This window comes from Thermobia domestica, chromosome 14, assembly GCF_964235325.1.
Source record: "Thermobia domestica chromosome 14, izTheDome1.hap1.1, whole genome shotgun sequence".
Taxonomy (NCBI): Eukaryota; Metazoa; Arthropoda; class Insecta; order Zygentoma; family Lepismatidae; genus Thermobia; species Thermobia domestica.
The window spans coordinates 42,924,310-43,028,776 of NC_137467.1; the positions used below are offsets into that span (position 1 = coordinate 42,924,310).

The following is a 104,467-nucleotide window of genomic DNA, read 5'->3' on the forward strand; positions in this document are numbered from 1 at the left end:
AAAAAACGTTTGGTTAGCTCTTATAGTGATTGCAATGGAAACAACAGAAACAAAAAATGTCCCCGTGTTTTGGAGGCGTCCATACACTTGTCTTCCACCGAGTTAGGTGACATATATCCTACCTACGGCGAGGCGGCGTTTGGGGTTTTATGTCTACGAAATCAGCGAATACGCAATATACACTGCATCGTCAATTACCCGGGTTTTCTTCCAGTCTATTTATTTTTCTAGTCAAGGATACAATTAGGGGTTTAAATCTTTAATTCCAAAGCCACATCGGCACTTTCGGTGAGACTAGGACAGATGAAGCAAGCAGGTTTGGTCCGTGCTACCATATATCATCCCGACATTCGCCTTGTGCAACGACGGCTTATAAGGCACAATATGCAGGATGGCCGGCCGAATTTTTTTCTCTATTAATATCCACACTGGACCGATAGTGTCCCGATTGATGAGTGGTTAAGCTCTTCGCTTTGTATTCAAGGGGTCCCGGGTTCGATTCCCAGTGAAGACACAAAAGGTTCGGATCCCTCGTTAAACTGTAGCTCCCGTCCTTTATACGTCATTATCATCCCATGGAAGGGAATAGCAAACCACCATGGGTTCATCCAGCCCAGAGACCTTCAGGTCAAAACCTGCCTTCGGGCAGAACACCGATCATCATCATCATCATGGAATGATGCTCCCAAATACTTTCGTTTCTGTGTTATCGTGTGTATCCCCTTCACTTTCATGTCTATATTTGTCCTCCCTCATGTACATTATTCACTTACGACTATCGTTAAACCTTTTTACGCACGTGTACAGTCTTTTCAATTGTCTTTTGTGTTACTAATATTTTTCCTTGTGCATGAATTGCTATACTGTGCTATACCTTCCATATCAATGTTATGCAGCGCTGGCAAAACTGCGATCCGGATGGCAGCCCTGATTATGATCTTTCTTCGTCCTTGATGCTCTTGTTGTGTTTGGTTTCGTTCTTTTGGTTGACTTTCTTTCCCTGTTTGCAAGAAATTAACTTTTCCCGTCATTCCTGACTTTCTCCAATTTTGCCGACATTCAATGTTTCCTCTTTCCTCGCTCCGCTCCCTACCTATGGCCCTTACCACCTTAAATTTCTGTGTTCTCCATATCTATTCATGCTCAATCAGATGGCGTATGTCTGCGTCTGATTTGCGCGACAACCATATGATCCCTTACTTGTAAGATGAATCTTTATTTTTGGAGTGTTTTGCCCAATGAACATATTTAACTGCCATTATAATTAATTGTGTATGTAATTTATTTGCTTATTACATACTGCATGTAAGAAGAAAGAAAACATTGGTCATACATGAATTAGAAACTCCAACCGGAAGCAGGCTCAAATCTTGCAAACGGTGCGAGATATTGAGAAAAATAATCGAAAAAAGTCTCCCCTTTATGATACCCCTTCGCTTTTTTTTTTTTTTTTTTTAAATCAATACGTCTTTCACTTGTGTCTGTAAAGGGACATGTACTGATGTTGTAAGGAATGATAAGGAGATTTATGCTCATATGCGAATGATGCACTGTGTAGAGAGCGCAGGTTCAGCTAGTGTATATATTAAAATGCTAGGTTTGCCTTTAAAAAATGTTTATATGTTTGTTTCCAATCCTTTAGACAATGAGATTTCGAAAACCGCAAGTGATAAAAGCGTGCCGTTTCCATTGGTAGATTCCAAATTTTGTGTAGATTGTCCAGTTATAACTGAATATTTTTTTTTTTAAAATGGGCGTTATTTCTTTACTACATTTTTGAGGGATAGACTGGAATATTGAAATCTTTAAAAAGTAAATCACCATATCCTATGAGATATACATTCCAACATGGCATAGTTGTATACAGGGATTGTATATATCAGGCGTACGTTTCTAGATCAAATAATAGTGAGAAACGAAGGATACGAATTCCTCCAGGATAAGATGAATCTTTATTGTTTGGAGTGTTTTGCCCAATTAACACCTATATCACTGACATTATAATTAATTGTGTATGTAATGTATTTGCTTATTACACACTGAATGCAAGAAGAAAGAAAACACTGATCATATTTGAATTAGAAACTTTAATCGGACGCAGGCTCAATCTTGCAAACGGTGCGAGATATTGAAAAAAAAAAAAAAAAACAATTCAAAAAATCTCCTCCTTATGGTATTCCTTGCCAATTTTTCTCTTTCTTTCTTTTCTTCCTTTTATCTTATATATATATATATATATATATATATATATATATATATATATATATATATATATATATATATATCAAGGCATCCTTCACTTGTGTCTGTAAAGGGACATGTACAGATATGAGGAATGGCAATGAGATTCATGCTTAGGCTCAGCTAGTTATTTGAGTTTTTAAAAGTGTCTGTATTTTATGTTATATCTATATAAAATTAAGTTAATTTTAAGCTTTATCTGTGATTTAATTTGTTTTTGCAGATAATGCAGCGATTTAGAGTTGAATATCATTATGGAGAGATGACGTACATAAGCAAAGCTATAAATCATCCAGGAAAACCTTTCAAATTCCGTCTTTTGGATAAATAGAAGAGTACATTTTCCCACCATGTCTTGTGTTTTAAATGCTTTTGTACAAAACGCTAAATAAACATTATGTTTTAATATGTTAAATGTTTGTAGAAGTTATCTACTGTATAATAAAATTAAATAACTTAATATTTATTTAAATATTCATAATTTAAAGCTCACAAACTATTAAATTAATAAAAATGCATTCGATAAAATGAAAGAAATTCACTTTCAATTTTTTTTTTGTTTCGACGGTCATCTTTATCAGGCGATGACCTTGATTCTTGTCACCTACATCCTAATCTTATTATTTGTCAAATTTTATTTATTGTTTTATTTAAATTTCTTTAAGTTAAGCACATTTCTTAAAGAAATGACGAAAGAAGCCTTTAGGAGAAAGAAAATACTGTTTTGTGGGACCTTGAATAAGGAATTGAGAAAAAAAAGATAAAATGGTTCGCGTGTAGAATTATACTGTATAGGTCAGGAATATCGTCATTACGCAAAAATGATGAAAAACGACTGAGGTTTCGAAATGTGGGAGAGGAGAACAAATGAGAGAGTTAGCTGAGTCAAGCGGAAAACGAATGAGAATGTGTTAGAAATGGTGTGGGAAGAGAACAATTTGAAAAAGAAACTGGTTGGGACATTGGCCAAGAAGACACTGTATCACGAATGACGTTTTAGAGGTTATGGTGGCAGGAAAAAAAGAGAGGGGCGAAGTAGACTACAATTAATTAATGATATCAAAAGAGAGAAATCGTACGTAAAGATGAACAAGTTAGCAGAAGACCGTGGAGAATGGAAGCTTCTCAGCTGCAGGAAGTGACCTGCCAATAACGGCAGAATACCTATGATGATGATGATTAAGTAATGATCCAATTAACAACTTTTGTGACTTTTCGTTTGGATAAGAAACTCTCTTTATTATTATTCCACTGAAATCATTGCTTCGCCTAACAAAAATACATATTGCAAAATTTTGTCCCATATAGGTATAGGTAGAGCGTTAATAAAAAGAGCGTCCGGAATCGACTCCCACTACCAGCTTTTATTATAAAAGCTTCACTATAAAAGTATTTTCTTTACAAAATACTGTACAAATAATCTCTCTAGTATACAAGGTTAGTTATAGGTAGTCTTTGACCGTAAGGTCGCAGACAGGATCTCTACAGAGCCCCCTAGCAAGCAAAGGCGGGTTAAGTTGCCAACAGAGCCCCGTAGCATGCTAAGCCAGGAGATAGGATAAGCGTAGTCCCGTAGCAGACTAGAGGCCTGGGGTTAGGTTACTCCTAATGTTACGTAGCAAACAGTAGGGGGGTTACCAGAAAACTGGTACAGAATTGCCGTCGTCCAGCCAATTTAAAGGGCTCCGTAGGAGGGGGCTAGAAGCCGTCGTCTGCAAGTGATTGTAGATCCATCTGGTGTGAAATTCTCTTGCCAAACCACGTGGTGGTGTTTGTAAACGCTGGTGTGTGGAATTGTTCATACACTACATCACGTGGGATATTACAATATACTTATCAATTTAATGAAAAATACCTGAAAAGTGTAACTTCTAAGATTAACATCGAGTTGAACTACTTTTCACCCTCAGAACAGCTCTGATGCGATAAGGAATGAAGTCATGCAGGTTGTGAATCGTAGCAAATGAAATATTACATACTTCCGCTTAAAGTGTATCACTCATTTCCATGTGATATGATGGATGTGCCAATCCGGCCCAGATTCGTGTGTCTGAAATGGACCACAGATGCTCAGTTATGTTCAGGTCCAGGAATTGAACTAGCAAGGAGAGGGTTTCAATTTCAGCCCGATGTCACTCTCTCTTACTTGACTTTTAAGAGGCCTCATCACGATGAAATTAAAATACCACTAATTTTACAGTAATTATATGATATCTTCAAATAGATAAAAGATAATCGAAAAGTGAAACAAAAGCTAGCTAGACAATATTATTTTTCATGAGAAACCATTATAACGACTTACTTACCTGCTTTCGATTTCCAGCTATTAAGAAAATCGGCATTTATTTTTGCGTTTCTAAATATATGCAAACGGAAAGGTACTAGGCGACTCGCGATAACGGTACCTCATGCAAAATAATATTGCCTAGAGCGCTCTTGTTCCACATTTCGATTATCTTTTGTTTTATTTGAAGATATCACATAATTACTGTAAAAATTAGCGGTATTTTAATTTCGCAATAATTAGGCCTCTGAAAGAATTGTAGGGAGTGGAGCAGGAACTGGATGAACAGTTTATTCTCCTCTTTCCAGAGCTATTGCTCATGCTGGAGCCTCTGTTGATCTTTCCATTTTCTCTCTGGATGGTATTTCTGGAATTTTAGGGGAAATAAACTTCATTACAACTGTTATTAATATAAGAACTACAAAAATAACTCAAGAACAAATGCCATTTCTTGTTTGACCAGTAGCTAGTAGTTATTAATTCTATCTTCCAGATGTGTCAAATGAGCACATTACCATCCAGGAATATGACATCATTCCCAGGAAACATATGACAATAGGATGTATATTGTTCTATAAAATGATGAAACAATGACGGGCAGTGACGCTGATGGTAAGCGTCAGCACAGGACCTACTGAAAATCCAGGTACTGTGGTTCACAGCATCACAGAGCTGCCACCATATTTTACAGATGGACGTCCGCTTTACATAAAAACTCCTGCAATATGAAATATGATTAGCGAAGACTTATCCGACCATATCATACATTTCCAGTTATGTGCTTTAAATGGATATATTCGAAAAAATACAATTATCCCAGTTAGGCTTTGTTTCAAACTTCAACTTCCGTATGTCTTGATCATAACCGGATAATTTCAGATGTACATTTCTGAATCCATGTTAAGTATATTCTGTATTTGTCTTTCATACGCACGAGATGAGAATATGTTATGTCGTACATATGTGTAGTGGCAAATGGAACCAGATGGTCTTACAGATTTCGGATTGAGGATCTCGAGATAGAAAGTCACCTGATCAATTTTTGTTTTCAGGACAAATTGAAAAATAAAGGTATAGTTTAGAGGATTCTCAATTCAGTCTTTGTGCTCTCATATTTTCCAGGATATTTTGCGGTCGGTGACGTCACGTGGGGATATCACCAAGGATGTTACAAAATAGAAGATCTGCTTATATCACAAAATCGTGAAGCCATACGTATCCTATGATTGGTAATTTTCTTACTTGTGAAAGGTTATTTCAGGAAATTTCTTTGCCTCCTATTTGTACACTCATACGTGCAGCATGTAACCAGTGTATAATATACGTGAATCTGAAGCAACGACTTAAATAAAAATAAACGACAGACACACTACATGTCTACATATCAAGATCAAAATGTTTTGAGTCAACATATATGGCGGTCATTCAGTTACCTAATAGGGTGGCGATACATATGGGCAGATTCTCTATTTTATAACATCCTTGGGTATCGCGAGGTATCGTTCAAGAGAATAAGTGAAATACTTCATACGTAATTACGCTAACTGGTATCTATATTGTTTCAAGATGGACAAAAGTTCCTCCACAAGGTTTCACGTACAGAGAACCAATCAGAATGCTAAACATGAACTGGGGCTACTTGTTATTTTATATACCTTGGTTATAGTCTAGACGCCAACGCCCTTAACTTTCAGCAACATCACCAGAAGGGATCGGATGAAATCCTTTAAAAGTATTCATGTTTTTCTGTCTCCAAACCGTTGCACCATAAATTTGCTAAGAGTATGCAAGATGATAAAAATGCCCACTAAGTAAGCAAGATAAGAGAGTCATGTGAAATCGTTTAAATTCCGTGTTAAATTAGAACTAATGAGGAATAACCTTACTTCGTCACGAAGCTCAAACAATCGATTCGGAGGGCATGGTGGCTTAGTGGTATTGTAGAATGCTTACCTCTGGTGCGTCAGGTTCCTGGTTAGCTCCCCGGCCAAGTATTTTTGTGGTGGACAACATCGTGTCCGTGGATATTTTCGGGGTACTCCCGTTCCGTCTCATATTATTATTTCACTAATTCCTCCATCATCACTAATTACTTTAATCGTTCCTCTCCTTTGGCCTAAAGGACATAGTCATCAGACGTTAAATTAAGAGAGATTTCAAACAAACGTCTCAGAACCTTACCTCGAGACAGCCAGCGAGTTTTGAGTGTAGTATTAACTGCTACTGTTCACTTCTTTCATTACAAAGAACAGAAAAGTAATAGGCTGTTAAGACAACGGACCATGATAAATTTGACAATCTTTACTGCCTCGTCAAGAACGGTCTTCATTTTAGAGAGCATATGGCGTGCAACTAGTCTAGTTTATCAATCCGAATTAATATGCTGGATTAAGTACTACTTTCAAAATAGTTTAACTTTTTGATGTTGTTGACATGTATCTACGAGTCTTTGTTGGTAATTTTGTTATAATCTTTTATCATTTTGCATTCTACTCCTCTCAATTGGTTGAAACCTAGGCAATGGATGTTATAAATATCTCATGTATGAGTAACGTGATAAAATAATGTTTTATGTTAATGGCGACCACAGATTGGGAAACGATGAGTTAAGGAACATGTGCTACCGCAATGCACGCTAATTGGAATAACGAAACATAAGTATCAAGTTCACTAACCTCAATGATCCACAAAAATAAGTAAATAGAACTATCCCAAGCAGCAATGAAGTTTTATCTGCACGTAAGGCTGACGGTACTAATTAACTTTTAAACGTTAACAACTCTTTAAATACCTTAATATAATTACTTTTTGTGCTAATATACATTTTGCTTCCATTTGATTGTTACTGGGTGCCAAACCCAGTAAAATTATTTACCTTAATGTGTGCCATCTCTAAAACGCTTTTGTCTTCCACTATGTGAAATACAGGGAGAATTTATCCTGTTAATTTTGGTGAAAAAGAAATGTTGCTCATCTATTGCTTTTAAAGATGGTTAGTAGTCTTTCTAAAAGGAAGTGGCGAGCAAGGGCCCGTCATGGTACCGTACGTGCGTGAGAATGGCTTGTTCACTTTCTTCGTCAGGAATTATTGTTGAATTAGTGCTAATTAGACCTCGATTCACAGAATTAGTGATGTTCTTGTGGAACAAAAATTTTTGAACTCGGAGAGAGTGGTTGTTCCATCATGGATGTGGTGAATTTACAGTGCAATGTTTGGTGAATACCCAAATTTCAATTTCTTGTGCCTCGGGCGCCGGATTGGTGGGGAGCAAAAGTGGGCAAATATGTGTTTTCACTATAAGGCAAGGAAATGAGTTTTATCAAACTAAAGATTATATTAAAAAAAAAAAACCCTCAGAAATTTAACTGGACAAGAAAGACTCACCAACCTTACGATCATATCCATAGAGCATAAGTTAGCTTCAAAGCTATCTTTTAAGGACATTGTACAAGCCTTTGCAGCCAAAAGAGCCCGCAAAGTTAAATTTTAGTTCCAGCTTTTTGTGTTTTCGTTTAACTTACATCGATTTAAGAGATTTGAAAAATGTCGGAGTATAATACTTGAGCAGCTTGACCATATCCGCACATCCCGATATAATTAACAAACAAACAAACAAAAAAAAAAATTTATAGTTATTATGAAAAGACTATGAGACTATGTCAAGCATGCTATTCTCAGATTACTTGGAAATCAAATACTAATTGAATGGCTCCGCCGAACAACGTTGCAAGTGACAACAATTCAAATTTATAGAAATCGAAAAAAAAAATATATGTTGCTTATGTATAGGCTTTAAATTGACTTTTTTTCAATTTCAAACTATATCTTTATATCAAATGATGTTACATAGAATTGGAACTTCTATTACAATACCGTTGTCCTGTTAAAATCTCAATGTGACAGAAATTGTCGCTTGCAACGTCGTTCGACGAAGATATTGAGTTAGTTTGGAGTCTTATCTTGTACTAAAAATTAAATTACATACTGCAATTTTGAAATCAAACTTTAGATCCACTAATTGAAGAAAAAAATGGAGTATTTGAATTCCTGTGTAATGCGTTTTGGTTTGGGGCACCAAGACGGGGGCAGGGGCACTAAGGCGAATTTTTGTCCCGGGTGACAACTAGCCTAATTGCGTCATTGCTCAAACTTCAACTTCAATGTTTGTATGTCAAAAAGTTAAGGAATGAAGAAATTTAAGGTTGGTTTAAAGGGACAAGTTCTGCCGATAGATGGCACTACAGTCTTTGTATCTTTCCCATGTATTTATTTGCTTTTCACAAAAATTCACGATTTTTTTTTTTACAAATTTCAACCTAGAGACTTCAAATTTTTAGAAAAGGAACTTAATAACCTATTAAAAGGAACAATCCGTGTCGATTTTTATTTAGAATTTTCTTCATTGTGGAAATGGCTTGATTGTTGAAATGGATATCCAAACCTTTAACAATGGAACTGTTGCAATAATCAAGAAAATTCTAAATGAAAAATCAGCACGGATTGTTCCCTTTAATAGGTTATGAAGTCCCTTCTCTAAAAATTTGAAGTCTCTAGGTTGAAATTTGTAAGAGAAATTGTAAATTTTCGTGAAAGGTTAAAAATACATGAGAGAGACACGAAGACTGTAGTGACATCTATTGGCAAAACTTGTCCCTTTACACTAACCTTAAAATATTATTTTCAACATTTTTTGCTATTCTTTTATTAGTAAAATGTATGAAAAAACTTTAATTTTAATTGAATTGACTAAGATGTTATGGGACTTGAAAGTTTTGAGAAGTTAAGCATTCGTATCACACTATGCCTCGGGATTTAAGTATCTTTTTTTTTTTATTTTTTTGCTACTATCGTTATCTATTTTATTTTTAATTGGTCGTTAATAAAGTAATGGTTCAGTAATATTGCTATTTAAGTTCATTAAATGTCTTACTTCAATTGAGGAGTTTGATGCAATAAGGGCGTAAGTCTGAAGCGTGCAGTTGGAGAAAAACGATGTTGAAAATTTAAGTAGTGCTTTTTTCCCTTACATAAAACAATGTAATATGCAGCATTTTATTCCGATATTGAATTAAAATGTTACCAGGAAGCTAAACAAGTATGGCAAAAGCCACAAATGCGTTTGATGCAAAAAACGGCGTAAACTCGCTTACGCCCTTATCGGGCCCGTAGCCAGCCCAAAAATTAGGGGGGGGGGGCGGTAGAAATTAGGGGGCCCGACCCAATCATATTATACTTCATCACCATATTATAGTTCATTTGCAAGCCTACCGTGAAATTTTATGGGGACCAGCCTAAGTTTAGTGGGGGGCGGCCCTCTTGCCCCCCCGGTGGATACGGGCCTGGCCCTTATTACATCAAACTCCTCAATTGCATAATCATATTTGGATTAAGTAAGCCAGTATGCCCAAAGCTTATTATTGTTAGAACATATTTTTTTAGAACAAAGAGATCAAATTAGTTAGTGTTGCTCCAGCCGCAGCTACTGGTAAATGTTACAAAATCGACAATACCAAGAGTTAAAACAAATTATACATATTTATTTATACATTGTTTTACCAAAAAAAAAAAAAAAAAAGAATGTATAGTTACCCAAGAAATTTTGTTTCTTAAACATACAGAAGACTCTAAGGGGACATGAGATGGTTAATAAACTTTACGTTCTGTCCAACAAACGGAATTTCAGAGGCTTCTTTGGGTGATTAATAGCCTTACAGTCAAATGTCATTTCGCCATAATGGTACTCAACTCTGAAGCGCCGTAGCAACTGAAAAAAGATAAATAACTTTATTTATTATATTATTTAATAATATGTATATTATTTTAATGATTGATGCTAATGGTGATGCTTGATGTGTCATATTAAACGTTCAGTGCTTGTTAATCAATGGCAGAATATAAAAGTATAAAACAAAAGCTAAAAATAGGAAAATGTCGAAGGGAGGATCAAATGGAATACTCTGCTTTCGCCAGAAGTATGGAGCCCCGATTAGACTACCACACACTTTTTAAATTGTAACGTACTTTTTCTCACTTATTCGAGAGATCATGGAAAAAAAACAAACCGATTTTTTTTCTTTCGTACAAGCCTTGCTTTTAGCAGACTTAGATCTAATGTAGACTACTCACTGATCTAAACAATACGTTTAGGGCTATTGTAAAAAAATATTAACGTGTGACAGTTTCGCAATGCATTCACTTTGGCTTCATCAGACAGCATGAATCAGACTAGGCTACCTGTGTATTTATAGTGTCTGATGAATCCAAAGTGGATAGTTTGCAAAACTACTACACGTTAATAATTTTTTTTTTTTTTTTTTTTTTTTTTTTTTTTTTACAATATAGCCTACATATTATTTTTCAGCGAGTAGTTTAAATCAGATTTTGTGCGAAAAGACTTTTCGTCTGGAACACTGTTCACAGAACATTCATCGTTTAATTGTGAGTTCGCGCACATTCAGATAAAACTAAACAAAATAAATGCTGGTCATTTTGTAAACAGTGCCCCCCACGAATATCTTTTTCCCGTATAAAAGTTGTTTGCTATCTATCATCTATCCATAATGTAAAAACTTACATATCTTGTTATACTATAAAGTGTTCGGACTCATCCCAGTCCTCTCCGATAGAGTTCTCTGTAGGGCAAGTTGAGTGCTCCATATATAAATATATATATATATAGGGGAAACCATATAGTCGTTGGCACTCTGACAATTATTGGCACTTTCCTTAGTTTTTTCTCTTCACTAAGGAAAAATGAATAGGTGTTGGTAAAAATTCCCTGCAGCTGGCAGCTCTGATCCTTTGTACCCGCGTTCCCTTTGTTTGTTTTGCCGGGAACCTTTCAGTTGGAGGCAAGCTCTAGTCGACAGTGGAAGCTATTTGGATTTTTCAATTTTGCAGGTAATTCTTATACTTTTTGTTAAGGATATCTATCAGCTTAAGAGAAATGTAATTAGTTTGCTAGTGTTTAAAATGTTTTAGTATTATTTGCACGAGAGCAATTGGGTCTACTAATCATTCCAATGGTACATTTCCAACCGATTTGTTTATCCTTTGAGTGAATGCATGGGGTGCCAATAACTGTACGAATGAAAATATAAAATGTCAGTTATTGGCACTAGAGTGCCAATCACTGTCTCTGATGCTGAAGAATAAAATAGCTTGAAAACTGTCCGATAATGCTTTCCATCTCTACATCTATTCTTGGTCAAAATTTTGGTTTCCTACTCTCATAGGTAACAGTTATTGGCACAGTGCCAAGAACTGTATAAATGGCCATGCCAATGACTGTAGGGATTTGCAGCAGAATAGGTTCTGGTAATGAAATATGTCTTATATGCCTATTGAAATTATTTGTTCATGTAGTCTAGTTCAGGGTCGGATTGGCAAAGTTTGCCCCACCCGGCTGAGTTACAGAGTTAGCCCACCATCAAAATTTATTATAATAGTTTGAACTTTGAATTACAGTAAGAAAGTATTTTTCACTAGTCGGCCATGAAGTGCGCGTGGTCTACGAAGGGGGGCTTTAAAAACTTTAACCTCAGTGGCCCACTTGGAGGGTTGGCCCACCTGGGAATCGCCGGGTAGCCAAGTGGGCCAGTCCACCCCTGGTCTAGTTTTAGTATTGGCAGGGCTATGCACCACCAATCTCCTTAAGCCAATCTGTAACACATCAAAGGTGAGCAGAAGGTTAAGCGTGTTTTTGTTTATTTAACACGTAAAATATATATTCTACAAATTTTCGGTATTTAGCAAAGGGTTTGACTAAGCAACTTAATAATATGTAAGCATTAGCCTATGATAAGAGGAACTACTAAATTCATTGTATTGACATGCCACTTTTTTGACATTCTTATCAAAAGATACAATAAGCCTAATTACCGTTTTACGTGTTACAGAACAGTAAGAAATATTAAACGTGCTGGTCGCTGTTCTGGTGTTTATGATTTTCTAAACGACTAGGCCTAGAAAATCTACAGCAGCTATGTATGAAGAGATATAGAAAATTCAATAATTCGCACCGATAAAAATAGGGCCTCTCTCCAATGTACCACATTTCACCTAAGCTAAATTATCTAGTCGTAAACACTGAACATGTACACGCTTGTTATATTATTGCTGTCTCAACGAGTTGCGAGTCCAAACACAGTCAGACACAAGCATAGTTATTAACAATGGCGAGCTAGCCTAAGTCAATATGAATAACGGAGTAAAGAAACTCCGGTAAAAAAAAGTCTGCTGTGAGATTCAAAACGTTAGTCCCAAACGTCTGGACGGTTAGGCATATTCTTGGTGTTAGCAACATGGGCATTTAGTTTCTACTTTTTTTTTAATGGTAGGGCCTAGATCTATGTCAAACTTAAATTATTTCATATGAAATGAATTACAAAACGTTTTCTTATTGTTGAAGGAATCGGCATACAATGCCAAAGTTTGGAAGAAAAAGATACGCACTAGAACAGAGAAGTGCTGCCCTTGAAGCAATATCAAAAGGTGTAGGAATAAAGACAGCATCGAAGCAGTATGGCGTTCCTCGGTCTACCTTACAGTTCCATCTGAGAAATCAAGATGTGAAATCATCTTCTGGACCACGACCCATTTTAGAAGAGGAAGAACCATTGTTGGTGGAATGGTTAATAAAATGTGCTGAAAAGGGTTTTCCCAGAAAGAAACAGGATATTCTTAAAAGTGTTCAGGACTTTCTCGTGAAACATCCTTGTCCTAATCCGTTTCCAAATAACATGCCGGGAGATAGATGGTATAAATCGTCCCTTCGAAGAAATCGTACGGTTGCGGAAAGAACGTGCGAATCTGTTACGAGTGCGAGTGCTTGTGTAACAGAAAACGATATAAGATCATGGTTTCATAATATACAGAAATATTTTGAAGCCAATAACCTTACAGATGTTCTGCAGGATGCAACACGTGTTTACAACGGTGATGAAAATAACTTTTTGCTTTGCCCGAAAACTGGAAAAGTGTTAGCGGAAAAAGGAGTAAGTAACGTGTACGATGTAGACAAGGGAAATGCAAAGGAGTCTTTAACAGTTATGTTTACTTTCAGTGCTGCAGGTGACGTAACACCCCCAATGATAGTTTTCCCTTATGTTCGTATGCCTAATGATGTGGCTTTATCTGTGCCTACAGGATGGGGTATCGGTCGCAGTGAGAACGGGTGGATGAAAGCCGAAGTATTTTATGAATATATAAGTAATGTGTTGTACCCGTATCTAAAATCGAAAAATGTCAAGTTCCCGATTATATATTTTGTGGACGGTCATTAAACTCATCTTACTTACCAAATTAGCGAACTTTGCTGCAAGCTTCAAATTGAGCTCATTGCTCTGTACCCCAATTCTACAAGAATATTGCAACCTGCTGACGTTGCCGTATTTAAACCATTGAAGGATGGGTGGAAGCAAGTGGTACGAGAGTGGCAACTTCAGAATCAATTGCAGTCTCTGACGAAAGCTAAATTCGCTCCTCTGTTGAAACAAGCAGTTGACACTTACATTTCGCCATCTAGTGTACAAAATGGATTTAGGGCATGCGGCTTATATTCATTTGATCCCAACAACATAGATTACACTAAATGCGTTGCAAAACCAAGACAAACAGTTCAAGAAATACGCGGTGGTAATGAGCAAACTAAGGATGTAGTATTAACCAGAACCGAGTTTGAAAGTATAGTAGGAACTGATGTAATGAGAAGACTTCAGGAAGTTGACAATGAACAAGACCCTGTAAACAAGAACGAAGAATTCCATGTACTGTATCGCTTATTTCAACATTTTATAGATAATAGAAGACCTAAGTCGTCTGTACAGAGATGTGTTAACCTTCAGTCGGTGCAGGCGAACAATCAGCAAGGTTCACCTGTATCCTCTGCATGTATCGAACTCAATGATTTCAGTCACTCAGATACTGCTAGTGATACTCATACTCTTTGTGAAGTAAACCCTAGTACACCCACCAATGGCAGTACTACAGATGCAAATGCTTTACAAAAAGGTTCCGGCTCAACTCCAAAGAAGTTAACCACCGAACACCCGTTGCTGCAAGATGTTTTAGTATGGCCAGAAACTCCTAAGAGAAAGGGGAAACGAAATGTAGAAAGACTACCATTTGTAATGTCTCATAAATATCAAGCTATTTTGCACGAAAAAATGAACAAAAAAGCAATTAGCTGAACAAAAAAAGATCAAAAAGCAAACAAGAAAGATATCTGAGAGAAAGGAACAAGAGTTAAAACGCAGAGGAGAAGCACCTGCAAAGAAATCAAAGCATGAGGTATATCCCGATTGTTCAACGGAGATAAGCGGTCCTTCAACTTCTAACCTTAATAAACAAGGCAAAGGACTGACTGAATCATTACAAAATGGAACGCTCACAAGGAAGCTGAACTTTGATTCATCATCAGCTGCACGAAGCAACGTAATATCCTGGAAACACAGTCTTCAGCCATTCTTTTCGGGAAGGACGGAGCTTGAATGCGAGTTGTGCCACAACAAATATCACAGTCGTTGCATTCCAAAGTACCATTAGGAACACATACCGGAAGATATAGAAGACGGATTTGTGTGTCACGTGTGCTACGTTCTACAGGATAACAGTGAATGCATCACAGATGAGGACGAGATTAATGAAACGGATTGAAATAAATCATTGAAACATACAATTTTGTTAGTGCATTCCCTTTTTTAATTTTAAAAATATGTTGTGCATTCCCCGGTTTCAATTTGTTTTTACTTCATAATGTCCAAGGTCTAAAATGTCTATTTTTTGTGTATTGATAAATATAAAAATTGTTATTAGTTTCAAGCCTTATTTCTGTCAATCGTATCTTCTACTGTATGCTTTATAATGGTGCCAATAACTGTCCTCATCGGGTGCCATAACTGTTTTTTCAGTGCCAATAACTGTAAGATCATTGTCACATTACAAAATATATTTTTAATGAAAAACTTTACATTTGTATTGTAATTTCTCAACATATTATTCAATTAGAGATTCCCAGAAAGTATATATAAAAAAATCGCCAGTATATGTTATAAAATAAGTCTGTTATAAAGATATGAACGAAAACAAATCCTTAAAGTGCCAATAACTGTATGGTTTCCCCTATATACCTTGGTTTTGTGTGCGCGCGCGTGTATGTGCTCTTGGGATGTAAAACTGAAAGATTTCATTTCCAAAGTTCGATCGTCAAAATTTCTTCAGATTCATGTTCCTCATGATCTGATTTAAGACATATATCAAAATCAGATTTGGTTCAGTATGTTTCTCTGCAACGTAAACACGTAATGTGGATCGAATTGAAAACTCTTTATCAGGTTAAAGTGAATACTATAACTTAGTTATTTTGTATGTGATATCTCTAATGTTAACTGTCAATATGTTCTTACATTTGAACTCCTTATTTCCCAGTTTTCATACACAATTAATACCATAAGAACATATGTTACTGTACATTCTAATGTTGTATTCTTGGGCTTCTTCGTGGTTAAGCGGTTAGCGCATACGCCTTTGGCGGGGAAGACTAGGGATTGATTCCCGGCGAGAGCTCATGTGTTTCGGATTCCACATTAATCAGTACGTCCACGTTTCATATAGCCTTGCTGCTGAAAAGGACGTTAAAATCAACAACTCAACTTGTTGTATTAACTATTGTCGCTACGAATCAATGCTATGAAAATGTACCAAAATTTGCTCTCTACCAGTACTCGACACTCTTGCTATAAACTTATTTACCGTTTACACAAGTTGAAAGCTTGAATAGAAAACCGCAAGAGAAAACTGATTGTTCTAGTTTTTAGGCACATTTCTTTTACATAGTTCCATTCAACTTGCCCTGCCATGCAGATAAAAACTCACGGCCGAAACCTCGCTCCCCAAAATTTCGCGAAGTCAAAACCTCGCTGGACAATATCTTGCATGCTGAATATCTCTTTATAACTATTTCTTCATTATTCGAAACTTAAAATTTAACTATCCTAATTGGGTGAAGAAAATAGGAAGATTTTATCCTACGCGAAACTTAATCTCGTGAGGTTACACTTAAGACAGGCTTCGACATGCTAGGTTTTGGACTGGCGGTATCTTTGGGTGTGAGGTTTCTCTGTGTGAAGTCAATTTTACAAACAAATATTTTTATCAAATTCTACCCAGAGTATGTTTAAATTTTGAACAAAACTTATTTTTCATGATAATACAATACGAGGAAGGGCTAGAAAATTCATGATATCACAAAGAGGAAATGAAATTGGAACATATTATTATAGTCATTAGAAAGGTCATATATTGTGAACCTCTCATCCCGTATATGGTCATTTTATAATTGTCCTTTCCTTGATTACAGGTTCTGTAAGAAGATATGGTGGAGGTTCTAAGGGAATTCGAGAAGAATGGGCTTCGCAGTGTCATCATGTTTTTTGTGGTTCAAGACAAATCCTCTATGGAAATGCATACAACATTGCGGGATACTTTGGGGGAACACGCTCCTAGATATAAAACATTAGCGAAGTGGGTGAGGCGTTTTAAGATGGTCTGGTCATCGTGAGACTGAAGATAAACCTCGCTCAGGCAGGCCTTCAAGTGCAGTGACCACGGAAAATATCGACAAAGTGAATGACATGATCATGGAGGATACGCACATATCGATCAAAAGCATTGCTGCGTGTGGGGGAATATCGCGTGAGCGTGTGGGTATCATAAGAGCAGAATATTTGGACATGCGAGAGGTCAGTGTCAAATGGATCCCAAAATGTTTGAATGCTAACCAGAAGAGAACACTGGTGCAGATGTTACAGGAAATTTTGCCAACGTTTCAAAACTCTGATGAGTTCTTGTGCAGTCTGGTGACAGAAGATGAAACATGGCTGCACAACTATGATCCAGAGACTAAACAGCAATCCATGGAGTGGTGTCACAGTGGATCTCCTCGACCGAAGAAGTTCCGAAGCCGAAAACCAGCTGGGAAGGTGCTCGCATCGGTGTTTTGAGATAAGGACGGTGTCATCTTTATCCAATATCTTAAAAAGGGAGAAACCGTCAATATTGGGGTTTATTCTAACTATTTGATTGAGCTAAAGGAGGGCTCAAGAAAAAACGTCGAGGAAAAGTGAGTAGTGGTGTTCAGTTTCTCCAGAACAATGTACCGTCCCACAAGGCTCATCAAACCATGCAATTGCTGGTGGATCTGAGTCTCACCTGTGCACCTCACCCACACTATTCATCTGATCTGGCCCCCTCCGACTACCACCTCTTCCTACTCCTCAAAGAACATCTCAAAGGCACACATTTTCCGTCCGAAAAGGCACTCATTGCGGAAGTGGAGGGCTGGTTTGCACAGCAGGACAAAACCTTCTATTGGCAAGGGTTAGAAATGTTGCAAGATCGTTGCGAAAAGTGTATTGAGCTTCGGGGGTAATACTTTGAACAGTGTATTAAAATGGTTCTTCCAGGTAAATTTTTTCTTGGTGATTTCATGAACTTTCTAGTCTCCCTTCCTATTCTACCAATTCCAACACGTACTCTACGTATTAAGACAAAATAAAAATAATGATGAAAACCAAACTCTATCGTAAGTTCAAACCATGCTGCAGAATGGTCCATACCAAATGTCATCACTAGGTCAACTTCATAGGCCATCTTGAGATTTACTTACGATTTTTTTTTTTTTTTTTTTTTGGTTTAAACCAAAATGTATAAAAACATTTCTAATTGAAATACTGTTTCCAACTCAGAAGGGAAGTTTCACAACAGAAAAAAGAATGGAAACAGAGTGTTCATAAAACTAATACGACTGCCTAAGAAATCGAATCGAGTAAGATGTAAGTTCGACAGAAATATTGCCTATTACCAATATTCTTTAATGTCAGTATAGAAGAGATAATGTAAAAAAAAAAGTTTACGTAGGGAAAACAGATAGGAAGTATAATATCTATGTGCACATGGCTTACGTATGGTATGGGACTTGTTCCAGAATTTGAACAAAAGCTAATATGGTATTAGAAAGTTAAAGTTAAAAGTCTTGAAAAATTAAGTATGAAAATAAACACGAAAATGACAAAAGCAATGATTTTCTTTAGAACGAGGCAATCTGTGTCAAATATAGAAGTAGAAACAGAGTTGACACAGTGCAAGCTCTGGAGTGGGCTGAAAAATAGTATCAAATTGAAACAAAATGGGCTGAATTCATTATTTTGTACTAGTGTAATACAGGCTCTATAACACGAAACTAAAAAAGGTAAAGTTCTAGAACACTTCCCCCTTTTCCAAAAGTGAAAATAAAAAAAAGTGCTTTTTTTAAAAATATTCAAATAGGATGTCCCCGAACAAACGCGAAAGTAGATTAAACTGTTCTCGCATGTAGGAAATATAACAGAGGCTGCAAATTAAAAGGGAAAACAGTTATCTTCGGTATGTATTGTAAGGAAACCAAACGCGCCTCTATTTTTAAGTAACCAATAAACCGAAACGGTATTATGGCAATATATGAAACAATATTTAAAACGAGGAACAAATCATTCATCTCTGAGTTCGTGTGTAAACGGTCCGTTATAATAAAATATTAAAATATGAAGTATTGCACCTTATACTGCTTATTTGTTAAATGGTACTGAATTAAGTGGAATTGTACCAACTTATTCAGAAAAGGGGCTGAAAATATCAACGGGCCAATTAATGACAAAAAGGGCTGAATTTGGTACAATTGTACCAAGTGTGGCAACACTGAGTAGAAATGAAGAAACTAGAACAGATGGTCAATTCTCCATGTATAATTAGTGAAAGAGACATCTAGTGCAAGCGAAATACAGTCAAGAATAGTTTAGGAAAGAATTGAGGAAGAAAGAAAATATATTGTGTGTGTGTATGTGTGAATAAAAGGTGAAGGAAAATAATCTTTTAAAGTTCTGTGTTAACGTATGTACTCAACAGTGCTGTCTAAGTAAAACTGGAGAAAAAAAATTAAAAAGTTGCAAATAGAATAGAATTGATATAATTAGTTGGATCGAATAGAAGACTAATGAGAAATGTTTGAAGCAATAGAGGAAGAAAGAAACAATATTGGTATTTACATTGGGATTTTGTTTGGAAAGAAGCTATAACTTAAATTGAGTGATAGAAGGTACATTGCAAGTAAAAACCAAAAGAATTGAAAGGAAAGGAAAGAAAGGAACGGAATGGAAAGAAAAAGAATGGAATGGGATAGAAAGGAAAGACAAGAAAGGAAAGGAAATGAAATAAAAGGAAAGGAAAAGAATGAAATGGAAAGGAAACAAAATGAAAGGAAAGGAAATAAAAGGAATGGAATGGAAAGGAAATAAAAGGAATGGGAAAAAATGGAATGGAAAGGAAAGAAAAGGAATGGAATGGAAAGAAAAGAGAAGGGAAAATAAGGAAAGGTAATGAATAAAAAGGAAAGAAAACATAGAAAGAAAAGGAATGGATTGGAAAGGAAAGAAATGGCACGGAACGGAAAGAAAAGAAATGGAAAGGTAAGGAAAGGAAATGAATAAAAAGGAAATAAAAGGAATAGAAAGGAAAGGAAATAAAAGGAACGGGAAGAAAGGGAAAGGACATGAAAGAAAAGGAATAGGAAGGAAAGGAAATAAAAGGAAAGGAAAAGAAAGGAAAGGAAAGGAATGGAAAGGATTTGTGGACGATATTAAGAGGAATACTTAGTCCATTGAACTACATTATAATTAATACAAAATTACGTAATGTTTTAATAAAAATATACCTTCGAACTAGCTTCTTATATTTTTTCTATGCAGCATTTAAAACCGCACTTACCTTCATTAGAAGCGTTTCAGCTTCAATTTCAGCAAACCGACGTCCCACACATGACCGAGGTCCAAATCCAAACGGTAAGGATACGAATGGATGTATCTTTTGGTCCTTGAATGGACAAGCACCTCCTCCTTCCTCTGCTATGTCCTTTTGCCTAATCTTTAGCCATCGTTCAGGGATAAATTTCATTGGTTCTGGGAAATATTCCTCCATGTGGCATAATAACATATGGGGAATGCTTATCATAGTCTAAAATAAACATACCCATCTATTACTTATAATAAGGGATAACATTATGGATTATATATAACAAAGAGAATGAGTACGAAACATATGTATTATTCAAATTTTTAATTGAATATTGAATTTACCAATTTTCGTATTGAGAGAACTGTCATTAAAATTGCTATTTTGTTGTAAACGAACGATATCATAGAACAACTTATTACCTTAAGATAAGTCTTTATTTTCTGAAAAGAAAGACATTTTTTAATTCCTTTTAGGTATTTTAAGTTACAAAGTTATGTAAGGTATTAAGGTATGGAATGAAGAAGTGATAGCAAAAATGTCTTCCTGAGAAAAATATATATATATATAACTCCATATATAGCAGGACTCATGTGAACCAACAAGTAATTGTTAGAATAGGGGAGGAAATGACAGAAGAAAGTAGAATTGTAAGGTGAGTTCGAGAAGGAATGCTGTCTCTCGCCAACAATATGTAATATCTATCCAGGAGAATTAGTGAAAAAAGAGCCTACATAATGAAGACAGCATGTCATTAGGAGGTACAATGATTAGGTGTATATGGTTTTGAGATGATATGGCGCTTGTTGTGAATCTGAAGAGAAAATCAATCGGATGTTAGAAAACTTGAGAAAGGGCTGTGAAGAATATGGGATGAAAGAAAATGTTAGAAATATGAAAGTCGTAGTGATTGGAACGAAGTGGTCGGTGTCAAATATAGAAGCAGGAGGGGATAAAATAGCCCAAATGTCTAATTTCAATTACCTGCTAGTATTATTAGTGATGACATGAAGTGTGAACGTGAAATAAAAGCAAGGATGGGAATGGCGAAAGAAGCCTTTAGGAGGAAAAAAAAGTGTTTTGTGGTACGTTGAATAAAGAAATAAGAAAAAGACTTATAAAATGCTTCGTGTGGAGTATTGTGCTGTACGGTCAGAAACATGGACATTATGCAAAATAGATGAAAAACGATTGGCAGCTTTTGAATGTTGGTGTGGAGAAGAACGGAAAAAAATAGCTGGGTCGAGCGGAAAACGAATAAGTGTTAGAAATGGAGGGAGAGGAAAGAACAATTTTAGATATTATTAAGAAGAGGAGGAGAAACTGGTTGGGACACTGGCTAAGAAGGAATTATATCATGAAGGGCGTGCTAGAGGGTAGGGTGGCAGGAAAAAGAGGGAGGGGCGAAGGAAACTACAATTGATGAACGATACCAAAATAGAAAAATTGTACTTGAAAACAAAGAAGTTCGCAGGAGACTATGGAGCACTGAAGATTCTCAACTGCGAAAAATGACTTGCTAATAATGGCAAAAATTAAATGAAATCTTTGAGTTTTACGTCCCACGTTATGCCGGTTACGCTAAAGAAGACGGTCATAATGAGTAATGAATGAAATGGTGGAATGAAAAAGTGGGGATAAACGGGAGAACCCCGAGAAAACCCACGCACACGGTGTTTGTCCACCACAAAATTCACTTGGCGGGGGCTGGGGGTCGAACCCGGGACCCCAAGCACCAGAAGTGCTAATAATGGCAGAGTACCTATGATGATGATGATGACACATAGCAGAAAGAGTAGAGGTGACCATCATATTAAACATGAATCGAAACTTGACTTTGAACTGAAAAGATACTTCCCGTTATCTTTTGGTTAGCAAGTCAATTTTGCAAAGTAACGTTGTTCGTACAGAGGTGAATTTTAGAAAAAAAAATCAGATTTCATAGTTTTAAATGTTCATAGATGGACCTTAATTTAAAACAAGAACCAGGGTAAGCACAACAGAACAGAGATATACAAAAATGAATATAATATGCTTAAATAATCATCGTTGTACGTTTACTATGATTTATCTATTTATCTGTGACCTGTCTGGACTACAAATATGGTTCATATTTCGCCCTGGATTGCCTTCCATTACAAATTGTCATCATTAGTATTCTTATATTAGGTAACAAAAATAGTTCATATCACTTACTATTATAATGTCAACATGCGTTATAAACGTTTAAAGCATTGGGCGGTGTTATACAACAGCCAATCAATCCACAATTTTTCTTAGAAAATATGGAGGATTCGAACAAACATACATTAAACTCTTTGTAACGCGTTTGCGATCGGTCTGCCACCTATGAAGAGAAAAGTGAGCCCGCATACGGTAATATCTTATCTGGTGGAGAAAGCTGTAACTGCCATTTCCCCAAAACTGACTAGTTGTGGGTTGAATGGTTGTTGCATAACACCGCCCAATTGATATTTTATGACACTCAGTGCCGGTGTCACAGGGATTTTTTACCCCTGGAAACTTTTACCCCTTGGAAATCTTTACCCCCTTGTCGGTTTCTGGTAACTTCAAAGGAAAAGTCAGAAGTTACATTAAAAATTCATATCATTAAATTTGATCTCTCAGTGTATACAATCACTTTGGGCAAGATGGCATTAAATCCGAAGATTTGGTAGGGGGGTAAAAATTTCCTAGGAAATTATTACCCCCCTGTTGGTTACTGATTACTTCAAAGACAAGCTCAAATGTTGCATTATAAATTGATACCACTCTCTAGTATCTCTTAACAGACACAGTTCCTTTGGGCAAGATGGCTTTAAATCGGAATATTTGGTAGGGGGATAAAAATTTATTAGGAAATTATTACCCCCTTGTCGGTTCTTGGTTACTTCAAAGACAAACTCAAATGTTACATTATAAATTGATACCATTCCGTAACATCTGTTAACAGATAGTCACTTTGGGCAAGATGGCTTTAAATCCGAAGATTTGGTAGGGGGTAAGAATATTCTAGGAAATTATTACCCCATTGTCGGTTACTGGTTGTTTCAAAGAAAAACTCAAATGTTACATTATAAATTGATACCATTCCGTAACATCTCTTAACAGACGCAGTCACTTTGGGCAATATGGCTTTAAATCCGAAGATTTGTTAGGGGGGTAATATTTGCCTAGGAAATTTATATCCCCTGTCGGTTTTTGGTTACTTCAAGACCAATTGAAATTTAACATTATAAATTTATATTATTTCGTGTTATGCCTTAACAGATGGAGTAACTTTCGCCAAGATTTCATTGTATCCGAAAATTTTGAGAGGGTGTAATATTTTCTTAGGGAATTTATACCCCCTTGTCCTTCTAGGTTATTTCAAAGACAGAACCTGTTGTTACTTTATAAATTGATATTGTACCCTGTTATCTCTTAACAGACGCACTGGCTGTCGCTAAGATGTCCTTATATAATAAATGTTATAGGGGGTAGTTTTTGGCTAGGGAATTTATACTCTTGTATTGGTTCTGGGTTACTTTAAGGATAAGGTCAAATTATTACATTATAAATTGATGTTATACCGTTTTATGTCTTAACTGACGCACTCACCTTGGGGAGGATGAAGGATGATTTTACATTCGGAAAGATTGTAATGAGATAATATATATAAAGCTAAAACTTTTTTATTTTATTTTAAATGACATGTTGAAATACCAAATTTGATGACGAGAGTTTAATAAGCCTTCGCTTTCAATGTCCCAACCAGTTCCTCTTCCTAATAATAACTAAAAGTGTTCTTTTCTCACCCACCATTTCTAACACCCACTCATTCGTTTTCCGCTCGACCCAACTAATTCTTTCCATTCTTCTCCACACCCACATTTCGAAGGCTTCCAGTCGATTTTCGCCACCTTTACGTAATGTCTACGTTTCCGCCCCATACAGTACAACACTCCACACGAAGCTTTTTGTGAGTCTTTTCCTCAACTCCTTATTCAAGGTTCCACAAAACAGACTTTTCTCCCTCCTAAAGGCTTCTTTTGCCAGTCCTATCCTTGCTTTTATTTCACGTTCATATTTCATGTCATTACTAAGAATACTACCCAGGTATCGAAAACTATTCACTTGTTCTATTTTCTCCCCTCCTACTTTTATATTTGACACAGACCCCTTCGTTCCAATCACCATTGCTTTTGTCTTTCTAACATTTATTTTCATCCCATATTCTTCAAAGCCCTTTCTCATTTTTTCTAATACTTTATTTATTTTTTTTCAGATTCTGCAACAAACGCCATATCGTCTGCAAATCTTATGCATCTAATCATTCAACCTCCTACCGAAATGCCATCATCATGATGTAAACTCTTTTTCACTATCTCTTCTAGATAGACATTAAATAGTGTTGGCGAGAGGCAGCATCCTAGTCGAACTCCCCTTTCAATTGCACTCTCTTCCGTCAGTTGCTCCCCTATCCTAACACTTACTTGTTGGTTCATGTATAAGTTTCTTATGAGTCTTCTATCTTTCCATTCCAACCCTATCTTCGTTAGAACTCCCAAAAACAATTCCCAATTCACGCGGTCAAAAGCCTTTTCTAGATCAATAAATCTCGACAACTGGTAGAACAAGTCAAGAGCTGCTTTTACGAACGAAACTATGAAATATTTTTTAACAGTGCAGTGTTTCGGAGGAAAATTACTTCCTCCTTTTTATACCAGTTTGCTAACATGTAAGATTTAAATTGTTCCTCTTGAAGAGCAGCTTTTACAACTTTCATTGATATAATAAAAAAATAATTAATAGAAAATAACACTTTCACATGCAACAATCTTAAGACACTTGGGAGGCGCGTTGGTTCAGTGGTGGAGCGTTCACCTCCGCTACCTGGGGTCACTGGTGGACTTTGTGGTGAACAAACACCGTGATCGTGGGTTTTCTCGGGAATCTCACGTTTCCTCCCACTTATTCATTCTACCATTTCATTCATCTCATAATCAGAGTGTCCTTTAGCCTAACCAGCATAACCGTGGGACGTAAAACTGAAAGATTTCATTTCATTTTTTTGGCCCCATCCTCAGACAGCAAATCACGTGTAAAACTGGAAGAGCAATTATTTCCTAGGAAAACATTACCAACTATCAAGTTATGGATTATGAAGTCAAATTCTCGGACATAAAGCAATCTTGGGCAAAGTGATAGGGTCTGTTAAGCAATAACACAGAGTAGCATCAATTTATAATATAACATTTGATTTTGTCTTTGAAGTAACCAAGAACTGACAGGGGGTATACATTAGGGTGCATCGAATTTCCACTTTTTTTGAAATCAGCTTACCCTTAGTGATATTTTTTTTGCGAAATGGCCTCCATATAACGTGTAAAAAATTGCAAGTCGATTGGTCAATATCTTTAGGTGCCACCAACGGCCAAAAGTTTTAAAATTTTGTTAAAAAATAAATGTTATTTTAAAAAATGTAAAATATCTAGTTTTATGAAATATGGTTATCCTATGTGGTTTTGTTTCTGTAAAAGGTCAATATTTTACGTGAAAAAAATTTCAGCTTGATGAGTCAAGTCATTCAGGTGCCACCTGTGGCTTAAAATATGGACAAATGTGTCCCCACTTTTTCATTTTTTTAAAATTAAGTTGCATTGTTTGTGATTCATCTGGATCGTTAATTAGATAAGAAAGATTTTGTTTTACATCTGCAGCTATTTGCTTATTTCCAAACGTTAATGATGGAAATAACCCAGAACTCACCATGAGGAGGTGGCTGTAGTTCGAGTTCCGCCCACCCGTATATACTAATGTTGCATATGGTAGTGCAAGTCATATTGTTACTCTTTTACCTCAAACTGTTTTTCTTTTCTTTTTTGTATTACATTCTGGTATGTTTTTTTCTTGATTGTAGTGTTGATAGGACAAATCTATGTCGTGCTTCTTGCCCACATACCGTTGATGCCGCTTCTGTCCCCAACTTCACCATTCTTTCTACCGCGCGAGTGTGACAGGGTAAGGATGTAATATATTCATTAGCCATTGGAGCCGTCTTTACATTTTCTCTTAGCTTCTGCAGGCTCAAGTGTTTTGTCAGTGGTGACTCCGTCAGCGTCATGTTGACCAATTAATCATATCAACATAGTTTGTCGCTTCTAAGTAGATTTCAGGGATGACGAATTCTCGTACCGGTACGAGATCACCAGATTGGGTCGTTTGTCTTGGTTTTAGGACTCGCCTCCAGCCGAGCTCTCGTACATTAGCATCTTGGTCAGTCAACATTGATAGAAGTAAGTTCTCAGGATGACCGTACCACGCATTTCTACGGACACTGGATCAATTATTTTCCTGTATTTCGCTTCCATGTGGCGAGAAGTCGTGATGAGTTGCCACAAATTACGAGCTTCTTCTGCACACGATGTATTACGGATCACAGCAAACCAGAGTGGCGCGTAGACCATCATGATGTACTGGTCGATGGTTTTAAGTTCATTCGTGGGTTCTTTTGTTACTACGCACAAATATAAGACTCTATTTGCTGTAATTACCCATCTCGTTTGATGAATTTTACCAGGCTTCATGTGAGCTAACTCAATGGGCCATTCTCCTGAAGAAACCGCTTGGCAGATATTCAGCACATATTTTTGATCCGTGTTTAATGAATCCTCAGTGAAGTTGAGATCCCAGTCTACTGGAACGGGCTGAAAAATCTGGAGTGACAACTCTTCGCAGATTGTAAGTGCTGATCCTATTGGCCCTTTAAATGTATTTGGTCCAGTAGACTTGCCGTCTATAAATTCAATCAAATGTCGAAGTGGGAGCTCATTCGTGTGTATGATGATTAATTGGGGATATGATTAATTGGTCAACATGACGCTGACAGAGCCACCACTGACAAAACACTTGAGCCTGCAGAAGCTAAGAGAAAATGTAAAGACGGCTGCAATGGCTAATGAATATATTACATCCTTACCCTGTCACACTCGCGCGGTAGAAAGAATGTTGAAGTTGGGGACAGAAGCGGCATAAACGGTATGTGGGCAAGAAGCACGACATAGATTTGTCCTATCAACACTACAATCAAGAAAAAACATACCAGAATGTAATACAAAAAAGAAAAGAAAAACAGTTTGAAGTAAAAGAGTAACAATATGACTTGCACTACCATATGCAACATTAGTATATACGGGTGGGCGGAACTCGAACTACAGCCACCTCCTCATGGTGAGTTCTGGGTTATTTCCATCATTAACGTTTGGAAATAAGCAAATAGCTGCAAATGTAAAACAAAATCTTTCTTATCTAATTAACGATCCAGATGAATCACAAACAATGCAACTTAATTTTAAAAAATGAAAAAGCAGGGACACATTTGTCCATATTTTAAGCCACAGGTAGCACCTGAATGACTTGACTCATCAAGCTGAAATTTTTTTCACGTAAAATATTGACCTTTTACAGAAACAAAACCACATAGGATAACAATATTTCATAAAACTAGATATTTTACATTTTTTAAAATAACATTTATTTTTTAGCAAAATTTTAAAACTTTTGGCCGTTGGTGGCACCTAAAGATATTGACCAATCGACTTGCAATTTTTTACACGTTATATGGAGGCCATTTCGCAAAAAAAATATCACTAAGGGTAAGCTGATTTAAAAAAAAGTGGAAATTCGATGCACCCTAGTATACATTTCTTAGGAAAATATTACCCACAGACAAATTTTCAGACATAAAGTCATATTTACCAAAGTGAGTGCCTCATATTAACAGATAACACAGAAAGGTACAAGTTTATAATGTAATATTTAAGTTTTTCTTTGAAGTAACCAGTAACCGACAGGGGGGTAATAATTTCCTAGGAAATTTTTACCCCCCTACCAAATCTTTGGATTAAAAGCCATCTTGCCCAAAGTGATTGTTTGTTAAGAGATACTACGGAGTGGTATCAACTTATAATGTAACATTTGAGTTTGTCTTTGAAGTAACCAATAACCGACAGGGGGGTAATAATTTTCTAGGAAATTTTTCCTCCCTACCAAATCTTTGGATTAAAAGCCATCTTGCTCAAAGTGATTGTTTGTTAAGAGATACTACGGAGTGGTATCAACTTATAATGTAACATTTGAGTTTGTCTTTGAAGTAACCAATAACCGACAGGGGGATAATAATTTCCTAGGAAATTTTTCCTCCCTACCAAATCTTCGGATTTAAAACCATCTTGCCCAAAGTGAGTGTATACACTGAGAGATCATATTCAATAATATGAGTTTTTAATGTAACATCTGACTTTTCCTTTGAAATTACCAAAAACCGACAAGGGGGTAAATATTTTCAGGGGGTAAAACTCTCCAAGGGGTAAAAGTTTCGAGGGGTAAAAAATCCCTGTGACACCGGGTTTACGTATAAACTAAAGAAGCTATAGATTACAGCCCTACTTTCTTGCGGGCAAGGACACCGATTTCTATGTAACTTCGGAGGGGGCATTCAGATGTGTGTTTGGTTGTAGACAAGGGATATATGAGAATTTTAAGACAAGTTGAATTCAAATTATGACAAATATTGTATATTCATAAAAATACATATAACAATATATATATATATATATATATATATATATATATATATATATATATATATATATATATATATATATATATATATATATATATATATATATATATATAACGATAAAAATACATATTCAGAAAAATATGAGGATCATCAAGAAAGTGGTACCCGTTTGCGTCGCATGAAGCGCTGACGACTTGGGGAGCCGCTGGGCAAGGTCAGGCAACGTCAGTGGCTTGTCTGCCTGCTCTGTGCGAGGTTGCGTGACGCTAGCAGTGCCTGTGTTGTGTCTGTGCTCGTTTATAATGATTAAACGAATTGAGAACCCCACCAGTTGTGAAGTGAGGGCCGTGATTAAATTTCTTAATGCACGAAACTTTCGACCTTGTGAAATTCATCGCCAATTAAAGGAGGTGTTTGGAGACAATGTGATGGACAAGTCGTCTTTTCGGCGCTGGTGTCGCAACTTCGACCTGGGGAGGGGGAGTACACACGACGAGGAGCCTTCAGGGAGACTATCTGTCATTACAGGCGAACTGCTGAGGTCAGTAGACGAATGCGTGAGGAACGATCGGCGCGTCACAATTTATGAACTCTGTGAACATTTTCCTAATGTGTCTCGAACAATGTTCATGAAATTGTCAAAGACCATCTGTATTGTTCAAAAATCTGTGCAAGATGGGTCCCTCGCATGCTCACAGATGAGCACAAAACCAAGCGTATGGCTGCAGCACTGACGTTTCTGGGACGTTATTCCGATGAAGGAGACTCTTTCCTGAATCGCATCATTACAGGGGACGAAACATGTGTTTGTTATGCATCACCTGAGAGTAAACGACAGTCCATGGAGTGGCATCACGCTCATTCACCATCCAAACAAAAAAAAAAATTCAAGACAGTTCTGTCCACTAGGAAACTCATGGCAACCATATTTTGGGATCGACGAGGTGTAATGTTCATTGATTTTATGGCCCGTGGAGACACAATTAATGCTAATGCGTATTGTGAAAGATTAAAGAAATTACGGCGGGCAATACAAAATCGACGGCGAGGTCTGTTGTCTACAGGCGTCATTCTCCTTCATGACAATGCCAGGCCCCAGGCCCCATGCAGCTGCGAGAACACAACAACTTCTGCAGCAATTCAAGTGGGAAACCTTCGATCATCCACCGTATATCCCGGACTTGGTCCCTTCGGATTTTCATCTCTTTACGAAGCTTAAAGACTTTCTGGCGGGAAAAAGATTTGACAGCGATGAAGAACTTAAACTGGGCGTGATACGTATCTCAATACGCTGGCGGCGGAGGACTATGACGCTGGAATACAAAAACTCGTCACACGATATGACAAATGCCTCAATTTGCTTGGTGATTATGTGGAGAAGTAGTGTAAAGTATACTCTTTCCAATAAAAATGTGTATATTGGTTAATATGTACTACTGTGTCTTCATTGCACAAACGGGTACCACTTTCCGGATGGCCCTCGTACATAGGGCTCACATGAGCATTGGGGGAACGGTCCCCTCAAGATTCCGCGCCTTTAGTTGGGGTGCGTGGGGGTAAAACATTTACAGAGAAAGAGAATATATGTTTCCAAACTATAGGATAAAAACATGTTATGAAACTTACATACATCAACAGTATTTTATGTTGTGTACGTTACTATGATGTAAGTATTAGGACAACCTCCTGCTCTCCTACTCCCTAAAACATCTTTACTTTGCTCATTTATGGTAAATAATGAGCCTACGTTCTTCATTGACGGGTTACATGCGAACATGTAGCATGCAGTTGCACACTGCAGTACAGATAATTTGGCATTCACAAAGGATAGCTGGACATTTAAAGGGCCGCCCCCCTAAAGTTCAAGGTAGGCTTGCAAATGAACTATAATATGGTTGGATCGACCCCCTTTACTTCTACTGGACCCCCCTACATTTTTGGGCTGGCTATGGGCCTGCAAAGTCCCCATTACCATCAATAGCTCAGAGCCTTATCAAATTTAAATCCGACTTTGTTGACACTACACATAAGAAGAGGAACTTCTTGGTTAAACTAAACGTTTTGACGCACATTACAACGAAATCATTGTAATTTATCTATTACTGTATTGCTAGGATTTATTAAGTTTATCATATCAGTAGCTCATATTCGTTTGTGTATTCAATTACGTAATAGAAATAGAAATGAAATCTTTCAGTTTAACGTCCCGCGATTATGTTCGTTAGGCTAAGGGAGACGATGATCACAGTAAATGAATGATAGTAGAATTGGTGGAATGTGAATGTAGGAGGAAACGGGGGTACCTCAAGAAGCCCTACGGGGACAATGTTACCTACCACAAACTTAATTAAGTGGGGATCGAACTAGGGACCCCATGCACCAGAGGTAAACGCTGTACCGTGTCCCTCAATACAAGTTGAAGTTAATGAGAAATTTTCACAATTAAAATGTTTAATTAATATGTAGATAATGGATATTATTCATTACTGTACTTCATGTTTGAAAGCAGATAGGTAATATATGAAAAGGAAAATAAATTATCATAGAAAATAAGAGATTTGTACTTACTCCTTTTGGAATCCTATAATTAGCGATTACTATGTCTTTCACCATTGTCCTTCCATTTCCACTTGTTATTGGAGTTATTCTAAAGGAAAGAAAGAAAATAGTAAAGTGAATTAGTACACACATAATAATCCCTTCTAACACACCGAGTTATTCTAGAAAAATGGTAGAGAAGTTTTCTCCAAATTCAAAGAATATTTGTCGTAATCTTCTATTCAAAAATCTCGTGTTATTCTTGTGTTGAGGTCTAACTAAACCAATGAGAGAAGGAACTCAAGTCAAGGAATAAAAGAGGAGCGAGGCACCTAAAAATAAATTAGACAGCACTTTGAATGGTGGCATTGGATTATTTTCATCAAACAAATTACCATGAGCTTCTCGATGATTTAGTAAAAAGATAACTTGTCTGGCACCAAACCCGTATCTACGGGGGGTCCTGGCCCAACTAAATTTTTACTGGCTCGCCTAAAATTTTTATGGTACTCTTGAAATGAACTACAATATGGTGATGAACTATAATATGGTTGGAACGGCCCCTCTAACTTCTACTTTTGGACAGGCTACGGGCCTGTCTGGCACAACTCAACTTAGGTCTACAGAAGAATTTTATTTTAGCGGGTAGGAAATTTTTCAGAGTGATCTTTCCCGAAAGTAATAGATTGATTGGTTCCATAAAGCACCTGAGTCCATTTAAAAAAAAAAATAGTTTAAAAACGTTTTCCGATTCCTTAGAGGAAAACGGAACTTTCTGTGTAGAAAGACCGAAATCGAAAGTTTTACAATATTGTAGAATTGTTGAATTAGGCCTATTGGTTGAGTGCAAAAGGATAGCTATTCAAGAGATTTAAATAGTTTTTTCTTTAATAACTTAAAACTATACATAATGGATTTGGGTCTTTTCAGGAATTATCGATTCAACAACAACAGACTTGATGATGAATATAATTTAATTTAAATGCCCTATTGTTACCTTCGTCAATATATGATGATGTTCCGTACGTACTAGCTTAGTCCAGTGATTAAGTTTAGGAGATTTAACCGTTATCCCGCGGAGGAATCACAATAAAATAGAGGTGAAAGTTGTACTAGATGAACACTGGTAACCAAGTTGACCACGATCGAAGAAATAGTCTTGCGGGATTTTCTTAGATCTATGGGGGAAGGAATTTCCCCTTCCTTATGGCAATTGGTTAGTTTATGCGATAAGTATGGTTGCTAGCAGTAAAATTGACACATTAGTGTTAGCGATTTGGTAATTAATCCAAGATATGATCATGGTTCGAAGTTTAGCATTAACCGTTATGACACTCTTTCAGTGCCATAAAATACTAATGCAAAAATTTAACATTTTTAATAACCCTCGTATTAAGAGATATTGAAAATTTTTAAAAGTACTTCGCAGTATTTTCACCTGTTTTAAACCGATTTCAAGGAAAGCACGAGATTCTCAATTCGTCTCGTTTATATATAGATATATAAAAGGGTATGTACACGTATATCGTTGTCATAAGTACCCTGATTCTTCTTTGTTTTAAAGAGTGTACATTTTCTATACCAAATATGTAAAGTTCATTACGATTATGATAGTATTAAGAGTTAGACTACAGAATTCTTCAATGAGTGACAGTGTTAATATCGTAACTAACCGACTTTATTGCACACATGTTCTCGCATAACTCACATAGATGTTTCAACTTTGATTTACTACACTTTCTCACAGTTTCTATATAAATTGTATCAATATATGTAGACCCCTTATATATATATATATATATATATATATATATATATATATATATATATATATATATATATATATATTGTATCAATATATATATGCATATCTTTTAGGCTGTCCAATTTTAAAGGAAGTTTTTGTCTCATCTTTGGTCTAGTTATGTAAGTAAACTGCTGGAGTAACGAATAAATGGAAAAAATTATCGAATAAGATCAAGAATTTTAGGAATAATGCAAGTAAATGGATCAAAAGATTGCGATCTTGGCCAGGAATTTTGGGAATGATTCAAAAGAATGCATCTAAAGATTCCGATTTTGGCCAAGTATTTTAGGAATGATCAAAAAATGCATCTAAAGATTGCGATCTTGGCCAGGAATTTTGGGAATGATTCAAAAGAATGCATCAAAAGATTGCGATCTTGGCCAAGAATTTTAGGAATGATCAAAAAATGCATCAAAAGATTGCGATCTTGGCCAAAAATTTTAGGAATGATCGAAAACTGCATCAAAAGATTGCGATCTTGGCCAAGAATTTTAGGAATGATCAAAAAATGCATCAAAAGATTGCGATCTTGTCCAAGAATTTTAGGAATGATCAAAAATGCATCAAAAGATTGCGATCTTGGCCAAGAATTTTAGGAATGATCAAAAATGCATCAAAAGATTGCGATCTTGTCCAAGAATTTTAGGAATGATCAAAAAATGCATCAAAAGATTGCGATCTTGGCCAAAAATTTTAGGAATGATCAAAAACTGCATCAAAAGATTGCAATCTTGGCCAAAAATTTTAGGAATGATCCAAAGGAATGCATCAAAAGATTGCGATCTTGGTCAATAATTAGTTTTTGGATCAGGGGCCACAAAATTTTTGAACGGCTCTAGATTTAAGGCCTACAAGAAAATTTTTAATTGCAATATATTAGATCTTTTGATCCAAAAATAAACTTCAAAAATGCACTACAAGACAGAAATTATCTATCTATCTATCTATCTATCTATCTATCTATATATATCTATATATCTATATATCTATATATCTATATCTATATATATATATATATATATATATATATATATATATATATCTATATATATCTATATCTATATATATATATATATATATATATATATATCTATATATATATATATATATATATATATATATATATATATATATATATATATATATATATATATATATATATATATTAACCGACTTTAGAAAAAGCGCTAACAAGCAGAAAATAATGATTAGTATTACCGTGAAAAATTTGAAGTGTGCCCCAAGACAAACATTTTTATATATAATACCCTAGTAATGAATTTTTTAGTTTTCATCGTTTTATTATTATTGTTTTTTGCTTTATAACAATTTTATTACTTTTTGCTTTTTAACGTTTCCTTTTGAAGTCATTTAATTGCCGTTTTGAAAGGTTTTTAAGGGTCTATACACAGAGCAAATGTATATACAGTTTTGAATCAATATAACAGTTACTTTTAATGGGAATAGTTTAAACTGATTACTTTTATTGTTAACAAATACAGATAATTTTGTGACAGTAAAGTAATTTTGTGATAACTTCTACCAAGAAGGAGACTGATAAATCACCTGTGATATTCATTAGAGTATTACCTGGTAACACGATAACTATACCTACATCTTTGCCTTCCGGTCGAGTCAAGACAATCGGAAAATTGCACAAAATAATAAAAAAAGAAATAGCATCCAGGTGTAAAAGTGAGGGGGAACGAGGGAGGATGCAGTTCCCCCACTTCCAAAAAATACCTATAGCATCCCTTTAGTTCCTAGAAAAATACAATGGGCAAATATAGGCATGTGGGACGCCGTGAGATCATGCATCCCTCTACTTTTTCCGATCCACTTTTACCCTTGAAAGTATCGGTTACTAAATTTTTGTGTTGAAAATTATAGTAATGCATCATTGTTGAAAATTATAGTAATGCACAAGGGCGCCGATCCTGGGGGAGCGGATGGGGCCCGGACTGCCCCAAAGCTCATGTGGGCCATCCCATATATTTTTGTGAATATGTATTTTTATTGTTATATGTATTGTTGTATGCATTTTTATGAATATCCAATATTTGGTATAATTTGAAAAAATGAAATGAAATCTTTGAGTTCTACGTCCCACGGTTATGCCGGTTAGGCTAAAGGAGACGGTGGTGGAAATGAATGAAATGGTGGAATGAAGAAAATGGGAGGAAACGTGAAAACCCCGAGAAAACCCACGCACGCGGTGTTTGTCCACCACAAAGTTCACTTGGTGGGAGCAGGGTTTGAACCCGAGACCCCATGTACCAGAGGTGAACGCTCTACCACTGAGCCACCGCGGCCCTTGGTATAATTTGAATTTGTCTTAAAATCCTGATATATGCCTTCTTAGACCTCTGTCTACAACCATACATATCTAAATGCCCCCCCTCTCCAAAATTACAGAGAAATCGGCGCCATTGCTAATGCATCATTTGTTATGAAACAAATCATCAATACTTACCTGTTTGTATGCTGCTGTTCTTAGGTGCTTTGATGTAAGACGCGGAACAATGTTCTGTACAACACAAACAATACCACAACCTCTGTGTTCTTGGTTTCGTTTCAAAACTATCACATTGCATAAAACAACTGCTTTCAATTAGGAATGGAACTGGATGCAAGGTCTATCTTATAGTTCAAAGTGAAAAGAAGGTGTCTTTATAACGGGTATGTTGCGAATTATTCATATCACAAAATTACTTATACCACGCTAAATACCTTACTTTATCTTTCATATTGTTAACACAATAATTATCTTTATAAATTAACATTTAATTACCTTAAGGACTCTTTCAAGCACAGTTTCAAATATTTGGCCTCTTCAAGTTGGTCTGCTGTAATTGAGTCATCTTTGGAAGGTACAATTCTAATAATTTCGTTTGCTAATTTTTCTTGTTTGTCGGGATTCTTTGCCAAGTGATATAACGTATATGCAACATACAAGGATGTCTGGAAAAGTACAAGAAAATATAATTAAATTTTCTCATAAGTGGACATTATATTAAAGCAGTGGTGCCCACCCACCCCTCATGTCCATGACGCACCCCCCTCAATTGTCTATCCGTAGGTGTTCTTCCATGAAAAAAAATCTTTTCGATCAACTTTTACACCCCCTCAAACATATTTATATAGATTTTTAACCGCCCTAAATATTTCAATGACGCAGTTTGCGTCATAGCCCCCCTTGTGGGCACCCCTGTATTAAAGTATTCATTCATAGAATTAATTTATATACTTACACTATATGATCAAAAGTATCCGGACACCCCCAAAAATATACGTTTTTCACATTAGGTGTATTGTGCTGCCGCCTACTGTCAGGTACTCATTATCAGCGACCTCAATCGTGAGAAAGCAGAATGGGTCTCTCAGTGTCACTTGTGTCAGAACTCTGTACGCGAGATTTCCACACTCTTAAACTTCCCTACGTCCACCGTGCCTGATGTGATAGTGAAGTGGAAACGTGAAGGGACACGTGCAGCACAAAAGCGTACAGGCCGACCTCGTCTGACTGACAGAGACCGCCGACACTTGAAGAGGGTCGTAAAGTGTAGTAGGCAGACATCTATCCAGATCATCACACAGGAATTCCAAACTGCATCAGGAACCACTCCGAGTACTATGACAGTTAGGTGTGAGGTCAGGAAACTTGGATTTCATGGTCGAGCGGCTGCTCATAAGCCACACATCACGCAGGTAAATGCCAAACGATGCCTCACTTGGTGTAAGGAGCGTAAACATTGGACGATTGAACAGTGGAAAAACATTGTGTGGAGTGACAAATCACGGTACACAATGTGGCGATCCGATGGCTGGGTGTGGATATGGCGAATGCCCGGTGAACGTCATCTGTCAGCGTGTGTAGTGCCAACAGTAAAATTCGGAGGTGGTGGTGTTATGGTTTGGTCGTGTTTTTCTTGGAGGGGGCTTGCACCCCTTGTTTTGCGTGGCACTCTCACAGCGCAGGCCTACATTGATGTTTTAAGCACCTTCTTGCTTCCCACTATTGAAGAGCAATCCGGGGATGGCGATTGCATCTTTCAACACGATCGATCGCCTGTTCATACTGCTCGGCCTGTAGCGGAGTGGTTACACGACCATAACATCCCTGTAATGAACTGGCCTGCACAAAGTCTTCAATTGAATCCTATAGAACACCTTTGGGATGTTTTGGAACACCGACTTCGTGCCAGGCCTCACCGACCTACATCGATACCTCTCGTGAGTTCAGCACTCCCTGAAGAATGGGCTGCCATTCGCCAAGAAACCTTCCAGCACCCGATTGAAAGTATGCCTGCGAGAGTGGAAGCTGTCATCAAGGCTAAGGGCGGGCCAACACCATATTGAATTCCAGCAGTACCGATGGTGGGCGCCACGAACTTGTAAGTCATTTTCAGCCAGGTGTCCGGATACTTTTGATCACATAGTGTATATTTATATATATTTATATTTATATACATAGTGTATATTTATATATTTATCTTGATAGACAATTGTAACTATTAAATCAATACACAAAAAATGCTGAAATTTTGTACCATACAAAAATCAACAGGGTGCCATAGTTTAGCATACTCTGTAGTACCATAAGGCTAACAGTATTGTCAACTCAATATAGTAATATTTTTTTTCAAATAGCACTACGTCAGATTATATTTCAAATTTATATGTGAAACAAAACCTACAATATCACACTTTATATGCAGTATTGCAAATCCTGTTATAGTGGTTCGGATTCCACATTAAACTTTATGTTTGACCCCATTATGAGAAAAAAAAGCCGTTAAATAGCCTACAGAATCAGTTAATCTCATGTTTATTTTATTTAGAGTGTATTACAATTCAGACTACTTCTAAATCAATTTTCTGTTAAAAGACATAAATAAATACGAATATTTCTGCATTTTGGTTTGATGTTATCTCCGTGTTTAAATTAGAAAGCCCTTGGTGTTTTGAAGCTGTAATTCAGGCCCGTGATAGAATACATCGAATCAAGACAATTTGTAGAGATAAACGGCGACTGATTTGCATCGGAACAGGGGCGGATCCAGAACCGACTTTTAGGGGGGGGATGGGTTAGAGCTACTTTTAAGAGCTTCAAACTCTGGGATGGGTTTTATTTATATATATATAAAATAAGAAAGTTTCCTCTTCTGGGGGGACGATCGTTGCAATTGTCCATCCCCTGGATCCGCCACTTTATCGGAAGCCGAAATATTATCAAGATGCCATTTGCATCAAATTATTTCCCTTGTTATCCTTCTTGGGCAACAAGCTTTTCATTTCAGAGGAAACTTTGAGGACAGTTATAATATAGAGAAAATTCCCTTGAAATACTCCCTTTTTGAAATAATTTGATCCCTTCCTAAAAGCACATCGAGTCGTAGCAAATGCAATCTACCTCTCACCTGAAACGCAAAATCAACTTGTGTTGAGGTGAAGTAGTGAAGAAAGTTATTATTGTAGAACCAGAAATGAAGCTTCTAGGGAACATATCTAACATTTTGGCTCCATCGTTGAATTACTAAATGACTACATTTCTTATCATTTCATGGGAAGATCCAGCAGTCGATACCCTTTGTCATACCCTGGTACATTTAACAGTAACATTTTCAATATTTTCTATATAATATATTCGTGCACGTGCATTGAAAGAAAAATATTACGACTTAAAATAACACGCGAGATTTCACTTTCGTACAGCGACGCAACCAGTCTAGTTGTCATCCGGGGCAAGAACTTCCCTTAGCACTCCCCCCCGGGTCACCCAAACCAAAATGCTACCCAACTATACCTGATATTGGCATCTCACAGTAATTCTCCTATTCCATGTTTTCTTCAACTGGTAAAGCTTGATTTGAAAATTGCAGTACAACATTTAATTCTTAGTAAAAGATAAAACACCAAACTAATTAGTATTTGATTGCCAAATAATCTGAGAGTAACATGCTTGACATATTTAATGTTTCTGGAATTATATCGGGATGTGGATATGTGTAGAATGAATCAACTGTCTGTTGTTTTTGAATAGAATATTTAATTATGGTAAACAGTCAAGCAGTTGTCTCCAGTTTTATATACGAAAATTTTACAAATCTCTTAAATCGATGTAAGTTAAATGAAAATACAAAAAGCTGGAACTAAAATTTAACTTTGTGGGCTCTTTTGGCTGCAACGGTTTTTACAATGTCTTCAGAAGATAGCTTTGAAGCTAACTTAGGCTCTACGAATATGATCCTAACGTTGGCGAGTTGTTGTCCTCTTGAGTTTCTAATGATCTTGAGTTTCCTAAAACTCGTTTCTCTGTCTTATAGTGAAAATAAATGTTTGGTCAGTTTGTCCCCCCCTCCAATATGGCGCCCCGGGTACAAGTCATATTTGTCTCCCCTTAGTTACGTCACTGCTTACTGCTTACATATCAAGTTAAGTGTTTATCTTTTTCATTTTTAATGCACTTTATACATCTGGGCAGCAAATCTTTTTTCCTAAAATTAATTCCTCTACCTCTAGATGATATATGAGAGCAGAACTTGGATGTGCCCATGTTGTACGAGTAATGGAAATACTGTATCTTCTCCAATTGAGACTGGAATCACAAATGAACGCTAGAACTTATTATTATCGAATCAACGTGTCCGAAATAAGTTCCAGATACCTCCAATATACCTGCTATATTATTACTCATCTATAAATTCCAGTATTTACTCCGGAAATACTGAGCCTAACTGCAGAAGCTAATTTTAAATTTTTATTTTGTGATTCGCTTGTTGAGAAGCAATGAGAAGCATAATTTCTCTTATAAAACGAATCAGGTTCTATCTCCAATGGACGATATTGAGGCAGAAAAGGGGCTTGTGTTTTTCCAACAAGATGGCGCCTCACCTCATTACAGTAACCATGTGCGTGCGGCTCTTGACACTCGCTTTTCAGGAAGGTGGATAGGCAGGGCTGGCCCAATACCTTTGCCACCACGAAGCCCCGACTTAACCCCACTGGACTTTTTGTTTTGGGGCCACACAGAAAATGTTTTGTACAGTGAAAAGATCAGAGACATCAATCATTTACGGAAAAGAATCGTCGCGGCGGTTGGAACAGTTACACCTGAAATGTTGGTGAATACGTGACGAGAAATGGAATATCGTCTCGTCGTGTGCAGGGCCACAAATGGATCCCACGTTGAAGTCTACCAACATTAAACAAAACGTGAAGAAATTCTCTTTCATGATATCTACTTATTGATGTAAGTTTTTATTCATTTCTCAATTAAATTTATACTTAAAACGAGGGAGTTCTTTTTCAAACACCCTAGGAAATTATAAGAATTAAACTTACTGTATCTATACCTGCCAGCATCATATCTAAGGCCATTATAATGGGTATTTTACCACTTGGATCCTTTTCCAGAAGTCGTTCCAGCAACGTCAAATCTGCATCGCTATCCTTTGGTTTGTTTTTTAATTTTTCCAGGGCTTCGTTGATATGCTTTTTAGACACTCTGTAAAATTTAAATACATAGGAAATAGAATAATAACAAGCTTAAATTAACACCCTCCATAAACAATTAGTACTCGTACTGAGAATACAATGTAAGTGAAATGGTTCTAGTTCTAGTTATCTCCCTTTCGGGGGGAGTCCCAGCCTTATAGCCCAGTGGACTGCTTCACTAAATTTGTTTGAATTGTTTTTGAAAACGTAGATTTGTAATGGCGCGTTCCTATATGGACAAATTCGCCTGTTCTAAGTAGATTTGTTTTCACACAATTTGTAAAATTACTTGGGGGTTAGAGGCTCAGGACATATAAAAAGATGTAATAATATATAAAAATTGTAAACAAACTAAATTTTGTCAAAATTTAAAATTATGTGCAAAATTCGCAATTGCATAATTGAAGGAGCATGATATTCCAAGTGTAAAGATATCCATCGCCATCTTGTTCTCCCCAAGTCCAATCTTACCCTCAAGTGAAATGGTTTCACTGTCGATATATTCCCTCGTTGCACTGATAACGATAGCAACAATACATTTAAAGGCCGAAACAAAGCCAAAGTTAGCAACAATAAAAAAATGTCTGAAAAATCCTATGTATAATAAAATAAGGCACACGATACTAGGATACCATACAGATAAAAATAGGATATTCAGCGGTGACTCTACATTTCCGCCACTCTGAATTTCGTTACACAGACAGACATGAATGCCATTCACTAGGAGAAACTCATTTTATAATTGGCAGTGGTGGATCTAGAAGGTAAAACGTGGGGGGTCAGCCAGAGTACGTTCTATGAAAGGTGTATCTTGATTTTGCAATTTTGCATGGGTCCTGCAGTTTCGAACTTCCGATGAATACCTATTATGGCTAGGTTGGACGTTGGTATTGTGGACATCAGTTATTTGTTTTACACATAACAGAAAAACTACAACTGAAATTATACGAACTGATGCTTCAAATAAAATATAAAAGGCAACGCTTACTATAAATTTTCAAAAATATATAAATAATAATAATCATCATCATAGGTATTCCGCCATTATTGGCAGGTCATTTGCTGCAACTGAGAAGCTTCCACGGTCAACCGCTTACCTCTTCATCTTTACGTATGGTCTTCCTATGTTTGTATCGTCCATTAATTATAGCCTTCTTCGTCCTCTCCCTCTCATTCCTGCCACCATACCCTCTAGCACGTCCCTCATAATACAGTTCCTTTTTAGCCCATGTCTCAACCAGTTCATCTTCCTCTTCTTAATAATATCTAAAATTGTTCTTTTCTCCCCCACCATTTTTAACACCCTGTTATTCGTTTTCCGATCGATCCAACTAATTCTTTCCATTCATTTCCACATCCACATTTCGAAGGCTTCCAGTTGTTTTTCATCACTTACGTAATGTCCATGTTTCTGCCCCATACAGTACAACACTCCACAGGAAGTATTTTATAAGTATTTTTCTCAACCCTATTCAAGATCCCACAAAACAGACTTCTCTTCCTCCTAAAGGCTTCTTTTGGCCATTCCTGTCCTTGCTTTTATTTGACGTTCACATTTCATGTCATTACTAAGAATATTACCCAGATATGGAAAACTATTTTGTTCTATTTTCTCCCCTCCAATTTTTATATTTCACACAGACCGTTTCGTTCCAATCACCATATATAAATAATACTTTCAATTATTTTTGTCGCTCAAAAAACTGAGGGGCCTAGCTTCCCGGTCCCAGGCTAAATTCGCCACCGATAATTGGTTCTTTGAAAAGGGAAGGAGTGGAAAGTTGTTGAAAATATGTGGTTTCAATATAAAATGCTGGATTTTTTTTCACACTGCTCCAGTAATTTAGGCTCCACACTGGTAAAGTTCCATGTGCTCAATGATAAAGAACGTTTCTACTTTAGCAAGCTGTTTAAAGACACCGTAACAGTGCATAAAAATGACATAAGGAATGTGGACCTTGTTATGTATTGGAAATTAGAACATCGCGAATCTGTTTCCCGGCAAGGTTGTACTGATGGTACGGTTAGTGCCCAAGGCAACTGCAGAACTGACTTTATTTTTTACATTTAAGAGACCACATCACGGCGAAATTAAAATATCGAAATTAAAGCGGATATGCTGTAAGAGCAAGTAAACAAGAATATCGCTACGGCAGTACACGACAATGGGTCTCGTGAGTCACCGACGAGTTGGAGCAAGTTCGGCTCAAGCACGGTCGGATCAATTGAAATAGCGGACCAGCCGAGATCGGACGAAAGGGGTTCTACTGTAGTTCTGTCGATCTTTTCGTTATGGCAAAATTTGTAAAATGTACTAATTTTAGTTAATGTAATAATATCATACTGAAAATCAAACTCGACTTGTATCGAGAGACCTTCTCCCTCCCCCTGCCCAGAAAAAAATAATGAAATGACGCTGCTCTAATCATCAGTAACAGCAATGTAAAATGAGATTCTGCCTTGGGAAAAAGTACTACTTGCATTTTATTAACGGTAAACGTTTACATCACTACTTAACTTACTCTGTGAAAAAATCCAAAGCTTTGACGTATTTCCTCCATGTTGGAGTTGAAAAATACTTCCAGTAAGGAAACCGGAAATCTAACTTTTCCACAGAGTGAAAGAATGTCTGTACAGAGTCAATCATCCTTTGTGGCTCAGAATCTGGTGTTAGGTTCGAATCTAGACATCCAAGGCGTGTATCCAATGCTACCATGGATATTGCTGCAATAATGAGAGAAACAATATAATATAGTGTACATAAAAATAACGATGTTTTACGGTTAGTTCCTAAAAGGGAGTGAAGGGTTAAAGGCAGTGGCGTATTTACGATTTTGTTTCGGGAGAGGCTTTGCTAACTTTCGGGGGGGGGGGGCTTTGCCTGGAAATGTGAAAATTCTGCAAGATATTTCATTTACTTTACTATACTAAGTAAGATTTCGTGGGGGGCTTAAGCCCGGAAGCCACCCCCTAAATACGCCATTGGTTAAAGGTGTCAAAAGAAAAACTAGTTTGACGGCTAACCTCCTACACGGCAGCAGTGATTTTAATGAATTTTGGTACATGAACTTTCCCTGGCCTAACTTAGGATTTTAACATATTTTCGGCAAGAGAGTAAAAGGTTAAGGGTGTAACACGAAAAACTAGTTTGAGCCCAACTCTTACACCACCGCTACACTGATTTTAATGATTTTTGGTACATGAATGAAACCTGGTCTAACATAGATTTTTAACGTATTTTCGGCAAGGGAATGAAGGGTGTGACACGAAAAACTAATTTGACGGTTAACTTCCTACATCACAGCACCGATATTAATCATTTTTAGTACATAAGTTGACCCTGATCTAACTTAGGTTTTTAACATATTTTCGGCAAGGGAGTGAAGGGTTAAGTGTGTGACATGAAAAAGTAATTTGACTGCTAACCTCTTCTACACCACTACAACGGTTTTAATGATTTTTAGTACACGAGTGAACCCTGGCAGAACTTAGGTTTTTAACGTATTTTCGGTAAGGGAATGAAGAGTTGTCACGAAAAATTATTTTGACAGCTAACTTCTCATACATCAGTGAACCGATTTTAATGATTTTTAGTACATGAGTGGAACGTGGTCAAACTTAGGTTTTTAACGTATTTTCAGTAAGGGAGTAAAGGGTTAAAGATGTGACACGAAAAACTAATTTGACTGCTAACTTCTCGTACACCACTGCACCGATTTTAATGTTTTTTGGTACATGAGCTTTCTCTGACCTAACTTAGGATTTTAATGTATTTTCAGCAATGGAATGAAGGGCTAAGGCGGTGACATGGAAAACTAGTTTGACAGCTAACTTCTCCTACACCGCCGCACAGGTTTAAATGATGTTTAGTACATGTGTGGACGCTGATCTAAATTAAGTTTTCATCACATTTTCGGCAACGGAAGTGGAACGGGGAGGTGAATAATGAAAAGAACAGAAAACAACTGATATCAGTGTACAGTCAATAGTTTTCGGGGTCGCTGAGATGAATAGTGACACTTTTGATACCGTTTTTTAAGTAAAAATTCATTACCCATTGGCATGGGGTGAGGGATATGAGTTGAGAGGGATACACGTAAAATTAATCGAAATGATCTATATTAGTGTTCAATCCTTAGTCTTCGATGTCTCTGAGATAAATAGTGACATAATGAGTGTTGTTTAAAACCAAATTCAGCCCTAATTGGTATAGCCGAGTAAGGGGGTGAGATAGGAAAGGGAGATGTGTATAAATAATAGAAAACAACTTATAGCAAAATTCAATTCATAGTTTTCGGGATCGCAAAGATGAATAGTGACTCGCGATCCGTTGAAGTCCAAATTCATCCTCCATATACATTGTAAGAAGCTACGAGTTCAAATACTTTCCAAAAAATATATTTTTCCAGTGGAAAGAATGACTATTTCAGCTAGTTTAAGAACAAAGTTATTTTTTTATGTTTGTATCTAACCCATAGTTTTAGGGATTTCTGAGATGAATAGTGAATTTCTCAGAATAGTGAAGTCCAAAATTCATCCCCCATAATTATTCTAACGGGCTAGAAGTTCAAATACTTTTACATAGATCTATTTTCCTGTTAAAAGGATAAGTATTTCAGCTAGTTGAAGAACAAAGTTAATTTCTTATGTTTTTCTTCTCACATATTATTTTTACTTGTATCCTATCTATAGTTTTCGGTATTACAGAAATGAATAGTGACAATCACGATCCATTAAAGTACAAATTCATCTCCTATACGTATTCTAAGGAGCTACTGGTTCAAGAGGTTTCCATAATATATTTTTCCCGTTGAAAGGGTGGGTATTTCAGCTAATTGAAGAACACACTTAATTCCTTATGTTTTTTCTCTTACACATTATTTGATTAATTTAAAATAACTTCAAACACAGCTTTTATACGCAGTGGAGTTTAAGCGTGTATCTCGTGAATCGTTTTTTCGAAGAATATTCGACGATCCCTAAAGTAGTGCTGCACTTAGTACGTCAACAATGAAGAAGGAAATTTGTACCGGATTCACCGATCTAAATCTGCCTATAGGTGTTCAATAATGTTCAAGACAGGAGATCGAGTAGCCCAGGGGAGGAGTTGCAGTTTGTTGTGATTTTCTTGTACGACGTTGAACTAAACTTTTTTTTTTCGTTACTCTATCTAATTACCAAATAATTCATGTACGTAAACCATATTTGTACATTAATATATTTATTGAATATTTCACGGCACCTCTTTATGACAACTAGGAATGCACAGCTGTGCCTCGGCTGACAGTTTGAGAAAGTCCGAAATACAGTACATTTCTAGCTTTGGAAAGTTTTTAAAATATTGCATGAGTTTAGAATCTTAGTATCATAGCTACTATATGAGCTGTTCGGGGCATCATAATAACATGTCACAATTTATAACTTTTCGAGTAAACTGGAAAAGAGGGTTCAACATTCTCATGCAACTTACTGCAATGACACATATCAAAGAAGCTTGCCCTGGCATCTGCAGGTAGAGTTCCAAATTAGACTACCTACAAACTGTTCTATGGTTCAATCTCAACCGATTCCACCTAGAAACTCAACTTCACAGGATGCTTTTTCCCGAGCCGCTCACATTCGCAAGTTTTGTACCACAGAATACAGTGATATTTAAGAGCTTCCTACTTTTCAAGTGAGTATCTCTCATTTGGATCTCTGATTAATCAAACTTTGTGCACGATGCAACTTTAAAGATGCAAAAGATCTTAAAAAAACAACCTTTTTAGTTGCCATTCTTAGTAGTAATTAGCTGAAGATAGCATAAGTAACTCATAGGAAAGTAAAACACTCTAACAATAAGAAAGATTAAAGCAAGCAGTCTAACCTAAAATGAAGTTATATTATTAACATTATCGCGATAACGGAAGCAAGAATGTATAAATAGATTTTTTGTCGTAAATTTCCTATGATTTATATACAGAAAGCCTGGTAGCGATTTTTTGGCGCTCAGTGTATGCTATTCTCTAGGTTTGACTAATTTTCGTCCTACCTTGGCAATATAAATGTTAACTACTCCATATAATACTATTCATTTCCTCAAGCCTTTGGCTATCTGTAAATTTTATACACATTAGCGACATCTCTCCGATTGAGGTAAAATGAAGCGCATTTAACGACATCTATTAGTCTGATGATGAACTATTGGAAATTAATGTACCAAAAACTGAAGCGTCTTGCGTTTATAATAAGGATTAACAATTTCTAAATATTTCTGCCTGATGATTATACATATCGTAACTAGTGGTGGATCTAGCCCGTGACGGGGGGCCTAGGCTCCTAAGTTTTTTGAGTGACAAAATTAATTAAAACTATTATTTATATAATTATTAAAAATATATTTTAATTATTTTAATTATATAAATTAATTAAAACTATTAATTAAAACTATTATTTATACCTATCATAGAATAATCTGGGTTCTGGCTGGCCTACCCACTTTTTACCTTCTAGATCCACCTCTGACCCTAAAATCTCTTAAATGTTTTGAAATTTGCGTATCAGAGTTTCTCACATACTCATATGCTTAATTTGCATTGTAAATGGGATTGACTAGCCGTTTGGGAATCTTGTACAATTTGTACCATACGGGTGTTTCATGGTACATTGCGTTATAACTCTCCTATTTGAGAGTTTTCATGCGCTTTTTTTTGTTTTTCAAGTCCAGAGGCATTGTAGAAGACCTTACATATGGTTTCACACCTTCCTGCGTCTAGATATTGGAGGTGATGACGTCATAATTTAAAAAAATATATATTTTCTTTTATTAAGCCTATGTTCATTATTTTTTGGCGGGCTTATTTTTGAACGTAGAAGATTGAAATTTTGCACAAACATTCAGCCCACCTAGTGGTATTTATCAGATTTTTTCAGATCTATGTGTTAAAACAGGAAGGTCCAGAGGAACAAAAAGTTGAAAAAGGGATATTTTGACCAAAAAATCCCTTTCTTCGGGATTTTCCCGCCTTAGATACATGATGGAGACATGTGAGTCATACCGTCTGAAAGGCAGTTCTATTCTGAAGAGAATGATGGGCGAAAAATGACGCTAGGGTAATTAGGGATGTCTCAGGAATTTTTTTTACCTGAGATCATGGTGTTTTGCGGTAAGTTGGAGCATTGTGGGGATTCTTGATAAAATTTCTCCCGCTCTTAGTATTCAAGATAGAAACTTGAAATTTGGCACACACATTCAGTCTATCAAGTACTATTTATCATTTTTTTTAGATCTCTACGTTCACACAGGGCCGTTCCGAAGGAGCCCAAAGTGTAAACCCCCTCCCCCCCGAAATTTTCCCTTTGACATCACTTTTTCCTCTCCTGGTCTATGATATGGGCATGCAAGTGGTACCATTTGAAAACCAGCTCCATTCTGAAGAGAATGAGGTATGAACCATGATCCTAGGATAAATAGTGACGATGCAACAGCTGCTTGACTGAAAGTCTAAAAAATACCCCAAAAACCCAAGAACCAGAAGGGGCTAGTCTAGAGAATTATGGGATACTTTAAATAAAAGCAATAATAAATACACTCATCTTTTGTGGCTATTAACTTTTATAATAAAATTTAATTTACTCTCTTATCTTAAAAGTATTCTTGTTAAATAAAGACTATTTGTCATTTTTTTTTTTTTTACTAAGGTATTTCGATAATAAATTAAAAATTATGATCAACTTACACTCTAATGCCCATCTATACAACTCGTTTTCAAAGTTATTTGGCATTTCCATACTGGAGTCTCGTAAAGTGTAGATCCTGAAAATAATAATAATAATAACAATAACACATAATATGGAACTAATTCCAATACCAGGCCATATTACTAATACCAGCCAAGCATGGGCGCCCGAATAAAATTTTATAAGGGGGATCATCTTCCTGGTTGCTATATTGTTTGGTATTTTTTTATTTGTATTAAGAGCCAGGGGGCCCCGGGCCCCCTTCGGGCGCCCATGCAGCCAAGTCCAGTACTTGGAAACGTTAAATACAAACTTTACTGGGATCGAGAAATCAGAACACATATGACGTTATCTGCGAACATACCCGACTATTATCAATAAAATAAACCAAGTAATAACCCTCATAGATGTAGTAGTACCATTGATTCAAAACAGTACAACAGTCAGTATAGAAATAAGCAAATATAAAGAACTGGCAGACGACATCAAAAAATTATGAAAATGACAAAGTTATAGCAAGGCAGATCATTGTCTCATCTATAGCCATTGTCACAAAAAGTACAGTGACACTATTTGAATATATAATCGCAAAACATCTAACAAATCTATAAAAATGGGTAATACTAGACACCTGTCACAGTGGCGGATCCAGGAGGGCGATCGGGGCGATCTCCCCCCCACCCTAGAAAAGGAAACTTTCTTATTTTATATATATAAATAAATCCCATCTCAGAGTTTGGAGCTCTTAAAAGTAGCTCTAAGTAGCAGTAATACAACCCGCCGCCTCCCCCCAAGAAGTCCATCCTGGATCCGCCCCTGACCTGTCATATGGTCAAGAAGTTCTTTGGAGAAGAACTCTTCAAATACTCTGCACTTGGCAAAGACAGTCGTCAGATTACTAAGCTAAAACTGATTTAAACAGAGATACATCAATAATAATAATAATAATAATAATAATAATAATAATAATAATAATAATAATGCCATACCTCGATATTTCTCACAATTATTGACCTATGAATAACAATATTGAAGCTGGAAACGATAGTAGAATGGTAGAGGTGAACATGAAACGTTTTCAATAGTAAATCCATTCCAGAAAATCGCTTCTTGGTTTGATTTGATTTGATTTTGAATTTATTGTCCCTTTCAGCAGCTAGGCTATATGAAACGTTCACGTACAGCTTAACATAAAATTCGAACCACATTGGATCCTACTCCATAGAACCCGGGTCTCCCACGCCAAAGGCGCGTACACTAGCCACGAGGGAGCTCTAATCGTTTTTTGGCATCTGAAACATTTTTTGTTCTATGGTGATCACCACTGGACGTGAAACTGGTTTATTTACATTACTTCCGGATTGAGTAGATGCTATAAAAACAAAGGAGAAAGAAATCCTTTCTTGGGAAACTGCTGTAAAAACAAAGGAGAAAGAAATCCATTCTTGGGAAGCTGCTGTAAAAGCAAAGGAGAAAGAAATCCATTCTTGGGAAACTGCTGTAAAAACAAAGGAGTAAGAAATCCATTCTTGGGAAACTGCTGTAAAACAAAGGAGAAAGAAATCCATTCTTGGGAAACTGCTGTAAAAACAAAGGAGAAAGAAATCCATTCTTGGGAAACTGCTGTAGAAACAAAGGAGAAAGAAATCCATTCTTGGGAAACTGCTGTAAAAACAAATGAGAAAGAAATCCATTCTTGGGAAGCTGCTGTAAAAGCAAAGGAGAAAGAAATCCTTTCTTGGGAAACTGCTGTAAAAACAAAGGAGTAAGAAATCCATTCTTGGGAAACTGCTGTAAAACAAAGGAGAAAGAAATCCATTCTTGGGAAGCTGCTGTAAAAACAAAGGAGTAAGAAATCCATTCTTGGGAAACTGCTGTAAAACAAAGGAGAAAGAAATCCATTCTTGGGAAACTGCTGTAAAAACAAAGGAGAAAGAAATCCATTCTTGGGAAACTGCTGTAGAAACAAAGGAGAAAGAAATCCATTCTTGGGAAGCTGCTATAAAAACAAATGAGAAATAAATCCATTCTTGAGAAACTACTGTAAAACAAAGGAGAAAAAAATCCATTCTTGGGAAACTACTGTAAAAACAAATGAGAAAGAAATCCATTCTTGGAAAACTGCTGTAAAAACAAAGGAGAAGGAAATCCATTCTTAGGAAACTATCTCTGAATCCTCCATCTCTTACCTTTTTCACTGTAATACCTGTTGACAGACAGAATGGCGGACATGACCATTCTATCAGACTTCCTATACTTATACCTAGCATAATTTCGAAGACTAAAATGATAAACTTCTTGATTCTGCATGGCCGAATAAATTTACATATCGTTATGCTCTCCCGTTCTGTCCTCTAAACGAGAGGACATAACATGTAGAGTAGAACATGGGACTAAAGTGTTGGACCTATGTTGGTTGAGAGAGAGAGAGAGACAGAGAGACAGAGAGAGAGATCGAAGGAACAAGAGACACAAAGTAGCTTTTCAATGACATGGCCTTTGGATTCAAGACAAACAGCTTCGCTTGTGCATCAATAATCGCAATTATTTAGGCAAATACGGTTATACAAGTGAATCACATTTTGTATGAATTTTGCAACATTGCAGGCAAAATGCTTATAAGTAAGATTCGTTACCAAAGAGCTGGAGTAGGTTCGTTGCTGATTCGAGAACCCTTGTACAAATTCCACAGTCGATACTATATGGATCATTCCATGTCAATTCACCTAGAGCAATGTGCTTCAACGTCTCAGATTCCCTTCAAAATTTTTTTTCATACAATGAAATTGTGCTAAATTATTTTTTCCAATATTTTTGGATGAGAAATGGGGCGGGGAGAAATTTAAAAAAAAAATTGAATTTGGCGCCACTTCAACTTTCCGTCACTCATCATCATGGAACTAAAATTACTATAACTTCGTTATTTTTCAAGTTATTGGGCTCATTCTGATATCAAATGAAAGCTTAATTCCTGCTCTTTCAGACGATTCTATGAAACCTTACAAAAGGTTACACTGTCAAACATTAATGGGAATACAAAACAAACTTTAGGGTTTCCACAAATTGTGCCATTCCTCAAAAGTTACAACTCTGAAACTTTTGAAACTTTTTTCGTGCATTCATCTTAACACGTATAAGAGGAACAAGAGCCAAAAGAGCCAAAAGAGCCAAAAGGGCCAAATGCAAAATGAACGCAGAGAGAAGAGGGCCAAGCGCCAAAGAGCCAAGAACCAGAATAGAGCCAATACGGTTTAGTGCCAAAAGAGCTAAGAGTCAGAAAATAGCCAAGAGGATCAAGCATCGAAAGAGCCAAGAGTATCAAGGGCCATAAGAGTCAAGAGCCAGACGAGAGCTAAGAGGATCAAGAGCCAAAAGACAAGTGCCAGAATAGCGTTGTCAACGGCTCGAGCGGCTCGGCTCACGGCTCAGTCACCACTGGGCCGAGCCGAGAAGTGAGCTGAGCCAGTAGCTCACCCAAACTGAGAAGGCTCGAGCCCTCGGCTCATTTGGGCCGAACCGAGCCTTGCCGATGGCTCATCCCAAACGAACCGGCTTAAGCCGATGACTTACCTGAGCTGAGCCGAACGAGCCGATGGCTCACCCGAGCCGAGCCGAACCGAGCCGATGGTTCATCGCATCCGAGCCGGTTCATCGAATCAGTTGAACCGAGAGGGGCCAAGCCGGTTGACATCACTATGCCAGAAAAGAGCCAATAGCGCCAAGCGCCTAAAGAGCTAAGAGAACCAAACGGCAGAACTTCCTTGTAGGCAACCGAGGTGAGAGCCGAAGCTTCATTTTCTTTTGTCGCTTCAGTTTTCCTGCCCCATTCTCATAGAAAAACTTTGACAACACTATTTTAATATTCAGAAATAGAAGCCTGCTGTTTCGATCACATCTTTCCTACATTTCTTGTCTTTTGAAACAAATGGAATGCCAATTGTCTCCTGTGACAAAGGAAACTCTTCTGTTAGCGTCGAAACGATAGTTTTTTTCTTTTTTGGGGTCTTTACTCCATGTGTTCTTGTCTTCTATTTTAATATCAAGAATAAAAGACATACTCATCTTACAAAATAAATTTCGAAACCTTGATGTTAAAAACGTTTGCCTTAAAATTATGAGTCGCTTTAGAATATATTAAAATAACTTTTCCTTACCTGTTAATGAAGTCATCTGCAACATCATTAATAGGTTTAATATACAATTTAGCAGTCTTTGGTTGCATCATTGGTTGGTTTACAACTGTTCGAAAAGATTGCCAGCGCTCCCCATGTCTAGATTTAAGAGGAATAAAGCAAAATATAATAATATGAAATGAAGTATGGATAGATGAAAAGAAATAGATTTAACGAAACTAATAACTGTGTATGCGTGTCAAAGCCACACGGAGACGATAGAAGAGACAAATTTCGCAATTTTTAAGTACGAGAGGGGACCCAAAAGAAACCGGATTGAAAGAGCGCTACCGTTCTTAGGCGTAGTAGGGAGTTCTCCTGCTAGGTGGGTCTAGTAGAGACCTCCCCAGATCAGTTGGCCAAGCGGCGTCTGCTTAGGAGGTTAACGTTTGGTCGTATTATTGTTTTTCTCGACTGTTCTTCTTTGCTGCCTGCGAAATCGTTATGGCAGATTCAAAGGAACTGCTTCCTACTTGGAAAATCGGAAACGAAAACTTACCAAATGCTTCAACAAGCTTTCAAGGATAGTATGAACCCCACACAATTTTTTGAGTGATTTGGGCGCTTTAAGTGTGATGAGATGAGTGTTGAAGATCATGCTCGTTCTGGGACCTCTTCATCATTTCGAAACGATGAAAACATGGAACAAATCTGCCCCAAAATCAGCGAGGATCGTCGTTTCATGATCGATGATATTTCAAAACAGGCAGGAGTGAGTTGGAGCTCGTGCCAGCTTGAGGTTTTGCAAATGAGACATGTTGCCGCTAAGTTTGTTTGTCGCCTGCTCACACAGGATCAAATCATTCGTCTGAATTTGAGCCAGGACTTGAAAAATCAGATTGAAAGTGATCCGAACTTTTTGACCAACACAATGACATTTTCCGAGAATTAAACAAAATCTAAAAATAAAACGTTTTGATGGTGTAGAGGCTGTAAAACAGACTTCGCAGAGCGCATTGGACGATATAAAAAGTATCAGAGATCCAGAGGTGCTTCAAACAGTGGGAAAGAAGATGGAAGAAATGAATCGCATTTAATGGAGAGTTCTTTGAAGGAGACTGAAAGAATTTTGTAAAAAGTGTAATACATTATTTTTTTTAACGAAAGTCCGGTTTCTTTTCGGTCTTCCCTCGTATTCATAGAGAAAAATATCAATTTAACACGTTTTAGACAAGCGACGAGTTATGCCCCTAGTGGACCAGTAGGACGAACGATGAAAGTGCCAAGCCCTTTGCTTTATATTTTTCATTGCGAATGAACGACAGGTTATATTGGTAGAGTGTCTCGTGTACACATTTGTTGGTGCCCTTTTTTCAAATTTGAACCGCTAGATAACACGGGTACATTCTATCACAGAGGTAGCTTACTTGAACACGTGTCATGTTCATGTTTACGCTGTTGAGTGTACCAGACCAGATTTTGAAACTTGTTCACGAGGATTCCGGTTCTCAAATTTTCTAATAAATAGTAAAATATATATTTTAAACCTTCAAGATGTTTCTCATTAATATTTTTCTGCAACTTATTAGTCTTTTATCTACACAAAATTCCCATAGACCACCTCCAATATCCTTCCTTCCCCAATCTCTGCACTTCTCACCCCGGATAGAGGGCGTAACCCTCGCAAGGGAGCTAGCCTTCGGCTAGCAAAAAAAAATGCTAGGAAAAAAAATCTGATACGATGTTATTTTAAACTTCATGCGCTTTCAAATTGCTACCTAGTCCTAATAAGTTAAATTTTAGTCCCAGCTTTTTGTGTTTTCATCACCGCCCGCTGTAGTCACTCCTTTCGCTCGCTCTCTATACTGCCTGTCGAATCACCAAAAATAACATGGAGATCGGCGTACGAATATTTTTCCAAATCCGCCGCATGGGTGCAGCACTAAGCGAGGCTTGTTAGTATACCTCTCATAGAGGAAAATACATTGTAGGGTTCAGTGTTGTCGCAAATTAAAATGTATTACTGTTATATGGTCTTTTCTAAGTTACGAAGAGGTATTTTAGAATACGTTGGGACATCGTTTCACGAAATACCATCGAGTATTCAACTACAGAAAAATGGTTAATAAATAAAATATCAAGACATGATGATACGAAGGGAAGTAACTTAATTCCTCCAGACAGATCTATTGTTTGTTGTCAACATTCTGTAAAGTTCGGAAGCTGAAACAAGACTCTGTGCCCAATGTGTTCTTAATAGACGACTAAAAGAACCACCTAGAAAGGCGAACTTCCATAACGTTCGTTGAGGCTACTATACCGGATTTCAAGAAATCGGTAGATTCATTGAGTAATATGAGTGATTATGTTTGCCAGTTCTGTGGAATGCACTTTGTAGAACTGTTATAGTGATGAAAAGTACAAATTGCTGTTATCAGAAAAAAACAGTTTAAAAAAATTGAGAAACCACTATTCACATATGGAGAAAGCATAAACGAAGTGTTTTGATTTCCTTGCAAATTCAAACTCATTTCCAGAAAGACAGTCGAAATTCTAAAAATGAGTATTGGAGAACTTCTACCGTTTCGTATTATTATTATTATTATTATTATTATTATTATTATTATTATTATTATTATTATTATTATTATTATTATTATTATTATTATTATTGATAATAACATTGAAATTTGGAGTGAGTGGAACGCGTCGTTCGCCAGAAAATAGCTGCAGGCTCGGTGTCAGATTTAATGTTTTTCCACACACAGGCAAAAAAATATTTTCCGCCTCTCATGCCGATGTACAAAATTTTAACACAATATAATATAATATTTATATATATTTTTCAGAGTAACATCCCACGATTATACCCATTAGGCTAAGGAAGACGGATGATTAAGGCAAGTGAATGTTGATGGAAGAATTGGTGGAATGAAATGTGGAAGGAAACCAAAGTACCCTGAGGAAACCCACGGACACCATGTTGGCCGAGGATTGAATCAGGGATCCCACGCATCAGAGGTAAGCGCTCCACCACTGAGCCACCCTGCCCCTATATATATTATTTTTGTTCAAATTTTAACGAATTTTCGTTTCCAATCTGCTGTAAAGAAAGTCAAATTTATACAAATTTACTTCTTTTAAAATAGAGTTACAGAGAATAATCAGTTTGTGTAAGAATAAAAGAAATTGTTTAGAATTATCGGCCTAAATTGTTAATATTCTAATACTAAAACGTCACAGTATGATTGTGAAAGAGTATAATATGGAAATTGTTGTCATTGACCAAAATCAGATGCGTAGGGTCTATAAGCGTTTGCCATTAAAATAAATTAACTGCCTTCCTCCTTGTTTCGTATCTAGCGAACGCATTTATTAACATAATTATACTGAACGTCATGAAAGGTGTTTACTGTCTTTAATCATTTTTTTGTTTTCCTTATTAAATTGTGGTCCAACGGGCGATCGTAAAATCATTGTGCCCTTAGGCCCGAGTCTAGTTGTTCTAGTGTTAAATCCACTCTTGCGCAGGATATATACATATCAGGTACAAATTTTTGGGGGTCGGCCTAGAAAAAGATGTATGAGAATGCATCTTGGGGAGATGGATAGTAAATCCTGACTTCATTTTATAGTGTGTAAATTCAACGGCATTCTTGTGTTTTTGATATGATGAGTCGTTGCTCTTTTTGTCAATACTACTACTACTACTACTACTACTACTACTACTACTACTACTACTACTAATAATAATAATAATAATAATAATAATAGCATGATGATGGTGGTGCTCAGTGATCTGCTTATGTTGGGCCTATCAACTGAGTAGATCGTAATTTAATTGGTTGGAGTGTGTTTCGTCTATTTTGGATTTATTACTTTGAGAAAATAAGGATGATACTTTATGTGTTTTCATTTAAATATTATTTATTTTTATATGTGAAGTGTGTATGCAAATCACAAATTACATACCATTACTGGCTAATACAGCTAACGACGACATCATGTCTATCGCGCTCTTTTTTGTGTGTTAACCTTGCTATTACTTCGTGATAATAGATATGTAGAATTTCTTCTTTTGTTAATTAAAAGTAAAATTCTTATTTAAAAAATATATACAACTTTGTCGTAAGTAGGTAAATTATTGAAAAAGTGTACTATTTCCTACAAAAATTGGGGGAAAATATACTGAATTACTGTATAGCTATATTGAAGTAGACGAGAACAAGCCTCGGCTGGTCCTGCCACCTAGCGGTCATTTTTTGTTTTTGTCGTACGCTATGAATCGTTGTTTCGACAGGCAGTATACAGAGCGAGCGACAGGAGTGACTCCAGCGGGCGGTGGTTTTCATTTAACTTACATCGATTTAAGAGATTTGTAAAATGTCCGAGTATAATACGCTTGACCATATCTGCACAACCCGACATAAGTAAATATATATATATATATATATATATATATATAGTTATTATGAAAAGACTACAATACTATGTGAAGCATGCTATTCTCAGATTACTTGGAAATCAAATACTAATTGAATGGCTCCGCCGAACAACGTTGCAAGTGACAACAATTCAAATTTATAGAAATCGAAAAAAATATGTTGATTATGTGTAGGCTTTAAATTTACTTTTTTCAGTTTCAAACTATGCCTTTATATCAAATGATATTACATGGAATTGAAACTTCTATTACAGCTCCATTGTTCTGTTAAAATCTCAATCTGACAGAAATTGTCGCTTGCAACGTTGTTCGACGGAGCTATTGACTTAGTTTGGAGTCTTATCTTGTACTAAAAATTAAATTATGTATCTACTGCAATTTTGAAATTAAACTTTACTACTTGAAGAAAAAAATGGAGTATTTGAATTCCTGCGTCATGCGTTTTGGTTTGGGGCACCAAGGCGGGGGCGAGGGCACTAAGGCGAGTTTTTGTCCCGGGTGGCAACTAGACTAATTGCGTCATTGCTCAAACTTCAACTTCAATGTTTGTATGCCAAAAAGTTAAGGCATGAAGAAATTTAAGGTTGGTTTAAAGGGACAAGTTTTGCCGATAGATGGCACTACAGTCTTTGTATCTCCCCCATGTATTTATTTGCCTTTCACGAAAATTCACGATTTTTTTTTTACAAATTTTAACCTAGAGACTTCAAATTTTTAGAAAAGGAACTTAATAACCTATTAAAGGGAACAATCCGTGTCGATTTTTATTTAGAATTTTCTTCATTGTTAAAATGGCTTGATTGTTGAAATGGATATCCAAACCTTTAACAAAGGAACTGTTTCAATAATGAAGAAAATTCTAAATTCCCTCTCCACGGATTGTTCCCTTTAATAGGTTATGAAGTCCCTTCTCTAAAAATTTGAAGTCTCTAGGTTGAAATTTGTAAGAGAAATTGTAAATTTTCGTGAAAGGTAAAAAATACATGAGAGAGATACGGAGACTGTAGTGACACCTATCGGCAAAACTTGTCCCTTTACACTAACCTTAAAATATTATTTTCAACATTTTTTGCTATTCTTTTATTAGTAAAATGTATGAAAAAACTTTAATTTTGATTGAATTGATCAACATCTTATGGGACTTGAAAGTTTTGAGAAGTTAAGCATTCGTATCACACTATGCCTCGATATTCAAGTATCTTTTTTTTTTTTAACTACTACTATCGTTATCTATTTTTATTTTTAATTGGTCGTTAATATAGTAATGGTTCAGTAATATTGCTATTTGAATTTATTAAATGTCTTACTTCAATTGAGGAGTTTGATGCAATAAGGGCGTCAGTCTGAAACATGCAGTTGGAGAAAAACGATGTTGAAAATTTAAGTAGTGTTTTTTATTCTTACATAAAACAATGTAATATGCAGCACTTTATTCCGATATTGAATTCAAATGTTACCAGGAGGATAAACAAGTATGGCAAAAGCCACAAATGCGTTTGATGCAAAAAACGGCGTAAACTCGCTTACGCCTTTATCAGGCCCGTAGCCAGCCCAAAAATTTAGCGGGGGGGGGGGGCGGTAGAAGTTAGGAGGGACCCGACCCAATCATATTATACTTCATCCCATATTATAGTTCATTTGCAAGCCTACCGTGAAATTTTGTGGGGACCAGCCAAAGTTTAGAGGGGCGGCCCTCTTGCCCCCCGTGGATACGGGCGTGGCCCTTATTACATCAAACTCCTCAATTGCATAATCATATTTGGATTAAGTCAGTATCTATGCCCAAAGCTTATTATTGTTAGAACATATTTTTTAGAACAAAGAGATCAAATTAGTTAGTGTTGCTCCAGCCGCAGCTAATGGTAAATGTTACAAAATCGACAATACCAAGAGTTAAAACAAATTATATTTATTTATACATTGTTTTACAAAAATGCACAGTTGCACAATAATTTTTGTTTCTTAAATATACAGAAGACTCTGAGGACATTAGGTGGTTAATAAAGTTTACGTTCTGTCCAACAAACGGAATTTCAGAGGCTTCTTTGGGTGATTAATAGCTTTACAGTCAAATGTCATTTCGCCATAATGGTACTCAACTCTGAAGCGCCGCAGCAACTGAAAAAGACAAAAATTTTAATTATTATATTATTTAATACTATGTATATTATTTTAATGATTGATGCTAATGATGATGCTTGATGTGTCATATTTAACGTTCAGTGCTTATTAATCAATGGCAGAATATAAGAGAATAAAACAAAAGCTGAGATAGGAAAATGTCAGAGGGCGGATCAAATGGAATACTCTGCTTTCTCCAGAAGTATGGAGCCCCGATTACACCACCAAACACTTTAAATTGTAACGTACTTTTTCTCACTCATTCGAGAGATCATGGAAAAAAACAAACAGATTTTTTTTTCTATCGTACAAGCCTTGCTTTTAGCAGACTTAAATCTAATGTAGACTACTCACTGATCTAAACAATACGTTTAGGGCTATTGTAAAAAAATATTGACGTGTGACAGTTTCGCAATCTATTCACTTTGGCTTCATCAGACAGCATGAATGAGACTAGGCTACCTGTGTATTTATAGTGTCTGATGAATCCAAAGTGGATAGTTGACAAAACTATTACACGTTAATAATTTTTCTTTCTTTGTTTATTTTTCTTTTTTCTTTCTTTCTTTCTTTTTCTTTTTTCTTTTCTTTTTTTTTTTTTTACAATATACGTATTGTTTTCTCAGGGAGTAGTGTAAATCACATTTTGTGCGAAAAGATTTTTCGTCTGGAGCACTGTTTACAGAACATTCACCGTTTAATCGTGAGTTCGTGCACATTCAGATAAAACTTAAAAAAATAAATGCTGGTCATTTTGTAAACAGTGCCCCACACGAATATCTTTTCTCCCTATAAAAGTTGCCTGCTTTCTATCATCCATCCATAATGTAAAAAACTTACATATCTTGATATACTATAAAGTGTTCGGACTCATCCCAGTGCTCTCCAATAGAGTTCTCTGTAGGGCAAGTTGAGCGCTCCATATGTATATGTATGTTTTGTGTGTGCGCGCGTGTATGTGCTCTTCAACAAGCATCGGGTCCATATATTCCGAAGAGTGGCTTCAGCCAGCCAAGAGTGCATTCTTTTTACTTTAAAACACATTCTATACCTCGTCATGTGTTTTCCATAGAGAATACTATGCTCCCATAGGCACTCATATTAAAAAGTTCGAATATCTCAAGTTTCGAAAGTCGGAGTCAAAATTCCCTCAGATTTATGTTTCTCCTGGCCTAATTTACAAAATATATCAAACTCAGTTGTAGTTCAGTTTGGTTCCTTGGTCACCCATATTTTCGGATATTTCGAGTTTCAAAAGTCCGATTATCAGAGACGTGGACATTGAGAAAAGCTGAAATATTTAAGCTGGAAGCATTTGAAATGTGGTGTTGGTGCAGAATGCTGCGCATATCATGCACAGAACAGAAAAGGAACGAATTGTACTAAAGGAAGCTAATGAAGGACAAAAGAACATGAAGATAATAAGAAAAAGAAGAAACAGCATGCTTGGCCATCTTATTCGGCACTCCGATCGGATCACTGTGTTGATAGATGAAAAAGCAGAAGGAAAACCAGCAAGAGGAAGACAAAGAATAGAATATCTAGATACAGTTACGAAGAAAAGACCTTATCATAGTATAAAACAGCTCTTCTAAGGAAGAGAAAAATTTTAAAATTTCCACGTTCCCCACCAACCTATGGTTGAGATGAGAAAGAAGAAGAAAATACGATTACCGTCCCCTTTAGCCTAGCTGGTGTAAGCATGGGATGTAAAACTGAAAGATTTCATTTCCAAAGTCCGATCGTCAAAATTTCTTCAGATTCATGTTCCTCATGATCTGATTTAAGACATATCAAAATCAGACTTGGTTCAGTATGTTTCTCTGCAACGTAAAAACGTAATGTGGATCGTATTGAAAACTCTTTATCAGGTTAAAGTGATCACTATAACTTAGTTATTTTGTATCTGATATCTCTAATGTTAACTGTCAATATGTTCCTACATTTCAACTCCGTATTTCCCAGTTTTAATACACAATTAATAACATAAGAACATATGTTATTGTACATTCTAATCTTGTTGTATTCTTGAGCTTCTTCGGGGTTAAGCGGTTAGCGCACACGCCTTTGGCGTGGGAGACTAGGGATCGATTCCCGGTGGGAGTCATGTGGTTCAGATTCCACATTAACCCGTAATAGGGCGCACGGCGTACAAAGTTCCGCAGCAAATACTTTTAGTATTGTATGTGACACAATGCGGCACCCCCGCCGCTCACCCCCCACCTTATCTACCCCCCACTACCCCTCTACCTGACCCTTAGAGAGAGAACCAGTTTGAACGCTCAGCTCTGGCTAGGTTAGGCGTTTTAGGAAGAAGTGTTGTCTTTTGTACGCCGCGCGCCCTATTGTGTGAGTTTTTGTGCGGACACTTGTACGCCGCGCGCCCTACACCGGCATTGTTTTTAGAAACATTTTACGTACTTGTTTTAGTGAAATCGTCTTGTTTTGCGTTTCATGTCGCCGTGTGTTGTGTGTTTGTAATGTATTATAATTTGAATCTGTAATTAGACCTATTACTTTGTAGAATTTTGTGGTAAAGATATTTTGGCTACAATGGAAAATGAAGAAAGAAATCGTTTGCTTTCTTTACTTGATAGCGTTTAGAAAGAAATCCAAGAAGAAGAAAGAAATGCTAAACCTGGTATAGAGACTTTGCGTAAACATTTGTTTGCAAATAACAAAGATGATAGTAGAAGTAATGAACCTGCTCAAGAAGATGTCATCGAAGGGGAAGGATCTGATCAGTCCGAAGATGAATTGGAACACAGTGGTCACGATACGGAGTCAGAAATGTCTGCTAATGAAGAAACTGCAATAGAAGATGATAGTGATGGAACAGTAAACCGGAATGTGTTAATTGGAAAAGACAAGGAAACTGAATGGAATGCTCACATGAACGATGCTAATTTACGTGGAAGAGTGCGAAGACAAAATATTATTCGAGCGAAAAGAATAGGAGAGCGTCTTCCTACACCAAAAAGTGAAGCTTTGGCAACGAAAACCTCATACGAAACTTGGAAGCTACTTTTTCCTGACTCGCTCATTGACGAAATTGTTGAGTATACCAATGTTTGGATACGGACAAATAGAGCAAACTATGTACGTGAACGGGACGCTAAAGAGACTGACCGATTAGAAATGAATGGTGTTATGGGTTTGTTATTTCTTGCCGGTGTGCTGCAGTCCTCACATACACGTATGGAAGATCTATGGGCAAACGATGGACTAGGAATTTAGTACTTTCGTCCCACAATGTCGGTCAAACGTTCCATTTTATATTCATTTCTTGTAATAAAGTCAAGTTTTCCTAACTTTTAGTTTTTTTTACCTGTAACTGCTTAAAATGATAAGTTTAAATAAATTTTGTTTAAAAAAATGTCAAATTTGAAATTTTTTAACATATAAATAGTTTAAAAACAACTTAGGACTGAAAAATTACAGTAAATATGTCTTCAGGGACCAAATGTGTGTATGTGGTACTTTGTACGCCACGCGCCCTATTACGTAACTTTTCCTTATGCGCCCTATTAAGGGTTAAGCAGTACGTCCACGTCTCATATAGCCTTGCTGCTGAAAGGGACGTTAAACTCAAAATCAACAACTCAACTTGTTGTATTGACTATTGTCGCTACGAATCAATGCTATGAGAATGTACCAAAATTTGCTCTCTATCAGTACACTACACTCTTGTTATAAACTTATTTATCAGAGTTCACAAATTGAAAGTTTGAATAGAAAACCGTCAAGGGAAAACTGATTGTTCTAATTTTCAGGCACATTGCTTTTACATGGTTCCATTGAACTTGCCCTGGAATACAGATAAAAACTCACGGCCGAAACCTCGCTCCCCAAAATTTCGCGCAGTAAAAACCTCGCTGGATAATATCTCGTATGGTGAATATCCCTTCATAACTATTTCTTCATTATTCGAAAATTAATATTTAACTATCCTAATTGGGTAAAGAAAATAGGAAGGTTTTATCCTACGCGAAACTTAATCTCGTGAGGTTTCACTTAAGCCAGGCTTCGACATGCTAGGTTTTGGACTGGTGGTATCTTTGGGTGTGAGGTTTCTTTGTGTGAAGTCAATTTTACAAACAAATATTTTTATCAAATTCTACCCAGAGTATGTTTAAATTTTGAACAAAGCTTATTTTTCATGATAATACAATACGAGGAAGGACTGGAAAATTCGTGATATCACAAAGAGGAAATAAAATTGGAACATATTATTGTAGTTATTAGAAAGGTCACATATTGTGAACCTCTCATCCCGTATATGATCATTTTATCATTGTCTTTTCCTTTGTTACAGGTTCTGTAAGAAGATATGGCGAAGGATCTAAGGAAATTCGAGAAGAATGAGCTTTGCAGTGTCATGAAGTTTTTTGTGCTGCAAGACAAATCCTCCGTGGAAATTCATAAAACTTTGCAGAATACTTGGGAGGAACACGCTCCTGGATATACAATAGTATCGAAGTGAGTGAGGCGTTTTAAGGCTGGTCATCGTGAGACTGAAGATGAACCTTGCTGAGGCAGGCCTTCAAGTGCAATGACCACGGAAAATATCGACAAAGTGCATGACATGATCATGGAGGATAAGCACATATCGATCAAAAACATTGCTGCGTGTTGGGAATATCGCGTGAGCGTGTGGGTATCATAATAGCAGAATATTTTGAGATGCGAAAGGTTAGTGTTAAGTGGATCCCAAAATGTTTGAATGCTCACCAGAAGAGAACACTCGTGCAGATGTTACTGGAGATTTTGCAAAAGTTTCAAAACTCTGATGAGTTCTTGCGCAGTCTGGTGACAGAAGATGAAACATGGCTGCACTACTATGATCCAGAGACTAAACAGCAATCCATGGAGTGGTGTCACAGTGGATCTTCTCGACCGAAGAAGTTTCGAAGCCGAAAATCAGCTGGGAAGGTGCTCGCATCGGTGTTTTGAGATAAGGACGGTGTCATCTTTATCAAATATCTTAAAAATGGTGAAACCATCAATGCTGGGGTTTATTCTAACTATTTGATTGAGCTGAAGGAGGGCTGAAGAAAAAACGTAGAGGAAAAGTGAGCAGTGGTGTTCAGTTTGTCCAGGACAATGCACCCTCCCACAAGGCTAATCAAACCATGCAATGGCTGGTGGATCTGGGTCTCACCTGTGCACCTCACCCACACTACTCACCTGATCTGGCCCCATCCGACTACCACCTCTTCCCACACCTCAAAAAAACATCTCAAAGGCAAACAATTTCCGTCCGAAAAGGCACTCATTGCGGAAGTGGAGGGCTGGTTTGCACAGCAAGACAAGACCTTCTATTTGCAAGGGTTAGAAATGTTGCAAGATCGTCGTGAAAAGTATATTGAGCTTCGGTGGTAATACGTTGAATAGTGTATTAAAATGGTTCTTCCAGGTAAATTTCTTTTTGGTGATTTCATGAACTTTCCAGCCTCCCCTCCTATTCTACCAATTCCAACACGTACTCTACGTGTTAAGACAAAATAAAAATAATTATGAAAACCAAACTCTATCGTAAGTTCAAACCATGCTGCAGAATGGATCATACAAAATGTAATCACTAGTTCAACTTCATAGGCCATCTTGAGATTTAGTTACGAATCTTTTTCTTTTTTTTTCTTTTTTTTTTTTTTTTTTTGGTTTAAACCAAAATGTATAAAAACATTTCTAATTGAAATACTGTTTCCAACTCAGAAGGGACGTTTCACAACAGAAAAAAGAATGGAAACAGAGTGTTCATAAAACTAATACAACTGCCTAAGAAATCGAATCGAGTAAGATGTAAGTTAAACAGGAATGTTGTCTGTTACCAATATTCTTTAATATCAGTCTAGAAGAGATAATGTTAAAAGAAAGTTTACGTAGGGAAAACAGGTAGGAAGTATAATATCTATGTGCACATGGCTTACGTATGGTATGGGACTTGTTCCGGAATTTGGACAGAAACTAATATGGTATTAGAAAGTTAAAGGAAAAGTCTTGAAAAATTAAGTATGAAAATAAACACGAAAATGACAAAAGCAATGATTTTCTTTAGAACGAGGCAATCTGTTTCAAATAAGTAGAAAGGAAGAAATTAGAACAGATGGTCAATTCTCCATTAATAACCTGTATAATTAGTGAAAGAGACATCTAGTGCAAGAGAAATACAATCAAGAATAATTTAGGAAGAAGGAAAGTATATTGTGTGTGATTGTGTGTGAATAAAAGGTGAAGGAAAAGAATCTTTTACAGTTCTGTGTTGGAACGTATGTACTCAACAGCGCTGTCTAAGTAAAACTGGAGAAAAAAAGATGGAGAGGTTTCAAATAGAATAGAATTAATATAATTAGTTGGACCGAATAGAAGACTAATGAGAAATGTTTGAAGCAATAGAGGAAGAAATTACAATATTGGTATTTACACTGGGCTGTTGTTTGGAAAGAAGCTGTAACTTAAATTGAGTGATAGAAGGTACATTGGAAGTAAAAACCAAAAGAATTGAAAGGAAAGGAATGGAATGGAAAGAAAAAGAATGGAATGGGATAGAAAGGAAAGACAAGAAAAGGAAAGGAAACGAAATAAAAGGAAAGGAAAAGAAAAGAATGAAATGAAAAGGAAAGAAAATGAAAGGAAAGGAAATTAATAAAAAGGAAAGAAAAGGAATAGAAAGGAAAGGAATAGAAAGGAAAGGAAATAAAAGGAAAGGAATGCAAAAGAATGGGATGGAAAGGAAATGAATAAAAAGGAAAGAAAAGGAATAGAAAGGAAAGGAAATAAAAGGAAAGGAATGCAAAAGAATGGGATGGAAAGGAAATAAAAGGAAAGAAAATGAAAGGAAAGGAAATTAATAAAAAGGAAAGAAAAGGAATAGAAAGGAAAGGAATAGAAAGGAAAGGAAATAAAAGGAAAGGAATGCAAAAGAATGGGATGGAAAGGAAATGAATAAAAAGGAAAGAAAAGGAATAGAAAGGAAAGGAAATAAAAGGAAAGGAATGCAAAAGAATGGGATGGAAAGGAAATAAAAGGAAAGGAATGGAAAAGAATGGAATGGAAAGGAAAGAAAAGGAATGGAATGGAAAGAAAAGAGAAGGGAAAATAAGGAAAGGTAATGAATAAAACGGAAAGAAAAAATAGAAAGGAAAGGAATTGATTGGATAGGAAAGAAATCGCACGGAATGGAAAGAAAAGAAATGGAAAGGTAAGGAAAGGAGATGAATAAAAAGGAAATAAAAGGAAAGGGAAGAAAAGGAAAGGAAATGAAAGAAAATGAATAGAAAGAAAATAAAAGGAAAGGAAAAGAAAGGAAAGGAATGGAAAGGATTTTTGGACGATATTAAGAGGAATACTTAGTCCATTGAACTACATTATAATTAATACAAAATCACGTAATGTTTTAATAAAAATGTACCTTCGAACTAGCTTCTTATATTTTTTCTATGCAGCATTTAAAACCCCACTTACCTTCATTAGAAGCGTTTCAGCTTCAATTTCAGCAAACCGACGTCCAACGCATGACCGAGGTCCAAATCCAAACGGTAAGGATACGAATGGATGTATCTTTTGGTCCTTGAATGGACAAGCATCTGATCCTTCCTCTGCTATGTCCTTTTGCCTAGTCTTGAGCCATCGTTCAGGGATAAATTTCATTGGTTCCGGGAAATATTCCTCCATGTGGCATAATAACATATGGGGAATGCTTATCATAGTCTAAAATAAACATACGCAGCCATTACATTATAAGCGATAACATTATGGTTTATATATAACAAAGACAATTAGCACGAAAAATATGTACTATTATTCAAATTTTTAATTGAATATTGAATTTACCAATTTTCGTATTGAAAGAACTGTCATTAAAATTTCTATTTATTTGTAAACGAACCATAGAACAACTTATTACCTTAAGTTAACGTCCTTTATTTTCTCAAAAGAAAGACTTTTTAAAATTCCTTTTAGGTATTAAAATTTTAAGTTATAAAGTTATGTAAGATGTTAAGGTATTGAATGAGGAAGTGATGGCCAAAGTAGCTTCCTGAGAAAAATGTGTATAAAACTCCATATATAGCAGGAATCATAATAAATTTATATGTGAACCAACAAATAATTCTTAGAATGGGGGAGGAAATGACAGAAGAGAGTGGAATTGTAAGATGAGTTCGACAAGGAATGCTGTCTCTCGCTAACGCTCTTTAATATCTATCTAGGAGAGACAGTGAAAAAGACTCTATATATTGAAGACAGCATTTCAGTAGAAGGTAAAATGATTAGGTATATACGGTTTGCAGATGATATTGCACTTATTGCGGAATCTGAATCTGAAGAGAAAATCAATCAGATGTTGGAAAACTCGAGAAAGGGTTGTGAAGAATATGGGATGAAAGAAAATGTTAGAAATATGAAAGTCGTGGTGATTGGAGCGAAGCGGTCGATGTCAAATATAGAAGCAGGAGGGGACAAAATATCTCAAATGTCTAGTTTTCCATACCTGGTAGCAAGGCCGCCCATCAGGGGGGGCAGTGTGGGGCGCTCGCCCTCCCCCAAAGGAAATTGTACTTCGGAATATCGGAAACCTAATAAAATTTTTAGAATAGTTACATCAAAATTTGAAACTATATTTGAAATGTCGCTTATACTTGCCCCCCTTGGAAACCACAACATGGACGCCCTTGCCTGGTAGTATTATTAGTGATGGTATGAAGTGTGAACGTGAAATAAAAGCAAGTGTAGGAATGACAAAAGAAGCCTTTAGGAGGAAGAAAATACTATTTTGTGGCACCTTGAATAAAAAGATGGGAGAAAGACTTATAAAATGCTTCGTGTGGAGTATTGTGCTGTATAGATCAGAAACATGGACATTATGCAAAATGGATGAAAACCGATTGGAAGCTTTCGAATGTTGGTGTGGAGAAGAACGGAAAAAATTAGCTGGGTCGAGCGGAAAACGAATGAGTGTTAGAAATGATAGGGGAGGAAAGAACAATTTTAAATATTATTAAGAAAAGAAGGAGAAACTGGTTGGGGCATTGGCTAAGAAGGAACTATATCACGAGGGGCGTGCTAGAGGGTAGGATGGCAAGAAAGAGAGTGAGGGGTGAAGGAAAGTACAACTGATGAACGATATCAAAATAGAAAAATCGTACATGAAGACAAAGTTAGCAGGAGACTATGGAGCACTGAAGATTCTCAACTGCGACAAATGACCTGCTAATAACGGCAGAGTACCTATGATCAGGGCCGGATTTTAGGGGGAGGTGCAAAGGTGCACGTGCACTACAATGTAAATATACACTACCTAAAGTGAGAAGCTAGCAGTGAGTTTTGCAAAAATCAATAGCTTCAGTCAATTTTCATAAGGTTGAAGTAAAAGGATTCACCGAGAGTAGACACAGCATTTCCAGGGCAATTCCTCATTCACACCACAGATGCCTAAAGGTATTTAAAAACTTCAAATTTATTCACACACCCTTAGAAAAACCTGGATCCGGCCCTGCCTATGATGGTGAGATATAGCAGGAAGAGCAGAGCTGACAATCATACTAAAAATGAATCGAAATTTGACTTTGAACTATAAACATACTTCCCGTTATCTTTTGGTTACCAACTCCATTCTGCAAAGTAAGGCTGTTCGTACAGAGACGAATTTTAGGGGAAAAAATCAGATTTTACAGTTTCAAATGTTCATAGATGGACCATAATTTGAAACAAGAACCAGTGTAAATACAACAGAACAGAGATATACAAAAATGAATATATATACTTGAATAATCATCGTTGTATGTTTACTATGACTTATTTATATATCTCTAACCTGGCTGGGCTCCAAATATGCTTCACATTTCGCCCTGGCTTTCCTTCCATTACAAATTAGTCATCATTGGTATACTTAAGTTAGGTAACGAAAGTAATTCATAACACTTATTATTATCATATATCCGTTAGAAGCGTTTAAAGCATTGGGCAATGTTATACAGGAGCCAATCACCCCCCCCCCCAAAAAAAAGTTAACACTGCTGGAGGATTCGAATATATGTAACAAACATACATTAAACTCTTGGTAACGCGTTTGCGATCGGTCTGCAATGTATGAAGAGAAAAGTCAACTCACATACGGTAATATCTTATGTGGTCGAGAAAAATATGACTGCGATTTCCCCAAAACTGACTCGTTGTGGGTTGAATGGTTCTTGCATAACACCGCCCAATTGATATTTTATGACACTCAGAGCCGGGTTTACGTATAAGCTAAAAAAGGTATAGATTATAACCCTACTTTCTTGGAGGCAAGGGCGCCAATTTCTCTGTTATTTTATAGGGGGCAGTCAGATGTGTGTTTGGTTGCAGACAAGGCTCTACGAATGCATATATGAGGATTTTAAGTTGAATTCAAATTGTGCCAAATATTCTATATTCATAAAAAATACATATAACAATATAACTAACTAACTAACTAACTCTATGGCCTATGGAACCCGGAGGTTCAGTGCCGCGTTCACAAAAGCTCTCCACTGACTCCTATCCTTAGCTAATTGCATCCAGTTCCTACTTTGTATTCCTATCTCTGCGAGATCCATCTTAATATTATCCTCCCATCTGCGCCTAGGTCTTCCTAATGGTCGTTTTCCTATGGGTCTTCCAGTCAAGACTTTGAAAGCATTTCTACTTTCTTCCATTCTAGCTACATGACCTGCCCACCTAAGCCTCCTAGACTTGACGACCCTAACAATGTTGGGTAAACCGTATAAACTATGTAGTTCCTCGTTATGGAGTTTCCGCCATTCCCCATTCTCGTTCCTCTTGGGTCCGAATATTCGTCTCAGGATCCTATTCTCAAATACTTTCAGTCTATGTTCTTCCCTCAGAGTAAGAGACATGTTTCGCAACCATACAGAACAACAGGCATGATTATCGTTTTATATATTTTAAGCTTCAAATTCTTCGACAGGATTCGCGACGACAAGAGATTTTGAACCGAATAGTAACACGAATTCTCTGCTTTTAGTCGACATTTAATTTCTTCGTGAATATGATTTTTGTCTGTTAATATTGATCCTAAATATTTGAAAGTATCCACTTTATCAAAAGTATTATTTAATATTTTAACGCCTCCACGATTTGCCGTATTACGGTCCCGACGCACTTCCGACAATATATATAACAATAAATATAATATAAAAATACATATATTCATAAAATGCATAAGGTTCACATGAGCATTGGGGTGATGGCCCCTCAGGATTGACGCCTTTGCTTGGGGGTGCGTGGGTGTAAAACTTTACAGAAAAAGTGAATATATATGTTTCCAAACTATAGAATGAAAACATGTTAGAAAACTTACATACCTAAACAGTATTTTGTGTTGTGTACGTTACTATGATGTAAGTATTAGTACCCCCTCCTGCTCTCCTACTCCCTAAAATATCTTTACTTTGCTCAATAATGGTAAATAGTGAGCCTAAGTCCGTCATTGACGGGTTGCATGCCAACATGCAGCATTCAGCTGCACACTGCAGTGCAGACAATTTGACATTGGAAAGGATAGCTGGACATAGGCTCAGGCCCGTATCCACGGAGGGCCACCCTCTCCTAAAGTTCAAGGTAGGCTTGCAAATGAACTATAATATGGTTGAATCGGCCTACCTTATTTCTATTGGACTTCCTACATTTTTGGGCTGGCTACGGGCCTGCAAAGTCCCCATTACCATCAATAGCTCAGAGTCTTATTAAATTTAAATCCGACTTTGCTGACACTACACATAAGAAGAGGAACTTCTTGATCAAACTAAAAGTTTTGACGCACATTACAACGAAATCATTGTAATTTATCTAATACTGTACTGCTAGGATTGATTATCGTATCAGTAGCTCATCTTCGTTTGTGTATTTAATTACGTAATAGAAATAGAAATGAAATCTTTCAGTTTAACGTCCCGCGATTATGTTCGTTAGGCAAAGGGAGACGATGATCACAGTAAATGAATGATAGTAGAAGAATTGGTGGAATGTGAATGTAGGAGGGAACGGGGGTACCTCAAGAAGCCCTACGGGGACAATGTTACCTACCACAAACTTAATTGGGCGGGAATTGAACTAGGGACCTCATGCACCAGAGGTAAACACTGTACCGTGTCCCTCAATAGAAACTGAAGTTAATGAAAAATTTTCACAATTAAAATGTTTAATAAGTATATAGATCATGGATATTATTCATTACTATGTTTCATGTTTGAAAACAGATAGATAACTAATATATGAAAAGGAAAATAAATTATCACAGAAAATAAGAGATTTGCACTTACGCCTTTTGGAATCCTATAATTAGCTATTACTATGTCTTTCACCATTGTCCTTCCATTCCCACTTGTTATTGGAGTTATTCTAAAGGAAAGAAAGAAAATAGTAAAGTGACTTAGTACACAATTAATAATACATTCTAACACATCGAGTTATTATAGAAAAATGATAGAAAAGTTTTCTCCAAATTCAAAGAATATTTGTCGTAATCTTCTATTTAAAAATCTCGTGATGTTCTCGTCTGAGATCAACTAAGCCAATGAGACAAAGAACTAAAGTCAAGGAATCAAAGAGAAGCAAGGCACATAAAAATAAATTAGACAGCACTTTGAATGGTGGTATTGGATTCTTCTCATCAAACAAATTACCATGATCTACTCGATGATTTAGCAAAAAGATAACTTGTCTGGCATCAAACTCGTATCCACGGGGGTCCTGCCCCAACTAAATTTTTACTGGCTCCCCTAAAATTTTCATGGTACTCTTGAAATGAACTATAATATGGTCATGAACTATAATATGGTTGGAACGGCCCCTCTAACTTCTACCGTTCCCCCCCCCCTACTTTTCAACTGGCTACGGGCCTGTCTGGCAGAACTCAACTTAGGTCTACAGAAGAATTTTATTCTAGCGGGCAGGATTTTTTTCAGAGTGATCTTTCCCGAAAGTAATAGATTGATTGGTTCCATAAAGCAGAGTCCATTAAAAAAAAGTTTAAAAACGTTTTCCGATTCCTTAGAGGAAAACGCGACTTTCTGTGTAGAAAGACCGACATCGAAGGTTTTACAATATTGTAGACGCAATGTTGAATTAAGCCTATTGGTTGAGTGCAGAAGGATAGCTATTAAAGAGATTTAAATAGTTTTTTCTTTAATATTTTAAAACTATACATAATGAACTCGGGTCTTTTCAGTAAGTATCGATTCAACAACAACAGACTTGATGATGAATTTAATTTAATTTAAATGTCCTATTGTTACCTTCGTCAATATACGATGATGTTCCGTACGTACTGGCTTAGTCCAGTGATAACCTAAGTTTAGGAGATTTAACCGTTATCCCGGGGAGGAATCACAATAAAATAGAGGTGAAAGTTGTACTAGATAAACACTGGTAACCAAGTTGACCACGATCGAAGAAATAATCTTGTGGGGTTTTCTTAGATCTATGAGATCTATGGGAGAAGGAATTTCCCCTTGCTTATGGCAATTGGTTAGTTTATGCGATAAGTATGGTTGCTAGCAGTAAAATTGACACATTAGTGTTAGCGATTCGGTAATTAATCCAAGAGATGAGCATGGTTCCAAGTTTAGCATTAACCGTTATGACACTCTTTCAGTGCCATAAGATACCGGTACTAATGCAAAAATTTAACATTTTTAATAACCCTCGTATTAAAAAATATTGGAAAATTTTAAAAATACTTCACAGTATTTTCACCTGTTTTTAACCGATTTCAAGGAAAGCACGAGATTCTCAATTCGTCTCGTTTATATATAGATATATAAAAGATATGTACACGTATATCGTTGTCATAAGTACCTTGATTCTTCTTTGTTTTAAAGAGTGTACATTTTCTATGCCAAATATGTAAAATTCATTACGATTATGATAGTATTCGGAGTTAGACTACAAAACTCTTCAGTGAGTGACAGTGTTAATAACTAACCGACTTTATTGCACACATGTTTTCGCATAAGTCACATAAATGTTTCGACTTTGATTTACTGCACTTTCTCACAGTTTCTATATAAATTGTATCAATATATGTAAACCCCATATATATATGCATATCTTTTAGGCTGTCCAATTTTAAAGGAAGTTCTTGTCTCATCTTTGCTGTGATATTCATTAGAGTGTTACGATAACTATACCTACATTTTTGCCTTCCGGTCGAGTCAAGATAATCGGAAACTTGCGCAAAATAATTAAAAAGAAAAAGTATCCAGGGGTAAAAGTGAGGGGGAACGCGGGAGGATGCACTTCCCCCACTTCCAAAAAATACCTATGGCATCCCTTCAGTTCCTAAAAAATTGCAATGGGCAAATATAGGCATGTGGGACGCCGTGAGATCATGCATCCCCCTACCTTTTCCGATCCACTTTTACCCTTTAAAGTATCGATTAGTAAATTTTTGTGTTGAAAATTACACTAATGTAGCATTGTTGAAAATTATACTAATACACAAGGGCCCCGATCCTGGGGGGTCGAGGGGCCCGGGCAGCCCCAAAGCTCATGTGGGCCATCCCATATATTTTTATGAATATGGATTTTTATATGTATTTGTTATTGTTATATGTATTGTTATGTGTATTTCCATATGTATGTTTATTGTTATATGTATTTTTATGAATATCCAATATTTGGCATAATTTGAATTTGTCTTAAAATCCTGATATATGCCTTCTTAAACCCTTGTCTGCAACCATACATATTGAATGGGCCCCCCAAAGTTACAGAGAAATCGGCGCCCTTGGTAATGCATCATTTGTTATGAAACAAATCATCAATACTTACCTGTTTGTATGCTGCTGTTCTTAGGTGGTTTGATGTAAGACGCGGAACAATATTCTGTACAACACAAACAATACCACGACTTCTGTGTTCTTGGTTTCGTTTCAAAATTATCAGAGCACATAAGACAACTGCTTTCAATTAGGAATGGAACTGGATGCAAGGTCCATCTCATAGTCCAAAGTGAAAAGAAGTGTAGGTGTCTTTATAACGGGTACGTTGCGAATTATTAATATCACAAAATTACTTATACCACGCTAAATACCTTACTTTACTCTTCATAACGTTAACACAATAATTATCTTTATAAATTAACATTTGATTACCTTAAGGACTCTTTCAAGCACAGTTTCAAATATTTGGCGTCTTCAAGTTGGTCAGCTGTAATTGAGTCATCTTTGGAAGGTACAATTCTAGTAATTTCGTTTGCTAATTTTTCTTGTTTGTCAGGATTCTTTGCCAAGTGATATAACGTATATGCAACATACAAGGATGTCTGGAAAAGTACAAGAAAATATAATTAAATTTTCTCATAAGTGGACATTATATTAAAGCAGTGGTGCCCACCCACCCCTCATGTCCATGACGCACCCCCCCTCAATTGTCTATCCGTAGGTGTTCTTCCATGAAAAAAAAATCTTTTCGATCAACTTTTACACCCCCTCAAACATATTTATATAGATTTTTAACCCCCTAAATATTTCAATGACGCAGTTTGCGTCATAGCCCCCCTTGTGGGCACCCCTGTATTAAAGTATTCATTCATAGAATTAATTTATATGCTTACACTATATGATCAAAAGTATCCGGACACCCCCAAAAACATACGTTTTTCACATTAGGTGTATTGTGCTGCCACCTACTGTCAGGTACTCATTATCAGCGACCTCAATCGTGAGAAAGCAGAATGGGTCTCTCTGTGTCACTTGTGTCAGAACTCTGTACGCGAGATTTCCACACTCTTAAACTTCCCTACGTCCACCGTGCCTGATGTGATAGTGAAGCAGAAACGTGAAGGGACACGTACAGCACAAAAGCGTACAGGCCGACCTCGTCTGTTGACTGACAGAGACCGCCGACACTTGAAGAGGGTCGTAAAGTGTAATAGGCAGACATCTATCCAGATCATCACACAGGAATTCCAAACTGCATCAGGAACCACTCCGAGTACTATGACAGTTAGGTGTGAGGTCAGGAAACGGATTTCATGGTCGAGCGGCTGCTCATAAGCCACACATCACGCAGGTAAATGCCAAACGATGCCTCACTTGGTGTAAGGAGCGTAAACATTGGACGATTGAACAGTGGAAAAACGTTGTGTGGAGTGACAAATCACGGTACACAATGTGGCGATCCGATGGCTGGGTGTGGATATGGCGAATGCCCGGTGAACGTCATCTGTCAGCGTGTGTAGTGCCAACAGTAAAATTCGGAGGTGCTGGTGTTATGGTTTGGTCGTGTTTTTCTTGGAGGGGGCTTGCACCCCTTGTTTTGCGTGGCACTCTCACAGCGCAGGCCTACATTGATGTTTTAAGCACCTTCTTGCTTCCCACTGTTGAAGAGCAATCCGGGGATGGCGATTGCATCTTTCAACACGATCGATCGCCTGTTCATACTGCTCGGCCTGTGGCGGAGTGGTTACACGACCATAACATCCCTGTAATGAACTGGCCTGCACAAAGTCTTCACTTGAATCCTATAGAACACCTTTGGGATGTTTTGGAACACCGACTTCGTGCCAGGCCTCACCGACCTACATCGATACCTCTCGTGAGTTCAGCACTCCCTGAAGAATGGGCTGCCATTCCCCAAGAAACCTTCCAACACCCGATTGAAAGTATGCCTGCGAAAGTGGAAGCTGTCATCAAGGCTAAGGGCGGGCCAAAACCATATTGAATTCCAGCAGTACCGATGGTGGGCGCCACGAACTTGTAAGTCATTTTCAGCCAGGTGTCCGGATACTTTTGATCACATAGTGTATATTTATATACAGGGTGGACTATTTATCTTGATAGACAATTGTAACTATTAAATCAATACACAAAATATGCTGAAATTTTGTACCATACAAAAATCAACAGGATACCGTAGTTTATCATACTCTGTAATACCATAAGGCTAACAGTATTGTCAACTCAATATAGTAATATTTTTTTTTTCAAATAGCACTACGTCAGATCATATTTCAAATTGATATGTGAAACAAAACCTACAATATCACACTTTATATGCACAAATCCTGCTATAGTGGTCCGGATTCCACTTTGAACTTTATGTTTGACCCCATTATGAGAAAAAAGGGCCGTTAAATAGCCTACAGAATCAGTTAATCTCATGTTTATTTTATTTAGAGTGTATTACAATACTGACTACTTCTAAATAAATTTTCTGTTAAAAGACACAAATAAACACGAATATTTATGCATTTTGGTTTGATGCTATCTCCGTGTTTAAATTAGAAATCCCTTGGTGTTTTGAAGCTGTAATGCAGGCCCGTGATAGAATACATCGAATCAAGACAATTTGTAGAGATAAACGGCGACTGAGTTGCATCGGAACAGGGGAGGATCCAGAACCGACTTTTAGGGGTGGTGGTAGCTTGTCATACCTCTACTTAGAGCTACTTTTAAGAGCTTCAAACTCTGGGATGGGTTTTATTTATATATACAAAATAAGAAAGTTTCCTCTTCTGGGGGGGGGGGGTGATCGCCCCGATTGCCCCCTCCCTGGATCCGCCACGGCATCGGAAGCCGAAATATTATCAAGATGCCATTTGCATCAAATTATTTCCCTTGTTATCCTTCTTGGGCAACAAGCTTTTCATTTCAGGGGAAACTTTGAGGACAGTTATAATATAGAGAAAATTCCCTTGAAATACTTGCTTTTTGAAATAATTTGATCCCTTCATAAAAGCACGTAGAGTCGTAGCAAATGCAATCTACCTGTCACCTGAAACACAAAATCAACTTGTGTTGAGGTGAAGTAGTGAAGAAAGTTATTATTGTAGAACTAGAAATGAAGCTTCTAGGGCACATATCTAACATTTTGGCTGCATCGTTGAATTACTAAATCACTACATTTCTTATCATTACATGGGAAGATCCAGCAGTCGGCTTCAAAGGGGCAGCAGACTGCAAAGGGGTATAACAGCCCTTTGTTATACCCTGGTACATTTAACAGTAACATTTTCAATACATTCTATATATTATATTCGTGTACGTGCATTGAAAAAAATATATATTACGACTTAAAATAAAGCGCGAGATTTCACTTTAGTACAGCGACGCAATCATACTAGTTGTCGTCCGGGGCAAGAACTTCCCTTAGCACCCCCCCGGTCACCCAAACCAAAACGCTCCCCAACTACACCTGATATTGGCATCTCATAGTAATTCTCCTATTCCATTTTTTTCAAGTGGTAAAGCTTGATTTCAAAATTGCAGTACAACATTTAATTTTTAGTAGACCTAAAACACCAAACTAGTATCTGAATGCCAAATGATCTGAGTAGCATGCTTGATATATTCTTTAATGTTTCTGGAATTATATCGGGATATGCATATATGTATAATGAATCTACAGTCTGTTGCTTTAGAATATAATATTTAATTATGACAAACAGTCAAGCTGTTGTCTCGAGTATTATACTCGGACATTTAACAAATCTCTTAAATCGATGTAAGTTAAATAAAAACACAAAGCTGGAACTAAAATTTAACTTTACGGGCTCTTTTGGCTGCAACGGTTTTTACAATGTCCTCAAAAGATAGCTTTGAAGCTAACTTAGGCTCTACGAATATGATCCTAACGTTGGCGAGTTATTGCCCTGTTGAGTTTCTAATGATCTTGAGTTTTCTAAAAATCCTTTCTTTGCCTTATAATGAAAATAAATATTTGCCAAGTTTGCCCCCCCCCCCCAATCTGGCGCCCGGGGCACATTTGTCTGCCCTTAGTTACGCACTGCTTATTGCTTACATATAAAGTTAAGTGTTTATCTTTTTCATTTTTTTATTGCACTTTATACATCTGGGCAGCAGATTCTTTTTCCTAAAATTAATTTCTCTACCACTAGATGGTACATGAGAGCAGAACTTGGGTATTCCCATGTTCTACGAGTAATGGAAATATATTCTCCAATTGAGACTGGAATGGCAAATGAAGAACACTAGAATAGATTATTATCGAATCAGGATGTCCGACATAAGTTCCAGATACCCCCAATATACTTGCTATATTATTACTCATCTATAAGTTCCAATATTTACTCCGGAAATACTGAGCCCAACTGCAGGAGCTAATTTTAGAGTTTTATTTGCGATTCACTTATTGACAAGCAATGAGAAGCTCAATTTCTCTTATAAAACGAATCTGGTTCAGTCTTGGGTAAGTTACTTGTAAAAATGTAACGCGTTACAAGTTACTTTACTTTTTCTTAAAATGTAACGCGTTACTTGCCTCAAAAAAGTAACTGTTACTTTACTTCGAAAGTAACGCGTTACTTTTAGGTCCGAAACTGAATATGTGAAAAATATCATTACTTCAATTTTTCATACTACTATTACTACCGCTATTATTATTATTATTATTATTATTATTATTATTATTATTATTATTATTATTATTATTATTATTATTATTATTATTATGATTGCAGGTTCTGAATCGATTTATGTAAATGCAAGGACAAATTTTTACTTGACAACAATATGAACATTTTAATGTAATGTAACATTGACTAAAATGTCATACTGCGTTATTCGTAGGGATGGGCACAAGTGAATTCGAGCAAGTTTTCTTTGAAACTCGATTCGACTAGAAACAGACATCTTTGAGCTCGACCCGAAAACTCGGCTTGAAAAATTTCCTCCAACTCGACTCGAATTCGCGTCGAGTCGAGCCAAATCTGATGTATAGTTTCAAGTACTCTCTTCAAGTATCTTACATAGACAATATAATTATTATCAATGCTACTACTACTAGTACAACTTATTATTATTATTATTATTATTATTATTATTATTATTATTATTATTATTATTATTATTATTATTATTATTATTATTATTATTATTATTATTATAACAACAATACTGTGTATAAACATGAAAGATAGGCGGTTTATATATGAATACTAAAAAAGTAGTTGATTTCCAACCTCGGTAGTCGTGAAGTCTAGGAGTCAAGGACATTGTTCACGAGCTTCTGAATTTGGGTTGAGGGTGCACTGGCCAAATATCTTTAAAACTGCTAGGCCCAGGTTTAGAATTATCAACAACTCGAGCAGATCGGCTCACAGCTCATTCACTATCGACCCAAACCGAGAAGTGAGCTGAGCCAACAGCTCACCCAACCGAGTCGGCTAGAGCTCTTCGCCCAGTTGAGTCGAACCGAGCAGATCATCCCAACCAAGCCAGCTCGAGCAGATGGCTCACCTAAACGAGCCGGCTCGAGCCATTGGCTCAGTTAAGCAGAGCCGAGCTAAGCTTGTTATAAAAAATCTCTTGTAGTCTCGCTATCGAGACGAGACGAGATGCTAGCCGTGTCCCTTCTCGTGAGCAACACTAAATGTATTCCACATTACTGCTTAGCTTACATTTCTCATGGCTTTCGCTTTCCAGTGTAATCAGGCTATGATTTCAAAACGAGTTAAAACGAGCGAGCCATTTATCAAACTTGACTCGACTCGAAAATCGACGCCAAAAACAGTAAATCGGCTCGGAACTCGACTTGAGAATATTACTTTTGACTCGACTTGAAACTCGACTTGGATTCGAGTCGAGTTTTAGCTTGACTCGTGCCCATCCCTATGCGTTAGAAAAAATGGTTGCTTATTCTTATTCTGCTAAACTAATTATATAATAGGGTCTAATAACAATGTTGCTATGTAAAATTAAAAATACAGAATATAGAGAAACATTACACTACAACTGACAAAATGAGAACACATGAACTGGGGGTGAATCAAAATTTGCCAATAACTCTAAAATCGATACATGCTTTTTAAAGCTAGTTGTTCCAAACTCATAATCAACGGGACTTTAGAATATGCAAACTGATTTAAAAGAACTCTAATATTACATACCATCAACATTGCAAAATAAAGTAGGCCTGCTCATCAGAACAGTTTATTCATATTAATCCCTTACTAAATGTCGTTAATTATGGCACCCTAGTTGTTGATAAATATTTCCCGCCAGGGCACCACTTTACTTTTAAATTCTGTTCACCATCATCTTCAGCTTTTAAGAAAAAGTATTCTTTCAAATGTTCGAACGATAAAATATTTTCGTTCTCCATCTTTATAAAAACAACACCAATGAAAGTAAAATAGACTACCAGTACTATTGCATTCCTAGTTCACTCACTGAATGTATTGATTTGGAGCTGTCAAAATCTAATACAAAATCTTCCAGGTGCTTGCAATCAGTACACGTGATTTCCCTGAGGCTGTCCTCATCTTCCAAAAAGAGCAAGTGGCACTATATTTTTTTATGTAAATAAACAAATCAAACTGTATCTATGAATGTATTTGCAAGCCTACCAGCATAAAGTTCGTAAGGCGAAACGGGAAAATGCACATGGAGATTTCCCGTTCCGCCTTACATTAAGATGAAAAGTGATAACAGGTTTTACATGAAAATTTCATTGCTAGAGGTCATAAGGCGAAACGGGAAAAGGCGAACAGTGCAGGAATTGTCAGTCACTGACATCGTTCATGCTCCATTGTTCCATTCTGAGAAATTCACTTACAGGATACAAACATTTGTTTCCGAAAAAAAATATATGCTACATATATTGTAGTTACTCATCCGAAATGTAACGCGAAAAAAGTAACGCAAACTAGATACGTTACTTAAAAATTTGTAACGCGTTACAGTTACTTTGGAAAAGATGTAACGCGTTAGTAGGAAACGTTACTTAAAAAGTAACGCGTTACAAGTAACGCGTTACTTGCGTTACGTTAGTTCCCAAGATTTATCTGGTGAAAATATATTTTTCAATTAATTATCGTCTTTGTGGGTGCTGAATAATACGCGTTCAAAATAACATAAACGTAGTGACTTGTAATATTGTACTCCACCCACATTGGATCCCTCCCAATAAAAATATGTGTGTGAGCGCCTGTACCTGACCGATGGAGGATGGATGACTTAGCATATTTACCGCCTGGGCTGCTAACTGATGAGTTGTTATACAGTGTGTTTGAAAAAGAACTCCGTAGTTTTAATGTGTTCTAGAATCTGTACAAAGTGACATACACTATTCTAGTTTGTGGTGTTTGATTCATCAACTCTCCAAGTTTGGCTTCCCTACAGTTGGCAGGTCTGCTTGACCTTGAGACCAGTGCTGTTTTTTCCCTCTGTTTCCTCAGTTCAGTCCAGGTAGGCGTGCAGTGCAGAGCAACTCAGCAACAATGTGTACTCCGCAACAGAAAACTCAGTGTGTTATTTGGCTTATGAAAACGGAGTCAGTTATAACAGTGCAACGTAATTTTAGACGTCAGTATGGTGTTGAACCACCTACAGCAAAAACTACCCGTCATTGGCTAAAGTCTTTCAAGGAAATCGGTAGTGTTTTAAAAGCAAAATCACCATGTAGACCGAGAACTTGTGATGTTGTTGAACAGATCCGTGTTTCTTGTGTTCGGAGCCCAAAGAAGTCATTGGCCAGACGTAGTCTACAATTAGGAGTGCCTAAAGATACTGTGTATGATGTTGTGCGTAAAAGACTTAAGTCGCGCGCCTACAAATTGCAACTATTACATGAAATTAAACCTACTGATAAAATCGAAAGATATGAGTTTGCTGCTGACTTTCTACACAGAATTCATGATTATGTCAATTTTTTTTAAAAAAGATTCTCTTTTCTGATGAGGCTACATTTAATGTGAGTGGAACAGTTAATCATCATAACTGCAGAATTTGGGGGGCAGAGCATCCACATGAAGTTATTCAGCATCAACGTGACTCTCCCAAACTTAATGTCTGGTGCGGTTTAATGGAAGATCGTGTGATTGGTCCTTTCATTTTTGTAGAAAAAACAATAACCGGGGAGGTTTACTATGACATGCTGACAGAGTACATCTTTCCTCCAATGGACGATATTGAGGCGGAAAAGGGGCTTGTGTTTTTCCAACAAGATGGCGCCCCACCTTATTACAGTAACCATGTGCGTGCGGCTCTTGACACTCGCTTTCCAGGAAGGTGGATAGGCATGGCTGGCCCAATACCTTGGCCACCACGAAGCCCAGACTTAACCCCACTGGACTTTTTGTTTTGGGGCCACATAGAAAATGTGTACAGTGAAAAGATCAGAGACATCAATTATTTACGGGAAAGAATCGTCGAGGCGGTTGGAACAGTTACACCTGAAATGTTGGTGAATTCGTGGCGAGAAGTGGAATATCGTCTCGACGTGTGCAGGGCCACAAATGGACCCCACGTTGAAGTCTACCAACATTAAACGTTGAAGGAATTTTCTTTCATGATATGTACTCATTGATGTAAGTTTTCATTCATTTCCCAATTAAATTTGTACTTAAAACTAGGGAGTTCTTTTTCAAACACCCTAGGAAATTATAAGAACTAAACTTACCGTATCTATACCTGCCAGCATCATATCTAAGGCCATGATAATGGGTATTTTACCACTTGGATCCTTTTCCAGAAGTCGTTCCAGCAACGTCAAATCTGCATCACTATCCTCTGGTTTGGTTTTTAATTTTTCCAGGGCTTCGTTGATATGCTTTGAAGACACTCTGTAAAATTTAAATGCATAGGAAATAGAATAATAACAAGCTTAAATTAACACCCTCCATAAACAATTAGTACTCGTACTGAGAATACAATGTAAGTGAAATGGTTCTATCTATCTATCTTCACTGTCAATATATTCCCTCGTTGCCATGATAACGATAGCAACAATGAATTTAAAGACCGAGACAAAGCCGAAGTTAGCAACAATAAAAAGGAAAATATGTCTGAAATTCCCATATATAATAAAATAATGCACACGATACTAGGATACCATGCAGATAAAAGTAGGATATTCAGCGGTGAGCCTACATTTCCGCCACTCTGAATTTCGTTACACAGACAGATATGAATGCCATTTACTAGGAGAAGGTCATTGGCAGTAGTGGATCAAGAAGGTAAAGCCTGGGGGGTCACGTTCTATGAAAAGTGTATCTTGATTTTGCAATTTTTCATGAGTCCTGCAGTTTCGAACTCCCGATGGATACCTATTATGACTAGGTTGGATGTAGGCCTCAGTTATTGTTTTACACATTGAATAACAGAAAAACTACAACTGAAACTATACGAGCTGATGCTTCAAACATTTTCAAATAAAGAATGAAAGGCAATACTAATATAAACTTTCAAAAATATATAAATAATAATAATCATCATCATAGGTATTCTGCCATTATTGGCAGGTCACTTGCTGCAACTGAGTAGCTCCCACGCTCCGCGGTCTACCGCTTAACTCTTTATCTTTACGTTTGTATCATCCATTAATTATAGCCTCCTTCGCTCTTTCCCTCTCTTTCCTGCCACCATACCCTCTAGCATGTCCCTCATAATACAGTTCCTTTTTAGCCCGTCTCAACCAGTTTCTCTTCCTCTTCTTAATAATATCTAAAATTGTTCTTTTCTCCCCCACCATTTTTTAACACCCTCTCATTCGTTTTCCGCTCGATCCAACTAATTCTTTCCATTCTTTTCCACGTCCACATTTCGAAGGCTTCCAGTCGTTTTTCATCACTTACGAAATGTCCCTGTTTCCGCGCCATAGAGTACAACACTCCACAGGAAGTATTTTATAAGTATTTTTCTCAAGTTTCATTCAAGGTCCCACAAAACAGACTTCTCTTCCTCTTATAGGCTTCTTTTGGCCATTCCTGTCCTTGCTTTTGTTTGACGTTCGTGCTTCATGTCATTACTAAGAATACTACCCAGATATCGCAAACTATTTTGTTCTATTTTCTCCCCCCTCACTTTTATATTTCACACAGACCGCTTCGTTCCAATCACCATATATAAATTATACTTTCAATTATTTTTGTCGCTCAAAAAACTGAGGGGTCTAGCTTCCCGGTCCCAGGCTAAATTCGCCACCGATAATTGGCTGTTTGAAAAGGGAAAGAGTGGAAAGCTGTTGAAAATATGTGGTTTCAATATAAAATGCTGGATTTTTTTCAAACTGCTCGAGCAATTTAGGCTCCATACTGTAAGGTTCTATGTGTTCAATGATAAAGAACGTTTCTACTTTAGCAAGCCGTTTAAAGACACCGTAATAGTGCATAAAAATGACATAAGGAATGTGGACCTTGTTATGTATTGGAAATTAGAACATCGTAAATCTGTTTCCCGGCAATGTTGTACTGATGGTACGGTTAGTGCCCAAAGGTAAAAACTGCAGAACTGACATTTTTTTTTTTTTTTTTTTTTACATTTAAGAGACCCCATCACGGCGAAATTGAAATACTGCTAAATTCACAATAACTGTGTGATATCTTCAAGTAAAAGATAATCGAAATGTGGAACAAGATCGCCCTAGACAATATTATTTCACATGAGATACCGTTATCACGACTCACTTATCTGCTTCGGATTTCCAGCCATTAAAAAAAAAAATCGGCATTTATTATCGCATTTCTAAATGGCTGCATATGGAAAGTTACTAGGTGACTCGAGATAACGGTACCTCATGCAAAATAATATTGTCTAGGGTGTTCTTGTTCCACATTTCGATTATCTTTTATCTATTTGAACAGTCGTTGAGCTTTAAACTGATAAAGCGACTTATGTTAAAGAGGCCTAATCCTGTGAAATTAAAAAACCGCTAATTTTACAGTAATTAAAATTAGCGGTTTTTTAATTTCGCAGCATTAGACCTCTTAACATAAGGCGCCTTATCAGTTTAAAGCTCAACGACTGTTGCAATTTAAAAAAAAAACCAGCACAGCATTTTATATTCAAAACCAATTACCTACTACAAGGTTCCTTTCTTTCCATTCTTTCATATATTTAGCCACAACAGAATTTGCCTATTACCCCGGACTTGTCGCAAATTTTTACATAAAAACTCAGGTTATCAATTATGTGCAAATTCTCATTGCTTATCATTAATTAACCTAAAACACACCTGTTGCAGTAATTTTTATTACAACAGTGTTGGCAAGGGCCGCGTTTCTGTAAAAAAAAAAAATCGCGGATTTGTATTAAATAGCCTTTTTATATGGCAACACTGCATCAACTTTGTCACGTTTTCGCACCAATTGATAAATGTTGATGCATACTGCACATACACAGAGACATTCACCCGCAGGCAATTAGTTTTTGCAACTGAATATTGATTTTCTTGATTTTGTGTATTTTTTTTTTAAATCTACACTTTCGGCACTTTCTTTCGTTACTACACAAAACGTTATGTTCCAATATTGGTCATGATCTCGAAAATATCTACATAGAACACATTTATATTTGTTTCAAGTCTCAGTTTTTTTTTTAATCGTTCTTGGTTCAAAAGATTCGTACGCAATCAAACTTCGGGTTGCGCAACTTTACGGACACACTGTATTTCCTAGAAAATTATGCAGATATACAGTAGAACCACACCAATTCGTAACATTTGGGACGCAAAAATGATAGGATTTTCAGAAAATATAGAAAAATACGGATTTACTGTGAAATAAACAATCTCTGGACTCAAAAATGACTGTACTGTTCTCTAAAGTAAAAACATACGAACAGTAAGCACTAAAACTGCACAGTACAGTACAAAAAACACGTACAACGAAAGAAACTATTCAAATGATGACGGAGCATTAAAGCGGATATGCTGTAAGAGCAAGTAAACAACAATATCGCTACGGCAGTAAACGACAATGGGTCTCGTGAGTCACCGACGAGTTGGAGCAAGTTCGGCTCAAGCACGGCCGGATCAATTAGAATGGCGGACCAGCCGAGATCGGACGAAAGGGGTTCTACTGTAGTTCTATCGTTCTTTTCGTTATGGCAAAATTTGTAAAATGTACTAATTTTAGTTAATGTAATAATATCATACTGAAAATCAAACTGGACTTGTATCGTGAGACCTCCTCCCCCCTGCCCAGAAAAAAAAAAATTAAATGACGCTGCTCTAATCATCAGTAACATATATAGCAATGTAAAATGAGATTATTATTACTTGCATTTTACTAACGGTAAACGTTTACATCACTATTTAACTTACTCTGTGAAAAAATCCAAAGCTTTGACATATTTCCTCCATGTTGGAGTTGAAAAGTACTTCCAGTAAGGAAACCGGAAATCTAACTTTTCAACACAGTGAAAGAACGTTTGTACAGAGTCAATCATTCTTTGTGGTTCAGAATCTGGTGTTAAGTTCGAGTCTAGACATCCAAGGCGTGTATCCAATGCTACCATGGATATTGCTGCAATTAATGAGAAAAACAATGTAATATAGTCTACATAAAAATAACGATGTTTTACGGTTAGTTCCTAGAAGGGAGTGAAAGGTTAAAGGCAGGGATGCAAATAACCACTCGCCCCGAGCGAGTGGTTCATGGTGAGGGCGAGTATTTAATATCATACCGAAAGTAAGTAAATGATTTCTATTGAGAGATGTGGGCCAGTAGCTTTGTTCTTGGGCTAAATGAATAGTAACACTTTTCATACCGATTTTTAAGTCCAAATTCATTCCTCATTAGCTTAGTTGAGAGGGATGTACGTAAAAAAATAATCGAAATGATCTATTTTAGTGTTCAATCCTTAGTTTTTGAAGTCTCTGAGATAAATAGTGACATAGTGAGTGCTGTTTAAAACCAAATTCAGCCCCAATTGGTATAGGGGAATAAGGGGGTGAGATAGGAAAGGGAGATGTGTATAAATAATTGAAAACAACTGATAGCAATATTCAATCCATAGTTTTCATTATCGCTAAGATGAATAGTGACTCGCGATCCGTTGAAGTTCAAATTCATCCTCCATATGCACTGTAAGAAGCTACGAGTTCAAATACTTTCCATAAATCTATTTTTCCAGTGGAAAGAATGACTATTTCAGCTAGTTGAAGAACAAAGTTAATTTTTTATACTTGTATCTATCCCATAGTTTGAGGGATTTCTGAGATGAATAGTGAATTTCTGATACCGTTGAAGTCCAAATTCATTCCCCATAGTTGTTCTAACAGGCTAGAAGTTCAAATACATGATACAAGCCTCAAATACAAGCTTTAGATACATGATGGAGACATGTGAGTCGTACCCTCTGAAAGGCAGTTCTATTCTGAAGAGAATGATGGGCGAAAAATGACCCTAGGGTAATTAGGGATGTATCAGGGAATTTTTATCAAAATATACTTCTGTGTAGGGGAATATTGGACATTTTCGGTATTTTTATTTTTTGCGGGCTTATTTTTGCACCTAGAAGATTGAAATTGTGCACAAACATTCAGTCTACCGAGTAGTATTTAACAGATTTTTCAGATTTCTGCGTTAAAAAAGGGGGTTCACAGGGGCAAAAAGTTTAAAAAAAGGGGTATTTTGACCGAAAAATTCCTTTCTTCGGGATTTTCCCGCCTTAGGTACATGATGGAGACATGTGAATGGTACCGCCTGAAAGGCAGTTCTATTCTGAAGAGAATGATTGGCGATTGAGATGTCTCAGGAAATTTTTTACCTGAGATCAGGTATTTTGCGATAAGTTGGGGCATTGCGGGGATTCTTGACAAAATTTCTCCCGCCCTTAGTATTCAAGATAGAAACTTGAAATTTGGCACACACATTCAGTCTATCAAGTACTATTTATCAAATTTTTCAGATACCTACGTTCACACAGGGCCGTTCCAGAGGGGCCCAAAGTGTAAACAAATTCCCCCCTCGAAATTTTCCCTTTTACATCACTTTTCCCTCTCCTGGTATATGGTATGGGCATGCAAGTGGTACCATTTGAAAACCAGCTCTATTCTGAAGAGAATGAGGTATGGTCCATGATCCTAGGATAAATAGTGACGATGCAGTAGCTGCTTGACTGAAAATCTAAAAAATACCCCAAAAACCCAAGATCCGGAAAGGGCTAGTCTAGAGAGATATGGGATACTTTAAATAAAAGCAATAATAAATTCACTCATCTTTTGTGGCTATTAACTTTTATAATAAAATTTAGTTTACTCTCTTATCTTAAAAGTATTCTTGTTAAATAAAGACGATTTGTCATGTATTTTTTTTTTTTTTACTAACGTATTTCGATAATAAATTAAAAATTATGATCAACTTACACTCTAATGCCCATCTATACAACTCGTTTTCAAAGTTATTTGGCATTTCCATACTGGAGTCTCGTAAAGTGCAGATCCTGAAAATAATAATAATAACACATAATATGGAACTAATTTCAATATCACGCGGGGGGCGCGGTGGCTCAGTGGTAGAGCGTTCACCTCTGGTGCTTGGGGTCCCGGGTTCGATCCCAGCCCCCGCCAAGTGAACTTTGTGGTGGACAAACACCGTGCTCGTGGGTTTTCTCGGGGTTCTCCCGTTTCCTCCCACTTTCTTCATTCCACCATTTCACTCATCTCTCATTATCACCGTCTCCTTTAGCCTAACCGGCATAATCGTGGGACGTTAAACTTAAAGATTTCATTTCATTTTTTCAATATCACGCCATATTACTAATATCAGCCAAGCATGGGCGCCCAAAGAAAATTTTCTAAGGGGGACATCTTCCTGGTTGCTATGTTGTTTGGTATTTTTTATTTGAATTAAGAGCCAGGGGCCCCGGGCTCCCTTTGGGAGCCCATGCAGCCAAGTCCAGTACTTGGAAACGTTAAATACAAACTTTACTGGGATCGAGAAATCAGAACAGATGTGTCGTTACCTGCGACATACCCGACTATTATCAATAAAATGAACCAATGAATAACACTCATACATGTAATACTACATTGATTCAAAACATAGTACAACATTCAGTATGAAAATAAGCAAAATATAAAGACCTGGCAGACGACATCAAAAAATTATGAAAATGACAGAAAGTTACAGGAAGACCAATCATTATCTTACCTACAGCCATTGCCCCAAAAAGTACAGTGACACAATTTGAACATATAATCGCAAAACATCTAACAAATCTATAAAAATCGGTAATACTAGACACCTGTTACAGTGGCGGATCCAGAGGGCGATCGGGGCGATCTCCCTCCCCCTAGAAGAGGAAACTTTCTTATTTTATATATATAAATAAAACCCATCTCAGAGTTTGGAGGTCTTAAAAGTAGCTCTAAGTAGCAGTATTACAACCCACTGCTTCCCCCCCCCCAGAAGTCCATCCTGGATCCGCCCCTGACCTGTCATATGGTCAAGAAGCTCTTTTGAGAAGAACTTTTCAAATAATCTGCACTCGGCAGAGACAGTCGTCAGATTACTAAGCTAAAACTGATTTAAACAGAGATACATCAATAATAATAATAATAATAATAATAATAATAATAATAATAATAATAATAATAATAATAATAATAATAATAATAATAATAATAATAATAATGCCATGTCAAAAAGTCATACCTCGATATTTCTCATAATTATTGACCTATGAATAGCAATATTGAAGCTGGAAACGATAGTAGATTTCTAACACTTATGAATTTAGTAGCATGATAAAGGTGAACATGAAACGTTTTCGATAGTAAATCCATTCCAGAAAATCACTTCTTTTTTTGATTTGATTTGTTTTTGAATTTAGTGTCCGTTTCAGCAGGTAGGTTATATGAGACGTTCACCTACAGCTTAACATGGAATACGAACCACATTGGATCCCACGCCATAGAATCCAGGTCTCCCAGCCATAGAATCTAGGTCACCCAACCATAGAATCCAGATCTCCAGATCGCTTAGCCACGGAGGAGCTCTAATCGGCTTTTGGCATCTGCCACATTTTTTTGTTCTATGGTGGTCACCGCTGGACGTGAAACTGGTTTATTTACATTACTTCCGGATTGAGTAGATGCTGTAAAAACAAAGGAGAAAGAAATCCATTCTTGGGAAACTGCTGTAAAAACAAAGGAGAAAGAAATCCATTCTTGGAAAACTGCTGTAAAAACAAAGGAGAAAGAAATCCATTCTTGGGAAACTATCTCTGAATCCTCTATCTCTTACCTTTTTCACTCTAATACCTGTTGACAGACAGAATGGCGGACATGGCCATTCTATCAGACTTCCTATACTTATACCTAGCATAATTTCGAAGACTAAAATGATAAACTTCTTGATTCTGCACGGCTCGAATAAATTTACATATCGTTATGCTCTCCCGTTCTGTCCTCTAAATGAGAGGACATAACGTGTAGAGTAGAACATGTGACTAAAGTGTTGGACCTATGTTGGTTGATAGAGAGAGAGAGAGCGAAGCAACAAGAGACACAAAGTTGCTTTTCAATGACATGGCCTTTGGACTCAAGACAAACAGCTTTGCTTGTGCGTCAATAATCGTAATTATTTAGGCAAACGCGGTATCACAAATAAAACACATTTCGTATGAATTTTGCAAGATTGCAGGCAAAATGCTTATAAGTAAGATTCATTACCAAAGAGCTGGAATAGGCTCGTTGTGGCTTCGAGAGCCCCTCTACAAATTCCACAGTCGGATTGATATGGATCGTTCCATGTCAACTCACGTAGTGCAATGTGCTTCAATGTCTCAGATTCTCTTCAATTTTTTTTCAATCATAAATACCAATGAAATTGTGCTAAATTATTTTTTCCGATTTTTTGGATGAGAAATGGGCCGAGGAGAAATTTTTGAAAAATGTGAATTTGGCTCCAATTCAACTTTTCGGCACTCAGTATCATGGAACTAAAATTACGATAATTTCTTTATTTTTCAACTTATTTGGCTCATCCCATATTAAATGAAAGCTTAATTCTTGCTCTTTCAGAAAATTCTAAGAAACCTTGCAAAAGGTTAGACTGTCAAACATTAATGGGAAAACAAAACAAATTTTAAGGTTTTCACAAATTGTACCATTCCTCAAAAGTTACAACTCTGAAACTTTTGAAACTTTTTTTTGTACATTCATCTTAACACGTACATGATATGGTTAAAAAATAAAAAAGGATGTTTTTTTGTATTTTTGTAATTATTATTTTTTTGTATTTTACTTGTACGGAAATATAGTTTTGTGTTTTGTAACAAATTGTGTCATTGCTCGTACGTTACAACTATGAAACACTTGAAACGTTTTTTATAGAATCATTTTAGCACATACATGATATGGTTAAAAAGTAGAGGGTGTTTTTGGTCTTTTTGTAATTTTTATTTTATTTAACATGTACGGAAATATACAGTTTTAGGTTCTGTTACAAATTGCGTGATTGCTCATAAGTTACAACTATGAAACTTTTGAAACTTTTTTATAGAATCATATTAGCACATAAATGATATGGTTAAAAAATAAAAAGGGGCGCTTTGGGTAGTTTTGTAATTATTATTTTTGTACCTCAGACCGCAATTTATGAATCTCACTGGGCCTTCTACATTCTACTGTCCAGAAAAATAAGACTTTCATTGGGTACCTTTTGAAAATATCACCTGGGAAGTTCCCGTTCCATCTCTTACAAGCCAATCAAGCTGGACTTATGCAATTGAAAGCAAAATTTAAAAAATACATCATATCATCAGTGAAAACAATGAGCTGTGACATATAGGACACAACATTTTGTATGTAAATCTACATAATTCTGAAAAGTATTTTACCGGTATGTATGTTTATTGTTTTCATTTATGTACATTAGTCTATTATTTCTTATTTTTGTTGATAGATTTTGTAATAATCGCTTTAAAGTGTGACTGTTGTCCCTTCAGAGTAGGGATGGTCAACATTTTCCGGAATAGGAATTTTCACTTTCCGCACTTCGCAAAAATTCAGGATTTTTTTCCGAATTCCGAAACTTTTCCGATTTTACTTTCCGGAATTCGGAAAGTAAAAATTCTGGAATTGACCATCATTACTCCAGAGGAAAGGCATAATCTGTTAACAACACTAAAACTGTACATTTCTATATATTTAAAATACAAATACAAATAATAATAATAATAATAATAATAATAATAATAATAATAATAATAATAATAATAATAATAATAATAATAATAATAATAATAATAATAAAATAATTCAAAAATATCAAAAACATCCTTTTGGGTTATTAACCATATCATGTATGAGATAAGATGATTCTATAAAAAAAAAATTCAAAAGTTTCATATTTGTAACATGCGAGCAATGACACAATTTGTAACAAAACTTGAAACTGTATATTTCTGTACATGTAAAATACAAATACTACTACTACTACTACTAGTACTACTACTACTACTACTACTACTACTAATAATAATAATAATAATAATAATAATAATAATAATAATAATAATTACAAAAATACAAACAACACCCCCTTCTATTTTTTAACCATACCATGTACATGTTTAGATGAAAGTACAAAAAAAGTTTCAAAAGTTTCAGAGCTGTAACGTTCGAGCAATGGCACAATTTGTAGAAAAACCCTAAAATTTGCTTTGTATGCCCATCAATGATTGACAGTGTAACCTCTTGCAAGGTTTCTTAGGATCTGCTGAAGGAGGGAGAAATAAGCTTTTATTTGAAACTTGGATGAACCCAATAACTTGAAAAATAACAAAGTTATGGTAATTTTAGTTCCATGATACTGAGTGCCGGAAAGTGAAATTGGTGCCAAATTCACATTTTTCAAAAAATTCTCTCCGGCCCATTTCTCATACAAAAAAATCGGAAAAAAATTAATTTAGCATAATTTCATTGGTATTTATGTATAAAAAAAATTCAAGAGAACCTGAGACATTGGAGCACGGTCATGTTTTAAAATTAGGTGATTTGACATGGAATGACCCATATAGCACTTGGCCCACTTGTTATTCAGTTGCATCGATATCACACCACCGAGCCGAGCCGAGAAGTGAGCCGAGCTAACAGCTCACCCAAGCGAGCCGGCTCGAGCCCTTTGCTCATTTGGGCCGAACCGAGGCGAAGCGATGGCTCACCTCAACCGAGCCGGTGGCTCATCGCAAATTAGCCGGCTCGAGCCGATGACTCAGGTGAACCGATCCGAGCCGATTGGGCGCAACATCGTTCTGATTAACAACAAAGAAAAATTCAAGTTCGCTTAGAAATATTTTTTCAGTTATTGATAAACAGATGGAAGTAATAAAACAAGTCTAGATAAATACAAAGACCTTTAAAAAACTACATAGATGGTGTTACACGACCTTAACAATAGTAGATGTAGGCGTACTCGAACTTTTACTTTACTTATTAGTTTTTTGAATGATATTTACAATAGAGATCAAACTAATTCCCACTGATTTAAGAGATTGGTTAACAAATCAGTTTCTACAAACTCAAATATAAAACATTTTGTTTGTCTTCACGTAATCCAAGATCAAAAATAGGGCTTTTGTTTTAACATTTCATAGCACGTAGTTAGCAATTTTAATCTAGTGTTGTCAATGGTTCGAGCGGCTCGGCTCACGGCTCATTCACCACCGAGCCCAGCCGAGAAGTGAGCTGAGCCAATAGCTCACCCAACCGAGTCGGCATGAGCTGATGGCTCACCTGAGCTGAGCCGAGCCGAACCGAGCCAATGGTTCATCGCGACTGAGCCGGCTCGAGCCGATGACTCAGTTGAACCGAGCCGAGCCGAGCCGGTTGACATCACTATGCAAGAAGAGAGCTAATACCCCAAGCGCCTAAAGAGCTAAGAGAGCCAAACGCCAGAGCTCCCTTGTAGCCAACCGAGATGAGAGCCGAAGCTTCATTCTCTGTTGTTGCTTCAGTTTTCCTGTCCCATTCTCAGAAAAACTTTGACAACACTCTTAATATTCAGAAATAGAAGCCTGCTGTTTCGATCACATCTTTCCTGCATCACTTGTCTTTTGAAACAAATGGATTGTCAATTGTATCCGGTGAAAAACAAAACACTTGCTGTTGGCGTCGAAACGATACTTTTTTGTCTTTACTCCGTGTGTTCTTGTTTTCTATTTTAATATCAAGAATAAAAGACATACTCATCTTAGAAAATAAATTTCAAAACTTGATGTTAAAAACGTCTGCATTAAAATTATGGGTCGCTTTAGAATATATTAAAATAACTTTTCCTTACCTGTTAATGAAGTCATCTGCAACATCATTAATTGGTTTAATATATAATTTAGCAGTCTTTGGTTGCATCATCGGTTGGTTCACAACTGTTCGAAAAGATTGCCAGCGCTCCCCATGTCTAGATTTAAGAGGAATAAAGCAAAATATAATAATATAAAATGAAGTATGGATAGATGAAAAGAAATAGATTTAACGAAACTAATAACTGTGTATGCGTGTCAAAGCCACATGGAGACGATAGAAGAGACAAATTTCGCCATTTTTAAGTACGAGAGGGGAACCAAAAGAAACCGGATTGAAAGAGCGCTACCGTTCCTAGGCGTAGTAGGGAGTTCTCCTGCTAGGTGGGTCTAGCAGAGACCTCCCCAGATCAGTTGACCAAGCGGCGTCTGCGTAGGAGGTTAACGTTTGGTCGTATTATTGTTTTTCTCGACTGTTCTCGTTTGCCACCTGCGAAATCCTTATGGCAAATTCAAAGGAACAAGGAGTATGTTTGCTTCCTACTTGGAAAATGCGAAACGAAAACTTACCAAATGCTTCAACAGGCTTTCAAGAAGGATAGTGTGAACCACACACAAGTGTTTTGGGCCCTTTTAAGTGTGGTGAGATGAGTTTTTAAGATCATGCTCGTTTTGGGTGCTCTTCATCATTTCGAAGCGATGAATACATCGAACAAATCTGCCCCAAAATCAGCGAGGATCGTCGTTTCATGATCGATGATATTTCAAAACAGGCAGGAGTGAGTTGGAGCTCGTGCCACGGTGAGGTTTTGCAAATGAGACATGTTGTCGCTAAGTTTGTTTCTCGCCTGCTCACACAGGATCAAATCATTCGTCTGAATTTGAGCCAGGACTTGAAAAATCAGATTGAAAGTGATCCAAACTTTTTGACCAACATGATGACATTTCCCGAGAACTAAACAAAATCTAAAAGGAAAATGTTTTGATGGTGTAGAGGCTGTAAAAAGAAATTCACAGAGCGCATTGGACGATATAAAAGTTCCGGAGTTCCAGAGGTGCTTCAAACAGTGGGAAAGAAGATGGGAGAAATGAATCGCATTTAATGGAGAGTACTTTGAAGGAGACTGAAAGAATTTTGTTAAAAATGTAATAAATTTTATTTTATTTTGAACGAAAGTCCGGTTTCTTTTGGGTCCTCCCTCGTATTCATAGAGAAAAATATCAATTTAATCTTTTTTAGACAATCGACGAGTTATGCCCCTACTGGACCAGTAGGACGAACGATGAGGGTGCCAAGCTCTTTGCTTTACATTTTTCATTGCGAATGAATGACAGGCTATATTGGCAGAGTGTCTTGTGTACACATTTGTTGGTATCATTTTTTCAAATTTGAATCGCTAGATAGCATGGATAAATTCTTTTATTACAGAGGAAACTTACTTGAACACGTGTCATGTTCACGTTTACGCTGTTGAGTGTACCAGATCAGATTTTGAAACTTGTTCACGAGGATTCCGGTTCTCAAATTTTCTAATAAATAGTAAAATATATTTTTTAAACCTTAAAGACGTTTCTCATTTATCTTTTTCTGCAACTTATTACTTTTTTTTTTCAACACAAGAATTCTACGGATGGGAATGAAAGACGTTGTTGTTTGAAACGGTGTTTTATTATTTTTAGTAATTAGAGTTTTAACGTAAAATATTTTTAAATGGTGAAACAATTAAAAATTAACAGATTTATACATTTATAAAAAAAAACTGGTCTGCTCGTAAAAAAGGTTATTTTAAAATTCGTGCGCATTCAAACTTAAACAGAAACATCATTAACACTTTAGTGGTCGCGCTTTTCAGATTACGTGTTTGGTCGCGCGGATCACTATTGTGATCTACAGCTTAATTTTATTCAAACGGTTATATTTATAGTACTATTATTATATGGTGGGTAGAGAGCACAATATATGGTGGGTAGAGAGCAAAAGGTAGTATCCCTACCCTATCTTTTTCAGTTAAAATACCGTATATCATGTTTCATATTTAATGAAGTAAATTTACAAGAGCAACGCACATAGGTACTAACCCTTGATTCCTTGCTCATGAACATCTTAAAATTCTGTCTGGAAAATTGTGTGATCAGGTTATTTAACAACATATTTGTAAAACAAATAAATAGAAAGGATATTATTAATCAAACTAATGAATAATGAGGCTTGTTTTGTAGAAGTTATATTGAAACTGGAGATTAATGAACAACTTATATTTTTAATTTCACACTTGCCATTAAATGTATGTTATTACTCTTGAAAATGAAAGACAGTAAATACTACAAGCATATGCTACGACGCAATTGTAATATTAATTTCTTTGAATTGATGGATTTTTTCTGATTTTTTTTCCCAAACTTTGATCCCCTCTGGACCCCCTTTGTTAACGCACAGATCTCAAAATCAACTGAAAAATACGAAGGGATGTACTAAATGTGTATAAAAAAAATTCAAGCTTTTATCTTGAAAACTAATTGCGGGAAAATGTTTACCAATGAGCTAAGAACATTCCCACAATGCCCCAGATGATCCGGATCTAATATAAAATTTTCCTGAGACATCCTTATTTACCCTATGATCATTGTCCGTACATCATTCCCTTCAGAATAGAACATACTTTCAAACGGTACTTCTCACATTCTCCATCATGTACATTCATCTCCAAAATTATTGTCGTATTTCTGTAAATATGTTGTTGTAGGATTATAATTTGATAACGAATTCGCCCTGTATTTCTTATAATGTTAGCATCTGTGTAACCAGCAAATACATGTATGTATCAAATTTCATGTCAAAAGAGCAGTAAATAAGAACAATAAAACGAAAATAAAACTTTCTTGTCCATTTAGCAATATTTTGTTTTACTCATTCTAATTTTCGTATTTATAATTCTTTTCTTATGACATTTACCACAAATATACATTTCCCAATTATACACATAGTATCTATCTATTAAAATGCTACAGTACTAACTAAAAGCGACCGAGCTCTAACCTATAACCTTACCTTTCAAACATTTGATTTACGGTTATTTGTGATTTCACGTTTATAACAAAGACAAATATTTTAAAAGAGTGTACTTTAAATAAATTACCTAAAGAAATATTTTTCAGAAAATTTTTATCCTTTTAAATTATTGTTCGAAGGCCTTTGCCTTTAATAAGCCTTCTCCGAAATAAATGCAAATGAAATGTGCTGCCATCTTTGGAGCTCTTTTAAAATACGCGTATATGTATGTGTCCTATCCTTTCGACAATGAGATCTCGGAAACTATAGGCTCTAGAAAGATGACGTTTTCACTGATCAATTGCAAATTTCATGTAGATTGTCCAGTTCTAATTGAATATTTAAAAAACATTGGCACTATTGCTTTATTTTTATTTTTTTCGCACTTGCTCATAATTGCAGACTTTTACTTTGCTTTTTTTCGCACTTGCTCATAATTGCCGACTTTTACTTTGCTTTTTTCGCACTTGCTCATAATTGCCGACTTTTAATTTGCTTTTTTCGCACTTGCTCATAATTGCCGACTTTTTGCTCATAATTGCCGACTTTACTTTTTTCGCACTCACTCACACTTGTCCATCTTTACTTGACTTTTTCCCCATGTATAAATGGGTTAGTAAGGGGGGACCATGTCCCCCTCTCCGGCCTTGAAATGCATAGAAGAAACTATGCATTTCAAGGGAGAGAAGTCGGTAAGAAATTCGGTGCGGAGTGATCATGCGACAACTCATTCTTACACCATCCAACCCATTACGTCGGCAAGTGGATACGTGTTTTCAAAGATGCTGATAATTTATCAGGAACCTCTAGGTCAGTTTGGAGTGCGAGTAGTGCAACACATACTGAAATCGCAGAATCTGGTTTAAGTTGCCTCGAAGTCCGACCTAATTACGAAACAAATCCTGACACAATTCTTTAAAGATCTCTACTTCCTATATGCGACGGAGGAGTCTCTTCTCCTGGTTGATTCGCTCAGGACATATCATGACAGGACTCATATCGACCACAAAACATGGTGTATACATTCAGCCACTTGATGTGCTATTCTTCCGACTGTTTAAGGCTGTGCTGAAGCGGATTGAAGATCACATTATCCTTCATGACTATCAGTTCACACCATCGTTGAGGGATTCAATTTCGTCGATCATGTGTATTCTACATAATCAGTTCTGTTGTTCAATCTCCGCAGACTTTGTTCTGTACTACTGGACAGTAGCTGGATATGATGACTTCCGAACAGAGGTGTTTCAAACACCACCCGAACGGGTACATTTTATGTTCAAACTCAGTGTGACTCGGAAGACAGCTTAATACAGGCATTCATGACATGCTTCTACTGTGATAAGCAACTTTGTTTCCGGCACTTCATATTCTGTCGTCATATTCATCCTCCTAATATTTTGCCCAGAGCTACCAACAACACATTTTTTGAACTCGGTGACTGAACATGCGCATGATTGTAAAGTGTGGTATAATTATCGATGGCAAATATTGTGCATATATTTGTAATGTACATGTAACCCTCTTACAGGCAAACCAAAAACATTGTTGCAATTGCAATCACAACTTCCGCTAACTCCCTTGTAAGTTTCACCTATTATATATACCAAATTTCACCTCTTTACGACGATTGTAACTCCAAAACCGGAAGTAGAATCATATCTCACAAACGGTGTGAGATATCGAAAAAATAATCGAAAAAATCTCCCCTTTACCATACCCCTTGCCGACTTTTATGAAGATAAAAACATATGCCAAATTTTACCTCCCTACAACAATTCTAACTCCAAAACCGGAAGTAAGCTGATATCTCGCAAATGGAGCGAGATATTGAAAAAAATTGAAAAAAAACTTCTTGGCAATTGACATTACGATACATACATACAATACCAAATCTCACCTCCCTCAACAATTCTAACTCTTTAACCGGAAGTAGGCTCATATTTTGAAAACGTTGAGAAATATTAGAAAAATAATCTAAGAAATCTCCGCTGTGTGATACCCTTGCCAATCAAGGTACATGTATATACGAAATTTCACCTTCTACGACAATTGTAATTCCAAAACCGGAAGTAGGATAATATCTCACAAACGGTTTGAGATAACGTAAAAATAATCGAAAAAATCTCCCCTTTACCATACCTCTTGCCGACTTTTACGAAGATAAAAATATATACCAAATTTTAACTCCCTACGACAATTCTAACTCTAAAACCGGAAGTAGGCTCACAACTCTCAAACGAGAAGTAGGTCACATGTACAAACTCACAAGCTTTACACGTACTATTTTTGCTGGTGGATTAAAATTTTGCTTAGATTTGCCTGACAATCTTTTGTTTTTCTGCGTGCTTTCCTTTCCGAGATACGAATAACAGATATTACAACTCAGTCTACACAGTACATCATTCTAATGTGAGCATAAATTTCCTTGGCACACTTCCTCATAATATAGTAGAGGCAATATACGGTTTGACCCGGAAATAATTGCAACACAAATGGTTTTTTCGTTTATCACTTCCAAATAGCGTTGCTAATAATATATTCAAAATCCGCTTTCGTAATGCTTGGGGAAAGTCCACCATCTTGGATTCAATATGGCGGCCACACCGAGACATCGACTCACACTTAAATGACAATATCTACTCACAGATTTAAGCTGAAAACTTCGTTCCTGCGCCATTTTCAAGATAATAGCATACCTTAAGGGATGCAAGTTTGCATGCCTCTATGTACCACCGCCATATTGAAAAATGGCGGCGATTATTAAAAATATAGTTTCTTTTTAAATTGGCAATAATGTTTTATTGGCAGATAACTCAGAAACTAACAGAGATATGCAGAAATTTCTTGAAATAAACGTAAAAGCTCATGATCTTAGCTTTCCAACGAGGGTATTTATGTTCGTTTATCTTACAAAGTAACGGAGCTAGTCGAATTTATGTGGCACTGGGTATGCGATTTTCGATGACTTTTTTCTCAGGTTCCTGCTAGAAGCTAAGTAGACGCAGTATAGGGATTGACCAGTAAATAATTGCAACACAAATAATTTTTGAACGAGAATGTGTAACAAGGTGTATTTAGCTACATATTAAAAATCTTCTACTCACCTCCTTGGGGAAAGTCCTCCGAAATTTCGTTGAAATATGACTTCTGAGATTTCGTTCAGATGTCGCTACAGATCGCGATAATCCATCATTGAAATGAAAGAAGATGTGAAAAATTGCTCAAAATTACGATATTTCTTCAGTCCTTGTTATGGTTAACGCTACATGTCTATTTGAAAGGCAAGAATTAAAACAGTGTAGCAACCTCTTCACTAAAAATTTGTCCTCGTCTTTACAAAGTTTACACCGTTTTCCACATTATCACAAGTTTTTTCCAGGCAATTGTCACTAGTTTATATTAGTAATAGATCATGTTTCTGGCATGAATACTTCATGTCTCTATTGTTTTCATGTATGTGTATATATAATGGATAACAATTAAAACAGTGTAGCTATCTAATCATTAAAATGAATGATCATCTTCATAAAATTCTAGAATTTCTTTACACATTGCACAAGTTTCTCTCATATAATGCCCACATTGAATGTACAAACTATATCTACTTTGCACCGCATACGTGTATATTCATACCTTATATGCATATTCAATACATAAAAACTACATTAATAACTAAAACTAATAATTTTCATTTTCAAAAACTTCAGTTTTGTTTCACATTATCAAAATATTTAACCAGAAACTGGTCACAAATTGATGTACAAAACTGTCCATACTCCTTGCATCAACACACCATACTGACATAGTTTTCTGCGGATATGTATATTTAGTAAATGGCAAATAAGCAGCACACCAACCAGCATAGAGATATTTCATTGAAGAGGATAAGTAGGGATGCAGCTGATACTTAAAAAAAAAAAAAAAAAAAAAAAAAAAAAAAAAAAAAAAAAACTTGAAAATATTGTCAGCCGTTCCGAACTGAAGAGGAACTTATTAATATTACCAACGGTTTAACTGCCCAAGATCGTGTCAATGTTGATAAAGCAAAATGTGTTGGACAAAATATTTTACTGAAAATGAAGTAAAATTCGTCAGACTCATTCATATTTTCGAAGAAGGATAAAGCCATTACAATGGCAGACAAGAAATCCATACATACGATTACCGGATCAATCAGTATGGAACATAACAAGCTTTTCCAAAGATTAGCAATTGTTGCTATGAGAGGAAACATGAATCTAAAAGACGTTTTCTCCTATGAGCTTTGTTCTGTTCCAAGAACTTTATTTGAAGATTATGAGAACCAGCAAATAAATCAGCACTGGCTAATGCTTTATGGAAAATGACAAGTTCATCTTCAAATACACCAACGTCTTGTAAATATGTGATTGACGGTGGGTGGTTGCTCCACCAGGTCAATTGGCCAGTGAATCATACATTCAAAACAGTATTTGAGTCCTACGTTTCTTACATGGAGACACACTTCAGTGACGCTTCAGTTATTTTCGATGGTTACATTAGTGGTCCAGTGGATAAAGGATTGCACACACCTAAGGAGAACTAGAGGTTTGAGCGCTCCTGAAGTGCTCCTTTCTCCAGAAATGAAACTTTCTATGAAAAGGGAGAGACTAATTCGAAAATTGGGATTGGAGCTTTCTGCTGTTGGATTTCAAGTTTTGTATTCAGACAGGGATGCTGACACACTGATAGTCAACACAGCTATTCAAGAATCACGAAACCAAGATACTTGTGTTGTTGGAAATGATACTGATCTGCTCATTCTTCTCCTAAGTCTATCACCGTCAAACACGAATGCTTTGTTTTATAAAACAGAAACTAGGCTTTGGGACATTAAATCTACGAAAACAGACCTTGACGAACTCTGTAACAATCTTCTATGTATCCACGTATTTCTTGGTTGTGATACAACATCACGATTTTTTGGAAAAGGAAAACAAGTGGCATTACAACTAGCTAATTCCGATGAGGCCTTTCAGAAATCCATCTCTATTTTTAATTCTAAAAATGCCTTTAAAGACGAAATTATTCGTGCTGGAGAACAGGCAACAGCAAGGCTGTACGAATGCAAGGAAGATGAATCTCTTGTTGCTTTAAGAATAAGAATGTTTTCTAGCAAAATCAGTACAGCAACAGATTTTGTACGACCAGAAAACCTTCCCCCTACTCCTGATGCACTTAAATATCATTCTCTGCGTGTTTACTACCAAATCATAGAAAGAAAGAGTCTATCCTCTCAAATGCGACCAGAAGATTAGAGATGGCGACTACATAAGGGAATATATTTTCCAGTGATGATGGACAGGAAACCTACTCCTGAGAATATACTGGAAATCATTCATTGTAATTGTCATGGAAATTGTATAAGCATGAAGTGTTCTTGCAAGAAGTATGGTCTGTTTTGTACATCATTTTGTGGACAGTGTCTGGGACAAACTTGTGATAATGTAGAAAGGGAATCAGAACATTCTGATAATGAAGACGACTTGTTTTAGTAATTAGGTTGGTGTGCTGCTTATTTGCCATTTACTAACTATACATATCCGCAGAAAACTATGTCAGTATGGTGTGTTGATGCAAGGAGTATGGACAGTTTTGTACATCAATTTGTGACCAGTTTCTGGTTAAATATTTTGATAATGTGAAACAAAACTGAAGTTTTTGAAAATGAAAATTATTAGTTTTAGTTATTAATGTAGTTTTTATGTATTGAATATGCATATAAGGTATGAATATAAACGTATGCGGTGCAAAGTAGATATAGTTTGTATATACATTCAATGTGGGCATTATATGAGAGAAACTTGTGCAATGTGTAAAGAAATTCTAGAATTTTATGAAGATGATCATTCATTTTAATGATTAGATAGCTACACTGTTTTAATTGTTATCCATTATATATACACATACATGAAAACAATAGAGACATGAAGTATTCATGCCAGAAACATGATCTATTACTAATATAAACTAGTGACAATTGCCTGGAAAAAACTTGTGATAATGTGGAAAACGGTGTAAACTTTGTAAAGACGAGGACAATTTTTTTAGTGAAGAGGTTGCTACACTGTTTTAATTCTTGCCTTTCAAATAGACATGTAGCGTTAACCATAACAAGGACTGAAGAAATATCGTAATTTTGAGCAATTTTTCACATCTTCTTTCATTTCAATGATGGATTATCGCGATCTGTAGCGACATCTGAACGAAATCTCAGAAATCATATTTCAACGAAATTTCGGAGGACTTTCCCCAAGGAGGTGAGTAGAAGATTTTTAATATGTAGCTAAATACACCTTGTTACACATTCTCGTTCAAAAATTATTTGTGTTGCAATTATTTACTGGTCAATCCCTATACTGCGTCTACTTAGCTTCTAGCAGGAAATTGAGTAAAAAGTCACCGAAAATCGCATACCCAGTGCCACATAAATTCGACTAGCTCCGTTACTTTGTAAGATAAACGAACATAAGTACCCTCGTTGGAAAGCTAAGATCATGAGCTTTTACGTTTATTTCAAGAAATTTCTGCATATCTCTGTTAGTTTCTGAGTTATCTGCCAATAAAACATTATTGCCAATTTAAAAAGAAACTATATTTTTAATAATCGCCGCCATTTTTCAATATGGCGGTGGTACATAGAGGCATGCAAACTTGCATCCCTTAAGGTATGCTATTATCTTGAAAATGGCGCAGGAACGAAGTTTTCAGCTTAAATCTGTGAGTAGATATTGTCATTTAAGTGTGAGTCGATGTCTTGGTGTGGCTGCCATTTTGAATCCAAGATGGCGGACTTTCCTCAAGCATTACGAAAGCGGATTTTGAATATATTATTAGCAACGCTATTTGGAAGTGATAGACAAAAAAACCATTTGTGTTGCAATTATTTCCGGGTTAGGCCATTTTTTCTCGTTTGTTTCTTCTACTAATATTTGTACATGTCTCTTTAAAGACGCAAGCAAAGTACGGGTGGAGTTACAAAGGGAGTGAATTACTATAGATGCAAGAAACTCAGTGCACGTGAGCCAGGTTCCAGTTGCAATGTTGGCACTTCTTGACGTTTATATGAGACAGAATTGTGCTTATTTCTATTTATTCACACAATTCTTACTTTGTTTCTTTATTGCATGTTATAATGCTTTGCACCATAAAAATATAAGGCGTAAGTTTGAACACTATCGTATGACATTATAATATTATGACCTAATATTCGAGTTACTTTTCTTCAATCTCAAAAGAACTCGGCAGAACAAGTGTAGATGGTAGCAG

General features: G+C 36.5%; 2 protein-coding genes across 2 annotated transcripts; both read right to left on the bottom strand.

Annotated features, from left to right (window-relative positions):
* Nucleotides 1–18,632: 18,632 nt before the first annotated feature.
* On the bottom strand, nucleotides 18,633–44,814 carry LOC145669807 (putative cytochrome P450 49a1). The gene is made up of 7 exons (XM_081738151.1): nucleotides 44,811–44,814; nucleotides 43,279–43,480; nucleotides 40,604–40,766; nucleotides 36,051–36,220; nucleotides 31,483–31,561; nucleotides 20,325–20,570; nucleotides 18,633–18,683 (listed from the first exon to the last, which is right to left on the bottom strand). Exons 1-7 carry the CDS (start codon nucleotides 44,812–44,814, stop codon nucleotides 18,633–18,635), a joined length of 915 nt encoding a protein of 304 aa, XP_081594277.1.
* A 14,110-nt stretch (nucleotides 44,815–58,924) lies between these two features.
* On the bottom strand, nucleotides 58,925–94,291 carry LOC145669655 (putative cytochrome P450 49a1). Its single transcript, XM_081737907.1, has 8 exons — nucleotides 94,170–94,291; nucleotides 88,247–88,323; nucleotides 86,201–86,402; nucleotides 82,559–82,721; nucleotides 74,290–74,459; nucleotides 71,455–71,533; nucleotides 66,617–66,862; nucleotides 58,925–59,149 (listed from the first exon to the last, which is right to left on the bottom strand). The coding sequence occupies exons 1-8, from the start codon at nucleotides 94,238–94,240 to the stop codon at nucleotides 59,039–59,041; spliced, it is 1,119 nt and encodes a 372-aa protein (XP_081594033.1). The 5' UTR covers nucleotides 94,241–94,291; the 3' UTR covers nucleotides 58,925–59,038.
* Nucleotides 94,292–104,467: the final 10,176 nt, after the last annotated feature.

Bases quoted from the DNA above. Each gene is read 5' to 3' on its own strand.
- LOC145669807 (XM_081738151.1), bottom strand. The intron at 31,562-36,050 runs GTAATTAAATGT...TCTTTCCTTTAG, and splicing joins TGCTTGAAAGAGTCCTTAAG to AATAACTCCAATAACAAGTG. The intron at 20,571-31,482 runs GTAAGTACAAAT...TGTTTATTTTAG, and splicing joins ATTATAGGATTCCAAAAGGA to ACTATGATAAGCATTCCCCA.
- LOC145669655 (XM_081737907.1), bottom strand. From the start codon at position 94,240: ATGATGCAACCAAAGACTGCTAAATTATATATTAAACCAATTAATGAT. The intron at 88,324-94,169 runs GTAAGGAAAAGT...TATTATTTTCAG, and splicing joins GCAGATGACTTCATTAACAG to GATCTGCACTTTACGAGACT. The intron at 86,403-88,246 runs GTAAGTTGATCA...CATTAATTGCAG, and splicing joins GTATAGATGGGCATTAGAGT to CAATATCCATGGTAGCATTG.